This window comes from Musa acuminata, chromosome BXJ3-9, assembly GCF_036884655.1.
Source record: "Musa acuminata AAA Group cultivar baxijiao chromosome BXJ3-9, Cavendish_Baxijiao_AAA, whole genome shotgun sequence".
Lineage (NCBI taxonomy): Eukaryota > Viridiplantae > Streptophyta > Magnoliopsida > Zingiberales > Musaceae > Musa > Musa acuminata.
Window position 1 is genome coordinate 3,400,614 of NC_088357.1, and position 136,284 is coordinate 3,536,897.

Here is a 136,284-nt window from a genome sequence, read left to right on the forward strand (position 1 = left end):
CAGTTTGCTTTGGATTTCTTCCTTCTTTTCTTCTTTGTTTTTAATGTCTCTTTCCGGGTTTATTTCCCATTCTCTCTAATTATATCTTATATATTGATAATCTTTTTTCCCCTATATTTATCTCTCTATAAAGATATCTTATTATTTTATTAATTTATTTTTTAAATAGCAAATTCTTTTAAAAATACCTCTTATTATTATTTTTCCAATTAACACTCCATTTTTTCTTTTTTTATTGCTCCTTATTTTTCCAACCTTGCGTTCACCCTGTCAATTGTCGCCTTTGCCCCGCCTCTTGCCACCTCCGTCTGAGGAACTCGTTGCCCATCCATGACCTCCACTGTCCAAAGTCATGACGTCACCCTCAGTCATTTCAGACACATCAAAATAGTTATACATCAAATCAACATGATACTAAATTCAAATTTATCATATCTCATGGGCAAAGGTAGTCGGGAACATCCAATCAATATGGGAATAAGTGTAGTCTTATCGAAGCATTCTGGGTCCCACGATAGACACTACCTAATATTATCTAATAAGAGCTATCACTAATCTTAATTAGTGTGATCCGAACCTCTTTAATCCACTAGGAATTGATAAGTCTCACATAATTCTCCTTTTTACTATACCATCATATATATATATATATTAGCTGCAATATATAGTGTAATAAGAATTCTGCAAGACGTGTAACAATAGTTATCGATTTGTCGATACTTACGATTCAACACCAAGCCACGATTGATGTCATGCCGCTGGATTCAAGTATGGCATGTTCACAATGACCATGACACAAAATTTAGAATGCACGTGATACACGTGAGAATTCATTAAATCTGAAATGACGAGCACGTAGCGCAACTGTTGATACGTTGAATTGACTCGCACATTTCTGAGCTCCTTAGTGGACAAGCTTATTACGTACAAGACATTGTTATCAGGTACAATGTATCATCACGTACAAAACAATGTCTGTCGTAAAGAAGGCAATACGTCCATTTAATAATCACGCGTGCGAGGCGAGCTTTGTTGCTCTGGTGATCAAAGCGAGACGCGCATCGCACGTGTGAGAGCGTCAACGTATTGATGGCCGCCACGGTCCGATCGGCTCACTGAGTGGGTGGGGTTCGTTTGGGCGCGGGGAGGATGACGGAGGCGCGGCGATTAATCCGTCTCCGGTCGTCTCACGCGGATTCCGTATCAGATGTAAGAAGTCAAAACGAACCGTCAGTGAGCGTCGCGGTATCGTCCCTGTGGTTGAATAGTGGATCTGAAGCTGGGTCCCGGGTGGGCTCCACCTCTGGGGGCAATCGTAAGGTGGGTAGGTGAAGTGGGTACGAAGAGGCTGGGAAGCAATAGAAGGCACCGTTTCGCGGTCCGGAAACGGCGTTTGGTCAGTACCGGTTTTCTTACTGTGGCCGGTCAACCCTGCTTCCGCGTTCCTTCGTCGTCTGACGCTTCCGTGCTGCGTCCTCCGCCACCGGCTTCGTCCGCTCGCTGACTCCTTTTCCGCTTTAAAAACCCCCACTCGCTTGATCCTCTTCTTCTCTCCTTAAAGCAAAACAAATCAGATCAGAGCTGGCTCTCTCTCAAGCCACCGATCTAAACCCCACCAACGAGAGGAGAGGAGGGGAAAACAAGAACCCTCAATGGGCAACCGCACGTCACGCCGCCACAAGGAGCCTCCGTCCCCCTTGCCAGATCGCCCTACCCCTCCACGCCCCCGCCCCAAACTCCCTGCCGCCGTCGCCGCCCCCAGATCACCCGGACCCATCGTTCCCCGCCCGATCCCATCCGACGTCGGGCGCGTTCTCGGCCGGCCCATGGAGGACGTCCGCGCCACCTACACCTTCGGCCGGGAGCTCGGCCGCGGCCAGTTTGGGGTGACCTACCTCGTCACCCACCGGGGGACCACGAAGCAGTTCGCCTGCAAGTCCATCGCCACCCGGAAGCTAGTCCGTCAGGATGACCTCGACGACGTCCGCCGCGAGATTCAGATCATGCACCACCTCACCGGCCACCGCAACATCGTCGAGCTCAAGGGGGCCTACGAGGACCGGCACTCGGTCAACCTCGTGATGGAGATCTGCGAGGGCGGGGAGCTGTTCGATAGGATCATCTCCAAGGGCCACTACTCGGAGCGAGCGGCCGCCGCACTCTGCCGAGAGATCGTTAACGTCGTCCACGCCTGCCACTCCATGGGCGTGATGCATCGGGATCTCAAGCCGGAGAACTTCTTGTTCTTGAACAAGAGAGAGAGTTCGCCGCTCAAGGCCACCGATTTTGGGCTCTCCGTGTTCTTCAAGCCCGGTAAATAGACGACGCTTTCTCCTCCCATTGATCTGCTAATTAGTCTACTAATAGTTATTCTTCGAACCCAAGAAACCAAAAATACGACCAGTCAACAAGTAATATCGCATCGAAGTACGAGTCTTTGAACATAGTAGATTGCTTATCGCAGGAACAACTTGTTCCTCGTCGACCTTGGAACTCTTACATCACTTGATTTTTGATTGACGAGGATGTATCGGTCTGATACTAAGTTAGAGAGCGATGGAGTATTGAGATGGATGGAGGACTGTGCCAAACCATCTTCCACACATCCTTTGTTACTTGTGATATGTGCTGGGCATGGGAACAGCCGTCGCAGTTCCCTGCTCGCGTTGCCTTCGGTCCAACCAAACATAATAGTGGGTGGATCCAACTATAATTGGAGAGAGCACCGGACAGTGGATGTCATGCCATGCTGTGATGTCTTTGTCCTATGCATGATTTGATTTCTTGATTCAGTGGATTAAATTTGCTCAGTATTAAGGTAGAAAGAACGCTTTCAAGAATGGATGGAAAGAAAAGGTGCTGCTTGTTTCCAAGATCTGAGTAATAAAGGCTAAAAGTTGGCTGGATAAGATTTATCCACTTTGGCTTCTGAGTGGATGATTATGCAAGTGCATCCATAATAACTGCTCATTCTGATCTGCATTTTGCTACACAGAATGTGTTGATACGGATTGAGCTCTATATGAATATAACATACCCTCTCTTTCTCATCCTCTCATTTAACTTTTCTTGTATAATTGACCATCTAAGAAATGTTATTAATTTGTTTTAGCTAGTGCCTTAACTTGTTGTTGATCAAATATTTTCATTCCATGATTACCTATGTGATGCATAATCTACAATTGAAAGTTTTTTCTTTAATCCCAAACCCAATTAGGTCAATTTGTTTAAATTGGCCAATTTGGAGCATTGGATGTTTTAGAAATTGTTGGATTCAAGCAATATTAACTAAAATTAGTTGAACTTAGCATTTCGTAAACAGATAGGCTAATGAGATCTGGAAGTTGGTATTTATTGACCAGAAATGAAGGGTATTCAATTGTGACCGATCAATTTCTGACCATTGTTTCAATGAATTAGTCAGAAATAACAAGGACTAAATATATCTTGGTAGCATGGAGGACGGAAAAGAAGAAAAAAAGGAGAAAGAGAAACGGAAGGAGACAGAAGATGAGCTAACACCTTGTCACCTCCCTCCTAAAATAAAATCCCCAAAATTTCTCCCCTTGAGGTACTTTTGTTATCGGACCTTGCAGCTTTTCTTTCAAAGATTTTACCACTTGAATTTGACTTTCTGGGTTTTAACCTCTTTATCCCAAACGAGCTTCCCCCTTTGATTTTGCAAGCATCAACAAAATCCAACCGAAGCTAAGCCACATTTCTCAAGTCCAATGTTTAAACATGTCTTAACATTGTAATGAATTCATGTGTTTCTAAATCTTTTTAATTTCATTTTTTTCTAATTTTCAGATTCTATATTAAACTTATTGTTATCGGTACTACTGACTGATGGAGTTCATTGGTCCCTGAGACATGCATAAATATTCAAATCCTGTTTATATATGTTGGTCTTTGGTGTGTTCTTAAAAAAATAAAGTTCATGGGGAAACATGTGAAATTAATCTCTATGTGAAAGAAACCTTGTCGAATGCCTTTTTTGTTCTTAAATGATCTTGCATAACAGTGTCCGAAATAACCAATTGGGATGTGCAGGAGAAATATTTAAAGATCTTGTTGGAAGTGCATATTATGTTGCTCCTGAGGTATTGCGACGCCGTTATGGAGCAGAAGCTGATATTTGGAGTGCTGGAGTTATACTTTACATCCTTCTTTCTGGTGTCCCTCCTTTTTGGGCAGGTTTGTGGAGTTGTCAGGATAAATGAATCGTCCAAACATGAGTAAAGTCAGTTGAAGAATTTACTTTTTCATTTATGCAGAAAACGAGGAGGGTATATTCGATGCTGTATTGCATGGCCAAATTGATTTCTCATCTGATCCATGGCCTTCTATATCTTTTGGTGCTAAAGAATTGGTCAGAAAGATGCTTAGAGCAGATCCAAAGGAGCGACTTACTGCTGCTGAAATTCTCAGTAAGCTTTAACTTTCATCTCATTAATAAATTGAATTTCAATACCTAAGATTACATGTCTCCTGCACCAAGTTTGTGCATTCCACTAAACGGCCATGACCAATAAAGTCGGTGCATTACTATTTACTAGTTCTCAAGTATCAGGTAGTGATTAAATGACATTGGTGCATTAGTTCTGTTGAGTTCTGCTGCATGTAAGGTCATGTTATATTAAAATTTTAACTCATTCTTGGATAAATTGGCTGCTACTGTTTCATCTGAGTTCGGTTTTAAATTCCATTTCTTGTTCTACAAAATTTCACAAAACTTTATTCATTAGCTCCAGACAAGGAGAGATGGAGATGATGGCGGCAACATATTAATCATATTGATAAAACTCTACAATATTCTCCATCAAGATGCCAAATGATGTTTAGTGTGACCTCCATCATTTATGATTTCTGATCATTCCGATAACTTCACAAATTTTTGACTAAATATTTTGTTGAATGATGCACCACAGTAAAAACAATCTTTTCTACCTTTGCTTGTGGTTGCACGGTTATCTAGATGTCTCTCTTGCATCCGTTTACATGTCTTAATGGTAGTTTTCAAAGATGGGTTCATATTTAACAGTGTTTAATCCAGATAAATATCTGCTTCATAGTCTCCTTGGAAAGGTTCTGAATACCATACCGTATTGGTGTGCCGATCAACTATCGGTATGGTATGTACCGAGCATATCGACATACGGTACACTAAGGTGTGCCGATATACCGCTCATATCGGTCCTCTATCGGATCGATATGTACCGCCTGTACCGAGCGGTATGATACGGTATTGCAAACCATGCTTGGAAGTTTACTCGCTCACATGTTATCAGCATTAATTCACTCGGTTTGACAGTTGAGAGTGTCTGCAGACCATCCATGGATGAGAGAAGATGGTGCACCTGATAAGCCGCTTGATCTTACAGTTTTGAATAGAATGAAGCAGTTCAGGGCCATGAACAAGCTTAAGAAAGTGGCACTGAAGGTAAGGTTTCCTTACATTTTCTTCTGAATCTACATGGATAATTATCTTAAATGCTCACCATCACATATTGTTGTTTAGGTCATAGCAGAAAGCTTGTCAGAGGACGAAATCATGGGTTTGAAAGAGATGTTCAAATCTATCGACACTGACAATAGTGGGACTATAACTTATGAAGAATTAAAAGCAGGACTACCGAAATTGGGCAATTTGGGCATCAAGATTTCTGAATCTGAAGTCAGACAGCTGATGGAGGCAGTATGTCCCTTTCTTGCCTTTTCTTTGCAAAATCACTTAAAAACTTTGGTTGTGGTTTTCTTTCTTGGTTGACTATCTTCTTGGACAATGGGCATAAGCATTTAATGAAATTCTGTTGTATAAATTTGTGAATTTAAGCATGAAGACAAGCTTTGATGTAGTAAATTCATTGATGAGAGTTTCATTGAAGCTAGTATAGAGACCAAAAACTAGTTAGCCAGTGCTTGAAAAGACATTTCACATATTATGATTTCCTGACCGGTGAATTAAGGCTTTCATTTGTGCCATCTGATTCGTCATCCTTTTACAAGATAGGCAGCTTCTATTGCCAGAATTACTGAAAACATGTTTCTGGTTATCTGCTTTATGTTCCATGATGACAACATTATGGAACCACAACGATAACCAAAGTATTTCAGGGTTCACCATTTTGTTGCTTTATGCATTGGGTTCTGACTTTAAAGAACTTATCTGAAATGTGGGTTGATTCTGCACAATCTGTTGTGGATCTGATATAGTTGGACATGTAATTCACATTATCTTGCTTTATGCATTTAGGTATGTCTTGGTTATCAGTCACAGGTCAATAACAGATATGCAACAGAAGTAAAGGCTTCCCCAAAGAAGCAACTAACCTTCTTGTTATCAACTGTCGATACATTTTTCTTAGGACCTGCTGTTGCTCCAAGATTAAATGCAGTGTAGCTCCTAAGATAACCTATTTTTTCCTGACAGGCTGATGTAGATGGAAATGGAAGCATTGATTATATTGAATTTATAACAGCTACGATGCACATGAATAGAATGGAAAAGGAAGACCATTTGTACAGAGCATTTGAGTATTTTGATGAAGACAAGAGCGGGTGACCTCATCCTTACATGAATCAAATGTTGTTCAGTTTTCAATGCAAATGAGCAGTTAAATTTATTTGTCATCTTCTCTTGCATAGGTACATCACAGTCGAGGAATTGGAGCAAGCTCTCAAGAAGTATAACATGGGTGATGAGAAAACAATAAAAGAGATAATCACAGAAGTTGACACAGACAGGGTAAGATAATTCACATGCTCCTTCTTAGTAAGTAAAAGTTTCGATTCAAGTTTAGCCCTTTCACATTCTGAGCTCTTTTCTAGGTTTAGGAACGCCTTTTAGAACACACAAGTTTGACTGTCCCAGGCTGCATGCATTGCATTATCATCTTCAGTAAGCTGGAGGCTACTATTGTGTGGAATGATGAAAACTGATTTATTAATTAGTTCTTTCCTTCTAGATGCCAATTGATATCATGTTTAGTTATAGTTTCGCTTCTTCCATGTCTTGAGACCAGGAAAAACTATTAAAAGACGGCATGAGGTTGCCTGAACTAGATGTTAGAAATGATAAAAGACAAAAATACCGTACTCTAGTTTTGCTATTATGGATCTGGAAGGATCACAAGTCATAGACGTCATATGCTTTACAGTCTTTTAATCAGTTACTCATCATGCATGGTGCAGGATGGAAGAATTAACTACGAGGAGTTTGCGACTATGATGAGAAAAGACAGTTCAGAACCCATACGTACCAGGAGACGTAAATAAGGCTTTTCTTTTGCCAGTATGATAATTAAGTTAGATCGTGCTCATCTTATCACTGTTCTTGAAAGAAGAAAGAGAGAGAGAGAGAGAGAGAGAGCAGTGAGGAGTTGCATCATCTGCTGAAGGAATTCATTTTCTAGTAGAGAGGAGTTTGGTTTCCGGTGTAATATAGTTGCGGTGCAGCTTCTAAGATTCAGCCATATGCAAAAGATCAAGTGAAACTTATACTATGGCAGGGGACAGTATTTTCGGTGTGGTATGTGCAACGAATGGTAGCGTAGTCAAGTCCTTCTCAAGTCCTTCCGCCTCTTCTTTTGGCCTTTGGAATTGCTTGAATTAGTTCTTCATGGATAATGATTGGGACTTTTGGTTGCCAACTGAATGCTATTAGCTTTATTAAGTATTACAAAAATACTGTTAGCGTCAATCGCCACCGGATGTAATGTTTGTGGGATCAACAGAAAATGATAAACTTGTGAGGGGAAAGAATATCAGTCTTTTTTTTAAAACATATTTGCTGTAAAATAGAACTCATTATCAACAAATTCCAATGATGTTTTTTGTTCCACTTGTAGCTGATTTTACTATGTTGCTGCTATGTATAGGAACAGAAGCAGGAAAACAAAATTCACAATATCGATTGCTGGGATAGCGGATAGAGAGTTTAAGGTTGATGCCCTTTTATTATGAAGCTATAAGGATTATTGAAACATTTGTGAATTCGATCTCTTTAGAAGTGGTTTAACATTGAATCCCATGGTTTATAGGGCTTTTCTTGGAACTCATAGGTCCTTTGTTCTTTGCAAGTTTGTTGAGGAACACCAAAGGCTATTATTTATTCCCCAAGTTGCAGATGATTCGGCTAGGGATTTAAATCTAAGATCTATCGCTCATGTAAGAATACAACGAGGCATCGATGTCTCACTGGAGACATTACAAGAGAATTTGAACTCACAATCCTTGAAAGGGACCTGAATGAATGCCTTGATCATCTCAAAGCTAGTGGACATTGGCAGTTCGAAATTTCGAATGCCATCCAAGCATACACGAAGATTTGGTCATTATCACCAAATAATATATGGCCAGTTGTCTATAGCGGGAAAAACAGAAATAAAATCGTATGAATAAAACCCTAAGCTCATCAAAAAATTGGAAGACCTGACATCAACTTCAACACTGATGATATATTACGGGTTCTAGTTGCAGGTGTACTTTCAGCAAACGAAAGATTATACACAACACTGGCTGCTTCACCAAGACACGGAGATAGAGATTCAGCATAAAATAACCATGCCGTATGAAAGTCCAGGCGATGAGACCTTTGATCAGGAGACTGAGACCTTTCTTGTTTTGAAGGTTTTGTTTTTGTTGAAAAATGCCGACAACATGCTCTTACTGCGACCAGGAGGCCTACAGATCTCACGTCTACCAGGACTGTCGAAGGATTTGATTGCTGAAATAGGTTTTGGAGACTTCAAAGAACCCTGACAAGATACAAATTGATCGTGTAAACATAGGCACAGAAATAGTTCAGATGGTCAGTATGCAAAAAAGGAAAGCAAATCGTAACAACAAGTTCTGTTAGTCTCAATAATTCGGTAAAATCACATAGAAGGATCAAGTTACTGGTGAAGTTGGATTATATACCTTTTCATGAGGATGGAATGCACATGAATCCCTGTTTATTGAATGGTCATATCTTATATAAAACTTAAAACATGTTCTATCGTTCGTGAAATTACATACATGTTCATGGCTTCCTGCTGTCGCAAGAACTTTTGAATGATTTATTAAGAGATAACAAGATGTGCAATGAATATTCGTTCCACTACTTGGGCAAAAGAACTAACATATTTTAGGACATTTATGAAACACATGGAAGAGCAGTTAACTTGGTGTCATAATGCATGTGGACAGACGTTTGGACTGAATGACTAATGTAGCCTATCTTATCATTCACAGTGCATACAACTTCAGGTGGGATGCAGTAGCAGTAGAGTCTTAGATCTCCCGAGTATTTAGTGGTTTAATGTCGCATCAATTATTATACCTATTCAAACTTTAAGAATACAGTATATGTTAACGATTTCTTCAAAGCCACAGATTAGGTCCATGACACCGAGTGATATGAAATTTACCATCGAAGCAGATTTGTTTGGAATCATGTCGAAAATCACATTTCCACTAGTTGCACGGAGAGGAGCTGACAAGGGCAGTGATGCAGCAGGGTCTTCTGCAACTAAAATTTGTGTGGCCTCATCATTAGAAAATAGCTTTGAGTCATATCGGTGCATCTTATCTAGAAAGAATCAATGAACGAAGATACCTAAAAGATGGAAGACTTCAGAATTTACTTTGTAACACTTAACACCTCTTGTGCTGCACAAATATCAAAACAATGTTTAGGATAAGTTAACATCAGCAGGGGTTTACAGGGGAAGAAGATTCAGAAGCTTGCCATGGTGCTGCAAGGGGATCCCCAGTTGCTGCAGAATTGGCTTCTGAAGCTACGTGCCAGGAAAGCATATTTGATGCATATTGGCCTAAATGGAGATAAAATATCTCATTAGGCAGCAACATTTGATACACATGAAAATATAATCCAAAAAAAAGAAAGAATGTAACAAATGCATAACTAGAGACTTGAAGCATGAGAGTGAGATTTTGCTTCGGAAGGTTTTACATTGCCATCTGCGGGCATCCATCAACTATTCAGCAAGTTTGACTAACAGAGTCCGGCTTGGGTAATTAAAAAGAAGGTGGTGTACGTGATCTCATCATTCCAAAAAAAGAAAGTACACATTATCATCCTAAAGCATACTTGGCAAAATGTAATGCTTGTGATGTCTCAAGGTTCTTGCTGGCGTTTGATGCTGACTAAGACCATCTTTATCGCCATAAGCTTGGCAAGTAAAATTTTGCTGAAATGAAAACAGCAAGAATCAACTCTGTAAGACTTGTTAGGGGTGCTATCATTTTACCAGAGAATATATACCCGATTCAAACATGAAATCATTTCACCAGAGAATATATACCTGATTCAAACATGAAATCTTCATCTCCATCGTTGATGCATCAAGAAGTTGTTGTTCAAACAGGTCCGTCAGTTTATAGGCAACAGTGCCAAGATGATCTACAGCATTCACAATGGCTCGGACAGCATAACTTTTTAGATTATCTAATACCCTACAAAAATTGCTCTAACTTCAAAGATGAATCATAAAAATATTCGCAATTAGAGCTAGAAAAATTGACCATAGCAAATGAAAATCTGTAAGTTACACACTAGATTCATGATATCCACCATTAACGAGCTATGAAAATGTCAGCAACAATGGCTCACAACTTTAACATCTTTTTCCTAATAAAGCCCCCTTTGGGAAAATGCAATATGAAACTGTGCGTGAAAGCCCAGTTAACACTTTTCCCTAATTAAAGTCTCATCTCAACATTTTCCACAGGAAAACACATCCTCAAGCACTTATTACCATATTCGATATTTCACTACGGTAGCTAGAAGATAAGTCTATTTAGGACATAAAATTCAACCAAAGCTGGCATAGCAGTCTGTAAGAAAATAATAGATGAGGTATAGTAATAAAGTGTGCAGAAGATTTCGCCCAGAGAAGAAAACCTTACATTTGTTTCTGCTCACTGCGAAGGTAAGACTTTTCACAGTACTCAGCAGCAGAGTAAAGTTGAGGTCTCAGGTTCTTGAGTTCCTGCATTTAGCCAGTAGCAGATTATTTCCTCATCAATAGATGTTGGGATGATCTAAAAACACATTTCCAGAAAAATAATAATAATAATCCAAAAATCGATGCAAGAACGAAACTTTGCTCTCGTTATCTGAACTCAAAGCACAACAAACTTCAGCAGATTATGCCAGACCTTTAACCCCGTCAATTATATCACTAGAAGAACATAACAAGTTCGAAGCAACATCGAATTAGATGGTCATCACCAAGTAAAGGCGAATTTGTCCCGATACCAAACACAAAAATACCTCATGTTCTCAGATGGCACAAAACCTGAAAACCCGCACAGCAAGAAATCGTAGGGACTCGCGGAAACAGAAACCCTAGCAACCGCACCTGATCAAACGAAGGAGCAACGAAAAGGATCAAGCAGAAACGAAGCGGATCAGAACCGGAGGCGGAGGCAAAGGACGCGGATGGAGAGAAGAGGAGGGGAAGGACCTGCATAGCCATGACGAAGCTCTTGCTCCTCTCCATGGAGACCTCGTCGAAGGTCATGGCACCGTTCTCCGGCCGCCGTTGCTGCATCCTCCACCACCTCCTCCTGCTGCCGCACCGGCGATGGAGCGATCGAAAAGGAAGTGGGAGTAATTAGGTCACTACAATATCTTCGCTTTGTGCGGGATGCGTTCTTTGCTTACGGACGGGGGAGTGGCCGTTTAAGAGAGCAGCGGAGAGGTGGGGCTCGATGCCGGCGAAGCGATACCGGGAAACGGGTTGTTGGATCTTTTCCTGGGAAGGCGAGAATACGTACCCACCGTTCCTCGTCGTCGAGATCTGCATTAGCGCGGATCGTAAAGCAGAGAGTTCGGAACCAACGACTCGAATCGAACGAATAAATCAACTCCATCACGATTAAAAAAAAGGGATGGAATATATATATATATATATATATATATATATATATATATATATATATATATATATATATGTCATCCATCATTATTAATTAGAACGTTAAATTATTTGTTTATCTTTTATTTTTATATTTTTATTGATAAAATTGATAATATTAGGATAAATGAATTAGCATAAATTGATGATGTTACTAACATGCAATTAATCCTATCACGACCATAACTAAGTGTTGGCAGGCTTTAGAAGGCACTAATGAGGACACCTGCCGTTGTCATCCAGCAAACTCTCGCTGGAATAAGGGTGGGTCCTACTCACTGACACCGACCAAGTCGGTAGAAGATGCTCGCTTTTGTTCTCGATGCGCTATGAAATCCGAAATCGACTCGCGATCATCCAACGAGGTCCGTTTTGGTTTCAATTCGGCTGGCTGTTGAGCTCCGATGGCATTAGCTCGCTGCTTCTGGAGGCGTGTCTTCATACTGTCACGTTAAGGTATAGATTGCACTTTGAGAGAGAGAGAGAGAGAGAGAGTAAAACGATGAACCTTTGTATTATGGATTCTGGTGATTCACAGCCACGAAAAACTTATGGGCTAAATCGACAGATGAACGTCTCTTTTCGAGTACTGTGGCCGATGGCCGACTCGAACGTCGTACTACCGTGTTGCCAAAGGTGGCAGCAGATGCGGTCGGAGAGTTGTTCTGACAACTGGCGAGCGTTCCCTCGCTCATCGCTCCTGTGGTTGTTCGCTGCATAACCCATCTCTCACTTCAGCCGCTTGGATCAATCGCAGTTCCGTTTCCGTCAAGAAAGGGCACAGCGACGGCGAGGAAGTCTGGTGAGAATTCTAGAGAGAGTGTCGTCTCCTTCTCAAGCCGCATTCCCTCTCGTTCGTTGGACCACTTGCTGCTTCTCAAGCCGTAGTACATGACTTTTAAGTATTCTTTTTCTCCTTTTCCTCTCTGTCGTCTCATCTTCAGTGTCTATATATACATTGTATATCAAAGAAAGCTTGGTTCATCCTACCGCTTCCTTTGCCAGTCGCCACTTGACAAGAGACCACTGCCTTTTAGGTAATCAGGAATGATTCCTAGAGAAAATTTAGTTAGACAACCGCTATAAACCTCCCTCTAGTTCTTGTTGTTTTCTACTGCTTAGATTATGGTTTTTTGTGTTTGATGATATGGGTGCAGTTGATCCCGATGGAAGGAGTTTCCCGTGAAGTACTTCCATGTCTTCCCAAGTGCGTTGCATCTAAAAAAGTTGCTGGCTTCGACAGCATCGAGTGTGGCACCGGCGTTGCTTCTCAGGCTCAGCTCGCTGCTGCCACCAATTGGCAAGGAGAAACAGCAGGTGGCAAAGTAAGATGCGAGGTTAGCTTCCGAGTTTTTGATTTGGTGAATGATGGACCTGAGATCGCTTCTCTTCACAATGCTTTAGAGCTTGTGTTTCTCGGCAATCTGAACTCCAGATCGTCTCACTAAAACCGCATGTCTTGTTCCAGGAAACTGGAGATGCTTACGGTCATCTGCCTGCCGATGCAACCAGCATTCCAGTAAACTCAGCATTACAACATGATACCAACCTGTCATATTCTATTCCTAAAAGTCTTCCAACCTCTCCTTGTGGATTTCATGTACTACAAATCGAATCTGGACCAAGTGAGATGGCTCGACCCGTGCTTCAGCCTGCTAATTCTGCTGCCGTCGAGTTGGAGCAACCTAAACAGGGGAAGCTCCGCTGTCAGCCTATACCACTCGGGAAGAGTCGAAGAGCATCAGGGATCGATAACCAAAGGGACAAACGCTTCGATCCATTCAAGACATGGTCTGGCAGATTTGAGAGGCAGTTGTCGAGCTTCCGTGGGAGACCTCAAGAACACGATTGCGAGGCGAATGATGGCTGTATAGTTGAAGTCGAGCCTCTGCCTGCAGTCGATCGCTACTTTGATGCCTTAGAAGGACCGGAATTAGACACACTGAGGGTATCGGAGGTGTCGGTTCTTCCCGAGGACACGAAATGGCCTTTCCTTCTTCGGTTTCCGATATCTGCCTTCGGTATGTGCCTGGGTGTCGGTAGCCAAGCCATCCTGTGGAAGACGTTGGCCACATCTCCATCCGTGGGTTTCTTGCACGTAAGCCTGACGGTCAATCTCGCCCTCTGGTGCATGTCGCTGGTTCTGATGAGCACCGTGTCCCTCATCTACGCGTGCAAGATCATCTTCTACTTCGAGGCGGTCAGGAGAGAGTACGACCACCCGGTCCGCGGCAACTTCTTCTTCGCTCCCTGGATAGCCTGCCTCTTCTTGGTGCAGGGATTGCCGCCGTCGGTGGCGGAGAAACCCCCTGCTGCTATCTGGTTTGGTCTCATGGCTCCCATCTTCTGCCTCGAGCTCAAGGTCTACGGGCAGTGGATGTCCGGAGGCCAGCGCAGGCTGTCGAAGGTGGCCAACCCTTCGAATCATCTGTCCATAGTAGGCAACTTCGTGGGGGCACTGGCGGGCGCCTCCGTGGGGCTCAGAGAAGGTCCCATCTTCTTCTTCGCCGTTGGGTTGGCACACTACACCGTCCTATTCGTCACTCTGTACCAGAGGCTTCCCACGAACGTGACGCTGCCCAGGGAGCTCCATCCGGTGTTCTTCCTGTTCGTTGCAGCTCCCAGCGTTGCGTCCATGGCGTGGGCAACGATCAACGGGGACTTCGATTACGGATCCAGGATCGCTTACTACGTTGCTCTCTTCCTCTATTTCTCTCTCGTGAGTCCTCTCCCTGATGCCACCTTCGTTTACTTCGTTCCGGTCGACCAAAAAGATGATCATAAACGAAGAATTCGTTCTTGTGCAGGCTGTGAGGATTAACCTTTTCCGAGGCTTAAGGTAACTCCTTTTTGCTCTACCTCTGAAATCTCTGTGAGTGATCGATCGCTGATCATTGGTGCAATAGGTTCTCGCTTGCTTGGTGGGCATACACGTTTCCGATGACGGGCTTCTCGATCGCAACCATCAGGTACTCGATGGAAGTAACGAACGCGTTCACCCAAGCTCTCTCTGTTGGGTTCTCGGCCATCTCCACCTTCACCGTCACAGCCTTGCTCGTTTCCACCATCGTGCACGCCTTCGTCCTCCGCGACCTCTTCCCTAACGACATCTCCATCGCCATCACACGGAAAGGTCCAACATTTAGCAAGTCCATTGTACATCTGCGATCGATCAACTCGGACATTAACGAAGTCGAAGCTGCAGCATGAGTTCCATAGGAAAACCCTGTGCAGTAGCGCACTCCAAAATGTAAAGCATGTATAGGCAATTCAGAGAAAAGAGAGGCCCAGGCCCGAGCACGATATATGTTTGGTTTGATGACTTGGTCGGGGTGCGCCATGCCCGTGCAGTAGTGCAACGCATGGGCGACGCGCAAGGGCCCCAGCAGCAAGCTGCCGTGATGGACCCTCCCCCACAAGAAATTAATTTAATATCATAGTGAGCCGATGGCCCACGTATCAGATATTAAACTGATAAGAACAGATACTACACTTGATCTTAGCCAAAAGGCCGAGAAAGGTATGCTTTGCCTCGGTAGCCATCGCCTGCTTGTATACTGCTCTCGTCTCACCGCTTGAACCTCGCTCACCGATGTGGGACTATCAGGATGCGTCCGAACGTTCGTAGATGGCGAAAACAGCTCCCAAACTGCAACACACAGAAAGCCCACAACAGAGCAGATTTGGCGATCTCAATCCCTTATTCCATGAACGACCCAACTTTGAGAAGCCTACTGCGTTTTTTCTCCGGCAAATCACCGACAGTAATACAAGTAATCTCCTCAGCTTTCGCTTTCATTCATCTTCCTCCACCGACGAGATGCAGTGAAGGTGAAGACGATAGTGCTTCTGCTTTGTTCTTGTGTCGGCTGTTGCATGTACAGTTTTGATTATATGTTTATAGCAGACAAAAGAAGATCCCACTTTGTGTGGCTGTGAGAACTCCGGAACAGATTCATCGAAAGACAGCAGAGAGAGCGAGAGAGGAAGCCATTAATGCTTAGATACTTTAGTCTTGACTTGGATGCACGAATTGCAATCCTGAATCAATCGGGAGTTGCCGGCGTCACGAAGTTGACTTCCTTCTTCAAGAGATGAAATAATAAACTGGAAAAAGGCTTCCATAATGCTTTCTTTCATAGTGGCAGTAACTTTAGCGCAAATCATCTAACAAAAATGACAAAGAAATAGACCGATTCATCATACCAAAGATCATACTCACCCCAAGTCTGTGTATCCATCTGACGTGATAAATAAATTGGGTTATTTTCTTTCATAATACCTCGATCTGTATGATTATTAAAGTTAGGAATCTCGCTTTTTACACAGTTGAATAGCAGCAAAAAGATCCATATGATTGATCCTAAATAATTATGACATTACGCCAACGATAAATACTTCATCGGATGTCCAAAGTGGCCATTAGATTAGCACAGCAGCATTAGAACACAGTGGTCCAATCAGCAATTGGAGGATGACATGGGAAGTGCCAAAAGACGAGGCAATCAGCATCAACGACAGTAGCACGTAATGGGCATTAGCGGTAGCGAAGGATCCTAAAGCAGCCACCGTGTCGGCGCCAGTTGTGTTCCACCACCAAGATTCCAGGGTGGACGCCATGGCTTTTGCATCAGAGAGCTCCCGCCCCTCGCACCATTACTTTAGCTGCTGGCCGCTCTTTCCCCGGGGCTGGGTTTGGTACGCTGGTGGGTGGCGAGAGCCGTCCAAAAGTCGACAGCGACACCAAAAGGGCCACCTGCAAAAGCTGGGTGGTGCCGTGATGGCCTCGCAAGCGGCCGATCCCTGGCGGTGCGAGGTAGGGGACGAACGTTACCGCCGCAGCTCCAGATTCTGCATGATAACCTATAGCGCGTGTCTCGAACCCCTATCATGCTTTTGGCTTTCTGTGGATGTGATGGCTGGCTGAGGCCGATCCACAGTTTTCCTGGCTCAACCATGCCATGGCAGTATCTTCTTGTGAGGCCAAAGTTTTGGTGATATGTTGGATCAGTTAGGTTAGGTCTTCTGATGGTGACTTCAATCGTGCATTCTTTTGATGCCAAGGTTTCACTGTTACTGCATTACTTGTGATCCCAATCCTTCCATTGTTGTGAGCTCGAAGCTTGGCACCATTCTTTAACCATCAAGGTTTCTGTTCGAGGAGGGAAAGATATAGTTTGTGCTGTGCATCATGCAATAATAGTATTGCCGTGCTGGTGAGTGATGAATCTATATCATGCAAGAAGATATTAGGATGATAAATATTATGTAATAGACACTATGTTTGTAGTGTTCTTACAAAATTTGTAAAAAATATTATGTTATAATATTTTTATACTACGTTATAGCTTTTTTTGTTATTATTAAAATATTATAATACTGTGTAAAAATATTTAATTGGATCAGTCTTATAGGAAAAGAGAAGGGGGAAAAAAAAAAAAAAAGTAGGTGATTGACTTTAGGTACTATTGGGGAATCAAATTTTCTGTTTGATTTTTTTCACATCCTTACAAATTTATGAAACAACTTTTCCAAAAAAGAAAAGCTAAAGACTATTGACAAATATGTATTCAATGGAATGTTGACATGGATAAAGTTACTTTGGGATAGTTGTCTCAAAAAGAAGTTTCCACAGAGCAACATTCCTTTTTCCTTTATTTTGCTTCCTTTACGGTGTCTAAAGCGCCGTTCTACCTTCCTCCTCGGATCTGCAAATACGACGTGTCAAGCCTTGACAGGTCGAGAGTGCCTCGTAGCCACAAGCGGGGCTTGCCGCCCGCGGGACCCACCTTTCGACGCCAGTAAGAAGGACTACCGCCAACGCCACGTCAAAATACTCTCCGGCCACGTCAATCCGACTGCCGTTTCCCCGCTTTCCGCGCAAAACGATTCCATCGCGCCACCCACTAGTCTTTTCCAGCTTCGCGACCGTCGTGTTCGAAAAGCCATCTCACTTCAAAATATTTCTCGATTCGAATCTAATTGAGTTTGCTACATCGATTATTTCTAATGTTTAACTAAAACCTACTCTTATGTTTTTTTAATCGAATAATTCAATTTGATTATTTGTGATTTCACTTATATTTATATATACTAATTGAATTTGATTATATATATATATATATATATATATATATATATATATATATATATATATATATATATATATATATATATATATATGTGTGTGTGTGTGTGTGTGTGCAGTGATTATTAAAGCTATTTAGTTTCATCACGCCTGTGGAGTTCTTACGGCCCTCTGCTCCTATAAATAGCTCGCCGTAGTCTTCCGAAATCTCTGCCCAAAGAAAGAACAGAGACGGAACGAGAAAAGGTAAGAAGGCGACTCCCTGGTCTTGGATTTATTGGACTCCTCCTCCCCTTTCTTCTTGTCACCCCGTCGTTACATGTCGATTTGAGAGGAAAGGTCAGGTCCCGAAGAAGAGGACTCCTTGGGTTCTGACATGGAGCAGAGGGGCTTGCTGATGTCGGTCCTCGGGGTCGGGGTCGGGGTCGGGCTGGGGATCGGCTTGGCGTCGGGGCAGGCAGTCGGCAAGTGGGCCGCGCCGGCAGGCTCGTCGTCCGATGGGGTCACCGAGGAGGCCGTTGAGGCGGAGCTTCGGAGGCGGGTCGTGGATGGGAGGGAGACCAAAGTTACCTTCGATGAATTCCCTTACTTCCTTAGGTAAAGCCTTTCACTCCGATCGCTTTCCTTTGTCGTTCTTGATTCGGGTCCACTGGAAGATGCGAGCTTATTTGAATCACGGGGGCCTTGGGATGACAGCTTTTGTTGCTTTCTTTGGATTGTCTTGTTCCCATGATTTGGGTGTTGTTAATGTTCTTGATGGGCATAGATATGATTGGTTTCTTCTTCCCATTTGATGACAGGGTGTTCATGACCCATTCTTTAGTGTCTGATGGTTCCTTTTTATTACACTATTCTTTTTCCACTAATAACGGAGGAGATGATCCCCGACCTGTATCTGGGAAAAAAATCCTCACTCTACGAGGAATCGATTGTGGTATACTAGGTTACGATCCGGTTGGTTTCTCCCTTCCGTAGTTCTTCTTGCGATTCCTTTTCGGCTTATCTCAAATAGGATAAGATGGATCTTGGATCAGATGGACAGTCATTAACATGCTATAATCGAACGGGTATAGCAGTTTCCCAGTCACCATTGAATTTGGCAGAGATTTTGGGAAGACAGGAATACTGATATATACTTTAGAATTTTAGTTGCAAGCCTGGCATTTTGGCAGCATCGGGTTATACATCATCGGTTGCATGTCAATGTTGAATCAAGAACAGGCGTCTTTTTGCTTCAGATTATAAGAATTGTTGTACAGAAGCACTATAACTTTGAGGGCCTCTTGGCATATGAAATTATTGTCAATGTTGTCTCCTGCCATATGACATTGTGGTAAAGGGTATTTTATTGTTTATACTTCTTTTTCGGTTGCCTTTCTACCATAGGCTTGTAAATGAGATTTTTTGCTGAATTCCTTAAATGCAACTCTGCTCAGAAAACTTCTGCCTTTTTTTTGTATTAATGCTGGATATTTGCTGTCATGTTTCTTCCTCCAACTACATCGTTTCATTTTTACTCCTAGGGGAATAATTTTAATAGTTTAAAATTTTAACGAGGGTTAAATAATTAAGTGGACAAGGTCAACCCACCAGGTTGACCTGGCTGTTCAATAGAAGCAGCCGTTTGGCACCTGATATTATCTATTTTCTGTAATCGTGAAGTACAACTTCTTTGTCCATCAAGCCATCGAATGGAGCAATCATATATTTACATCATACTTTTCAATTTACTGTCTGGGAGCAATCATTCATGTGGCTATTCATTGGCTCTGTTATTGAGGAAAGATGATGTCATTCTACAACCTCTCTTTTACTTTTGAGTTGGCTTGTGTTTAGTTGTCATTGCTCTGTCTTCAATCATAGCGTCTTTCTTACATGGATGTTGATTTTGATGACAGCGAACAGACCAGAGTTATATTAACTAGTGCAGCTTATGTTTACTTGAAGCAAACAGATGTCCTAAAATACACCCGAAACCTTACCCCCGCAAGTCGGGCCATTTTGCTCTCAGGTCCTACAGGTAGTTCTTATACCAAGTTGCTGGCCTTTGAATTGATCTCTATCCACTGTTATCTAATTGGAGTTGTAACTAATTAAGATGATCTTTAATTTTGAAGAGCTTTATCAGCAGATGCTAGCCAAGGCTCTCGCCCACTACTACGAGGCTAAACTTCTGTTGCTAGATGTGACTGAGTTCTCAATCAAGGTAAGCACTTGAAACAATTGTTTTCTGTTTGCCTACAAATTTCTGATTGCGCTATCATCCGTTGTGTGTTTGGTCACAGATTCAGAACAAATGTGGGGGTTGCAACAAAGATATGGTAAGATTTCTAAGATAGAAATATGTAATCAAGACCTCTTGTCTATCATAGGAAAAGCTTTCAGGAACTAAAATATTAGAATTTTCTAGGAGATGTAACTGAGAAACATTAACCATTCGCTTCTCTGGTAGAAAGATGATGCATATTCTTATATACTTCAAAAAGCATGTGCACATGTTGGTGGAATTGGAAAGCAAATGTTGTCTCACCATTTTTGAGATGTAATATGAAAACAAATTTAACGTGTTTTCTCTTTGATTTATTTTTACAACGTGATTGTAATGCCTTTTATGCCTGTGTACTTAATTGTTTTTTTGCCATTAGTATGAGTCAAGATTCCTTTGTGCAATATTCTTATTTTGTTAATTATTAAAAATTCCCTCGACCGCACACAATACCTCCTGCAGTTTGTTAAGAGATCAATGTCAGAAGCAACATTGGGGAGGCTTTCTGGTATACTTGGATCTTTGTCAACCATTCTCCGCATGGAAGAATCTGAAGGTACTGAGATGAGAATATTTGCTGTCACCAAAGATTCTATCAGTTTGCATGATCTAGCTTGTGTTTGTTCTACCATGATTGGCTGAGAGGTTCCTACTTTTACTTCTTTTGTTTTTGTCACAATATATTTTTTGTATGATGGATCACATGTATATATATTATCTGTTAGTGAAAGTCTAATATAGAATGTTCAAGTAGATGAGTTTTTTCACTTCTAGTCTTGCTAAAGAGGTATGATACTAGATGGAAGGTTCAATAGGTTTGATAAAGCAAACTGACAGGTAAAACTCGACGGGGGCCTCCTCAAGCTTTTTCTGAAGTATGAGACAAGGGCAAGTATTGAACCTAAGGGCGCTTTTCATCCAAATAGAAACTTTTCTTCTGTTGTTTACGAGGTGATGCATGGCAAGCATGTATATGCAAATTGCCTTGTAAATGTCTTAGAAGGCATACATGTGAGGGTCTAGAATCTAATCCTTCAATACAAGAATTAGTGTTTATTTATCTAAACAAGGTCCTATGTGTTAATTTATGGTTATTTACAATTCTGGAGTAACAGTCAGTGTCTTCCCATGTATTTCATTTGTTCAAACTACAAAGATCTAGTGATTTAATCAGTCACTGGTACTTGTCCTTCAGGCAGTAGAAGTTTTTGCGGAAAGTAAAAAAAAAGAGTGTCTTATATATGTATACACAAACATACATACATACATACATACATATATATATATATATATATATACATATAAATATATGTATATATACATATAAATATATGTATATATACATATATAAAAGAGAGAGAGAGAGAGAGAGAGAGAGAGAGAGAGAGAGAGAGAGAGAGAGAGAGAGAGAGAGAGAGAGAGAGAGAGAATTGTTTTAGTAATATCAAGAGCACCTATACTGCATCTCATATCAACAATCTCTTTGATTTCATATGAATGTTGGATTCAGCCACTGCTAGACAAGTATACCATACTGTGTTTCTATGTTTCTACTATTTTTTAGCATCTGTAAAGCATCCTGCTTTTGATGTGGATATCAAGGGGAAGGGGAATGCAGAATTTTGCTTTTAAAGGAATAAAATAAAATGTGAGCATGTGATAAATTACTTATTTACATATCATTGTAAACAATCAGTCCTGATATAACTCTGTTGAATAGGATTTAGCTGGAGAAAGTTGATGAGCAAAGAGTCCCAAATTGCACACTTAGTATGTGTTAAGCAACAACCTGATAGATAATTTTGCTTTACTTTTCCAACTTTCTGTTATAATGAATAACTTACTGGCAAGTAAATAACAAGATCTTTTGTTTTTCATAATTGTTTTGACAAAAGATGTTCGCTTTTATCACATCTAATGCTGATTGCAGGAATGTTCCGTAGGCAAAGCAGCAGTATGGAGCTGAGGCAAAGGTAAGGACAAAAAAAACAGAAAGAAAAGAATGATCAGACAACTTAGAATGACTTTTCCTAACATGTTTTTATGTGCTTTGTATTTTCAGAAGACCAGATTATGCTAATAGCACAAATGAGCTTCCTAAGACTGCTTCGTTCTCAGCTGAGATGGGTGGCCTTACATCACAACATGGTTCTAGAAATATGGGTATTTGACTGTGTTTTATATTTAGAAGCTAAACACTATCTTTGCTATAGTGTTTGTTGAATTGACTAAATTTCTAAAAGTGATACAGGATAAGATGGAAAAGAGTTCTTTAACAATTTGAAGATAAATTGTATCATGAAAGCTTATTAATATCTGTAGTTTTATGTTCTAATTGTTTTAAGCCAATGATCTTATTACAGAAACATAAAGGAATACTTTTCTAATGTCAGTTATCTGAGTTGAGATTCGGTGGTGTCCTGTGTAAGATTCAAGGTTGTTGTAATTCTCTTTGAAGTCCTAAATACTCTTTAGGATAAGATAACAGCTGGGATAGAAATACAGGATATAGTGGTTACTGAGTGGAATATTGATCCAGATGATAGTTGAAGTGTAAAGGACAGGAAATAGTGTGACAACCTTGTTAAAGTCACAATTATGAAACCTGTTGGAGTTGTCACAATTACATCACTATATGAGAGGAATTATTATTCAATGCTTGGAGTTGTCACCATGGAAGACGAGAACATTTGTCATACCTTATTCGACTAAGTCAGTAGGAAATTAAGGTGGAACTGTTTTATATTTTCCTGGCAGCTAAGAAGATATGTGAGAGAAAAACTTATAATGAATATAAACTTTAGAGATATATCTGGGACATAGAAAAAGCTAATCTGGATTGTTGGTTAGTAATTTAAGGCATCTGAAGGTCTGAAGGTGTGTCGCAAACTTCAAACATTATGCTCCCAAGTAGAAAAAAGAGTAAATATAAGATACAGAATGGTTCATTCTTCTCACATTTTGAATTTGATTCAATAATACTGCTTTATTGAGAGGTAAGAGAAAAATTGAAAAGGACATGATTTAGCTGTTGTGTCAAAACCAATCAAGTTATTGCTGGAAGTTAAAGGCCCAATAACATGTCATGTCACATTGGTAAGCTTAACTGGCCCTGAGCATTGTGCCTTACACTATGTATATTTGAGTGCAATGCATAGGCATGATGCGATATGCACTAACAGGGACAGGATCCACACGTATAACAAAGGCTAAAAGATCTGTGTGAGTAAATTGTTTGCTTGTATGACACCAATCTGTGGCTTATGAGACTCATCATTGGATTATCTTTGTTTGTAGCACTATAGCACATGATGGCTAATGGCTTAGTGTAGCTTAATTCTTTCAAAATTTGGTAAGGATTGTATGTATTAAGTAGACCCAGAAATACAAGGATCAGTTATGCTATCTTGGGACAGTCAACTGATGTACATGTTATAGAAATGCCTTCAATTCTTTTGTTACATAAAGAGAAGTGACAAGTGTTTATGGACATATTAGTTTCTTAGCTCATTGTCTTTGTAATATGTGACCAGGAGGAGATGATGTTTTTGAATATGTCAATGCTACAATGCTTCTAAAGAAGCAATGGATATTCATGAATCTTTAGAGTTTGGAGAATGTCGAAAACTTCACATCATTTCAACTTGAGCATTGATTGCATAAATACATCCGATTGATTATTCTTAACGCATTTATGATTGCTAACGTCTTGAATTTTCTTTTCATGTTCAATTTTCAGTCACCCCAAAACGATCCAGCTGTTGGTCCTTTGATGAGAAAATTCTTATACATTCACTTTATAAGGTATACTCTTCTTTATGCTTATTGCTGTTGGGGCCATATAAAAGCCTTATCTTTAATAAATGATGCGGCACAATGATTATGTTACTTCAAAATTCTGAATCTTCTGGATTTGTTGAGGTTGGTTGTCTGCAAGTTAGGAGTTGACTATATTATTGCCATTGTCCAGGTTCTCATTTTGATCTCCAAAAGTAACCCAATTATCCTTTACATAAGGGATGTTGAACACTTCATCTGTAGATCAGAAAGGGTATATTCATTGTTTCAGAAAATGTTGACAAAGCTATCAGGACATGTGATAATACTTGGTTCAAGGTTGTCAGAACCTGACAATTGTTGTAAAGATGTAGATGCAAGACTTACTACTCTTTTCCCTTACAATATAGAGATTAAACCTCCAGAAGATGAGAACCATCTGGTTAGCTGGAAGTCCCAGCTAGAGAAAGATACTAAAACAATTCAGATTCAGGACAACAGAAATCACATCACAGAGGTTCTTGCAGCGAATGATCTTGAGTGTGACGATTTGGGCACAATCTGCCTATCAGATATATTGGTTCTTAGTACTTATATAGAGGAAATTGTCGTGTCAGCAGTTTCTTACCATTTGATGAATAACAAGGATCCTCAATACAGAAATGGGAAGCTTGTTATCACTTCAAAGAGGTCAGTTGGTCTTTGATAGATCCAGTTGGTTTTCCGTTGGTTCTTTATACTTTATTCTTTATCTTTTATGATTGCAACAGTTTATCACATGGCTTGAGTATATTCCAAGATAGTAGGCTATGTGGCAAGGATACCCTCAAGCTGGAAGCAAGTGCTGAATCTGAGGTCTGTGACACTTTTATGAAGGATTGGAACTCTGATGTGCTGATATGAACACCGGTGCTTATTCTTTTCTTTCTTTTTTCACTTCTTTCTTAGGAAGATGTAAATGAAGATGCTCGAACTGCCACAAAACCTGAAAATAATGGTGAAGCTTTACTTCCTGGAAACAAAAGTGAGACAGAGAAATCAACGACACTTGTGAAAGATGGGGAGACCTTAACTCCAATAAAAGTGCCCGTATGGTTCCCTTGCTTATATGCCTTGAGTTTTATGTTCTTTAAACTGTCTGATATTCTGTCTTAGTAATACTCCATGTTTTGCTTAAATGATTCAATTGAAGGATGGCCACATAAAAGTGCTAGAACTAATGAGTATGTTTCCAAGAATTTTCTTAAAATTTTGTAGCTTTTCTCTTGATACAAGGAAATAAGATATTGGACTCAATGAAAGAGCAACGATATAGTCTTGTAAACCATATGGGAAGTTATCTTTGATTGAGCTGCCAACTGCAACTAGCAGTAATTTAGTGGATGTCTATTGTTCGAATAAAATGTCACATTCAGAAATTGAAAATTTATTTTTAGAGCTCTCAAATTAAGAACTGAACATGAACGTGTCTTCTTTTCCTTCCTCTCCTTGCTCCTTAAGCTCCGACCAGTCCCATGTGGCCTCAAATGTAGTAATGTTTCTTGATGGAACCTCCTTATTCTACTCCAATTCATTTATTTCTCAGATTGTTCAGATGTTCCTCTCGTGATCAATGTTTTTGAGCCATTGGATAGGAAAAATTTTCTTGAAAGCATTAGCACAAATATTGGTGGTCCAAACTAGTAGTGTAGACACGCATGAAAGGATAACTTAATAATAAATATCACTTTGAAGTTGACAAATAGTAGTTTCTTCAACAGTTTAATCTCAAAAAGAAATATTTTTTATGGGTGATGATCAAATTTTTTAATGCAGATTTTATTAGTTTTAATGCTTTTTGTAAATATATGGCTATTTACTTAAGCTTTAGCGACAAGTTCTCTGCTTTGGGGATATATTGTCATTCACTTAAGCTTTTGTTATTAAAGGAGTCTTAGTTTTCACTTATTTCTTTCCCAATAATCACAGTTACATTTTCAAATAGATGCCAAATGCAAACAAATTACAATACCATTGTTCCTGTCATCGGATTCTAAGAACAGAACCTATGTGCTTTCCACTTACCACAGGAAGTTGCTCCAGACAATGAATTTGAAAAGCGGATCAGACCAGAGGTTATCCCAGCTAATGAAATTGGAGTCACATTCGATGATATAGGCGCCTTAGATGAAACAAAAGAATCTCTTCAAGAGCTGATCATACTTCCCCTTCAACGACCAGACCTATTTAAAGGTCTTTTGAAACCCTGCAGAGGAATACTACTGTTTGGGCCACCTGGGACTGGGAAGACGATGCTTGCAAAGGCCATAGCAAATGAAGCTGGGGCCAGTTTTATCAATGTTTCTATGTCCACCATCACTTCAAAATGGTTTGGAGAAGATGAGAAGCATGTTAGGGCCTTGTTTACGCTTGCTGCAAAGGTTGCCCCTACTATAATATTTGTGGATGAGGTTGATGGCATGCTTGGACAGCGAACTCGGGTTGGAGAACATGAAGCAATGAGGAAGATCAAGAATGAGTTCATGACACGGTGGGATGGACTTTTAACAAAGCCTGGTGAAAGAATCCTTGTTCTTGCAGCAACAAACAGACCCTTTGACCTTGATGAAGCAATCATCAGAAGATTTGAGCGCAGGTTTGTCCAGTTGCGTTTCTACACTTTCCCTTGTTAAAGATACAAGGATGTACTCCCTAAGAAGATGTGCAACTTTTTGCACTAATCACCTGAATTAAACAGAATCATGGTTGGACTACCATCCCTGGAGAGCAGGGAATCAATATTGAGGAAACTTTTATCAAAAGAAAAGGTTGAAGGGCTTGACTACAAGGAGCTTGCGACCATGACAGAGGGATACAGTGGCAGTGATCTTAAGGTTAGTAATGTTTTCTTGGGTTATAGAATCACCATATATGGTCATTAATTCTTTTCGATAATTATGGGCAGAACCTCTGCATTACAGCAGCATATCGTCCTCTTAGAGAGCTGATTCAGAGAGAAAGATCCAAGGAATTGGTTAGTTTGTACTTCTTGAACTTTTGTATTCTTTAGAGCTGACCTAATAAGTCAACCCACGGTTGACCTCCAAACCATGGGCTTGTGCATTTCCTTCTTGGCCGACAGCAGAATTTCAATTGGATTTTCCTTTTGTTTTTCCTTGATCATAAATTACCTGTTTAACTTTCCCAAGAACAAATAGAAATGAATGTATTCTTCGATGAATTTGATTTTCTAGATCTAAGCAACCAGAAGAAACTTTATGCTGTGCAACTTCAATTTTGTATCCTTCTTCATTAAGGCCAACAGAATTAACAATGTCTCTCTGGTTGCTCCTCAATTTCCTGACACTATTAAACTGTAGTATATCTTTTTTGTTTCAGGGGAAGAAGCAGAAAACTGAGGAAGGTGAGAGTTCATCAGCGGGTTCAGAAAATAGGGACGAGGATGATCAACCGGCAATTGCCCTGAGGCCATTAAATATGGATGACTTGAGGCAAGCAAAGAATCAAGTGAGTTTAAGTCTCTGTTGCATCTTGAGAAATCTTCAATTTTTCAGAGGATCTACTGTCTACTCTCTTTTCATTATATATACATACATACATACATACATATGGCTGTTGATGTCTTTTATTTTATTTCGTCAACTGTGCATGCAGGTTGCTGCAAGTTTTGCTGCCGAGGGTTCTGTAATGAATGAGCTGAAGCAGTGGAATGATCTGTACGGGGACGGTGGCTCTAGAAAGAGACAACAATTAACATATTTCCTTTGAAGTATACATGCGTATAGACATAGAATTGCTCTTGCAAAGCGAGGAGATCCAAGTGAGAAGTCATGCACTTGTATGTAGGTTGGAATTGGTGTGTGGTTCACTGTTAGATATTACCTCAGGGATCAATTGCAGTGTAAAATTCTTTTGTAATAGTATGTGTATTTGATATTCATTTATGTGTTCCAAGTTGTAGTACACTTGTTTCTCTTTACGGTCTATAATTTATCTCTACTCTTTTAATTGAAATGATAAGATCAAATGTGTTCCAAGTTCTGGTATGTGGGGTCTTTTAATTAAAATGAATTATTTAGTATTCAAGACTCGTATCTTGTATCTTGTTTTCTATTCAAAAAAATTATGTAATTATCTAAAACTTAAAAGTTTAGTTTGTTTTTGATCGCCAATATGACAACCAAATCATCATCTTAGGAGAATGTTAATTTAACCCTAGCTTGGAGGTCCGCTGGCTTTACACGTCATACCGTTTGATGCTCCAATTGATAGTTCTCGACATTAACATGAACTGTTACCCATAACTATAATGTTGACGATTGGACATCGATTTCACGACTCCATAGTAGCTAGCTATTTTGCATAATTGTTCATGAATTAAATTCCTATTTCAGTCCAATAATTTCCTGACACACAATAAAAGGCATCCTTAATATATGCTTTAGATTTTTTTTTAATCTTAGGTAAATTCACTGTATATAAATAGAATGTTTTGGGATGTATAACATACATACTATATAAATATAATAAAATATAGATTGATTTTAAAAATACATCGATATATATTTTTTATAAAGGTAAAGATAACACTTTTTTAATTAAATAATTCCAACATTTAACCCGACTTTAATCTCCACCAAAGAAAAAACAAAAAAAATCCTAATACTAAATCTTCGCACGTCTCTGAAGGTAACATTTGCCCTTGGAATTAATAGGCACCGCCGACACCACTGCCTCCGGTGACACGTCCAATGCGATCAATCAAGATCAGAGAAAAAGAAATAATAAGCGATCAACAGCTTTGAGATTCGGTTACTCATTGAAGTACTCTGATTTGAACGTCAATCTGCAACATGACGCTACCACCCTACTCCCCTCCTCCTATATATGAAGACCCCAAGACTTCCCTGCCCTTTTCCAACACCCTCGAGGGTTAGAAATGGAAAAGAAAGAATTATAATCGAAGCCCATCGGAACGCCTCCTCTTCCTTCATCAGATCTGCCCGCGACTCCGTTCATCGAAACCCTCTCTCTCTCTCTCGCTCGCTCTCTCGAGTCCCGACTCTGTTCATCGAAACCCTCTCGAGGTCCGATTCTCGCCCAGGATTTCCGCCCATCCCCCTCTCGATCGCGATCCCGCGGGCGTCTTGGGATTCGAGAGCGACGGGAGGATGCGGAGTTCGATCGCCACCTACAGAGAGAGCCTCTCCCGGATTGCCAACGAGGTGCTGGACACCGCCGACGAGCTCGAGGCCCCCCGGTCCCGACTCTCAGAAGGCGAGTCACCGGCCTCTGCACGTCGGCTTCCCCGGCGGTTGTCTCGGATTTCGCCCCCGACTGGTTCTCCCACCGCCAATGGGGTTGATTCCGGACCCCAGGACGAGGTATGCTTAATTTGTGAAGGCTACACGCTGATCTCCTATCAAGGGCGTTTGGAGTTCTTGGAATCTTGTGTCTTCTATGTCAATTTGGTTATATTTGATTCTTGGAGTCCTTCATCTTCTATGGCAATTTGAGTTTCATGATCTTGAGATTTCAAGAGTCCTTTGCTGATTTAAACTTAAGAACTATCGATCCAGGATTTCAGGTTGACGCTCGACATTTAAGAGGAGAACCTAAGGATCTCAGGTTTTAATGGACCACCTGCGTGACTCACCTTCTTTATCCCCCCCCCCCCTTTGCTGATGTGGATATCTATTGATTTTGAATTTGAACCTGTATAATTACATAATTGGAGTGATTCACCGTATGCACTGATGTCTAAAAATAAAATGCTATTGTCTTCTTATGAAGGACTATATCCAAAACATACAAAACAGTTTAGGACGTGTGATTGAGTTAATTCAAGAATCTCATGTTTTGAAAATGGAGGTTTTAGTTTTACATGATATGGCAAATGTATCATTATTGAAATGTTTTACACTTTTATTAGTATAAAAAGCCTAATAAAATATAGATTGCAAATTCTGCTGATTGAAACTTCATTTCGGCTCGAGTAAAAATATGAAGTTATAGCCTGAAGATTCTATGAGAAAGTTGAGAGCGAGGGATGAAACACCCCCAGACTGATTCTTGTTACCTTGGTGTCAGCATGCAAAGGACTTAAGAAAATTATCATGCATGTATCTTATAATGCGGAACAAGAAGTGTTGCAATATCTGCTAAAGATGTCTTAACCACTGTAAAATGAGGTATGAGAGTTGTCTTCATCTGCCTGTTGGATGATGAATTAATTATGGTGATTACCAAACTGGTTTAGTATGATTAGAGAGCAGAGGCCACATGCTTGAGTGGCTGACTTTAAAAGGGCAAAAGGAAGTCATGCTTGAATGGTTTAGTATGCCATTTCCTTCATTGTTGTCATTTTTACATCTGTTTAGAATATTGAAGAAAGAGATGCACAGCTTAACCAAGTAAAAAGAGAAAGAGATATGTTGGACCCTTTTTTTATATACTTTTTATCAAGGAGGGGGTTTTTCAATGGAAAACAAACAAAGGGGACAAATATGGTGATATACATGGGCAGAGGAGGGTACTGAGGAGAGGTAGGAGGGAGGATGTACCAGTTTTAACAAAGGATTAGGGTAGGGGATGAAGATTGAGGGAAAGAGAGCCTAGGAGGGGAGGAAATGGAAGAAAGGAGCTGCTGATGGAAAATAGTCGTCCATTCATGGGTTACAAGGTTGAACATGATTTGACCTGAGGGGTATTCATTCTCTTTCTTTAGTTGAATTGCATATTTGGCATTATTATTTATGAAGCATAAGATAAGTTAGTACTTTAATCCTGAATATTAGATTATGTGAGCTGGGTAGTCTGAGAAAAAAAATCAGACATCTAAGTAATTAATTACTTGCAATTATATTGATCTTAAATTATATCATTACCTTTTCACTTCCCTGTGTTTTGTTTTCGCAAGTTTCAGTTGGGTCTTCATGAAACCGTGGGTGGGTCCCTTTGAATAATAGTTGGGATCTCTTTACTGCATTTGTATCATTGTCTTCCAGCTTGTTGAATCTTTTTAGTTCAACTGGTGTTTTGTCTAGCATCCTTTTGATGAAAGCTGCATGCTCAACTTTGATTGCTTTTCATTCTCCATTGTTCAAATGCAGATAGCCAAATATAAAGCTGATATCCTGAAGCTTCAAGCATCTGAGGCTGAAATTAGGGCACTGTCAGTGAATTATGCTGCTATACTAACGGAGAAAGAGGTAGTTGATTGCACATCTTTCTCTTCTTAGTTTTATATTCTTTTATTTTCTTTTGTCTCCAATTGATGACTTTTTTCGGCCCTTTTTATGAATCTGTCTTTCTTGTCAATTTTATCTTAAGGAAAAAACTGAAGTTTTCTACTTCGGATGCCTTGTGCTTATGTATAGATTTTTATGTTCATGCCTACTGTGTTGGCATGTGTCATCTTCAAAAGCTTGTTTCTAAGGGCATCAATCATATCTCATTCGTCATTTCTGATCTTGGCTAACAGGGTTCAATGAAAATTTTTTCCAATATTTATTTATTCTTATCAAATTTGCATCTATATGTTGGTTTCCAGTCTCTTTAATAATATTTCTTTTTAGGTTATCTTTGATATTTATAGGTATATACTAGGTTTTCCTTACAGGTTCATGTGTTGTTCCTAGTTTTTGAAAATATTTGGATCTTTGACATTATTCTTCACCTTTTAATCAGATTATTAGGTTTGCTCCAAGGCTCCAAATTACTATAGTGGTATCAAACAGGAAACTGAATACAAGCTTACTGCATTTAGCTATTTTTCATCATGTTTGTCAGGAGCAACTTTCTAAACTTCGTGAGGAAAATGGTTCTTTGAGGAAAAGTTTGGAGGCTTCTGCATTACATCCATCAAGGGATGAGAGTCACAAAACTTTAACAAATAATTCTAATGCACTGAAGGTAATTCTATGTTGATGCTTACGTCACTTGATGATTTGCTTTAATGATTTCGTATGTCAATACTGTCATTTGAAAATCTTCCATTGGTCAATTATCTGAACATTTACATACTGATAAGGCCTATTGCTTATGTATGTTAAATTGCTTATTAATTAAACAACATTGAAGCTTTTGATGGGTCTTTGCCTCTATTTGTATTTGTGTATGTACTAGTATCATCACCATATTTTTGAACCATATATATTTTATGAACTCTCCTGGTGGATATTTGTGGTGTATCACTCTATTTTTTAATCAATGTTAATAAGTTGTTTAGTTGCTTTGGACCCAAAAGCTACAGTTCAATAAATCACACAGGTTCTTAAGGGCATTGAACCTCAAGTTTGCCCGCTTTCATCCCCAAATCCCCATCTCCAACTAGGCATTCATTCTGCTGCATATTGGAGGGTGGAGCCGATGACAGTCCATGTCGGCCCTTCTTACATCATCAACTTTTGTGTTTTCAGCCTTCTATTCTTGTGATGGAGGCATCTCTTGCTGTCACTGTTATGCCAACCTTTGAATTTTTCAGGCACCTTGTGCCCTGCTGACCAACCTTATGTCAACCTTTGATGGTGGTGACCCTCATCTATGCCTTTTTCTTGGAGGTGGCTGCTGAGGGTGTTGTGCTCCTAGGTGTCCTCTCAGCTCCACCAGTATGATCATATGATCATGGAGGTCAGGTGGCACCAGGGAGGTGTCTTTTTTAGGGGAGGGACTAGGAGGCCAGTCAAATTGTGACAGGCTGTGATGCCCTAAAGAGAACACATCTTTATAATATTCCTTCCCCTCTCATTAAATCTCTTTATTTAATTCCTTTAATACTGTTACTAATTGCATTTTTTTCTGTGTTTTCTTTTGCATCTTGGGAATAAACCAATTGCAGGAATTGGGTCAAGCAACCTTGAGTTCGTTGCTTGATAGCTAAATGCAAACTATCATCCTAAAATTTCAGCTGTGTTTTAGGCCCTTCTTTGTATTTTTCTTTCTTTAAGAAATTTGACCGTCGATATAATTCTACAATTTTTGTTTAGGGTCATACTTTCATCTCAAGCGAGACTAAAGATAGATCCAGTATGCATAACTTCCAATATGAATCCCTTTGCAATCTCAAGTTATAGTAATAGCATTTGTCACCATTTGTCCTACATGTGTGTTCCCAGTGATCTGGACATGAATTATGATGAAAATTTGATATTATTTATTCTGTTATATTATTTTTGATGTGTTTAACAACTTGTGTAAGCTAATACATCTTAAAACCTCACCTTTCTCCTGCCTACTTGGTTTAAACTTTAGCAGGCAATTTTTTCCTTTAGTTGATTCCCTTTGTTGTGGGTGGGCTTATCCATTATTTTGATATGTTATTTCAAATGATTGTTGATGGCAATACTGCTCCTTGGAAAAGTATTGCTTCTGATTTACTTCCACTTATACTAAAGATAGGATCAATAATTTATATTATTTAAAGCACATTCATTTCTTATGTTGGTAAAAAATTTAGACCTTTGGGCTGGACTAGGAATGGTTTTTCATTTATCCACCTTCATTGAAACAATTTTCAATCACACAGCTTAAAATTTTTTACAGGGAAATTCTGAACATTCACCTGGCAGACGGCAAAGACATTTTTCTCAAGAAAACTCACATTCTACAGGAAATCATACACCGAAGTCTAATGTCCCCAGGCAGGATGGATTGAGCAATGGGGCAATGCAAAAACATGCAAATTCACATGGCAATGGAAAGGTACTTATAATTGTTGTTTTGCCCTTCTTACTAGTTGTTAATGTTAGGAACTTCTTGGTACTGCATATTAGAGTCTATATTATCTTCATAAATATGTTAAAGAAGCCTATGCATGCATATAATTTCTATACAGGAAGGTCCAGGTTTGCTTCATGAAAACAAATCTGTGGCTGCATCAAAGTCTAGTTTTGAGGCTGATATTGAAAGATTAAGGGCACAACTTGACAAAGAATGTCAAAATGCAGGAACCTTAAAACAAAAACTGCAAGGTATAATCTTACCCTGTTCCTACATATTCATTATCTCATTACATAGTTTCCTTTCTAGTGGCCATTCTTTTCTTTATACATTTAATTTTTTACAGAGGAACGTCAGCTGAATGAGTCTTATCTGAGCAATATCAATGATCTCAAGATGGATAAGGAGAGGGTGAGTGTTATTTGAATCTTCAGTATGATATGTTGTCTTTTACAATTTCTTAGAACTTGCATTTGTCCAGTATAACATAGGTTATTGTACAATTGTTAAGTTCCTTAATCAATTGCTCAAGTCCTGATGTGCTACACAGGTAATTAATTTATGTGGCTTCTCAGAAATGTTAAACTTAAGTGTACATCTTTCCTTGGAAATTTTAACTTCATGGTGATAAAAACTAATGCCTTCTTTAACCCATGCCTCTAAGGTCTGCTACTTCTTCCTTAAATTGGTTAAATCAGTGACTGCTTTATTAGGTCACATAGGTTTCATGTATGTATAATGCCTTCCAGTCATGAATCCATGGTTCGCAGTATCATCCAGTTCCTATATTATACCCTATTGTATTGTTATCATCCAAGGTTGATCCAATTTTGATTGATTTCTCAACTCATAGGAAATTGCTCAAATTGGTATGAACTGATCGAATTCAACCATTGTTGGCCTAGCCAATTTGACGATCACAAAAGAAGAAAATAAGAGGAAAGAGGCGGAAGGAGGGAAGAAGAGAAAGATTTAGATGAAAGGAAGCATAGTTTTCAAAATCAGTTGATTCTAACAAGGCACATACAATTTCGGCTAGCCCACCTGGGAATCTTCCTCTATCATGATTGAATGAAATAAAGAAAAAGAGGACATAGAAGAGAGGAGGAAGAAAGAGGTGGGAGAAAGAAGGGGAGGATCAGAGAAGTGGGTAAAGCCAGTCAAGGAGATGGGAGGATTGGATAAAGAGGAGATGAAACAGAGAAAGAGGAGGGAATAGCGCAATTTATCTTAACTAGTTCCCAACAGTTAGAGGGTTCAGCCGTCTGGACTCCTGACAGTAGTTAGCTGTTCATGCCCATGCATTGCCTGCTGCGTCTTTCCATCACTGCTTTTGTTGCTCGTGCCATCTAGTCTTGCAAGGTCTTAGGTAAAACCTGTGATGGTATAGATTACTGCAAACTTAAAAAATGCATTATAATTTCTTATGACCTTTTTAAAACTATAATCTTCTTTTTTATGACTTTTAATTTTAAAATTTTCAGCTGATTCCGATTCACCAATCCAATCCGGCCAATTTAGCACATATTAATCATATCGTTGCTGGCTGATTCCAATCCCAATTCCTATTTTCTGACCTACGCATCAAATATTATTTATATATGGTTATCATGGAAAACAAGTTGACCTATATTCTTCATTCCAAGCCTCTAATGCGTCGATTTATTTGAAGTAACTAAATTGAGGCCAAATTAATTGACTGCTTGGATTTGCCTAAATCAGTGAGATTGGGTTTGCTTGGGTTGACCAGTATTCTGGTCAAGATTGCCACCACCAACAATTCCAATCATTTAAAGGAGGTCACCTTTCTGCTGCTTGAATTTGACTGTCAACTTAGATTCTTTTGTTGTTGTTCACCCAATTACTTGTAAGTTATTTTTCAAAATATTCAATTCATCAAGTATCTTAGAGGTTTTCTACTTAGTGGTACTCTATTGATGTTTAAATTCTTGTGCAGCAATTTCTTCTCCAGTTACCTTGATTTCTTCTGTAGTTTCCTTTTGTTTTAAGAGACCTTTATACTACATGATGCATACACAAACTTCTGAAAGCTACTACTTTGTGTTGAATAGTCAATGCATGTACTTTCAACTTGTAGTTCAGTAGAAACTGTATATATAGGGTGAAAATGAATGTGGGGATGCTTATGTTCTGATAGGCGTGCGTGCATGGTACTCTACTCTCTCATCCATCTTTCCCTTTTGTTTTTCTCTGTTATATAATTTTTTTTCTCTAACTGGCAGAGCTCTATTGAGTTGAAAGAGTTGCGCAAGGAGTTAAATGAGAAGATATCAGAATTAGGACAACTAGATGCAGAACTGAAAAAAAGAGTCATGGAACAAGAATCTAATATTTCTCTTGAGAATGCAAAAAATATGATTGTGACTTTAGAGAAGGAGAATGCCAAACTCAAGGTTCTTACTTTTGCTGACATATGTGATCTCTTCAAAGTATAGTTTTAATAAATAGCCCAAGATCTTGAGTGTCTTTGAGTGTTCTTTTTGAATTTTGTGTAGATAGAGAAGGATGAACTTGAACAGAATCTAAAACTACACGTGCAGAGTACATCTGAGAAGGCAGTTGACACTACCGAGGTAGTTCTCACTTCTGTACATTCTTTTTATCCTATTTTTATGATGTATTAATGACTATGTTCAAAATTTTTGTGAATAAGATAAGTTTGCAAGCTTCAGGAAGGCAGGAACAACATGTATTGTGCTTCTCTGCATTCCTTCATGGTCTGATGATCAGTTTATCTGTTTTGTTTGTCTCTCTTCCTGCTGCTTCTAAATCTTTAGTAAATATAAGAACTCATATGTTTATTCGGAAATTGTTCCAAGTCTAATTCTTGACTGATATGATTTTATTTCTTTACAACACTGAGTTTATTCTAGTATAAGATTATTAAATTCTTGCTTCTGTTGTTAATAATGTTCGTATGTGCTTTGCTTTTCCTGCGAACTATGTTCATTAAGGAATACCGGCTGTATTTGATCATGTTACTGCAGTGGACAATCATTTGTCCAGGACTCTAGGTCTTAACCATGTCTTCATGCAAAACCTGAAATTTCACTTATTTACTTTTGTGTCTTTTGAATCTTCTCTAACTTATCTGCACTGAGAAACTACTGATATTAGTGGATGCTAATCATCTTTGACTGTTATAGGATATTTAAAGATGGTAGACATTCTGTTTTGTTAAAATGGTACTAATGTTTTGTAACTAAAAAACATTTTACTAATTTCAACTTAAAAGGATGTGGAGAAGATGACACTTTCAATAAAGAGGTTGGAGGAAGAACTGATGGACACCCGCAAAGGACGGGACAAAGCATTACATGAATTGGCCCGACTCAAGCAACACCTACTAGAGAAGGTAACTTTTTCCCTGTTTCTTCCCTGAGGATATACTATTGACATTGATGACAAACTATCTGGCTATTCACGTATCTTCAAAAAAGTTTACTGGCTCCAATTATTTTCAAATTTTCAGTAATTGAGTTGTTTTTGAGACATTTTGTTTATATATAAGAATATCCACATCTGGTCACAAAGTTATTTTTTTTAAAGAATATCTTAAGTATTTTCTACTGCCATGCGTGATTATTTGGTATTTTCTCGTAAATAGTACCTTTCATTGTGGATGACAAGAATCAGATCTCTAATTTTTAGCATGAGATTTCATAGCTTTCATTTTCATTTAATGAAGAAATCTGGTATATTTATTGCAACAAATTGAGTACCAAATCAAAGTTAACTGGTAAATTTATTGCAAGCAATGTTCAGTACCAAATCAAAGAAAGCTGGTAAAGTTATTGGAAAATTTTATTGATAAATTGAAGAAAGCTGGTAAATTGAGTACCTCATCAAGACAGTTTTTATGAAGTTATCATGCTTAATGGGAGTCATTTTTCAAGTCATATCATATTATTGTCTCTTGGAAATGAAAGTTTAGAGTTCAAGACTATTATTTTTGGCTTAACAGTTATTATAAAGTTTTGATTTAACATCCTAGGCTTTTTCTGGCTTCTAAAAATATAATTTGGAGATGTTGCATGCTAATGTTTGGTTTATGAGAGATTCTAGACTCTCTGGTCATGACAAAAGCTACCATATTGCAACCTGATATGTACAGAGTTAATGATTTAGTTCACCTCGATGCTCGATCTACCACAATTTCTGTTTCCGCACTGTTATGTGTTACTGGAATGATATGCACACCATTGTTCTGAATCTCTATGATCATATTATTGGTAGGGACTAGGACAAACAGTCAAGACATGATGAATTCATGCAACCACCAATTCTTATTCAACTGCTGCTTCAACAGTCTCCACATTGAGACCATCAAATTAAATAATCACTTCCATGCAGTCAAATGTAAGCCACTGCTTCAGTTAAAATCCTCCACACTGAGCTATTAAATCAGTTAGATGCTTTCAAGGATATCATGTGCTGACCAAAATAAAAATACTTATAGAAGATCCTATCCAAGTCTACCTATGAATATTTATTTAACTTGAGATTAACAATGAAAAGCTACATCATATGAATTGCAAAGCCACATCTGTCACTGCAACTACTTTGTGAACATTGTTAAGACAAAGTTATATGGTCCTACTTCCTAGAGTTTCTGAACCATAAGAAAAACTTCACCAAATTAATATGGTCGAACGGGTGAATTACTTAGTTACTAATGCATATGCAGACTTGGGTTTGGTGATGATGAAATTTCTTTTCAATTTTACACTTTGTTTTTCAAGAAGAAAGTATTGTCTAACATTTTACATGTCTAAGTAGCCTTCAGCTTGATATTTCATAAAGGAACAAACTAAATGATGAAGGGTATTGATTTTGAGTTAGCCAGTTAGGATAAAGTAATTCATCTTAACATTGCAAGATACAATCTTTTTGCAACTTTAACCCTAACTACAGAATTATCTTGTCCTGTGATGACAAATCCCAGGATTTAGATCCTTGGATTCTGAAAAATAAAAAATGTGGAGAGCATGATCTATGTCCACGGAGGAAAGAAAATTTTAAGAAATTTAAGGCAAGGATGCTGATAATTAGGTGTGAATCAACATGAATCAACAAAGAAATATCCATTTATCTGTCGCCAATAATCAGGGGAAAATGGGATCCAAATATCCATATTATTGTTCACATTGCACATTATGACTCATTTAGCTATTTTCTCTTTGTTGATTGACCTGCTAGGTTTCATTTGCTAAAGAAACCATTATCAATTTGGCAGTTGGCTAAAGATATAGCATCTTTTCTAGATTTTTAAGCAAAAAAGGCTGCATGAAAGCCATTTGGTAGATGAGTTATGAGAACGAGAAAGCCTTTCCAAGGAAATTGCAAAGATTTCTTTTTAAGTGTTTTTTTACATGTAACTCTCAATTAAGCATTCTTTTGTAGCTATTTTTTAGTTTACAAGATACTTACTGTCTGAATTTATCAACAAAGCATTGCATTGTTGAATATCCATGAGCTAAGTGAGGGCATTTAATAAATTATTTTTCACTTGATATGTTGATATCTAGGAACTCGAGGATTCAGACAAGATGGATGAGGACACTAAAATGATTGAGGATCTTCGTGCAAATTGTGAACAGCAAAGAGCTCACGTAATGCAGTTGGAGAAGGCTCTGAGGCAGGAAATAGCAAAAAAGGACGAGCTTAAGAAACTAAAATCTGATGAACTTCGTAACTCAAATGAAACAATTAGTGATCTAAAGCAAAAACTTGCTAACTGTATGAGTATAGTCAATTCGAAAAATGTTGAATTGCTAAATCTTCAGACAGCCCTTGGACAGTACTATGCTGAAAGTGAAGCCAAGGTGAATGTTTTTACCTCTGTTTCATTGGTTCTTTGGAGGATCTGTCTCTTAGATCCTATATTATGACTGAGATATACTACTGACTCGTGGGACTTTCTGTCAAAGGAACGGTTAGGAAGAGACTTATCAAGGGCAAGAGAAGAAGCTGCTAAACTTTCTGAGTCGTTGAAGGTATGATTGGAAAATTGAATTTATTGTATCTTTCTGACATATATATATATTGATGCAATCAGTTCTTGCACCCTTTGCCATACTAGTCATCAGTAGGTAAATTGAATTTATTGTATCTTTCTGACATATATATATTGATGCAATCAGTTCTTGCACCCTTTGCCATACTTATCATCAGTAGGTTTTCAATTTGTCATTTGTTTATTGAGTATTTTATCTTCTCTACTGCTTAAATATCAGTGTTCAAACCTCTGCCCAGAGGATAGTTTAACTCTAACCAGTGTGGGCTGGCCATTGGTTAGTGGGATTTTGGAGGTTGGTGATGTATGGGATCGTCAGACAAAGAGGGTGTTGGGTCGGCGGAATTGGCATGTAATAGAAGTGGCCTGGTGCTTGAAGTTTGATGATGTTATATCTATTTTAGATTAACAAAGGTGATAGATCTATTATAGAGATCCCCAAGAAAAAAAAACATAGCAGTGCAGTAGCATCAGTGAATAGCAAAAAGAACCGAAGAAAGGGGGAAAATCTTCTTACCTTGTACCAATGAGTCTCTAGTTACTGGTGGGGTTTTGATTGCGGGGGTGTTTGGGAGGTTATCAAGCAGCAGAAACGTGAAGGTGCTTGACGGTCTATTGTGGGTTTGACTGATATAATGCAGATTGGGCAAAAAGAAAAAGAGGTGGGGGGGGGGGGAGGGGGGATGGCTTCCGTCCTAAGATTCTGTATCCACGATTACATATCTGTCCTAAGAGGGGTGGCTTCATCAAGTATGTAGTCATTTTGAGGACTCGGTTACATATCTGTCCTAAGATTCTGTATCCACTAAGCTTCCATCCATGTTCATATCTTTGGTTGATGCACTATGATGTAAACTTCATCTACTACTTGAATACCATATAATGTTTGGCTTGCCATAGGGTTTCCCTTGCATGTTTGGTTCATGATCTTGGGGATCAAAATCAGAGCCTAAAATAAGAGTGGCATCAAATCTGTGGATGGTTTGTGTGAAGCAGTAAAAAATTATAGTATTTAATTTGGATGTCATCTCTGCAAGCATTATGTATATTCCTTTTTGTTTTTTATTAGCAGTTTCCAAGTGAGACATTTTATGCTCCTTTGCTCTTAATAGTTCTAATGTTTTGAGGTTGTGGGGACAAAATATAGGTTGCAAATCAAGAGCTGGTAATAGCAAAAAGAGAAAAAGAAGAAATAGCTTCTAAACTCGCACAAACTGAGAGGATGTTGTCAGAGGGAAAGAACTTCATACAGAAGCTTGAGGAGGACAACACAAAGTTGCGCCATGCTCTTGAGCAGAGTGTAACAACACTAAATAGGATGTCACTGGATTCAGATAACCATGTTGACAGGTATATTCATTTATCTTTTCCACTTGCATCTATCAGATAAATGCCTTGCTTACCAGTTAGCAAAATGAAGCATGTAGTAGTGCAAGGAAATGGAAGTATTACCTTTCGAGCGCTAGACTACATGATTTTCCTACCAGTCTTTTTTTCTGGTACATGCATGCATGCATGCATGCACGCTTGATGTGAAAATTCCAAAAATACTTGTTTGGCCAAATTGGGCATGCAATAGTCAATTTGATTGATACTGGTGTGTTCCTGGCAGGCGAATAGTGATCAAATTGCTAGTGACATACTTCCAGAGGAATCACAGCAAGGAGGTAAATTTGCCTTTTTGTCACAGGGAAATACTACTGTTGATTGAGGTTCATCTTTTTTACAATTTAGAATGGAACATGTGTTGCAAATTTTGTTGGTGTCCACAGGTTTTGGACCTTATGGTTCGCATGCTGGGTTTTACTGAGGAGGACAAGCAGAGCATAGGTTTTGCTCAGCATGCTGCAGGCAAAGGTGTTGTTAGGGGTGTACTGGGTCTGCCAGGTCGCCTAGTCGGAGGCATTTTGGGAGGAAGTTCACCTGAAACATCATCCAGAGTTGCTTCGGATAATCAGGTCAAATATTTCCTACCACATCTACTACACCCTCTCTCTCTCTTTCTTTTTAAAAGAAAATTTAATTTAATCAAACATGAATTCTCGTACTAAGGTTGAAACCATGTGCATATTGTGTTGTTGTACGTACGTCTCAATTCACTCTTCATTTTTGTTTGGCAGTCTTTTGCAGACCTATGGGTTGATTTTCTTCTTAAAGAAACTGAAGAAAGAGAGAAGAGGGAATCTTCGGAGGCGTCCAGCAGGAGGAGCACGAACTCGCCACTGGAGCATGGATCAAAGTTACAGACTAGTAGTGTTTCCAGTTCACCTACCGGACAAACAATTTCCACAACTCCCCCTCCAAGAAGGTACCACCAGATCCTTGACCATGCGGATGGTGAATTTGCCACGGTGCCGCTTACATCCTCAGCCTCGACTCACCCAGCCCAAAGTAGTCGCTCAAGACCGCCAACCGGGTATTATTGACTTCACAGCATTTCCATTTGTCCCTTAAAATCATTTGTTTGTTCATATGAGAAAAATACCTTCTTATTATTTTGTTGATCATGAATGCTTGTGTCTATATTTGTAAATTAAATATCCTTTTTGAGTGACGTCGTCTTTTCCGGCAGGGTGAAGTTGGAGAACCTTTGCACTGTTTCGAACAATTTCTTTGAATACCCAAATGACATTTCCGCCATCCGCCAAATGGCACAGCTTAAGTTAATCGTAAATACCTGAAAAAAAATTTAAGTTGCTTTGTGGTGCAAAGGAGGTAAAATATTTTAAAATTATACAAAGCAGAAAGATCTGTTGACAAGAAAGCATCGAAGATTTTAAAACGTAAGAAACCCCGTGTTTGACTATAAACGCTGGTTATCACACCATCAATTCACAAAACTGGCAATTGCAAACTCAACACCGTTCATAGCTTTTATATGCTCACAGAATCAACCACCCATTCCAGCATAACAATTCGATTTTCAAGTAAGAATCCTAATTCAAACTCATACAGTTACTGTGAGGATCGATGAGTTTCCTTTTCTCCTGACTTGAATCTCCCAGAAGAAAAGTGGGAGCAAGAATAAGAAAAGTAACAATATTTTGACGGAATAAAAAGCAAAAGCATAAAAGGCCACAGGCACAATATACATATACATATATACATCCATACATATATATACATATACATCCTGCTTCCTTTGAAACCAAGGGTCAGGCACATCAAAAATCAAAATGCAACTGACCTTAGATCTATCATGAACTCAATTTTCCATGTAACTTAACAAACAAACAAGCAAATTCACATATGGCTATCAACAGATATACCTAACCTACTTAGTTAATTGTCCTTGATTCATTGAGATTCAGCCTGTCAAAACTTAGCACCAAAAGATGATATGAACCTCATCTTTGAACAATGTATCAACACTCCAAAACAAAAAGGCAAACAGATCAGACCAACTTCATTAGATTTCCAAATGTAAAAAAAATAAACAGAAAAAAAAGAAACAAAAAGACGAAGCTGATGATCCACTATCACCCATCACTGTATTGGAACTTTGCATTTAGGCAGATTTTAAATCATTGAAAAAGAAAAGGCACAAGATTGCCATAATTGTCAGGTGATTAAAAGTTTCAGTCCCATAAGATCTTCTACGACATTCCCGGATCCTGTACTTAACAAAATTTCCAATCTTGTGCCAGTTAAATGGGTCGGTCAAATGGCATAAATAAATTTTATGTATGATATCGTATTCTCATTGATGATTACTTCTAATATGTAAGAAGGTAAAGGAGAAAATTTACTGACCACAAAGGAAGGCATGGGGAATTGGAGATCTTCACTGCAACAACCACAAAATGGTAATTTTTGTGACATCTGGTTGGTTATAAAATCGTCCAAGATGACATGCAGAATGACTAACAAACCCCATAAAAACCTGATACCAACACACCCATATGATCCTAAACATTACATGTATAGAGCCATAATATACAATCTATAGAATGAAATACAATCCAATGCTCATGCCTGGTGCAACAATGCCAACATAAATACAAACCACGTCATAAAAACCTGAGGCCGCTCCCAGCAACCACCCTAGAACTGTAAAAAGACAAGACACTTAGTTAAGGATTAAAGAAGAGAGTTAACAGCAAAAATAAAATGACTATAACATGGAAAACCATAATCATCAGTGACCAAGTGGGACCACAGAATACCATTTTTCTCATCGGAACTTTTTGTCTTTCAATGGCCCCCTAGGTATCTTGCTCAGACATTTGGCATGAAAAACTGCATAGTGCTTCTTGAACTCCACTGTTGCTTTCTCCGCAAACGTGTCAACTCGGTCTTCATACTTATCATATAAGAAAGGCAGGGTGTGCAGTGTCACAAAAGCTTCATATAAAACAAAGGAGAACCGTCTTCAGATGCAATGCAAATGCAAACCAAAGTATATATTATAAAAATAGTAATATAACGTTACCAATATAAAACAAAGTCAAGAAGTTGCAGCAGCTTCCAATGATTGAAAGAATCCACAGCCCAGCAATCACCTGAAGCCAAAACAGAAATCAGGACCAATTCAAAGTAACTCAGATTTCCAAACTCTCTTCTATATCAGGGAGCATACAGCAAGGAACTTCTTCAGGTCACGTCCTGCCGCAATTTCCCTCAAAACAGAAAAACCCCTGTTGATCTCATATGTGAGAGAACGCGATATGTTCACAGCCAGATCTTCAGGAATGCTCACCACAGGAATGTGAGGCGGAGACCTACCATGAGTAAAGCACAGCAAATACAATCAGACAATTTCATGTAATTCAATAGCGGATCATAAGAAACAAAACCAGCAGTGATGATCTCACTTGTTTATCAAGGTAGTAGCATTGGACCAGAGGAAAAGTATAGCAAGGGACAGTATAAGACAATGACAGACCAAAGTAAGCAAATGGTACTCCATTAGTTCGAACAAGATCCAGATAGCCGTGGCCCCACCGAGCACAACAGCAGAGGCTTTCTTGTTCTTCCACAGGAAAACATCAGCAGCTGCAAATCATTCAGAAACATGAGTTATTGTAGAGCTCATATCAACATAAAGCTATTGACCAGTTATATAAAGCTACAAGATTATACAGGCTAATTACAGATTAGCTCTTGTAGCTTGATCTCTTTAGCATCCCGATCTCTATACTTTCAAATTTTATATTGAAATCTATATACTTAAAAATTATCATCACTGGTGTCGACAAACCAATTTAGGGTTTCATGTTCCTTCAAAACATTCACTAAAGATCTCGCCCTGGATTGCTGAACCCAGTTAGGGTTTTACGTTCATTTGAAATTTTTCGTTTGAAGGTGGTTGGTTAAATGGGGGTAAAACCCTTTCAAGAAAATAGATGCAAACCCTAAATAAATTAGCCTACAGATGGAGATCGAATTTGTCAAGATCGATAGAACTCCGTAAATCAGACTACCCAAGATCGCATTCGAACAGGCATCGAGAATCTAAAGAAGCAAGATCGAAACAAGAAACGAACACATTAAAGGCATAAAAGAGACGGAAGAGGGAGGGAGATCGTACGCTTTCCTCCGCCCAAGATCTGGTGGACGGGCTTCTCCCGGCCGAAGAGGTGGTAGATCTTGGACTTGACGGCCTCCGCGACCACCGACGCCTTCGACTTCTCGTCATCAGAATCCGACGACGACGAGTCACCGTCGCCGTGGATCTTTTCGTTTATCTGCTCGATCAGCGTCTCCTCCCCAAGCTCCGCCATCGCTACAATCGCCTCGGAAACCCTCTCTGTCCCTCCACGACTTGAGTCTTCCTCGAGGAGCGGCCTATGAGGAGGGCACCATATCAGTGTCTCGCAGAAGCGATCGGACCGTCAGAACTAGACGGCGTCAAGATCGTCCCAACGCACAAACATCGTAACGTCGAGCGGACGCGATTCCGTTTGCTAACGTCACCACTGCCGACGCCCGTACGTGGCACGGTGCGAGTGGCCGCAACTCCGCTGCCTTCTGCCGGAGGCAAACAAGGCACGACTTAGGATACGATCAAATGATGGGGTCCACCTGTTTGTGACGCATAACAATACGTGGCTGGAGATTGCATCAGTGTGATGGCCAATGGAAGGGTGAAACGTGGCAACAAGTGGGCGGCAATGAGACGAAGGAAGATTCTAGAGAGACTGGGAGGACCGAGGCTCGAAAGCTTGAAATCGCCGAAAGGTCCTATCGCGTACCCGTCTGGAGTACCCGATCCACGTACTCCGTCGGCGATAGCTTGTCAGTTTTATTAGGGGTAGAAAAGATGAGGACGGATTCCTCCCACTAACCGATTCTTGAGCTGTGCTTTCGGCGGGCCCACAAACCTATACTTGGGCTGGCGATGCTTTCCGCGGCAAGTGGCCATGGCGAGCGGGCCCACGTCCTCTGTCGTGTTTTCCTTTATTTTCGAACGGACATGTCAGGCGATATGATCAACTCTATGATAACTCTATTATAATGTCACTATCGCTCGTATTACGATGATTGCTTATTTGTCAGGGAAAAGACATTCAGGTCTGGATCAATCCGAATGATATATATATATATATATAGAGGATTATCGATAGTACCATTAAGGTGTAAACATGAGTGTTCCATCTACATTAAGATCAATATCAGGAGATATTTGGTGAGATATACTCTCTTATTTGCACCTCACCTTTTGTGGTAGAGAAATCGAGAAAGCATATTTCTAGAGAGAAATCAAACGAAATATCTCTTGCCTCCTAAGCACTCATATTTTTAGAGAATTCTCGAAATTCAAAATTTTTCTTATGAAAAAAAGAGGAGAGAGACAATTATCAATGTTTAATATCTACAAGGGCAAATCTTTACCCTTTGCAGTATTGCATATAGTCAACCTACCAAACTCGATCTCGAATATATTGCTATAATCCATATCGGAGGGTTTACAAGATGGGCAAAAAATATAGGGCAATTGTGGAGTTGTGGAGTAATACTACCGAGGATCCTTTACTTATCTAAAAGTTGGATTCGAAGAAAACATACAACTCAAAGCTCATCGAGCAAGTTGCCATGGCCAGCAAGTTCAGGGCCTAAAGGAGGTGTTGGAGTCAGAGCAATGCATGATACCGAGGTACTGAAAAGAGGCAATCATCGAATATAATACCTCCATTGGGTTTAGAAGGGGTCAAGAGAGGTCGAGATCACCTCATATCAATATGAGTACCATGTCTCTTTAGACCGTTTCAAAGTAAGGTACCTTGGGATGAAGATTAAGGAGGACCCATTAACCGATTATCCCGAGGATCAAAACATCTCAATGGTGCTCGAATTGCCTTTTGATGACGGTCCTAACTCACCACCTCACCTTAATGCTTAGTCTATTGTCTCATACTATGTTGGTTTATACTGAGTCATCGGGTCTGTCTACTTGACTTGTTCCTTATGTCTTCTACTTGTAGCATCATCGAGCATGTCTGTCCGATCAATCTTCTATCTTGGTAGGTCGACATCTCATTTTGAATTAGAGGCTTGATTGAGTTGATGTAGTTCTTTTTAAAATAATGAAACTTTTTTTCCTCAACTTGCAAAATCGATATATTATAAATATACATATACCTTACAACCAATGCCAAAGACATGGTAAACTAATGCTTGACATTCGAGACATAGTCAACCCAACTTAAGGGTAAAAATTCTTTAAGTTTGTAATGTGTCGTATCCTCGACAGGACCATCTCTTCCTAAGGCAATAAGTTCTATTACGAACGACCTTGATAACTCGATATGACCCTTCCGAGTTCAGTGCTAACTTACCCTAAGATATAGTTGGGTCGCTAACTCTAACTTTTTAAAGCACTAGGTCCGTTGGTCCAATTCTCCAAGGGTGAACATGTCGGTTATACAACTTGACTATCGTTTTTCTATATCTCAGTGTTTTTAGGTGTGTTTTTACTTTGACCTCACTAATTAAGTCAAGTCCAGCTCGAAGTCCTTTTTTGAAGATTTTCTTATCAAAATTCTCAACTCGAGATGTTGGAAAGATAATCTCGGGTGGTAGGACATTCTTGGTGCTAAAAGCTAAGTTGAATGACGATTCTCCCAACTCGATCTTATGTGTCATTCGAGAGGCCTACAAGATACTTGGTAACACATCTTAGCTCGTCCACCCAAATACTTTTTGCTTCAATGATCCACTTTTCTAAGTTAGCTTATGGATGAGTTATCGAGTTGAACCTTAGTTGAACTCCGTAGGATTGGCAGAACTCATTAAACTTCATATTGTTGAATTAAGTTCTATCGTTGATATGGCTCTTGAAATTCTGAATCGAGTAATGATATTCTTTCATACGAATCTCTCAACTTGTTGGTGGAAAAGATCTAAGGAACCTTCATTAGCCCGAGGCTGGTGGAAAGGGTCTAAGGATGTCCATACCCTACTAGGTGAAGGGTCATTCATAATCGATCGAACTCAAAAGAACTACTAATTGATATTATATTCGGGCAAACCTATAACATCTATGGCTAGTAAAACTCTTGTCGAAGTACTTTGAAGGTGAGGATTCGTCCAATAATGTATTTTTCACAAATACCCTCACGCACCTTGATGAGCATCTTCTCGACCTCTTATGGTGTTATGCATCTGAGTAATAATTGGCTAAAAGACATATGATATAAGTGATTATTAATTATGCAATACTTTACTTAATAATGCTTGACTATTTGGGCCAATGTGGGGTGAGCATTCCTTTTTTTTTAAGGATAGGATCTCATCCATCTAGCTCGGCTCTTCCCCAACTATAGTCACATCACACTCCTCAATGGTTTGGGTTGGTAGCATCTTGACCAATAACCAACTCTCCTTCGGGGCCTGAGTTGATGCTACTCTAACAAGCGCATCGACTTGGATGTTCTTTTCATGGGGGCCTTGTAACTCATTGAGTCGAGAAGAAACGAGAAGACATGAGCCCTCTCATGAAGGTTTCTATTATGAGCGATGGGTGAGCATCTACCATGCCTCATATTTCATTAGTGAATCGAATGACAGTCTGTAAGTATTTTATCCTCCCATTGTCTAAATCTGAGAAGCATTGCTACAGATAACCTCAGGTACATGTTCTCGAGGAAGTGAAGTTCGAACTCCCTTATGAGCTTTGTAAAAGAATCGATAGAAAGTAGCTTCAGTTAGGCATATTATTCTTGTGCTAAGTCTCTTAATGTGGTTGGAAAGGTGTAGTACGTCAGGATGTCCAAAGTATCATACAATAATATTTAAATGTAAAAAGCTGTAATGTGGTCTATCAAGTTGGCACTATTATCGAATATCTCCAATGACAGAGGCAAAAGCTTGCTAGAATCAGTTTTTCATAGATTTTCTAGGTGAATGACGATTGATCGAAAGTAGGGTCGACCAACGCTTCTCCTTTGGATTAATGGAACTCTCATCACATCTCCTCCAAATGTCGGTCCATTTACTATAGTTTAATTTGCAAGGAATTCTCTATCGAATCAGTTAATTGGGTCTCGGAGTCAAGCAAGATAGAGTGGTAGTGTGGTTTGCTGAATTCCATGGTTAGGGAGAGAAGTGCCCCCTCAGTTGGACGTTCAACGGGTATACGATGCTCTTGAGATGTCAACACCATATTAGGTGGGGGAACTTCGATTAGTGTCAATGCAGGTGATGGTTGAGCCGATGACCACAGTTAAGCTGGTGGCACACCTATTAGGCTAACTATGACAACTTGTATCATGCTCGTTAACATATGCACTTGTTAGGTGAGATTAAAGAACACTTTAGCAGAGACGAACATGTGGCCTAAGAATGCAAGGCTCAAGTTATTGAATAAACACCAATATCACATCGATATTTGCACCGAGGTGAATGTGTTCATATACAAAAAAGGTAATTGTCACCCCCATTAAGTGAAAGTACTATAAGTCAAGGGTAAACTCTCCTCGTTCAGTGTATTCATTGAGAGGGTCAACATGTAAGCGTTCTTGCAACATCGGACCCTCCTTTAAGCACAAAAAATGTTGAGGGAAGAAATCATTGAAGTTACGATCAACTCGATATTGTCCATACCCATATGCATAGAATTATTTGAGGTATTTTTGAGATGGAAACACTGAACTCCTGAGGTACCACTTTTATGAAGATCGAGGTCGATGGATGTTTCTCGACTTAGATTCCTTTGATGCCCAAGTTAGTAACCCGAGATATATGAGTATGAATACGAGTAGTCAAAGAAACGTAAACTTCCAACTTATTGTGTTGAAGATGAGTTTTATACTTGGTTATAAATGGGCAAAATATTTAATAGAATATCTTGCACGAAAACAACCTCTAACAGTCTCCCCTTGATCTCTTTTCCACATGGGCAATAAAGGTGAGAGCAGTCTATAACTGTTTACCTTGAACCCTTACCCACAACTGAAGAAAGGGTCACACCCCGAAGCTGACTTGTAGTGTAGGATCGCTGACACGAATGAGTAGGTACTACAAGATGACTCCCCCATGGGTAAGGCAGTCTATCTGCCAAGATCAATTCGTTCCCTCATACAAGCCAGTTCTCTGCGCTAGTTATCTGCAGGCCAACTCTCCATATTGGCTCTCTATGCACACGTCTCACGCCAACTCTCCACATCATCTCTCCAGGAAGGACCTATACTTTCGATCTTGAATCTAAGTCAAGCCGACTCGTTAGTCTACGGCCCAGTGTAATAACAACTATCAAAGCAGATTTATACAAACAAGGCTTAACACAAATGAATCGAATGTGACGACAAACAAGCTGAAGTAATTATTAGGCTACTCCAGTGCGGTCAACTGAATCATTGAAACGATCGGCGAGAAGACACAGCTGATTGCAATTGCTCTTCACTTCACGATGGCTAAGCAATCGGTGCCGGTTATCTGCTGCTCCGCGATGGACACTTCCATGGTGATGCTGCAGTTGAGCATCATCTCGATGTCGCGCTTGTACACGCCCAGCACGCTTACCCTCCCTCGGATGTCCGTGTAGCTCGTCAGCTGCAGCTGGGTGCCGCTGAGGAGGCCCATCGTGAGGTTGAGCTGCGTGGCGACGCGGTCGACGAGCACGTCCACCCGCACGCCCAGCCGCGCCGTGCGGTGGGCGGGCACCTTCCCGATCGGCGCGTAGGCCACGCCCACGGTCTCGCCGCTGTAGTAGAAGTCGGTGGTGCTGTTGCCGAACCGAAAGGAGGCCATGTTGGGGTTCTCGATGGAGATGTCGGCGTCGAGCGTGGCGTTGATCGACAGCGGGCGGCTCCGGTCGGTGCCGAAGTCGAGGTCGATGCGTTCGATGACGAGGGAGTTCATGGTGAGCGTTGGGTCCTTTACCTTGAAGAGGGTGAAGGAGAGGACGAGCACCACGACGCCTACGATGACCGCAGACGCCGCGCAGCAAAGGAAGCAGAAAAGGGCGCACCGGCGCTTGCGGAGGCGCCGCCCAGGTAAACGACCGATGGCAGCGGCGTCGTCGGTGGCGTCCGCCGAAGGCGATGACACCGCGACGGGCTTGGTCTGCTCCTTCTTCTCCATGAGCTGGGGAAAGAAGAGGAGGAGAAGAAGAAGGTTGTGAGCCTTATTGATTGCGTTTGTCTCGATTCTTTGTTTTGGATTAGTTGGGGCGAAGACGGTTGAACGGAGTTAATAGTTGGTTGAATTAAATGCTATTGAGTTGGTGAAGTTTCTTTTTAACTCGTTATATAACCTTTCCTATGTACATAGAAGACTGATGTTAAAACCAACAGAAGTACGCGCAAAGGTATTAATAATGTCTTAACTACATTGAAAATTCTCCACGAAAGGATACATTTCTAATCGAGTCCACCTCAACCTGTAAGTATTTAATTCCATCTTGCGTAGTATTTTTGAGGAGGAAGAGGAGAGGCTAGTGAATAGCGGCATGCATATCTTCAACAAGCTTGGTCAGGAAGTCGTCAACGGTGACATAGTTGACTTCCGGATAAACATCACAAGCTTCCACCACAACAACTGGATCAATCTCAAAGTTGGTCTGTTCTCCATTTATATAGACCGAGCGAGCTGCAGCGAGCAGCAAGTTGAGTGGGAATGGAGAAATCTGCATCGAGGTAGCGAGCATATACCTTGAGTCTTCTTTAGGAGCTTCTCTTCAGGGACGTAGCTCCTGTCGAGGATCTTGCCGCTCTTCTTCTCCCAGAGGGATACGAGCTCGTTAAGAGTGCAGCAGTTAGCAGGCGATCTCATGTAAAGAAAGGGTGGCTGGAAGACCTTTGATGTCGCGGTCGCCTACGATGGAGGCCATGTGAGTCGGAGGAGCAAGGAAGAAGGCATGGACGAAGAAGTAGCAGACGAAGGCGGGAGGGATCAGGCAAGGTTTCGTCTGTTGTTTCAGGCTCAGTGATATTATTGGATTATGTTAATTATACCAGATTTGATGAAGAATTATTGATATATATATTCGATTGTATCTCGGTATCATTTGGTTGAGAAAAGTACAAAAACATCATCTATGATGCTGTGTGCATTACACTTGGATCAGAGATCGAAAAACTTACGTTGTTTGTTCAATTTTGTCGTATAGTTGGCGGATGATCTTTTATTATTATTGTTGGATGTTAGAACTGTTGATAATTATAGTTGAAGTTATTTTCTAAGTTGTTTGTGCTAAAGTTGTTATTATAGTTGGAGCTTTGATAGTGAAATAGAAGATGATGGCTCTAAGTGTTATCCTTGTGTTTATTTTGTCTTATCATTTGTTTAAAATCTTATTATTTTGATTGTATTCTTAAATTTTTTTTATTGAATTAAGCTATAATAGTTGGTCCCGTCTTTTTCATTTCTCATCGTAGATACACTTCATTGATCATTAACTTATCATACAAGTGAAATTAGTAAGTCACATGAATTGTTATTATTAATTTTTTATATTCGTCTTTTAAACTGTTAAGAATATGAACAATGATTTTTTCATTACTTACGGATGACATATTAAAATCAAATCATATATAATAACTTTTAAATTTTACATATAATTAGTAATATTAGTTTTTTCTTGAATTATTTTCATTAAGATAAATAAAAGCCTTAATATGCGAGTTGAGAATGATTAGCGAAAGTGATTTATAACTTTGGGTCCTACAGTACCACATGAAGAGATTGGTGATGTCATAAAGTCAGTAATTAAGGCTTGAATGGTTTGTAGAATAAGTCAGTAATTTATGATTATGATTTGTTATTAAGGTTGGTTCTTCTAGTATTTAAATATTTTTAGATAAACAATTGAGGGAGCTATTGACGTAGCCTAATACATAATTAAAAAAATAACTTAGTGAACTATACTTGTTAGAATACATAATTATCATTTTTGGATAATTGGAAGAGAATTAAAATGATATTGGATATAACCTTAGTAGATTAAGAAGAATTATTGTTTCTAGATAAAAAAACCAATCGTAGTGTCATAACTTAAGAAAGAAGACATATTGATGATAAATATGTTGTTGGTCGAATACTATGGATATTTGAAGGAAGAGATCTGTAATATATCAAGCAAATTAAACATAATGAAATGTCACATTCTGATCAAATTCAATCAAATTTGAAACGAATCAGATCCGATGGATGAGGTGGAGCGGATCTGATATAGATCAAATATGGAAGAGATCAAATAAATCAGATTTGATGAAGTGGTCTTTGTTGTTTACCTTCTGATCTGAACAGATTTGATAAGGTGAAACTAATCTGATTAGAGGAATGTAGCCACTATGGAGTGATCTGGAATAGATCGATTGTAGTGAGAACGGTCACGCCGTTGCCGACGAAAGTGCTGATGACCACAGCCTTAGTCGGGTGAAGACCGGTGGTTTCCTTTTATGGGCTTCTAGAAGCCCAAACCCTTGTTATGAACAACCGAAGCACAGCTGAACATCAACTCAAAATTAACAATTGGCTTCTAGAAATTGCAATGTCGGACGATTTATGAGACGGATGGAATCGCAACAGGCCATGCATGCACTACCCAATACTTACTGACCACCGTTGTAACCTACATAGCTGGGCTGGATCACATACGAAATGTACAACAAGATCGCACTTCCCTTCTACTCCCTATCGACTGCTGCGAATAGGAAAACCATTTGGACGCCAACCTGCCACAATGGGATCCCAGTGGCGGTCCCACCACCACTTGCTGTTTAACCAATCGCACCCGTCCACGAATGCTACCTCCACTAGCTGTTCCAGCTGTGGCGCACCTGTCTCTCTCTTGTAGTGGTCAATCATGAAAACCTTTTTTCCTTCAAGACGTGTTTACATCTACTTCTAGAAATTCTCTCTCTCTCTCTCTCTCTCTCTCTCTCTCTCTCTCTCTCTCTCCTCATCTGTATATTAATAAATAAAATAAAATAAAAAAGGCTATACATTTATTATATACCGTGTGGATAAGTAATGCGATCAGAAATGCTCCTTGTGGAACTCAAATCTGGTGCTGCTTTTCTGGTTGTATTCGTAGCACAACTTGTTAAGCTCCTGCGCCAACACCGGTGCACCACAATAGAATACTCCTGCGCGCAAGACAATAGAGTAAGCGTCTGCCTTGACAAGAAAGCCTCAACACTTGATAAGATCCGCAGTAAATTGCAACTGACCTATCTTGGCGTAAGGGTGCTTAGAGCATATCCTAGAGAAGACTTTCTTCCAATTCGGCCTCGCGAAATGCGTGCGCACCTTCAAAAGACAAGAACACTTAGAATGACAAGATTCGGTAGGTTAGCATAAACCGCAAAGTGAGCATGGGGTTTACTCTGGTGCCCGAAACTATGTCGACGCCATTCTTAGCATGATTGAGAGCTTGGATCATGGTGATCAGTGCCGATCTAGCGTCTCCTTCCTCGTACACGCTTGTCAAGTAATTGTGCATCTCGATTACGCCCTAATTCGATCCCATTTTAATGAGCGAGGACTGATAAGTGAGCTCTTCATATCAAGAGTTCCAGGAGAGTTTGTAGGCTTACCCTTTGATCTAACTCGGCCACTTCATTCATAACTCCTTTGAACCAGTCAAAGGAGCCTTGTTCACGTGTCACCCAATAGAAGTATGCATTGGTGGTTCTGAGAGTCCACCTTACTCTTCGCGAAGCCCTCATAAGCGTGGCCAAATCGACACGCTCTCCGTTTTGTGGCTTCGGTGGGCAATCGTCCAAGAGCGCCTCCTGCAAGCACATAGGCAATCGAGATACTTGGAAAGAGCTGATATTTCGGAAGCTGCACGAATCAATGAAATGGACTAATGAAAGGCGTGGTGGCGCTTACGTTTTCCTCCTCCATTTTGACTATGTTGTTGAGGAGATCCTTCAAAATGCTAATGAAAGGCGTGGCACCGATTCCAAGGCCGACGAGCAGAAGAACGTCGTACTTCTTGTAGTCCTGAGCTGGAGCACCGTAAGGCCCGTCTATCAAAAGCTTGGGCAGGCTGCAATTAGAGGGATGAGAGCACCGGCTCTGAGACATCACTGTGAACGTCATGCTAACACTACAAGTATGTTTCCCACGAACCTTTTCTTGGTGGCCTCATCGGCTCTTAGAAGGCCACTCTTTCCCGCCACCGGAGGTTCACAGGCCGCCGCAAACACGCGTCGTAGTTCTCGTGTCCAGTCACCCAGTTGTCTTATGTGGACGCTTAGGTAGTCATCCCCCGGAGCTGAAGTAATGGAGAAGGGATGCCTGTGATAGAAAAGTATATAGAAAGAGTGTCACATAAATAAGAACTCTTACATGCACATATGTATTATAATGGTTTGGCGTCTCAGGGATTACCACTCGAAGGGCGAGACGGCAGGGCACTGAACAAACATGTACTGACCACTCTTATAGCGGAACGCTACGGGCTTCGACATTTGTAGCGTGAGAACATTGCCAGGATATATGGCGACCTGAACACATACAGAAGCCAGTTATCATGCAGAATATTGCAACGCTATGCTAGTTTCTACTGTTGCGGAATCAGTGAGCTACCTTGAGGAGCCGAACTGAGTAATAGCCGGACCTCAGGGCTCTTAGGCTTCTCTCCCCAACGTACAACAGAAGAGGAACTGCAAGATACATCCATGTCTGCATCACGGAGCAGAGTATGCATAGCATTCCAAGCACTCATTAACAACGTAAAAATCAAAGACCTGACGTAATGTAAGAATGTTACCGTCTTTCTGTACCACTCGTGGATGAGGTAGAGGCGTTCTCCGTGGACAATGAGCAACACGTAGACGATGACAAACAGGTGGTGGGAGTACCAGAAAGCATTGAAGCCGGTCAGCCTGTCCAAGGGCTTGGGGAACCTCACCAGGCTTCGGCGGAACCAGTGCGTCGCGAGCGTGAAGGCCACCAACATGCAGACCACCATTATGATGCCAGTCACGCCCTCGAGGCCTCGTACTAGATCCAAGTATGTGGGCTTGGTTTTTCCGAAGTAAGGGCTTAAGGGCGCATACTTCTCACGCGAGGCCGAGATCAGATGGGGGAAGTCGCAGGTAACATGGACGCCGGCGTGGAGGATCACCCCGACCACGATGGCTGCCGCTATCGTCTAAATCGCATTAAAACAGTTAAATCGGACTCGAGAAGTATCGATACAGTATTCACACGAATCGAACCGACCTTATGAAAGTTGATGTTGTCGTCGAAGGGCAAGGCACGGGCCAACCGGGTGGAGCGAAGCCAGGTGATGGTGTTTCGACACACAGGGAGGAGAATGAGGGCCATGTTGAACTTGAGCGTCTCGGCCGCGCCCTTGGCGGTGGTGATGCAGTACCCCATCACCTGGAACGCGTACCTGTTCCGGTACTGGATGAACTTCCAAGAAAACAGCCCGGCCATCACCCCGATCCACAGTGCCATCACCCACAGCCGCTTCCAGTTCTCCTCCAAGTAGTAGCCCAGCTTGGTGCTCAGCTTCCGGATGGGCCCCTTCTTCCTCAGGCCAGCCAAGTTCTGGCTCAGTGCCTGGCTCGTGTAGCTCAGGGCCTGACTGTAGTTGAGGTACGTGTCCCTTTGCAGCAGCAACATCTCCAGCTGCCAGAGCTGCCAAACCAGGTACAATCCTTCAGACATTGGAAAAGGACATAATGCGAATCAAGCTTCGATTAGTTTATTAGTCGAGCTCAATTATTGAGAACGATACTTTTTCATTTCTATCAACACGGTTTTCTTCGCTACACAGCCACCAGCAGAAGGCAGTGGCTGACGGGACATGGATTTGGGGAGGGGAGGGGAGGGGGTGTCACGGTCGACAGTCGTTCAACCACTACGATGGCGAGGAAAAGCGATGCTGCACCACGGAATGGCGATGAGAAAGCAGGAGGTGGTTGTGGTAGAAACGCGAGCCGCATGCCGATCATGTTGGACGGCAACCTTGACGTGGTCTCGGCCTTCTAGAAGTGGACGCGGCGGGTACACATCCATGACGACTCACACCAGAATACGCCAACAAAATAAAGTAAAGGGAGTATTCCGAGAAGTCAAAAACTTGGATGGGTAATTTTGGAACCAGGCTGCTTTAGAAATAGATATATGGCGTTCGTCGATGGCCCCCACCAGAAAAAGGAAATAAAAAACACACTAGTCTTCGATCAAACTCGACCCCAACATCGAATTTTCCACAAGTGTAAGAGTTTGCTCGATTTATTATTATTGTATCATTTCATTAGATTTTAAGGATAATTATATTGCTACAGGTCAATAGACGGCCGCATAACTACGTGGTGGGCAGCAATTGGCAATGAGGCTATGCGACGGAAAAGGTATATTAGTCGTTGCCTAACAGTACGTGGCGTGTCCGAGCGTTATTCTACACTGCATACGTTTGGTGGATCATATAAAAAAAAACAAACAGGCAAAGAAATATCCACAACTTTCATAAAAAGGAGAGAGAGTGGGGTTGCGTGGGTTCGCACCTCGATGTAGCCGAGTCTCTCGGGATCCAACTCCTCCATGATTAGAGCTGCGTATTCCTCAGCCTGTTCCTTCAGCCTCGACAGCTTGTTTGCGGACGCGCTCAGCATTATTATCTGAACATGAAAGCTGCTCCATTAGAAAAAGAACAAACAATTCCCAGCATCAAAGTCTGCTTTCACTGACCTAAACACCCCTCACCGACTACCGCTCGAAGCCGTTTACCTCATCATATTCTTTTCACAATCCCCCCACTATTTCCTCCTAACAAATTTATACGTTCATACAAACGAAACGGAAAGTTGGGCGGCTGAGGCGTGCCGCGAGAACCGGCAGGTGCGGGTGGTTGGTTCTGGTGGTGACGGTTTCGCTCAACAACTCGTATGGGTTGGATGTGTGTTCAATTACCAGAAAACAAAAGTGAAAATTAAAGATGGTGGGAAAGTCGAGCAAATTTGAAATATCAAAAAAAGCTTAAAATAAGTCGTTAGGACATTCCCACGTTGCGCATGTTCACGACTCAAGGAAGAAGAAAAGCAGATCTGACGGAGGGCATTTACCTCTTTTACTTCCTCCTCGGTGATCCGGCCGTCCTCGTTCTTGTCCACCCTGAGGCCACACAGCGAAGGGATCGATAGTGGAATGGGTTAAAAGATGATTCTGAAGAAAGAATGACAAGGAAGTTGTTCATACATGTCGAAGAAGATCTCGAGGCGAGAATCGAAGCTTTGATCGGTGATCTGACACCAGAACTCGTGCAGCTCCTCTTTGCCGATCCGCTCCGCGTTCAATCTTCTCCGCCTGGTCAATGCGTCGAACAACTCCAATGCGAACTCCTTGGAGTCCCTCATGCCTGTTTCGGGCATGCCAGCCGTTAGTTGAATGAATCGTCGGGTTGATTGCGGAAAGGAGAGGAGTGAGGGGTGGAGAGGGAAACCTATGCATTGGGCGAAATCGGAGCGCGAGAGGTAGCCGTCGCGCGCCAGCTTATCGAAGTTGCTCTGGACCTCGTTCCACGCATCGACGCCGTTGGCTTTGTTCCCGCTGATAAATCTGAGGCCACGGAGGGCCTTCTTAGCGCCCGATCGGCTCCGATCCAGCTGCGCTAGCTGCCGCCGCGCCGCGCGGGCGGCCAGGGCGGAGTCCAGCGCTGGGGACACAGCTCCGACGATCCCAGCAGAGGAGGAGGAGGAAGAGGCCGCGGCCGCACCCGCTCGCGACGGGCCGTGGCCCCATGTGAACCGCTTGAGCTCGGCCTTGAGGTCCTCCTTCAGCTGCCGCGCCCGCGCTACCGCCTCCGCTTTCAGCTCCTGGGAGAACTGCCGCAGCCGGTGAGACGAGCTCCGCACGATCGAGGGCGATCGCGAGGCAGCCGACTCGGTGGCGTCGGACAGGTACCCGGCGTCCGCCACGAAGGCCGGCTCGACGCTGCGGAGCACGATTGTATCGTCTCCCTGGAGGTCGAGCGTCACCTCCACGAACTCCTCCTCGCTCTCGTCCGGCGCCTTCCCAGAAGTCCCCGGCGACGAGCCGGCACTGATCGCGCTCCCTCTGGGCACCGTGTCCGACGCCCATCGCCGTTCGTGCCGCGCGGAGCTTCTCATCCCAAGCTATTCGACTTCGGACCTCGGAGCGGACCGAGGGGCCGCGAGGCTTTTGTATGGCTCGGAGATCAACGAGGAGAAGAGGACGACTGTTATAAAGGCGTCGCCCAACGCGCTTGGAATCTTTTCGGAAAAGGCACCGCTACGCGTCGACGCCAAAAGAAGGGAGTTAAAGAGCGGTATATATAGAGCAGCACTCAATACTCATCAATGACGAAGCCACACAAATAAATTAAAGGAGAGCGAGGAAAAGGACAGGGAGAGATCACCGTGTGATCTGACGAGGAGGAGGAAAGAGAGGGAAGGGAATAAACCTCTTGCCATCTTCTTCCTTCCAACTTGCAGCGAGATTGCACAGAGGCCTCTTCTGATGGCAGCACCGAGAGGGGGTGGGCTTTAACCAAGGCATGCAGCAACGACTGGGCATTTATTTAGGAGAGTGTCATAATAAATGAGTGATAGTAGGTGGCTACAGTGCATATAATGTAATGTAATGTAATGGTCGTGGGTGATGGCAGTAGACGTGGAAAGTGGAGGGAAATAAGGGGATAAGAATCGGCAGAGTTGAAGTGCAGAATCATGCCTGCTAGTGGGATAAGAGCCTCTCCAGTACTTAATACATCTCTACGAGAAAACTTACATTGGAAGGCAGGAAGAGGGTTTGCAAAAGTCTACGAGCCTTACATTGGTCCACCTGCCAAAGACATGTTTGTATGGAAAAGATGTACTCCCCGTTGTACTTTCATATGCTTCAAATTTGCCTAAACCCGGTGGCTCACCTGCATGAGACAGTGACGATTTAATGAAACCCTATCTAATGTCACAATGGCGGAAGCATACGACATGATGATCATCGACCCATACATGTCGATAGAAAATTCCTCATGTCATGTGGCTCTCATATGCTTCACGTGTACGTACACCAGATAGCCATTTCTTTTAGATCCTTAGAATTTTTGGTTGGTAATGCTTGGTAGAGCCACCGAGGATTATATATATATTATGATGTGCCCATGCCAATGGAAGTCAAAAGTTACACTGCGTAAGAGATTGTAGTCTTGAGATTAACAGCATAAAGATAGGAGTGTTACAAAGATTCTGCCACTGCGATGATTGGTCAAGTAGTATACGTTGAAACGTGCGATCTGCGTGCCGTGTTCGAAGGAACAGCAGAGTAGATCCATTAATACTGATCTTTTGCAGAAGAATTAAGTGAGAAAAGTATAGAGGAAGTGAGAGGGAGGGGAGGGTGGGTGAAGCTGCGCTTTCTCGAGAAGGATGCATATAGGCAAAAGCGACTCTCCCACTCGTCTTGTGGTTTCGAGAGCCAAAACAGTCAAAAGCCTCACCTCCTCCCAATTGATACCCCTTCACAAAAGCAAACGAACGAAACAACCCAAGTGGTCTGCATCAAAAACGACTGCTGCTGATGGTGATGCCACACTGTATTCTGCAGGCTCATCAACTACGCCGACTGGTCATAAACATCACAAGTTAAAGCGTCTTAACGAATCCATGTTTCACTCCCTGATGCAGTTCCTGCAGGAAGCCAAGGGAGAGACGAGGAGTTTTGTGGCTCCAGTTGAACGGGAACAACCTCACAAGATGTGATCTCCATGGAACAGATTCAGACATGACAGATGACGATTCATTTCACCCGCACCCTCTGCTTACTGATCCATCGTCGACCGTGTCATTCTCCAAGGTTGGTGGGTTTTGTTGACTTCGAACGAAGGAAGCTCGGCGTCGCAGTCTAGCTTGGCCACAAGTCTTCTCTGGCCTCTGAGGCAGCAAGATAAAGCTCGAAGCAATTGTTTTTGGATTCACCTTTGGCTGACGCCAGTATTCCATATATACCAATGAGATTAGTACATGCTTGAACTTTATTATCATCCTTTTCTCTCTCTCTCTCTCTCTCTCTCAGAGGAGAACAAAATCACTAGTCGAACGAGGCGGCGTCAAGTTCATTTAAACGACATCACTGTCCGATTTCTGATCTAACCACTTTAATAACCAGGAAATCAAACAAGCTAACCGGATCGGCTTTTTGCTGATAAAGAAAGGGTTTTCCGGAGAGAACAAACTAGAAGGAGCTCCGAAGTCCTGCAAGTTGATGTAAACAAAGCTTTCTTTTCCTTGGTTGGTTAGTCCTCCAATGCTCCGAAGGTTGAAGTCGATATATATCATCTCCTATTTAAACACTGTTATCAACGAATACAGGTCGAAGAAGGAGAGAGGTGTTAGCGGACATCAGGCCACCGAGCGCTCTCCTTGCAGAAGAACTCGATCGGTTGGAGTCATGCTCAACTCACTGTGAAGATTCTCGGATACGAAGGGACACCAAATCCAATCATAGACGTGCATGAATACACACCAAATTATCTTGAGTGGCTTTACGTTCATTGGCGTTGTGCGCGTCTGTTTCCTACGGATAACTGCATTCCTGTGGCCCGTGGGATCTAAATGTGCCACGTGAGTAATGAATAAAAAACAAGGGTTGACCATGGTCGTCCCCATCATAGGCCCATAACCCTGTGTGAGGCCCAAGCCCATATACTTTGAATGAATCCAATATCATTGATTTCATGCGTAAATCTTTACTCCTCAAGAAAGCTAGACTTATATTATGATCCAATCTTAATGAGGTCCACATGTGACAATAGAGAGTCTAGGAAACCATAATTAGGATATTTATCTCCTAATGTTATGATCCAATCTTATGAACTTTCCTTGTATTGAATATTAACCCACCGTCGCAGGGTGAGGGACTGAGGAGGGACGAAGGGATCAAAGCGTTCCACTACACCCCGTTCATGGCCGTGCATTTTGCGACCTATGAGGCCGTCAAGAAGGTTCTTTACGAGATGGATAGCGCCGAAGAACGACAGCAAGGGGAGGCCGTTTGTCCCCCTGACGGCAGATGGTGCGGACGGCGCCCTGGCAAGCGCGGGCGTGTACTCCAAAGCAGGACTCCTGAAGCTTCTTCCCCGTGATCCTCCAAAAAGTCAGCTCAATTATCTGAGATTTCCCCCTTTCGCATTCTTGTCTAAGAAGTATAAGACATTAAGATGTATTTTACTCGGACCAGTAGACGAAACTGGAACGAAGAGAATCATATCAGTTCCATCCATCCTAGGTTGCCTTGTCGGCTAACCATAGTTTCATTGTCTCACTCACGCTCTGCAGCTCCAGCAAGAAGTGCATGCAAATGATCTAAAACCTAGAAAAGCACATTGAGATCCAAGCCATAAAGTTAATGCTTTGCATTTGTGCTGTGGTGTTCTTAGCTTAACTTTTAGTCGATTGTAACTTGGAAGATAGAAACAGCCGACTCCCACTTCTGTCATCATCTCTCTGCTTGACTTGATGGTGGTGACAGCCGCATTGAAGTTGGGTGGTTGCTTAAGTCAAGCCTCCCGACCTTGAACTATCAACATGGAGCTCTTCGTGTACCAAATCCAAAAGATGATAAGTTGAAGGATGACAAGTTGGCACTGCAAACTGGATATGTTGTATTGATACGTGAGATCGATCAGATAGAGATTCATTTCATGTTGTCAACCACTAAACAATACGACTACATATATCGGAATTGGTTTACAACTTCAGTGCAAGTTTTTATGCTCCTCCAAAACAAAATAAACAAGTTATTGAACTTCACAGCTATTTTACTATTTTATATATCAGCATCGAATGCAAGAGTTCGATTTATAGATTTGCAAGCAATTCAAGTCTTTCATCAGATTTCTTTCACTATATAATTTATTTGAGGAAGCTACGAAAAATACGTGACACGAAGCTTTCCCTGTAGAACAACATAAACCTATGAGCAAGTGAAGATTTAGATCATAGGAGCAAAGATCCAAGAGAAGCATGTAGTATTAGAACAATATTTGATGTACGATAGGGCATGCAGAAAGATATGGACATGTACAATTAGGAAGCCAATCTATTAGCATTCTCTTGATGCAACCATGAAGAACAAAAGATGACACGCTTCTTTTCAGAAATGACTCTCTGGCAAGCTTATCAGTTTTGCTTTCTTGTTTAGCTATAGATTTGTGTCTGTGTACAGAGATCATCTCTTTGTTTCCTCACGGAAAAAGAGAGAAGACATGAAAGTAAACTAAACAAAATTAAGTAGGTAGCTACCGGAACGAGAGGAACGCTCAGCTGCCACCGCCGGCTGCCGCCGCTGCATTGCTGTTAGCCAGCCAAGTTGACTGGAAGAAATACTCCTCGAAGCCACCATCGTCCGCGAAGAAGGCGGAGCTGACGGACACCCTCCCCGGGGATTTGGTGGTTCCGGTGCTGGTCGTCGACCCATCTATCACCTCCATGCCCAGGAAGAGCATGTCGTCCTCGCCCATCATCTCCACGTCTCCCACCGTCAGCTCATCCTCTTCTTCCTCCTCCTCGCTGTGCTTTAGTATCCGAGGTCGACCCCGGGGAAACAGCTCGTTCGCCACCGAGTTCGCGCGTGGTGCTGCGGCAGCCGGCGACGACAGGGGGCTCGAGGACGGGTGGCTGCCGGGTGACAGCGGATTCTCTCCGTCTCCCCTGCATCCAGAAGATGCAAGCGGCGGCTGGGCGGCGGAGCTGGGATGCGGTAACTTCTGGCGAGTGCTTCCGGAGAGGGAGTTGCGGTGGGTGGGGACGGGGTGGTCGTGCTCCGCGGTGTAGGTGATGACCAGCATCCCTGGCTCCGCCCGGCTTCGCTCCACCTGTTTCCGAGCCTGGCATCCTTTGGAGCTGCTGCACCTGTAATAGCCTCTGCTCACACCCAACCCACCCAGTGGAGTCTCATCATCAAAGATCGGAGAGAAGCAAAAGGAGGAGATGATGTCTTCGATTATAGCCTTACCTTGGATAAGGAGAGCCTTTGATGGGTTTCTGTCCATACTTCCGCCAAGCCCACATATCGGGAGAGATTCCATCAGCTGGTACTTGACACACCACTTTCTTGTGCTGGTTCTTCCTGGTGCAACAAATCCCCAAACTCACTCCTTTGTGTTGTCTTCTCTGATAATATATAAAGCGAGAGCAGGTGGGATTAGACGAGATGAGCAGATAGAAGGCTACCTTCTCTTAGAACGGAGGGGGTTTCGGGAGACCGGGGGATGAGGCTGCCGAGGTTGCTGCTGGAATTGATGAGGAGCGGTGGCGAAAGCAGGGAAGACAGAGGCAGCTGGGGAGCAGGAAGGGTAGCTCGGCTTCGGGACGGGAGGTGGTGGTTGGAGCTGCCGTTGATGATGGGGTTTGATGCAGGACTTGCAGTGCTCCTCCAGCTGGTGACGGGCGGTCGGCGTCTCCATCGGATCAGGAAAGCCAAAGAACTCGCCCGTTCCTCCTTTTTGAGGAAGAGGAGAAGGAAAAGAAGAGAAGGGATCCGGCGGATCAACCGCCGTGGCCGAGCAGCCCCTCACCACTGCGCGTAGATCCCAGTCGTTGTCGTCCATGAAACGCGAGCTGAAACGAAGTGGAAGATGGGGCGCTAACTTTGTTCTCATATGATCCTTTTCCAAATTGAGTTGTATGGCATTGGGATCTACCCGTGGCATTTATACCGACGGGGCATGGTGGTGGTCACGGTGGATGCAATGGTGGTGATGGTGGTGGTGGTGGTGGCAGTGGCAGTGATGGTGGTGGGTGGTGGGGCTAAAAGCAGCCGGGAAATGGCAACGGATCACGACGATCTCCTTCCTTTTATCTCCTCACCTCATCTTAATTAGAACACCTTTGGATATGCCAACTTGACTTCGCCAAAGGTCAAAGGAGCGAGGATATCTCGCTCGATCTATCGACTACCCTTTCTGTCTCTGTCTTCGTTCATCGTAAAGGTCGTCTCTTCGCTTCCCTCCACCAATCCAATTCCAGCGTCCAGACTCCATTATCTATCAGACGAGAGGCGAGCGAGAGAACGCCACTCCCGCGCTGTAATTTGATCTTTACGAGAACATTTTTCATCCCCATCCCACCGTCGATCCAGCGATCGGTTGGATGGGACCGCAATCCAAGTAGATGGACGGTCATAATTAAAAGATACAACCTGCACAGGCTTTCCGAATCATAGCGGGATCCAATATGGTCCTTACGTGCGGATCCGGCTGTACAACCGGGTTTGTTGTTGTTGTTGTTGGGAAGCGTGGGAGTGATCTTTATGCTCACCTCTCCCTCTCAAAATATCTATAAATATCTTCTTCCGCTGAATAGTGGGACGTCGGCTTTTCAAGAAAAGGAAGGAGTTGCACACGCTACGGATGTAGGATTAGGGAGCAGTGAGTAGGTTGCGGCCCACCTCCACTGCATGCCGCAGCGCAGCCATGGCTATCTCTCTCTCTCTCTCTCTCTCTCTCTCTCGCTCGCTCTGCATCACCAGACGCCAACAAAGCCCATGGCGGGTGGTCGACGCTATTGACTCATGCCGATGCCATCATACCATCAGTCTCTCTCTCTCTCTCGGCACTTGGGTGATGGAAAGCACTGATCTAAATGTGTCCTCCTTCTCAAAGATGCTTGTTAAAGATCTCAGATACATCCAAAAAAAGAAGAATATATATCGGCAACTGTACCACAAATGATTGCCACAGTCTAAGACGAACCTAATAAATATGGAATAATAAAAATTTAGTCGGATGATTGTAATGTTACTTAGCAGTGTACGTATTTCTGCAATATATATATATATATATATATATATATTAGACTCTACTTGTTTGTTGATTCATGTGGCTAGTGAGCATAAAAAGGGATTTCTATGTTTGCATAAGCATAAAGAACATATACTATAGAAAGGAACGGTTATATTTGTTAGAATATAATTTATTTGTTCCTTGTAAATTTAGAGTCGATAGAGGCTCATTGTACATTTTATCACAAGTTGATCTCGATTGACAACATATTGGTTTGATCCCAAAAATATTAAACCCATCCAACATCAAATGGGGTTGAATCATGTCAACTCTAGAGATGTTGAACTCAGTTGAACCTACATAATTACATTAAGGATATTCTTGATAAATATTTATTTGATGCTTAAGTTAGTTTTATGTTGGAAAATTTTGATCGATGACTTAAATAATATTAGAAAAATATATAAGAATTTATTTGATGAGTCTTTTTATAATAAATTTTTTATGCTAAGATGTTAATGATGTATCGATCACATGTCAATCATATGTTAATTGGGCGATGGTATAGTATTAACTTGGTAATCATATGATATTTAGGAGATAGTCATATGACCCTCGTGATATGTCATCCATATTTTGCGGAGGTGATATTCATATTGTTAGTTTGGCAAGTCCCATAATCTTACATCGAGAAAATCAGACTTGTTATCTCCTATTGAAACTATAAAGAAGGGTTTGGGCTTTGAAGTTAGAAGCACCACAAGAAAAACCTAAGTGTTTGCTTTAAGTTTAAGTCCACACTCAATTAAATAGTTTGGGCTTATAATTTGGGTTTTTTCTTGTTTAGTATTTTCGGATGTTTTATGGTCTAGGAATATCTTTCTAAAGCATTTGTAATAGTCCCTCTTTTATAGTAGTGATTTGCTCCTCTTTCGTCCGTGAATGTAGGTCAAAGTCAATTGACCGAACTACGTAAATCTGATGTTCTTGTCGCTTTTATCTTTCCGCTTTATTGTCTTTGTTGGGTTGCCAAAATTATCCTTTGGTAAATTTCCTAAGGCTAACTCTAACAAACTGGTATCAGAGCCTGGTTTCGGGATCTTTTGGCAACAATGACAATAACAAAGATCGTTGTCGAGAAATTCGACGGAAATGTCAACTTCGGCATGTGGCAACTCAAGATGGAGGCCATTCTGATTCAAGACGGAGTTGATTTAGCACTTCATGGAGCTGAGAACATTCCAGATGGTACGTCAAAGGAAGATCTTGTGGGTATGGATAAAAAGGCCCGATCCAGCATTATTCTAAATCTCTCTAACGAGGTTTTACGGGAGGTAGCTATGGAGACTATGGCTAAGAGCATGTGGGATAAGCTTAAAGTCTTGTATATGAAGAGGGTAGTAGAGAATCGTCTCTACTTAAAGCAGAGTTTGTATATGCTTCGGATGACTGAAGGTACATCTATACTCTCATATCTTGATAAGTTTGATTCCTTGGTTATGAATTTGGAGAATATATATACAAAAATTGATGATGAGGATAAGACCCTGTTACTTTTGTGTTCTCTTCCCCAATCTTTTAAGCATTTCTGTAATACTATGATTTATAAAAAAGAATCAATTTTGTATCAGGAGATTAAATCTGCACTAAAATCTAAGGAGCAGATAGATAGAGATATCACTAGGGAAAGTAGAGAGAATCAGGCTGAAGGTCTGGTTGTCAAAGGTAGAATGGATAAAAGAAAATTTGACAATGGTAGATCTAAATCTAGATCTAAATCCAGACATAGAAATTTGGATTGTAGATATTGTCATAAAATGGGGCACATTAAATCTGATTGCTTTAAATTGAAAAATAAATTAAAACAAACGGAAAAATTTGTTAAAAAAACTACTAAATCTGCTGAAGCTAGTGTAGCAACTGATGAGAATATTGGAAATATTTTCTCTGCTATTGATAACAGGACGAGGTCTCAAAATGAATGGATTTTAGATTCTGATTATTCTTATCACATGTATCCTAATAGAGATTTGTTTTCCACATAGGAATCTTGTAATTGTGGAATTGTTTTGATGGGCAATAATGCAACATGTGATGTTGTTAGTAGAGGAACAATCCGAATTAAAATGCATGATGGTATTATGAGGACGCTCACTAATATTAGACATGTTCCTGATTTAAAAAAGAATCTCATCTCTTTAAGCACCCTAGAGGCCCTTGGGTGTAAATACACAACTGAAGGTGGAGTTATGAAAGTTTCTAAAAGTGCCCTTGTTGTTATGAAAGTTTGTAGGTCTGGTAGCTTATATATTTTGCAAGGAACTACTGTCACAAGCTCGATTGCAGTCTCGTCATCATCATTGTCTGATTCTGACATCACCAAATTATGACATATGTGTTTGGGTCATATGAGTGAAAAAGGTTTGAGCATATTGAGCAAAATGGGTCTACTTTACGGACAGAGTACCGGGCCACTGGAATTTTATGAACACTGCATTTTTGGAAAGTAGAAAAGAGTCAGCTTCAATTCTCCGGCAGTTCACAAAACGAAAGGTACTCTTGACTATATTCATTCGGACCTTTGGGGTTCAGCTCATGTTCAATCTAAGGGTGGTGCCAGGTATATGTTGACTTTCATTGACGATTATTCTAAGAAAGTTTAGGTTTATTTTCTGAAGCATAAAAATGATATTTTTCTAACCTTTAAATAATGAAAGGCTTTGATTGAGAAGCAGACAGGTAAACAGATTAAGCGGCTTCGAACAGATAATGACATGAAATTTTGTGAAGGTGACTTTAATGAATTTTGTAAAAATGAAGGAATCGTTCGGCAACGCATTGTTAGGATGACGCCTCAGCAAAATGGTGTGGCCGAACGTATGAACAGAACACTCTTTGAGAGAGCAAGGTGTATGATCTCAAATGCAGGGTTGACAAAGGACTTTTGGGCAGAGGCAATTAATATAGCCTGTTACGTTGTCAACCATGCTCCTTCTGTAGCACTTAACTTTAAAACTCCGGAGGAAGTTTAGTCAGGTACTCCTACTGATTACTCTGATTTAAAATTTTTGGGTGTCCAGCATACATGCATGTAAATGAAGGAAAATTAGAGCCTCGAGCTAAAAAGTGTATTTTCCTTGGGTATGCTTATGGGGTGAAAGGATACAGATTATGATGTTCTGATCCCAAAGCCCTAAAATTTATAATCAGTAGAGATATTACTTTTGATGAATTATCTATGTTATCTTCTAAAGAAGAATCTCCTAGTTGTACAAATGATAGTGTGTAGAAGCAGGTGGAGCTTGAGATTCGTAGTTCTAATTCTTTTAAGTCGAACTCTTCTACTCAAAGAATGTCAGTAGATGGTCCCGAGTCTACTGACGCAGTTGATCCAGAGGAAGAGCAATATTCCATAGCCAAGGATAGACCACGGAGAGGTATTCGACCACCACAAAGATATGTAAATTTGGTTGCATATGTTTTGTCTGTTGTAGAAGAAACAAGTGAAGTTGGTGAGCCTACTTCCTACTCAGATGCAGTTTTTTGTGATAATTCTGCTAAGTGGTTGATCGCGATGAATGAAGAAATTGAATCTCTCCATCGGAATAGAACTTGGGATCTTGTGAAGCCGCCTTCGGGTAAGAAAATTGTTGGATGCAAATGAGATACTATTGCTGAGGGAAAGGTCCTTGTTCAGAAAATTCATACGAAGGACAATCCAACTAATATGCTTATGAAGCTTCTTCCGGTTTATAAGTTCAAGCAGTGCTTGGACTTGGTTGGTGTTCATTGTTGGTGATTGCCCGTTGGGGCTTTTATGAAGAAGGTGGAGCAAGTTTTGTTGGGACATGCCAAGGTGGAGATTTGTTAATTTGGCAAGTCCCATAATCTCACATCGGGAAAATCAGGCTTGTTATCTCCTATTGAAACTATAAAGAAGGGTTTGGGCTTTGAAGTCAGAAGCACCATAAGAAAAACCTAAGTGTTTGCTTTGGGTTTAAGTCCATACACAATTAAATAGTTTGGACTTATAATTTGGGTTTTTTTTTTTTTAGTATTTTTGGGTGTTTTATGGCCTAGAAATATCTTCCTAAGATATTTATAATAGTCCTTCTTTTATAGTAGTGATTTGCTCATCTTTCGTCCGTAGATGTAGGTCAAAATCAATTGACCGAACCACGTAAATATGATGTTCTTGTCACTTTTATCTTTCCGTTTTATTATCTTTATTGGGTTGTCAAAATTACTCTTTGATAAATTTTCTAAGACTAGCTCTAACACATATTTTTCTTTCACAACAATATTAAAGTTAACTTTTTTTTCTTTTTATTTGGCAAAATATATTTGACTTACGAGGGAAGTCGTCCATGTATTTAAGAAAAGGTGCAATATGGATATCTCAGCTGTATGAGAGAGAAAGAAAGCAAATAAATATATGGGAGGAAGTAACCCCTTTATTTTGCCCTAAACATAGCTCCAAACACATACATACATGATAATACACTAAAAGGACGCATCCACGACCATAAGCTCTACCACAGTGCATATTGGGGAAGTGCGTGCTCGTTCTAACCGCTGCGGCTCCACACGACATGATCCTGAGGCAGGAAGTGGCAGACGGGCGCCGACCCAGGCTTTATGTCGAGCACCTTGAAAGCAACGTGTTCCGGGTTCCACGCCGTGGTGTCGGTGTGGCACACCGCGGCCGCCTCCACCGTCGTCCCGCCTTTCCCCACCATGTCCACCTCGTACCCCCTGCTCGTCGACGTCGCGTGGCAGTAGAATATGGCGTACGCGTAGGGCTCTGCATGGCATGTCACCAGCTCCTCCCCGCCCATCTCTCGCACTCCCGACGCAGCGATCGTGTACTCCTGCGCCGGCGTTCCCTCCTTGCTCACCGTCGTGGACGCCGCCTTGACCTTACTTGTCCCCAAGCTTGACGTGCTGAATTCCACCATCGCCTCAAGCGAGGTGGCACACGTCTTCCTCTCTCCCCTCACCGCTGGCTCCTCGCAGTCTCGAAGGGTCTGCTTGATCGCAGCGGCTTCTGCGGAGTTAGGCTCTACGGAGAAGCGGTCGAGGATCTCACGGAGGCGTGTGGATGAGAAGGGGATGGAGTCGGCGGCTCGGCGAGGGAGGAAGGAGGCACCGGAGATGGTGTTGGTGAAGTGGAGCTTCATCTTGGCACCCGGGTGGAGGTCCTTCTCGAGGAAGAACAGAGCGACATTAGGGTCGTCGTGGAGCTGGGTGTCGGTGGCGGCGTATCTGTATACGAAGGGCATCCTGCCAACTCTGACGTTTACGCCGGTGCCGCGGTGGTGCTTCCTCCCTCCGACGCCTACGCCGACGCCGACATTAACTCTGGGACCTCCAGGCTTCCTCTGCCCCGTGTTGACTCCAACACCGACCGCCTTCTCGCCAGCGACGACCTCTGCAACTCGCAAGAAACTATAAGCAGGTGGATGAGACAGATATCTGCAACGATGGATAGCTGGGCAGAGAGATCAACCGGTGGTTATAAGGTCACTGATTGCTCTTGGCATGGGAGTGTCGGGTAAGACCGAGTTCCAGTAGATCACTTGGGCAGGAGAAGAGGATGCATGGTATACTGTTGCAAGCTGCAAGTGCAACTAAGCATAAGGTAACAGTCGAGAATGAGTAGACGACTCGACTGTTTTTACTTACCAAGAGGAGCGAAAAAAGAGACAGGAACTGATCCATCAAACTCACCGAAACAAGAAAAAGTAGTGTTGATGGATCGGAGAAGTGAGGATTTATAGGGAGGGAAAGGGCAGGGCATGGATGATGGCTGCATCACCAGCTAGAACAAAGGAGGGATCGACATGATAGCAACTCAACCGTCCCAGGCTCCGGCCACTGAATGCATTTGGCCGGACGCCCCATCTACCGCTGGCTTTGGCCTTATACGGCTGCTTCAAAGCTCGCGTCCGTCTCTCGGAGAAGCAGGTGAGCGCACGAAGCCATGGACGGCTTAAATGCCGCATGCCAGACCTGGGTTTCAGGCTCATCTTCCGGCCGGGGGTATCGCCTGATGTTGGCCAAACTGATGATGCATCATCATGCAACGAGTAGACGAGCAGTCGAACGCTTCTGGGTTGAATCGAACGCGTCGTTCCAAGCACGACGCTTCTCGACGACACCTTCTACGTAAGTTCCCACCATCACCATAACAGGTGTGACCGATTTGGAAGCTGGTCATGCACACAGCTCTGCGTGTCCGAAAGCGCAGGAAATGGGCCGAAGCAAGAAGAGCTCAGCCCAAGTCTCGAACAACGTCTTCAAGCGCGTCGTCCTGAGTCAACTCAGGCCTGTTCTGCAACGTGAGACGGAGAGCCTAAGACGTGAAAGATTCACCGCTTCGACTCAGATCGCAAAATAATAATTTTTTTTAATATTATCATATTTATTAAGTAATTATTTTTTGTATTAGATTATATACATTCATTCGTTTATTTATTTATTAATTTATTATATATATATTAAGAATATTAAAAGGGTAAATTCGTCAAAAAAAAATATTCAATGAATTTTTGTAATACAATTTTAGCCGATAAAACTTACATCGATGCATATTTAAAATATAATTTTAATCTATTATTTATCAAAAACATAAATTCATTAAAATCCTTTTCTACAACCACACATTAGAAATACAAAGATCTAAATGTGTTTCCTAGCGATTTGATCGTCTCGCATGCTAAGCACCACCACACGAACGGAATCCCGGAGATTCCGGAGCGCAAGGCTTTCGGCACGATGCGGTCGAGCTCCGCCTCACCTCCACACCCACGCCCATGGCGACAGCGGACATGCGTCGGCCTGCCGCTGCATGTGCCTCCGCGCGCGGGTTTAACTCCCAGCCAGTCACGCGCCTCGAAGACTTGGTCTCTTACGTGCTCTGCGTCTTGCGATGCACATGGCACGTAGTGCAGCAGCCCGGAATTAGCTCGATCCCAGTGGAGCTTTTGAAGGAAGAGCGGAGACGAAAGTTTGAGTGATCACCTGTTGGGAAATGTTAGTGCTAGGAGGAAGCGGTGTGAGTATCCTGTTCGCCGGCAAATAGATAGATGGAGACGGTGAAAGAAGAATGAATCGAGGCCTGACAGATCATCCGACACTGCAAATGATGCCCGTGTCCTGCCATGAATGCTCATCTGGGATTGAATCATGCAGCCAACATAAGCAATATATCTTCGATTATAAATATGTTTTTAAGGTATTCGATCGGATGTGGGGTTCGAGGAAGCATTCACTTCTCCAGGATTCCGGAGCTCCTCCGGGATTCTACCTACCTTTGTTTCAAGAAGAAGAAAGAGGCGCAGGCTCTATGGCATACAGTATATGTTGCTGACTCGAAGTGTTTGTAGAAATGCTAGAGAAATAGCTGCTGCACTCATAAGAAGGAACAGTAGCAGAGGAACTCACTCGCAAGAAACAAAGAAATCAACTTCAAATGCACTTCCTCGGTGGTGCCTAACCAGACCTACCACATCAGCGCTACACAAACTCGCAATCCAATCTCTGTCTCCCTCTTTTTCTCATTCTCTCTGTCACTTGTCAGTCAACACAACCAGAATCAGATATGTACATGACAAAACGACCCGTCTTCTTACATAAGAAGAATCTTGAGCTCAAGTTTGTGATGGCAGCATGCGTTGCTTTGGTTCGGCCATCCAACACTGTTTGATGTCATGAGCTATCCTCTTGGCGTCCACGGAAGTCCCCATCAAGCCCTGTCGCGTGAACCCCACCGCGTACAGGCCCTGCTCTCCCTTCCAGCTATCGGGAAACACCTTCCTCGGAAACCCATCCTTATCCGAGAAGAACTCCCTCTCCTGCCAAAACAGAACCGATGCTTTCATCCTCGACAAAGGTCATCGAGTTGCCCGATGGAATCGTCGTGCATACCTTCAGCCAAGACGCCACGTTGCTCTTGTAGCCGGTCGCTAGGATAATCGCATCGAAGTCTTCGGACCTGCCATCCACGAACTCTGCTCCATGCCCTGTCAGTCGCTTTACGGCGGGGCAAACCTGCACCACATCCCCAAGGTCATCTCACACTCGGATCATTTCAATGTCTCTACCTCGAGCAACAGATCACCTTGATGTCGCCAGACTTGATCTTGGCCAGGGCCCCGACATCGAGGACCGGCGTCTTCCCGGAGAGCGACTTGAGCTCGAGGGGACCCAACCGGGGCCGCCGGAGGCCGTATCGCTGGGTGTCGCCCAGCATGACCCTGGAGACGAGCAAGAGGATGCGGTCCACGGTGCGCATGGGGAGCCACTTTAGGAGCCACATGCAGAGCCCAAAGGTGGACCGCCCCAGCATCTCCCTCGGCAGGATGTGCACCTGGCAATGGTGATCAACAGTGAAAGGCTTCTCGGCAATGCAATCGCTAATGTTACTATCGACAATGGACACAGTTTACATATTGCATGATATGATATTGTTGTCGGACGTCACATACCGTGCCTCGGTCGTGGTGATGGGACCAGACTTTGGTGGCAAAATGCCTCATGGGAAAGGGAGGCGCACGGCTCTGTGCAACCTTTGGGAGAAAAGAAATCCCAAGAAGAAGAAGAGGGGACGAGAAGGTTTCTTCCGCGTGCGAATGGATCCCGATAAAGTGAAAGATCAGTGTGGAAGAACGCATGGAGGAAAAGAGGATTCCATGGAGAAGCTTTTGTTTTTTCTCTTGGCATGACAAAGCAGCTCATTTCTTTACACAGGTTCGTCGTTGAGGCGGATTAGATTTATGTGTGTTGTGCCATGAACAGCCTCAGGTTTATCTTTCGGCGAACCGGTGATCATTAGAAGTTCGACTACAACCAAAGCAACACTACTGAAAAGGAGCTTTATAAGTTAATTCATAGCTCTGTCTACTTTTTGATGTGTGTGTGTGTGTGTGTGTGAGAGAGAGAGAGAGAGAGAGAGAGATTCCATGTCAAAGTACTAAGAATGGATGAAACAGAAATGGTTGCACGGAGAAGATGAGCGACGAACCGATTCTCTTACGACGATGCGAGGACGGACACTGTGATTGCAGAGGTCCAAGCAGACCTCCATGCCGGAATTGCCGCAACCGATCACGAGGACCCGCTTGCCTTGGAACTCATCGCCGCTCTTGTACGAGCTGGTGTGGATGATGGGGCCCTTAAATATCGACATGCCATCGATGTCGGGCACGGCCGCCTCAGCATTCTCCCCGGAGGCGACCACCAGCCACCGGGAGACGTACTCGGCCGCCTTGTCGTTCCCGGCCCTGACCGCCCGCACTCGCCATAGCTTGACGCGGCCGTCGTACTCGGCGCTCACCACCGTCTGGTTGAAGCAGGGGCGGATGTGGAACCGCCGGGCGTAGGCCTCGAGGTAGGCCACGAACTGCTGCTTGGTGGGATACGTGGGGAAGCAGGCGGGGAAGGGGGCGAGGGGGAGCTGGCAGAAACGCTTGGGCAGGTGGAGACGGAGGCGGTCGTACGTCTTGAGCTGCCAGAGAGAGGCGATGCAGTTGGACCTCTCCAGGATCATGCTGGGGACGCCCTTCGCCTCGAGGCACGCGGCCACCGCGAGACCCGACGGACCAGCGCCAACGATGATCGACCCGGGAACCCAGATGCTGCGCTCGGCTTCATCTCTGGTCGCCACCTCATGGAAGCCATCGCTCGGTTGATGGAAGGCAAGGGGGGGGCAGAGATGGAACAAGGGATCGTGGAGCGTTTTACCTTCTGCTTCCCTCCAACGCTCCATGAGAGTGCAACGACTGCTAACCGCTCCACTAAACTACAGTTCTAGTAACGCATGCAAGTCGTTTAAGAAGAAGCATAACCTTTGTGGCTGCTGGCACCGCTTCATGCACAGTCTCCCTCTCTTACGCTGAGAGCTTTTTTAGTTCAGTCACTCTGTTCCCTCGCAGTCGCCTCCTCGATGGTTCTAGGAAAGCGAGCAAAAAGAGGGCACCGCTAGAGATGAGGAACGGAGAACGAATAGATCCTGTGAACTCGAGATGCCCTTCATATAGTATTTATTTATTATTCCTTGGGGGTGGACACCGTAGATAGAAGCACATACGTAGTAACCAATCCATGTATTGCGGGGTATTTGGATGCCGGACGGATTGCCGATCCACACAGTAGTTTCTCACTCACTGACAACTGAAGCCGAAAAGGTGGTGGCTAAGCTCAAGTGCTCTTAAAAGCCGAAGCAGAAGAAACCAAATGGAAGTTCTTACGACCTGTACAGAAAAAGCGACAAGTTAAAACCCTTTAACGACAAGCTAAATGGGGTATCGAGGTAAAGAATTCCTGCAACTTTTACAGCCCACAAGACAAAAAAAGAATGGAAGTAGCAAAGGCGCATACACTGTTCATCTGAATAAAATATATCAACTTCTAGAAACAATAAAAGATTAATAAGCCCCATTAACGACGAATATTAGCTTTTGGCAGAGAAGGTTTCCCTATCGAGTGATACAAACATGGGCAATCCTTGCCGTACATTTGCGAGCAGGAATCTGATGGACTACCCACAAAAAAGCTAGGAATCTCTGGAGCACCAGCAACAAAAAGCAAAGGAAGATCCCATGCCACAGGATGCACCGGCAACCCACGGCACTCGGGACTTCGCATTGCAGAGGCCAATCCAACCCTGTCAGTAGTAATCGATTCGCTCCGGATCCCCAAGTAAGAGCGCGTGCTTGCCTTTCCCCCAAGGACTGCTCCTCTCGACTATTCCCACTTCCGGTTCTTCCTCCCTCCCCTCAACTGTTCCAATCCTCCACCACCACTCCATGTACGGTCTGCTTCTGTCTCTCACCCCTGGCACCATATATCCCATTTGGGTTTTTGGATCCTTCTGGATTCCAGCCTGCACATCCGCCTATCTTTGTGGCAGCGAAGCGTTCTTTGGACTTGGTTCCAGGAGATCCGTAACCTAGCTTAAATTTGCAAGCAATCGAAGCTTTTTTTAAAGTAACTAAGGCAAGCCTCGTACTTCGTATCCCACGCTCAGGAATATGGAATCCAGATGACAGCGATGATAGATGGAGAAACAAAAAAAGAGAGGAGGACGGGGAATGGAACACAAACAACAACGACTAGACTGACATGCACAACATCCCAAATGGTGGGGCTTGCTGCGCAGCAAACCCACCCATCATTATGAATCTTGAGCGACATGCCATGGGCAGCAGCAGCAGCAGCAGATCGCATCCTCCCCTACTGTGTCAGCTTTAACCACGAATCACAGTGCCTACAGGTAACAACCCTCCTCATACCACCAAATGATTATTATGCTACACTCTGCTCCCCCCAGTGCAGTGTGCATGGACAGGTGGAAAACCACACAGACGCAATACAACAACACGTAAAGAGGATAGGGGACACCATCAGCTTCAATTATACCACATGGACTAGTGATTAACAGTTTAGCATCGAGATGGCCTTTACCTGGCAAAAAAAAACACAGTTATGGGCTCCAACCATTCACTTATCTTCAAGATCAATGCATAAACAGTACTAGGAATTTTCTTTTCTAGATAGTAGAGTTGCAAGTTCGCTAGATGATTTGCACACAAGGATGTCCAAGTGAACACGATAATGTTCCGATTACACTTTATTTGGTTCAAGTGCTTATCCTTTGCCGAAGCAGTAGATGAACGACATTGGCACTATAAATCTAATCGTGTCAATAAATCAAATCTTAAATGGCTATATGAAGGGCCAGATAGAATCAGTTACATTTCTACTGGAACGTCTTTCACCTAAGAAAGCACTATCCATAGTTGAACATCAAGTGTATTGATGTGTCTGAAACAAATTGAGAAAAGCATATGGCATCTTAACTGTAAAATAATCACCACCGAACTCTGAAAAGTTCCTTCTGATACCAAAGAGGTGCATACTATAAAACCACCACAAGCATGCTCCCTCTAAAAAGCCGAAGAACCTATCTGCTGAACCATATAGTGGAGCTAGTTTTATATTTACAGAGAACTTATACCAGAGGATTATCATGCTTCTATGACGATACAACAAATTCCTGATAGAGCATGATAAAGGAGCAAGTGATTAAATTTATAGAGAACTTTTACGAGAATTCAGGTCTTCATCATGCTTCTATGATGAAAGCAAATTCCTGATACAGCATGGCAAAGGAGTGATTGATTATATATGAGAATTCAGGACTTTGTCATGCTTCAGTCTGACTTTGACAAAGGAACAATTGACAGTCTCAGTTAAACTAACTATCTTGTCTGACTTTGATAAACTATTAAAACAGCTAAGAAAGCTGGTGGCTAAAGTAACAAATAAAAAAAAGGCATAGGGACACAGGAGTAACTTTTTGCTTAGGAACTAGCAATATTTTGTGAAAGAAAAGTACAAAGGTGTTTGTATAACTTGAACTTCACATTTAGCTCAGATAAAGTATTAAACCGTGTACGGGTAACTCAAATGCACATGGAGCCAGCTGGGTAATTGCCAAATGGAATATGCTTTCTCCTTGTGGTCTACTTGTTAAATGACTAACATAAAAGGCAACTAAAACAAATTGACAGAACACCTAGCCCTGCTGAGGGCTCAACCAAAACAGCCTTGGATTTCATTTACATGCATCTAATAATCTCATTGATCAATACCATGCAATCCATGACTGATGAAATCAATGAAAAGGCACTACAGTTAGTAAAAACTATTCATTAATGGTAATTAAATGCATGCCTCTGAATAACTAATCATCTTATTGATTTTTTGAACATTCATGTGAAAGTTATCAGAAGCTTTTGATGATACTATTATGATTGTCCTTGTTTATCTGACTGTTAGTTCATGTCTGCTGCAAGCTTATACAATTTAAAAATCCTAGAAAGGCACTGTATGCAGTTAAACCCAAGCATTTGTAGCAACAACTTCACTGACCAAAACCCTTTTCAGACACATATATCATCAAGTTATGATTGCCTACAGAAGAAATTGTAATATCCAAGAATAACCAATTAGTCCTTTATTCTGCTTTACGGGGTCATGGAAAAAACTTGTCAGGAAAAATATAAAGACCCTCAAAGACGTTCCTCGATTAAGAAAAGTCAATTGTCCATCACGAACTCAAACTACAAGAGCATCAAAGGAGCAGATTATACCTACTTGAGTCACCAGGGTCACTTGCAAGTATGACAAGCTCATAACGCAAGTTGCTAAAGCCTAACAACATCATAGCTTCCATGATTCTAATGCCACCATCAACTGCAAATATACTAACTCACCTTTCTGTATAACCAATCTCTTCTATTTTGTATGCCTATCCTTAAATTATTATTCAGTATGCAATATGAAAGATGTTGAATGTACGGTTTCTGTAAGCAAATTATAGCATCTTTGTTGAAATGTGTCATCTTGAGAACATCTTGAACTAACAAAAATAATGAGTACAAGGATGAAAGGACTATCCATTACCATGGCCAAAATTCATGATTAATTATTTCATATTAAATAGGCATTAGGAATATACTTTCTCATCATTTCCTCCACTCCTACAGAAACTTTTGCAGGAGAATCAGAGGTAGGCCCCGAAGAGTCAGTTGTGGCATTATTTCCAAGGACTTCCAGTGATCACTGTGGGTCATGGAAGCAACTAATATGTAACTTGTAAGTGCTACTGTCACAAACTGAGCTTTTTTGCGATACTGAGAACAAGCATCTCATTACTCAAAACAGAAAAATGTTCCTCAAACTTTTTCCACAAAACAACAACCAGGAGAGAAAACTATTGTTGCTGTGTTAATCTTGATTAAATATATAGAGAATATTGGCAACTTAAATATTATAGTCCAGCTTTTATAAGGGACACACAAATCAGGTTCCCTGAAGCAGACTGTCACACCATCTCAAATGATTTAAAAAGAAAACAAAGTTTTATTCCGGGAAGCACTAGTGGGGTAAGATGGTAGGTAAATCTAAATTTCCATTTAATTAATGAGAAAGAGAAAGATGGAAAGTGGAAGAAGAAAGGCACTAATGAACAGAAAATGAGGAAACACCCAGAGAAATCAGTAATCCGCTAGCTAAGTTCTATAGAAATCAGTACAAAGTCTAGAACTGATAATAGTGTAATTGAGTAGACATTAGTATACTTTCAAAATACGAAAGCCTGTCAAAACGAAACCTGAACAGTTCAAAGTGAGAATTGTATGGTGAAAGCAATTTATGAAAATTTTGTACTTCACGCAATACAGAAAATTGTTGCTCAATCCCTACAAATATTATAACATATAACAGCAGCAGAAAATGACAGAGATTGAGGTTCTATATAATGGCTGAGGAATGCCTCCATTGACATCCACATGAATATATTAAGACTGTAGTGATACTGACCTAACTAACAATCAAGCTTACTATATTTTCCAAGTCAAGAATTATCTTTTTGGAACATACAAGGTTAGTGGCTATGCTAAAGACTGGCATCTAAGATGAGAAATCAATTTAGTTACTTCCCAATGCTAACATCCATATCTATTTTCATGTCACTCTCTTTTTTGAAGGTTAAACCAAGCCACCTAATCTCATTCTACTGACAACATCATTATTATTCTTTATGTACTTTCTTTCAAGTACAAGTAAATGTGGTTTGTATCTATAGATTTGATGATCATTCGATCCTGCTGATTATCCAAGAGTGCTCCACAAAAACATATTTAGTTATATAGTCTTCACCAAATTCAATTGAAAAACTGACATGAAAAAATTCTTACTTTTAAATTCCACAATAACCATCAATATTGGCTATCACTTGAAAAACAATTATGATAATCTTGGCCCCTGTTAATGTATCCCTACGATCTTAAGAATAAGCATGATGCTGTCTCACTGGGCAAATGATTGAGATTCTTACAGAACAACATGCCGTAATGTACCAATTGATTGAAGTCCTGACATAATCCAATAAACAATGTATGCCATTAAGCTGAAAATATTTTGATACAAAGACAAATCATTATCCTTATACACTTGATATTAAGCTTCTGATCCTTTCACTAAAAAGAAAAATTCCCACTGGTCCAATGATAAGATGGTTAATTACCAGATTGTAAAACGTCATTGGCCGAAATGAAGGAGATATATGTCAATGGCTCTACTTCCGAAGGTGGATCTGCTTCGTTTTATAACTATAAAAATGAAAGATTGTTCCATAACAATCATTCTGTGTATATGTCGATATTCACATGATTGGTAATCATCGAGAGTCTTTGACCAAAATGTACACCCTTCCTTGATCATCAATATAGAGCGTTAACTGAATGGTATAATATTCCAAACACAAAATTATCATATTAAGATGAAGCTCAGAGGAGAAACTAATAGCTGATTGAGGAACCTCACGTTTTGTCGATTAAAATTAGAGGAGACAGACCATATTTACTGAGATAAGATGAAGAGGACATTGAACGGCAGACATCTGCCAGCTCGATATGGAAAGGAACATGAGCTTACATACGATGACAAATAGTGGGCAAACTTGGACCAAATTGTACATGCATACCAAATTGCCAGTCCAGGGATGTTCGCTTGGACCAATTTCTTTTTGACGTTCCAGGAGAGAATGATACGGTCAGCTATTAGGCTACTTCCTATCCTACCTATATATTCTCCTTGAAGCATCGATACAATACGAAGACATAAACAGGGTAAAACACCACATTGATCTTATAATAAAGCTCGGGGCAAACAAGGAGACCTCAAAATGTTACCTGCCACGAAGCCATATCTGAATTGATACTTCATTTATATCCGGATGTAGGGATCGGTGGTGAATCGAGAACTCAGCAAGTTCTCCGTCTTGCTGCCTCTACATTCACTCGTTTCATCCTCCTGATTCTTTCCAAGATTTCCTCCCAACCATGAAGGAACTCCTGAATCCAACAGCGGTAGCCGATTGTCGGGATCCCTTGGCACCACCGCAGCGGGATTCACCACCGACAACCGGAGGTCCTAAGGGGCGCTGAAAGATCCGATCAGTCGAAGGAGAAGATGCCAACTCGTACGGCGAATCTGACGCCAATGCGAGTGCGGACAGCATCCAGCGAGGAGCTCGACGTTGCGGAAGACGCAGAAATCCTTGACGAAGAGGAACGCGGAGCCGTCAACGGCGCATATGCCGAAAGCCTGCCGACATCATCGAGGATCCGATCCAGGCACGGCACTGGCGAGGTCCCCGGCGTACTTATCGATCAATGGTTGAGACTACGAGCAGGAAAGAAACCCTAATGGGACGGTGGCAGGGACGTGTATCCCCGCGGGCAGAGGAGAATGAAGGCAAGCTTGGGATCGCGGGATTAGGAGATCCAACGAACAGGATGCGTCGAGTTAGTTGAAATGGGGACACATTCCAATTTTCGTTTTTTTTAAGTTATAATTAATTTGTTGCGCAACGAAGAAAGCGAGCCGGCTGAACCGGTTTAATGTGGTTCCATTTAAGATCCGGTCCGATTCGATTTCCTGACGGCCTTCACGAGCATTCCATTAGAGAAGCAAATTGTGTCAACCTTCGTCCTAGTTTTAGGGTCAAAACCATTCGTGTCACTTCTCCTAACCTCAATCGTCCATCTTATTTGATCAAATACTTCTTTTACCTGTCTCGGGTCACCTCGAAACGGGGAAAGAGGACGAAGTCGCGTCCGGCGTTGGCTGAGCCCACCATGTGCTTCGGTTTCCGAGTTGGAAGATAACACCAAGGACGTTGGCGGCATTTGCTCGAATACCTTGTACGCAGCGCTTCACATCGATGCGCAACAGCTGTTGTGCTCCCGCTGGTCTCCCGCGTCGCTCGAGAAGCCGCCCCGGAAACCATGTGTGTCATCCACGGTATCCACGATTCCGCCCTCTCCATGAGTTCCAAGCAGCTAAGCTACACTTCTGAAGGCATGTTTTGTCCATCAGGCACTCCGACAATACTCGCGCAAGTTCTACAGCAGAGAGAGGACAGACCCTGACGTGGTTCGCGTGCCAAGACGAGAGAAGAGGTGGCGTTGGCGTCTGAGACTGTGTCAGCAAGCAAGTGCGGATCCATCGACGTTAATGCCACTGGAAGCAGGTCATGCAAAAGACAAACAGCAGGTTACACGGAGAGCATGGATCAGGGGAAGACGTCCCAACCCCCGTCTTGGATATTTAGTCTCCAATTTCCACGCAGTATTTGGAAGCATTTAAGCTTCTGCAACTACGCAATTTCCATGGGCAAACAAAACAATTGCTCGCCAATTTGTTTGATTCGTGGGATCGGTAGAATTATGATCACGAACCTTTAGTTGGAACAACACAGAAACGTTGATACATACATCACGATCATTCTAAGTGTATCACTCCATTTCACAGGGGGGAAGAACAAAGGAAGTCGAAATGTATTATTCACCCAGGATAGCTTCCCATGTGTCGAGGAAGGCCTCGAGGATTACGGGGTGGTGGAGATGAGAGTTCAGGGAAAGGTAGGAGTGGAGGAGCCTTTCCATGTCGCTTGCGCTGCTCATTTGCCGCTCCACGATCATCTCCACCATGGAGCTTCGGAAATCCATGTACGGATCACTGGACTTCTTCACCACAGGGAATCCGACCTCCATTTCTGCCTCTGCCTTGTGTTTCTTCTCTGCCGAGGAAAGGGAGGCCAATGGCCAAAGCTTACCGGTTGCGGTCCCTCTCAAAGGTTGGTTGCTCTTCATGCTCTTGCTCCCGCTCTTCTTCTTGTTCTTCTTCCTCCTCCCGTTGTTGTTGCAGTAGAACTCGGAGGAGTCGGAAGAAAAGCTCTTCGACGAGAACAGAGTTCCCGACTCTTCCTCTTCCTCGCCGCTGCTGAAGAGACCGAGTTCGTCGTTGCGATCCAAGGAAGACGAGCTGCTAAATCCATAACCGTTGCTTGACAACAGCTTCCTCGTTGCCTTTCTTCGGCTGCTTCCTCTCCTCCCACAAGCTTTCTTCTTCTTGTCTTCGTCGTGAGAGCGGTAGTAGCGATTCCTCATCGGAGAATCCGGATGAGCGGGAGGGCACTTGCTTCGCTCGCCAATCTCGGTGACTCTCCTCTCCTTTTTAATCTCGTGACCGGAGCGGCGGGCACCGCGGTGAACAGAGCCTTGCACGACGGGAGCAACGCAGTGCTGGTGGCCGCCATCGTTTGAAGGGAACGACAAAGGGTTGCGAAGCTTACGTTGACCGTCGCCGGAGCGGCAGATGGAGGACTCTTCTGGCACTAATTGTTGTCGGAGAGTGCTGCTAGAAAGCTTAATCACATCGGTAGCAGTCGCGGTGGAGCTGCAAGAGGAGCCAAGAAGCATTCGAGCGAACCGATGCTTCAACCCGCTTCTACAAGGACTACTACTTGTGCAAGTCTTATCCATGCGGCCTTGCCTTGAGCTCAACGCTTCATGTCATTGCCCTCTTATTCCCATCTCCTCGGGATGGAGCAAGCCGCTATCTGTAGCGGAATCTTAAGCACATGAACTGTTCCGCTCGTGACTCTGTTCTCTATCAACCACCACTTATATTTTCCAGGTACAGACCTCCAGCGGCAGTAGCAGTAGCAGTAATGTATTGTCCATGCACTGACGATTACTCTCATGTTCCTGACAACCACGCTGCATGATAGGTAAATCCATCTCCCCAGTTTTCTCTCAACCGTTCATCCATCTTTAGGGTGCTGCTCTGTCGCATCAAAGATGTGTCCATTTGCCTTTGTCTTGCACGTTGGCTTGTATCTGTTGATGGTGCACAAACACAAGCAGTGGTCAGACTGACTCTATTGACCCTACCGGTATCTTGCTTTAGGCCATATCTCACGGTCATCGAATGCCTTTCTTATCGTTAGATGATCAACTTAAGGGTGAGAAGGGCTGAGGAAAGAGTAAGGAAGCTCCCTCGGTTGTTTTCTTGCAACTTGGCTCTTTGTGTCACAAGCATATATATATATATATATATATATATATATATATATATATATATATATATATATATATATATATATATATTGTTGACCACCGCAAAGGCTCATGTGAACAACCAGCTCGAGGACAAACTGGGGAGGCTGTCGAACTCTCGTGCATGGTGAAGTACAATCGGACCGCTTGCACCAGTACGAAGCTGACAAAACAGAGGTGACAAACTACGCAGGTCACACCGCCGAGTTTTAATCCGGTGGAGAAGGCAGGCAAATATTCACGATTGCTCGTGGCGAGTATAATTGCTTGTGTCGCGACGCGGCTCGCCCGGGCATCTGATCCGTATGGCCAATTGGTAACTTCGTATCACGCTGGACACAGCCTCGCATGTGGAACGTCAACAACTCGTGTACACATTGTGAGCGGTGTAGTAACATGTCGTGTGATGCACAGGTAAAACCGTGAAGGATTTATTATTGCTCCCATATATACTGTAGTACATGACCATTACCGCAATGCAGTCACCTCTGTCAGCGCCGACGAATGCAACCAGGGACATCACCGTCTTCGCCCTCCTTCCCTCCCTTACACGGTATGTTCCATGAAGTGGTTCCAAACACAAACTATTAATTATTTTATTAAGTTTGAACCAATATATTTCAATCCCCCTTAAAAATCCTATCTTAAATTAGAATGTTCACATCTTCTCCACTCAGGCATTTATCGTCCACTCTAACTTTGAGAGGATCCATATACTCTCTATCTTACCTCTGTCTTCTTACCTACTCAAACATCTTAGATTGACTATAATTCTAATTATCACGATCTGACATGATAAAATAATAAACTCATTCACTTTGTTGAACTTAGCTACTGACTCAAATTATTCGGATCAAAATTAATTAGAGTATACTAATCAAATTCTTATTAGTCAATCTAAGTCCCAATACACTCGTAAGATTAAAATTCTCAACTCTTCTTCGAGTTGCAACAAACACAAACATCCTTTGTTCAAAGATTAAAAACTAGTAAACAACTAAACAACATTACTAATTTAATTAAAAAAAAGGTAACCTGATTTGTGCACGGGAAAAGATACCATTGGATAAAAACAACTTCAAGAAAATAATAGATCTTAGAAAACACTAGACTATGATTAGAAACTAAGAGATCTCAGAAGACATTAGACTATGATTGGTATGTAAGATTAGCTCGAACGTCCAACCCTCTGAACTGAGAAAATACATTTCGCCGATACCATCACTCAGGAGGTCAATTTATTCTACTGAACAAAAAGAATCTAACAACACTTCATTTACACATGCACATGCATTTATATATGAGTAGTTAATTGGCAGCAAAAGAGGCATGACTGCCAGAAAATGTCAAAAACTTAAGAATCAAGATATTCCAAAATGCTAGTACGGTCGACACAAAATCTAAACACCTTCTACTAGCATTACAACTCTAAATTAAGATTGAATCATGTATTATAGCATTTAATCTCATGACCTGGCCTCATCGGAATAACTGTCATTAAATTGTTGAGTCTGAAATGCTTAAGGTTGAATTTAACAAGTAAATGATAGTACTCCCATTAGACTGTGATGATCAATCCAAGTCCCCCACTTTTTATGTGAGGCTAAGCCAGGTTAATGCAATCTCCCATACATGAGGACTTGAGGTCATTGTCAAAAGCTAAATTTAACCTTATCGGGTGTTTATGATTGTCTTTTGAGCAAACTAGGTGTTGAAGGCAATAAATCTCCAGACAATTGATTTGCACCGTACTAAAATAATCCACAGAGACAGTTATATTCAACAGAACTTACAAAATATCTGCAAAAACAAATTCTCTTATGTATCATTGATGTATCGAAACCATCTTATTGCATTACACTGTGTGATGAGAAGAGTTGTACCTTCTGATATCGAGGATGAGGAGATAATTTTTGGAAAAGAAATGATCTCAATATGGTAAGCATAAAAAAGTAACCATATCATGTCTATTTTCAAGTCACTAGTAACTGATACTAGTTCTCATATTTCACCATAAGCATGATCAAAGTTCAATCATAATATAAAAATTTTCAAAAAGTCTTCCTTTGCTAGAATGTTCGACACAACGCAATATTTTGTGGCCAAAGCTATCTACAAGATGTATATAGAAAAGAATCGAATTCAATAAGCAACCTTTTTTTTCCAGCTTAGTCAAAGCTGACAGTAAAAAAGATACGATGATCGTTCAAATAAAAAAAAAAAGCAACACATAAAACGTGTCAACACGGTTTAGGGTTAAGGAAAACATCAGTTAAAAGCAATGAATGATTTGAATGGCGTGAAGGTTGATAGACTCTTTTGTTTATGGCCACAACAAACAGTTGAATTCAATGATAGGAATAGCCACCTGATAGAATCATCTAAATTTACAGAGTACCTTTAAATTGCTACCTTTGGACAGAGCAATCCTGAAACCTAGTTTTCAACCATGTAAGTTTTGTTTGCTAAAAAGGACAGAAATTGGATTAAAGGTCATCCAGATTGACACATCAATATGATACCGAAAGCAAACCTATCATCAATTGCATCAATTCTCATGATGAGCAAGCACGATCGATTATACTACCAAAACATAATAATTACGTCTGCGAAGACATTGTAAGCATAAAATCGTCGATTCAAGAAAGTTTACGAGTCGACGAATTATATGTTCTAATCAAGGGCACTCGAAAGAACCAATATCCCTAATTGTGTAGGCCAAGGAACCCAAATCCCTAATGGGAGGAACCAAAAACCACAATCAGGAAGTGTAAACTTGCCGATGTTGGAAGGGGACATCAGACGGGGCTGAGGAGCTGGTAGAGTTGGGGTTTGGGCTCGGAGTTCATGCCGATGATGACGATAAGGGGGATGAATCCGTAGTGGGTGATCACCTTGGCCTTCTTCATCGCCCAGGTGCTCCACTCCTTGACGCACTTAGCCGACCGCTCCTCCGACGACTTGGAGCCCTTCCCGGCCTTTTCTTTCCCCTTGAGAGAAACATTGGAAGCCATGGATATCCTTGTCGCCCCTTTTCCTCGACCGAGCCGCCGTCTCCCACCGAGGCCCAATATACCTTTTACGCAGAAATAATTATAATACCGATATAATTTATTATTTTTAAGAGTATTAATATAAAATAAATTTAAATATAGCATGTAAACGAAGAAAGTAAGTTAAAAGGGCCGAAACTTTCGTACTATTTTATTTTATTTTTATTTCCGAAACCCTGCTTACTATATTTTTATAATATTTTTTTGTGTATTTTTTAAATAACCTAAGTTTTAATTTTTTTATTTATAAAATGACACCCATCGTTATGTCGAAACGCTAAATTGTGTAGTGGATTATGTTTCTAAGGCTTATAGAGTGTAGCGAAGGGTTATATTGACAAGTATGATGATCTAGTAGGGGTGTTCAAACCAGCTTAGAAAATCAAATAAAAATATAATTGAATCCAAACTAAATTGGTTTATTATTGGTTCAATTTTGAATAGTATAAATAATTTTAGTTTTAGGTATCCTTCTTTGGTTTGGTTAATTGATTCGAATAATCGATTTTAATTTAAAAATTATCAATCCGATTAAAATTTCTATCATAAATCCTTAATTGATTTAAATTAATTAATCTAATAAGCTCAAATGCCTAATTTGGATTAAGGTTTTGGTTTTGGTTCAACTAAATCGAATCAATTCATTTAAAATATATATATTTTTAAAATTACTTAAAATTTATAGTAAAAAAATAATCATAAACTCTATTCTCTTCCTTTATAATAACGAAGAACATCATAAAATTTATTTTAAAAACATATATTATAAAAGACTTTTTTTTTTCTCAAACTTTTTAAGTGCATATCTAAGAATCTCGAATTAGTAACACGAGTATCAAAGGATCACGTCAAAAAAAAAAATTTAAACATTAATTTTTATATAAATGATACATGATATTTTAATCTCAAAGCCACCTTAGATTTACGTTACTTCGTATAATTCTATATACATGAATTTGGATCACATTCGGAAGAAAGATTCTTTTTTGATTTCCTATAAAAGTATTATTAAAAAAAAAAAAGACTTCTTCTAGAAAAAAATTAAAATTTTAAAATAAAAAGTTTTCTGAAAATTCGTCCATATTATATATATAATTAATATCAACATTAGAAAAATAATATACGCAAAAGGATAGTAAAATATAACACGATAACATAACGGCAGATCCACAAACCAGTCTGGGCGAATACTCCCGCAGGTCGTACTGCCCATCCCGTCTGGCTCGGCATCAAACCTCACCGCCGCTTCTGTCCCCTTCATCTCGGAGAAGGGATCTGTTTCGGCTATATTGTCCAAAGAGAGAACAGCTACATATCCACGCGTCAAAATACGATTCGACAACTTTGGAGACCCTACCTTGGTAGACCTCGAGAAGTCGACGGGTATAAATAAGTGGTCTCCGCCGTTTCTCTTACTCTTTCCCCTTTCTTCGATCGATCCGCGTGGATCATTGTAGGGTTCCTTCTCGTGGTTGTATACAGAACCCTAGATCGATACGCTTCGTAAGCCGGATTGATTCTTCTTGAGGCGAATCCGAAGTCTTCAGCTCCGAGTCTGGGATCGATGGCCTCCCGCAGGAGAAAGCTTCTCAAAGTTATCATCCTCGGTGACAGCGGGTGTTGTTTCTTCTCTCTATTCCGTCCTTGATAAGTAAATTATCACATAGTTACTATCTTTTGATGGTGATTCTGGTTTCCTTTGTTTTGCTTGTGACAGGGTTGGGAAGACGTCTCTAATGAATCAGTATCCACTGGCCATTGAAGTCATTGGTAGTTTGATTCTGGTGATGTGCCTCTTGTTTGTTTGCGTGGTATCTGTCTATGTTTCTTGGATTTGTTTGGGTTTGACCTTTAACTACGCTCGTTAGATATGTGAATCGAAAGTTTAGCATCCAGTACAAAGCTACAATCGGCGCCGATTTTTTGACCAAAGAGGTCCAGATTGATGACAGACTGTTCACGTTACAGGTAAGTCTTGGTCTTGCAACCGTGTTGCAATCAACCACTATGTTTTCTAGCGGGTAACAAGAGTAAGATCGGAAATACTTTTAACTCACTTTATCCAAGCAAGGGCGATGTTAGTTCTTAAAAATATTGCTTATTATTTTTTATAAGTTACTTATTTCATCTTGCTTGGAACTTCATATTGTCTTCTCAGATAGAAAATCTGGAAAAGTACTTTTTCAGGCACCAAACTAGATTGAGCGCCACAGGGTGTCCGAGAAACAGAACCCTTTTATCCCATTTTATATCAATTTTGCTGTATTCTTTGCGGAAAGTGCAGAATAGTATTACAGATTAAGTACACAAATATAATTCGTAGACAAGCCATAGAATGCTTGTGGCCATAGTAGGTTGTATCTTTTACGTTCTTACAGTCTTTATCATGGATATCTCATTCATTCATATGTTAAGAATACTGTTGACTGCCTCCTGAAAGACTGATCATGTTGGCTGCTATCTAATTTATCATATAATCTGAATATCTCATACATTACACGGTATGCTAATCTTGGGCTAAAATATTTGGTCCATTGGCACCTGGGGGCATCATTGAAGAGAAAGGTGTTGTCTTTTCAGGTGTCGTCTAAGAGAAAAAAATTTGGGATTCAGGTCTGCTGTGTCACTATCTTGGAGCAAGTATAGAACCAGACTAAGTTCTTGGCCGCTTGGCTGGTTCAAGCGGACTGGTTCAGCTGGTTTTATCCAATCTGATTTCATGGATGATCTAATTGTAAAATTGGACCTTATAGGGGTCCAATTCCCAGTTTTTTGTCCAGTCTGGTTCTGATAATACTAATACTAAAACCTGGACACTGATGAAGTTGCTGATCTTCTTTCTTAGAGAATCTTTCCTATTTATATGTCAGTCTTTGAGACGTCTCAAATTTTTTACATACAAATAATCTCTTTGTGTATGATTTGTTATCGGTTCAAGATCATTGAAAATTTCTCTGTTACACACAGCTGTCTGATGCAAATTTATAGGCCAAATGTGTGTTTGCTGATGAAGTAAAGCTGTCATTTTATGGTATGACACTTAAGAATTTAGAGGCAGCTGCATCTTGATTATTTTGAGGGTTTGTTAAGATAAATGAATTTTAAGATTTGAAACGTGATTGATATTGGAATTTTGATGCTGAATTTAAGGAATACAAGCTTGCAAATATTCTTGTGGAGTTCACAACTATACATATTTTTCTTTTTGCTAATGAATTGAGGAACTGAATATCTTGCTGGTTAAATCATTTCTTGGCACCAACTATTATGTTACCGGTATGCGAGAATGATGTCTATGTTGTGCCTAATATCTGATGGCCTAACAACATGATTTTGTTGAGAAGGTTCTGTTGGAATGAAGTCTATGATAGTGATGAGAAATCACAAGTTGATTTTCTAACCCTAGCTATCTTTTAGGTTCAGTGACAAGTTTTTCTTTTGCCTAAACTATAAATAGTAAAAAATACACAATATGTGTTGGATTAAATATAATGTATAACTTTCATAGTAAAGTTTTTAGATGAAAGTAAAACATGAATTAATAAATCTAACTAATGATACATTTTAAAATATTTTTAAATGAAAGTAAAATATAAATTAGTATAAATAAATAATAATACATTCTTAATTAAATTAGTGCAACCTCGAGTTAGTAACATATATTTGCTAGTAATAATAATTTAGCTTTTCAAAAGCATATTAATGACATGAGCATTAATAATTAATGCTCTAGAATTAAATTATGAGATCATACTTCAAAGTTAACAAAATACTATTGTATAAGCCATAAAAGTACCCATAATTAATGGTTTAAAGTTTACTTTAGAACAAGTATACATGTTTTCTTGTTTGAAATTCAGCACCTCTAGGAAGCCATAAGATCTTCAGTCCTCAAGTGACATCTCATGGACTTTTCGAAGTATCTCTTCCTCAATTGAGAGTTCATTAGTCATTTGAATCATTGCCTGCAGAGAATGTTCAAATTTCAAGCTTGATATGTGCTCTCAGGGATTCAAATGAGGCTGCAATAATTATAAACTGATACTGAATCAAGCAAACTGTCGTTAATATCTCCAAACATCAGTATCCTTTCATAAGATTCATTTAATGATGTGATTGCTTGAAAATCTCAGTTGAAAGAACTTCTGTATTTATCTGTATGAAATGCCCATACAGGACATGACTTCTGAGTTATGGTGTTTTAGTTTTATATAAGCTTCCACCAATATATTGACTTTTTATTTAAGCTTCCACCAACACATTGACTTTCACATCATGCGATTCTTATCATAGACTTGTACAAGATTACCTCCTTGGTTTTCTATGCTAAGGATCCTCCATGCTGTATTTAGAAGGTCAAAATTTTAGACCATTCAATCCCATTCTCTTTGTCCCTTCAGATATGGGATACAGCTGGGCAGGAAAGGTTCCAAAGTCTTGGTGTCGCATTCTATCGTGGTGCAGATTGCTGTGTTCTTGTGTACGATGTTAATGTCATGAAATCATTTGATAACCTCAACAATTGGCGGGAGGAGTTTCTGATTCAGGTAGACAGTCTCTCATCCTGTGCCATCAATTTATATGACAAAGCTTGTGTCTGAATATTTTAATTTCTTTGTAATTGTTCAGGCAAGCCCCTCAGATCCGGAAAATTTCCCGTTCATAGTCTTAGGGAACAAGACAGATATTGATGGTGGAAATAGTCGAGTGGTAAAATATATTCTCTTTTATAATTTTTGCATTTTACATACTAATGAAGATATTAGCACTATTTATTTGCTTCTTCATGCAAGTGGTTTATAGTGTTTGATCTCAACTTGACTGTTGACGTTTCAGGTCTCTGAGAAGAAGGCAAAGCACTGGTGCACTTCGAAGGGTAATATCCCCTATTTTGAGACATCTGCCAAGGAGGGCATCAACGTGGAATCTGCTTTTGAGTGTATAGCCAAGATTGCTCTCAAGAATGAACCCGAGGACGACATGTAAGTTCTTCATATTATTATTATTCTTTGTTCTAAGCTGAAACTCGAATTTGATTTTCGAAGCACATTTAAACTGTATTCCTTAACAACACAGGCATTCTGAATCTTCAAGTTAATGTTGAGCTAGTCCTTGTATTTATCGGCAATACTGAAGAGAACTGAGTTTTATTTTTATTTTTTTTTCCTTCTTTTGCAGTGATTCTTTCTCCTTGGTTGTTTTCTGGTGTATGATTATGCACTCTTTCTTACGTTCTCTTAAATTGCCATTTATCGGTGTTGAAGCTACCTGCCACAACTTTGAGTTGCCATTTCTTAATCGAGGACACTTTTGATGCTATATTTAACCTCTTTTGTTACTTTTGATTCATTCTTTATTTGCTATTTTAATGTTGTAAAGAAGTTAATTTTATTGGTGTTGAAGTTATCTACCGGACACTATCGACGTGGCTAGTGGCGGTCGGCAGCAACGATCATCAGGATGTGAATGCTAGATAAAGAAAGACCACCGTAGTTACTTCTATGTGTTCTCAAGTAAAATAAATTCTAGATAGGTTTACGCGCATGCACGTTGTCTTCTGTATGAAGTCCGGGACAAATAATTCATACTAACCATTAATCAAGTTTCCTCTTTTATAGTGCTACATTGTTTCTTTGGATCAATAAAGTTGTACTGTCCTTCAATCAAAGCTTCCTTGTTTTGATGCTACATTGTGCCTTTTTATCAGTAAAGTGGTACATTTTCTCATTTTGTGCATTTCAATCCTGTCTTAATTGTAATTCTTTGTACTGAAAGTTGAAGAGGATCAACGATTGGTACTGAAAGGGAGGATAATGGAATGAATGTCTTAATTGTAATTCTTTGAACTTGCCGATTTGACTGAAAACTCGACCCATATAATTTAACTCGATGGATTTCAAGTTGACTCACTTTAATTTATCCTAACCCCGCTTATCTGATTGTGTGTTTTATTCAGTTTCTAATTGACGAAATAGATAACTAACAACTGAAAAATAAATAGAAAAATATATAAAATAATCTTAATTTTCGAAACTACTGGGTTGACTTATTCCAATTTTCTCCCACCAGTTATTTCGTCCCGTCACTTGGCCCACCTACGAGTCAAACACCTAACTCGACTTGGGTCGACACGCACCTGCCGAACCAAGCCATGTAAAGCTCCAACAATAGCGATCTCTTTGGTGCGCCTATATATTTAGATACATAGAGCTCTCTCTCCGTCTCTGGCTTTCTGCCTCCCATCTCCATCTCCATCTCCGCGACACCTGAACGCCGTGTGCTACACGTGTAGATGGCCGTCGAGGGCGACAAGTACAGATCTTACCTGGTCGGAGAGGGAGAGAAGGACACCCACTGGAGGCACGGCGCCCCTCCCACCTACGATCTCGTCAACAAGCTCTTCGAAGAAGGAAGAACCACGGCACGTTAATCTCTCGCCTCCTCTGCTCTCGTCTTCTTAACGACGAGCTTAACGATGCTTGTTCGGTGACAGGAGTGGCCCAAAGGGTCTCTGGAGGAGACGGTGCAGAACGCCATAAAGACATGGGAGATGGAGCTGTCGCACAAGACGCGGCTGGGGGACTTCAAGTCCATCAGCCCCGCCAAGTTCAAGTTCTTCGTCAACGGGAGGAAGGGGCTGACGGGGGAGGAGACGCTGGCGCTGGGGAGCTACAACGCCTTGCTCCAGACCTCCCTGCCGCCGGAGTTCCAGTACTACAAGGCCGACGCCGAGACCTTCGAGTCGTCACACGATGTGTTCCGGATGGCGTTCCCTCGTGGGTTCGCATGGGAGGTGCTCCGCGTGTACTCGGGGCCTCCGGCCGTCGCGTTCAAGTACAGGCACTGGGGCTACATGGAGGGCCCTTACAAAGGTCATGCTCCCACCGGGGAGCTCGTTGAGTTCACCGGTGTGGCTGTTCTCAAGGTAACCATGCATCACAGTCTTCACACACTCTCTGTGTCTCTGTAGTTTTATGGTGTCCGTTCCCATGCAGGTGGACGAACAGTTGAGGGCGGAAGAGGTGGAGATCTATTACGACCCCGGCGAGCTGTTCGCAGGCCTTCTCAAGGGAGAGGTGATTTCTGGTGTTGATTCTGTGGACACCACAGCTTCGAAGCTTCAACCATGTCCTTTTCTCAAGGGCGATCCGTAGAGGAACACCTCGTTGTCTCGACGATGTGCGTAATGGTTATCTGTACTGTGTACTGCTCGAGTATTAAATAAGACTGTTCACGTTAAAATAAATGGTGAGTCAATCCGTATGTAAACAAACATATTATCGTCAAATGCTTTCTAATTCTTTGCGATTATCTCTGAGAAATGTAAAGCATATATCGGTGCCAATCTGCTTCTCACGAATGCGTGCAGAAACGGAAGGTGTGAACCGATCGACACCATTTCGGCATCGACCACTGACTGCTTCGCCGGTCATCCGTAGCGTTTTTGGAGGTGGGCGTGCCGTCATCGGTCGATCTTTCTGCCTTCTTTCGTCATCGCTGGCGTGTGGCCTCCGAATCGTTGGCCCACTTCGATTTGGCTGTCGTCGGCTTCATGGCAGGGGGAGGAGGAGGAGCTGCGACGTCTCCGTCGTACTTGCCGTGCGTTCCGTTTCTTGGAAATTGAGAGCCGCTTGAGACGACGTTGTGGCCATTCGGTACACAAACTCGTATGAGCAGATTTTTGGGCGGATATGTCGATCATGACATCATGGAAGGAAGAAAGGGGTCTCATTCAATCCATATTTATTAGGATTGAAGTCAATTCTCAATGCCAACTAAAAGATTTACCAAAAGTGAAAAAGAAGAAAACTAGCAGTGTGTGTCTATACAAGTTTTCATTAAGACGTGTAAAGAAGTCACGACGAAAAATTTGTCCATGTAGTCAAATATATAAATTACTTATAAAAGAAAAATGATGAATTTTGATATGACGAATAGTCTTACCCAATAGGGTCTCAACACGGAGTCCAATCGACTAAAAAAATAAAATTTTTATTAGTATGTCAAATATTATGAATCTTTCCCAATCTCCTCTTATTATTTACAAAGACTAATTTGGGTGTCGAGAGAATTATCATCACATATATCTTGTCACAAGTCTTATTTTAATCACACTACATCTTTAGTTACGGACTGAAGTTACCACCAAAAGTTAAAAAATTATCACTAAAAGATTTAGTGATAAATTTTGTTGATAATATATTATTTTTGTGAGCTGTGGCAACTTCTATTATTTTTGTAGATAATATATTCAAATTCTGTCATTAAAAATAAATAAATTGATAAAATAATATTTGTGAAAAATATTTGGTAATGGATAACTCTGTTACACAATGTTTTGATGAAAAATTTTAGTGACAAATTAGATTTATCACTAAAAATGAAAAGGATGATGAATCTATCATTAATAGGTCACTAGATGAAAAGGGTGACGAACCTATCAGGAATACTTAAATCAATCATTGAATGAAAAGGGTGATGAATCTATCGCCAATACTTGAATATGTCATTGAATGAAAAGGTTGGTGAATTTATCAATAATAATTTTCTCGACGATCTCTCAGTTTTACATCTATGCCAGAATGTTTAATAACACAAAATTCCACATCAATATTAAAAATGATACAATCACAAAGTCCATATCATTTTGTCTAAGAGTAATACTAAAATTCATACAATTACAATATCCACATCATATTTAAGATTAAAAAGCTACACTTTTTTCATTTTTCAGCAATCACTCCTATATTCTACATGATATCATAATTATACAATTCAACAAAGATAAATTATCATAAAACAATAAATAGATGTACAAAGAATCAACACTTCAATGTCTTCTTCAATATGATTATCAAACATATGATAATTTTAATTATTTAAAAGGATGAGTGATCAGAAAAGCTTCAAATTCAAAAGTAAAATAAATCAAGACTAGACTATGACCACTAAATGCAAATCAAGGCTATTTGAATCTATCATTTAATTTAAACTTTTGCGCCATGCCAACCACCATAACTTCCCAACAATCCTATTGAATGCTATCACATACGTAGTATGGAGGCTACGATAAGTACTTCACAACAAGAATTTGGACATCAAGTGGGCGGGCGACATGCCTTTTCCACGGTTCAATCTCAATATGTGACATCATTCGCTAATCACTTCGAGTCAAGAAAATAACGAAATGAATGTCAAGAAAATAAAATTGTCGAATGTAGTCGATTAATTGGCGAGCAACAGAAGCAGAACTACTTATTGATGATTACCACACAAAATGCCTAAAACAATATCTAAATCATGGATGAAGTCAATGGGATTGGACAGAGGAAGTTTTGAAGAACTAAAATGGCATTTCAAATGCAAATGCTGAACCAAAAAGTGAAGAGAATTGACTGAAAGTTCCATATGGCATCACAAATTCCTGCCAAAAAAAAGAAAAAAAAAATAGAGAACATATGTGCGGATCGTTACAAATTGAGAGAACCCTTGAAATAGTTAAACCGATAAGTATTCATAGGTCAATAAATTATATATATATGCAAGACAAGTACACTCATTATATTCTTATAAATCAATCTTAATCTTATTCATTTTTGATATAAAATTAATCGAGGTGTTACGATATCGTATGCTCGTAAGGTGATAAAAGGTGAAGAAGTTTAAATGTTAGCAATGAAAGTAAAAAAAACATACTAAATAAATATCAAGATGATGATGAGCAAATTAGATAGTTCAATCGCCAGAGTCATAAATGTGTTTAGTGTTTAGGAGATGATTCCAATATTAATTATTGCATGAAGAAAATGAAGCTCATGCAAACAAAAGTAGAGAGAAGCGGGTAAAAGAAGTGCCACTATAGAATAAACTCAGAAACCAAAACTAAACAGTTTGTAAGTTGCTTTGAACTGAAAACAAACATATAAATGTTGATGGCAAAATATCAGGAGTGCATATGACCTTCAGATGAAGATGAAGATGAAGTCATGTGAGAACAAGTTCATCTATCATTCACATTCTTAGTTTATCCTAAATCTACATAGAAATTACTCCAGTTGTCTAATAAAAATGTATTTGAACACACACACACACAGCTTATCATATTCCAGATTACGGAGTTGTTATAGTTAGTAAACCAGGTGTTTTCATGTTGCTTATTAAATGACCAGACCTACAACCAAATGACATTATAGTAACTGCACCTCAAGATAGCTTATATGGAGATACATATGTAAGCATAAAATATGTGATATAATATATGTAATATGAAAAAAATTTTATGTTAGAGTTAAAATTAAATAATATTAGATCGATTTTTACAATGTATACCTTTTGATGTTGTCTGAAATGAATCTCTATACGATCTAGGTATCATCTTTAGATCCAAAACCGTTATCAATTTGTAAGGAGAACTAGACTCTCCTTCTCCTTAGATTATTGGTTTAAGGAGATTGAGTGAGAAACTATAATCTCTTAAACACATCCTGTATGAGATGCGTTGTTTAGCCTTTAGAAGTCCTGTAGGTGAGAGCAAAAAATTTATGATAGGTTATTATGAGAGTTCCTCCCATCTCCTAAAGAATCATAATATCTATCATCAAAATCTAATTAGTTCTATTATATATCTTATTCAGTTATAAAAGATCATATAATTTAACAATAAAATTCTTCATCGTGGCATGGCTTAAATAAGAGAAGATACTGTGACATATTTTTCAAGTATATATATATATATAGTTTTTGGATGTTTGAGAGAATCTAATTAAGACTAGCATGTAGACGGTAGAGAAGAAGCTTCTCAATAATTTACCGAAATCCCTAACGTCATGGCTTGTAAAAATCAACAGCACCATGGAATAAAGACTCGAGAAGAAAGAAACTTAACATGCTATGAATTTATAGGAGAAGAGAGAATCTATCGCACTATAATTTATAGTGTAAAGGCAAAGAGTAACATGACATGCCTACCAACGTGGTTGGTGATGGCCACTTTTTCATCCCTTTTATCATCTTTTAGTGAGCTTCACCAATCAGCAACGAACCATCATTCCACACCTCTCTCTCTCTCTCTCTCTCTCTCTCTCTCACTCTCTCACAAGAAACGGAAATAAAGAAGACAGGTAGAGGCGTCGCTATGTGGGGCGATCCCGTGTGGCCACGCACATATACAAACTCAGCGCACTCGTGTCGATTCCGACCAGGGAACGTACCTCGTGAATAGGGCAGTACTCGACGTGCTTGTTCCGATCGTGGGAGAGAGTATCGCGGTCATGGGCGAGGAGGAGGAGGGTGAGGGTGAGCTCGTTAGATGTGTCTTTGTTGTTCGAGCTGGGATGGTGATTCGGTTCCATTCGAGGTTAAAGTTTCGAGTTAGTCTTATTTTAGGTCACTATTTATATAGTGTCGAATTTGTAAAATTAGGTTGGAGACATTCTCCATAAATGTCTCTCCACAAATCAACTCAATTCTTAAGTTCGATCCGATCAGATCATTTGACTAATACTGAAGTGAAATAATCAATGCATAGAATGCGTATCTTGAGATCCCTTTTATAATAGGTAGTTCAAGAACTATTACATCTTAGATTATTGGGTGTGAGAAGATATCGTACGATATTTTTGGCAAGAGTGTGACATGATATTTGTCACTCCAGAAATCATATCATTTGATCACACTTATCACGAGGTTGGATGAATGAGCATTTACGTGTTCTCGAATTCAATCGCCATTTGTTGGCCAAACATGATTGACAAGTGGCTAGGATGGCTTACCTATCAGTCACATTTGAACTTACGTATTTATTATATCATCATTTCCCTACCACTAGAGTTGAATCAATTGGATTAGATCAAACGTAATAACTGATATAATCGTCAGAGAGGCATTTATCGAGAATGCCCTTGACTCAGGAACCCCTCGACCTAGTTTTATAAGTTTAATATTTTGTGAACAATGATTTAAAGTGAGATTGATTTCGAACGAATCTCGATTGGATTTGAATTATCATCCCAACTCAAACAATAAGAATCTGCACTAACAAGACAGTAAAAAGTGATTTTCGTATCTTGAGTTATATAATTTTCGTATGTTATTTTTGATATTAAATGATATCAGTAAAAAGTGATTAAATAACTTTTATTTTAAATTTTGATTATATGAATTGGAAACTGATTTGGAGTTCCTTTCCATGTTAGTTAGTCTCAGTTCTAATTTCAATCTTTATCCGACTCTAAAACTAAGTTGGGAGTGTACCCAACCAATAACCAATCAATGTTAATCAAATGCTTAAGTTAGGTTAGGATCGGACTGTTCGGATGAGAAACACATCTCTCTTTTACAGCGGGCAATTATCGAGAGCGGTTATGCACTGCTCTCAAGCTTAACTGTAGTATGAGAAATAACTATGGTCGATTTAACTTAGCTATGATAGCGAGGTGTCGTAATGATAAGATGGTGACCAGATCATTATTCCTACGTCAATAATAAACCTATATTAATCATTATAAGGAACAGTAATGATGAGTATCTTAATTTTTTTGGATGAACTTTAAAATCTATAATAAAATATTATATGTATATGCATACAAACTCCCATTAAATAAATGTATGGTATGATGCACACACGACATATTATGGCATTAGCAAAAACAAAAATCATTCGATTACAACTTCGCTAAGATTTACCTTTTTATTGAAATAAATGGTGATAGGGACACATAAACTTTCTCGACAGAAGATAAAAGGTATTATAATGTCATATCATTATTCATTATTTGTGCATTGTGGGGTCTCCCAAATCTCGACACTCGCCACATTTATATGACTCTGATTTCACCCCATCATATCATATCCAATAAGTAACATTAATTCTAGAATGATAAAGTTGGAAGAAGAGTTCTTTTAAGTTTGATGGACCATCGTCTCTTCTGTTACAAGTGACTATGATGATGCGTGTAATGAGATATTCTGTTTGTTCGACATGCAATCGGTATCCAAAATTAATCGAGATCTAATTTCAAATTTATTTTAGGTTGAGGTATCGGGAACCGGTGCTAAGATCATATAAAATCTATGTCTAAAACGTTATCAATAATAACTTCCGATGATCTCTCGGTAATGTTTCAACGGACTTTCGATAAATTCCTAGACTTCACGATGATTTTCTTGTCGAGTTCCGACGAGCTTCTTTGACTAGCTCCTGGACTTCTTAATCAATTTCAACAAAACTTTTGTCGAACTCTTGAACTCTCAACAAAATCTCGATCTTGATTCTGGTTCTTCGTTTTGTTTTATGCTTTGATTGTTATCGTAGTTAATTATACACATCTTTTTCAACATATAAATTTGATCAAATAATTTATCAAATAATTTTATTATTAAAATCCGAAATTCAACAGAGGAATCGGTAACCGATGCTAGGAACATATAAAATCTTTGTGTAAGACGTGATCAATAATAACGTTAAGATAGCATTAATGCCAAAAACGATTAGAATCGTTGATGTTGTGATTATGAAATAACAATTTCGATTGAGTTAGTCACTCAATCAACAATGTGTGATCGATTCCATGAAGTCTTCGTTAGCATCCCTATCGATACCACATTATCGCCCTTAAGCATCCCTACCGATATCAGATTACCAACCTTATGGGTTTAAGTCATTCTTGACATGTCAGAATGAGCAGCTGTCCACATGTCATGTATTTCATATCATTTAACGCATATAGAATTTGGTAAAATCATGAGTGCGTATTAGAAAAAACACATCATTTAAGAAATAATTTATGTTTTTTTTTATTTTAATAAAAAGATCCTTATAACTAATGGTTGTCAAAGTTTGATATATATTTCCTACTCTCATAATACTTAAAGTTTTTATAATTATTAAAAATCTCTTTTTTCAGGTCTCTCTTAACGCCATCTAATCTCCTGAAATTTTCACCCTTTTTTTAATTTCATTGACTACTAAATTAAATATTTATGTGATGTGATATGGGTTTATTATATGGATGTGTACTATGCATAACCTAATATCTCATGCCTATTATTGGACGCCATTTTAAAGGGAGGAAAGAATTCTACTTCCTGAGAATAGGATTCACAGTAGTGATTGGATTTGCTACTTCAGCCAGTATTCTTATACCTCTCTCTCTCTCTCTCCCTACGCTTTCAATCTAAAATCAAAATTTTATGTTCATGTTCAAATTTAAAAGGGAATGTTAATTCACATCTCATGCAAATTTTCTCCCAAATCTACTTGAATCCGACTATCACTAACTCTACTATCAGGGTTTCGATTCTACAAAATACGAACTCGGATCGGAACTAAATTGATTTTAATTTCAAATTGAAATCATCTATTTTTATTTTTTTAAAAATACTCCTCAATTAGTCATTTATTGATCTTTTAGATTTTTTTATTCGATTCAAACGAAAGGTTTTGGTTCTTGATCGATTCGATCCCGATTCGAATCGAGTAGTGATCCGATATATCTAGCCATTTCTATTTTGGTTTTTAAGATACCTTTCAATTAATCATTTATTGATCATTTTGATTTTATTTTTTGAATCGAAATCAAAGGTTTTGATTCTTGATCGATTCCATTCCAATTCGAATCAAAGAGTGATAGGGTCTATCTGATAGCAGATAAGATTTCTTCAAACTATACGAGAGATTTTTTATTCTATTGAGGAAAATCCTTTAATCTGTTAAGAGAAATCCTCTAATATATTAACGAAAATCTTCTATCATAACCTCTATAAATAGAAGAGAGATATGAATATAATCAAGTTTCTTTACTTTTTTAATATCTTTAATAATTATTTTTATCTTTTATTATTTTCTTTAGGATGAGGATTTCAACATAGATTTTGATGCAAGCATTTGTTTTTGTGATTCAAGCAAAAAACAAAAAAAGATTTGCGGGCAGAGGAAGAACTCAGCTGGCTTCATCATTAAACACATCAACCTCCATTTAAAGAAGGAAGAAATCGGCGGGCCTTTCATGATGTTGCTCCCAACAACAGCTGCACTCAACAACATGATGTGTAAAGCGATTCACACGGCTGTGCACAACACAGATGAGCACGAAAACAATTAAAGAGATCAAACAACAATATTACTAATATATTATTATTATTATTATTATTATTATTATTATTATTGTTTTTGTCACACTCACTAATTCCCGAAAAATCTTTATATATATATATATATATATATATATATCCTATATTAATTTGGTTCGTTGATTGGATCGACTCGTAACTCATCAAACCTCCAACTTCTGGAGAGAGTTATATATCCCAAACGCAAGCGGAAAGCTGCGGACGTCCCTCCCGAGGTTGCACCGCAGCCCGTCAATGGACGGCAAAGATTCATCAATCAGCTAATGATCAACGATTGCGGCATCACATTTGGGTCCCGTCCGCTATTCAATACAATCGAGCCTCTAAAACCAACATAATTTTGTTTCATTTTGTTTTGTTGGGAGAAAAAGGCAACGGTCTTTTCGCTTCGGTCATCTCTCTCTCTCTCTCTCACAGACACACATACTGTGACGCTCTCGCCTTCTCTCTCTGTGAGCTCAAATGGATCGTCGCTCGGCAGCTCTTTCCATAGTGCTCGCCCTGCTCTCGGCCTACACTTGGACAGGCGGCGATGCTGCCCCACCGTCCCCGTCGCCGACCGCCGCGCGCGGCTCCACGCTCGACCCTCGCCAGCTCACGGCGCTCCAGTCCATAGGGTTTCCCACCGTCGGCGACCCATGCGCCGCCCCTTCCCCCCGCGACAACGCCACCGCCTGCGACGACGATGCCCCCTTCCGTCACCTCGTCTCCCTCCGCCTCGCCAACTGCTCCCCGGACCTCGACCTCACCACCACCGCTCTCCATGCCCTCTCCACCCTCCGCTCCCTCGCCTTCCTTCGCTGCCCCATCCCCGCCCCGAGGCACTTCCCGAGCGACCTCGTCGCCTCTCTTCGCTCCTTCTCCTGCGCCGCGTCCCTCCGCCGCCTTACCGGCGTCTGGCTCTCTCGCCTCCAGAACCTCACCGACCTCACCGTCATCGGCGTTCCCGTGGCCGCCAGCGGCCCTGCCATCATCCTCTCTCACATGCGCCACCTCCGTTCCGCCAGCATCGCCTCCACGAACCTCTCCGGCAGCGTCCCCCACCACTGGCACGCTCTCGACCTCGTTCACCTCAACCTTTCCTCCAACCACCTCAAGGGCCCCGTCCCGAGCTCCATCTCCGTGCTTGGCTCCCTCCAGACCCTCGACCTCAGCTCCAATGCGCTCACCGGAACCCTCCCCGACTCCATCGGCGACCTCGCCGCCCTCAAAAGCGCATCTTTCGCGCACAATTCGCTGTCCGGACCCATCCCCGTCTCAATGTCGCAGCTCACGCTGCTCGTCCACCTGGATCTGAGCTCGAATCAGTTCAACGGAAGCATTCCAAGGTCCCTATCCAAGTTGAAAGGCTTAAAGTTCCTGAACTTAGAGAACAACAACTTCCAGGGAGTGCTCCCCTTCGATGCGTCCTTCCTGCAAAAGCTCGAGGTCTTTAAGGTGGGCGGCAACAGCAACCTCTGCTACAACCACACTCTGCTTTCTCACAAGCTCAAGCTCGGCATCGCCCCCTGCGACAAGTACGGGTTGCCAGTGTCGCCGCCCCCGGACCGCTCCACTCGGGCGGACACGTCTGACTACTCCGACAACGGCGGCGGCGACGACGTAGTTGCAGATAGAAAGAGCAGCGGCGGAGGCCACCACGGGCCGAGCAAGCTTGTGCTTGGGGTGGCCATTGGGCTGTCCTGCTTTGTTTTCTTGGTCATCTTCCTCGTCTGCCTCTCCAAGCTATGCGGCTGAAAGCACAAGAACGTCGATCTCGGGAGCAAACTTTCCTCGTTATTTACGAGACTTTTCAATCTAATTCACCGAAGGTCGAAAAAGAAGATGTCTTTGTCGATGGTGAGAGTTTTGGAAGGAGATGTTAGCTGGAGCACATGTTTGCCACATAGATTTGTTTCCTGTTTGCAGATTCGTTGCACTTCCTGAGTTAATGAGGCGAACTGCTGGAGTTGTCCTTTCCAGTGTTTATCACTACATTTTGGTGCTTGCAACTATTTATAACAATTTCCTTTCTTCCTCCTTGTTGTTCAACATGGGTTGTATGTGTGTCAGTGACATGGGTTCCTACATGATGCTGCACTCATTTATTTGCTCTGCCTTCCAAACTGAAGCTGCCGTTGGACACAAAAGGATGATTTCTTGTGGCCATATGCTTCCTGCGAGTACATGTATGCTTCCGAACACTGATAGGATTCAGATTCATGGAATCGATTACATGATCGGTGTGTCGTTACTTGCCTGCCTGCACTATGTTTTCCTGCTCCGCTGCCACTGTTTATGACTACGAGAAAGTGGACGGGGAACGAGGGGGGTCTCTCAAGGTGCCTTCTTTTGGGCCAAAAAAAGATGTGTCGGGCAGAGGCAAAAAAGAATGGATTTTTAATGTGTCGTGCTTGATTCGAGATATCAACTCAGTAAAGATGAACTTTAATCATCAAGTCCTCTGTTCGACATTAAACTAAAATTTCCTTTTGGTTTTGAAATGACATTCTCAAACCTTGATCCTTACGCATAATGATACGAATCCAAAGTAGGTAGATTCTGAACAAACAAAACAAAATTTATACACCGTAACACAATAGAATTCAAGAAGAGGAGGCAGTCTCCATAAGTCTTCTTCTTTATACCTCATCCTCGATAGTGTATGTGTTCGAGAAGAGGCATGTTTTTTTGTGAGGTTGCAGGTGGCGAAGGCTAGCAGTCGATGGAAGTGCAGGTTGCGGACTTGGTGCCATCCGTGTCGTTTATAAACGGATCGATCTTGACCCACAAAAGTGAGAAAACGGAAGCCAGTAGCACTGACCACAGCACCACGATGGTAGGTGTCCGGTTCTGCCTTCCCATGAGACCTTTGAGGAAGGGATACAGATGGAGTATCACCCACAGCGCAAAGAACACTTTCCCAAAGAGCGGGCCCCAAGCTTCGTACCCGCTGTTGAGTGCGTCCGAAAACCCAGCAACTACGCCGACAAAGTTGACGACTAGGATTGTGGTCGGAGGTATCAACACAGTCGTCCACTTGAACACGTAGAGCTCCCCGAACGCGGCATCGTCGGTGGCTTTGGCGGTCACGGTGAAGTTGGTGTCGATGCCCGCCAGCATCTTTAGAAATCCTTGGAAAACAGCAAAGAGATGTGCCGAGACGCCTCCGATCACCCAGAACTGCTCGTTTCGCCACCAGTCCTCGATGCCCACACCACTCCACCGCAGCTCGAGAACGCTGGTCAGGATGATGGAGATGAATAGACCAAGAAACCACACACTTGCAATGTTGGAAAGCTGAATGGAAAAAGGGAGAAGACAAACTGTTAGTATCATCGTCTTCAAAATATGTGAAATTGAAGGTCAAAAAAAAAATAAAAAATAAAATGAAGGGTGCATTACCGTAGGAATGATGAACTTTCCAGTAAGCAGACAGATGGCCGGTAAAGAGCAGTAAGCGATGAGTGGAAGCGATGTAAATGGATAGATAATGGTGTTTATATAAGCCAATCTTTGAAGCCATTTAAGACGGCCACCTCCATATCCGTACCAAAGGGGGCAATGCCGGCTAAGGAAGATCTCGACGGAGCCGAGAGCCCAACGAAGAACCTGATGCAAACGATCGGAGAGGTTGATAGGGGCAGATCCTTTGAAAGCGGGCCTTGTAGGCATGCAATAGATTGACCTCCAGCCACGGCAGTGCATCTTGAACCCTGTTAGAATATCTTCTGTGACGGATCCATATATCCACCCAATCTGCTCAAACATAGGTTATAAGAATGTCATTTACCAACATTCAAATATAAAGCCGCGCGTATATAATATATAAAATCAGTCTATATTTATATGGATGATTTATGAAATCGAATTTTATTTGATTCAACTAAAAGAATGTTAAATATAAACTGCAAGATTTTTTGGTCGGTATGTTGTTGCCTCCACCCAATCTGAACTCCACACACATACTACATGCTTCAAGTAGGATCTGGTTTACAAGATTGGTTCACCTAAATGCTCCTTCAAAATAAACCTACATGAATCCTACCATGGGACTTATGACAATATTAAGAGAATCTGTATGTCTTTAGGTCATTCATTTTGATTTGGTACATAAACAAATAAATCTTTCGGAATTTAAAAACAAATTTTAAAAATGCAGCAAAAAAGAGAATAATGCAAAAAAAAAAAAAAAAAACTCACCTCCTTTCCCCATTCTGTTTTCTCCTCGTATCCGCAGCTAATGACATGAATTGCTTCTTGGATCAAAGTCGACGGATTTGCAGATTCGGGCACCCCTCCATTCTCCATTAGCGTGGATTCAATGAAAACTGAAGACTGCCCAAAGGTCTTCTCAAAGCTCATTTGGGAGATCAACAAGGACCTTTCATATTCATCGTAATCTGCATGCATGAAGTAGCCATAGACCATATAATGAAGAGGAGAAAAAGGTCCAACTTTTCAACACAACCGCAGTACAATGCACTTACTCTCGATTTCTCTTAGGTTAAATATGGCAGAATTGAGGTCTTCACGCCTAGCGTCTCGATAAATATCATTCTGATTCTCTGAAGCTTTCTTGGAACGACGGCAACAACAGCAGCATGAAGAACAAAATGAAGACTTGGGTAAAACTGGCAAAGATAGTGGTCCGTACCCATATAGTGCTTGCCGATTGAAAACACAACCAGTTCCCACATAAACTGGTCCTTGGATTCCATCAAGCCCTTTCATGTTTACCTATATATATAAAAAAAAAAGCTTCATCAGAGACTAAAATCACTGGCAATCGCTAATAGTAGGGTTCTATTTTTTAATGCTTACATCAAAGAAGACAATATTTCTATTTGCATATCGATCACTCCGATCTATACCATCAAATCTCTGAGGGAATTGAATATAACAAACATCTCTACAAACTTGTGGATCCATCATGAAACACATTGCTTCACGGACTGCTTTGCTGTTGTTGACATAGTGATCACAATCAAGATTAAGAATATAGGGAGCATTTGTAAGGATTGCAGAGACCCGAACCTGTAAGATTTGAGTATTTGGTGAAAATGACATCAAAGTGTAAACAAATTGTTGTTAATTAATTGATAAAGTAGTCTACCAGAGCATTCATGGCCCCAGCTTTTTTATGATGCTGATATCCAGGTCTCTTCTCTCTCGAAACATAAACTAGCCGAGGAAGTTCATTTCCTTCTATGTCATGAGCACCACTACGTCCAAGGAAAACCTGTCAATAGTATGTAGACAGATCGAAAATCGATTACTTTAGCAACTTTCTGAACTTTATACAATAACTAACATCATAATCTAATATAATTATGAAGAACTGCACCCTAGTAGCTAACCGACGGATGATTTCTTCTAACCTACCATGATACAAAGAGGTTATATACAACAACAAGGTCGTAAACAAAATAAGTAATGTCCCATCATCTGGAACTTCTCAAAACATTAAAAAAAAGTAGATAATTAAGTATTGAATCACCATTAGAACCTATTGACTAGCTTTAAAACAGTAACAAAACCGGTCGTGAATATATCGAGTATATCCTGAGTAGTGGTATAACAAACAGGTGAAGATCTGATACATCTAGTCAAAGTAAATATGACAAAGAAAAGGACATGCTCTGGATGTAATCAGCAAAGCCTCCTATGATTTTTCCCAAGAACCTCTGAGGGAAAACTATAAACACATACATAGATGTCAATAAGATAATCAACACTCATCCATTTTGACGTCCAATGTTAAGTAATTTCATCAAAAGAAAGTGACAAACCTGAATCATGCCGGGGTGGTCACGTGGATTGTTTCCTGGCCATGGTGTTCCATCTTGCATGATCCAGCCTTCTTCAGGTGTTTTTTGAGCCTTGGCAACTAAAGCATTTATCCTCACTTTATACTCTTCATAGTCTCTCTGGAAGAATAAAATCATTAGTTCGCCATTTCATTCCTCTAATTTGTTGTGTTTTATCTTCTATATAATTTAATGCCTTCAACAAGAACATTCATCAAATTTGATAGATTGCAAAAAGACTCCAAGAATTCTCTTAGCACTCCACAGAATACTTACCTTCATTGCTCTCCGCTCCTTGACAAAAGATGGCTGTATTTTATCTTTCAAATAATCAATCTTCTGAGAAAAATAGAACTCAGGTTCTCGTGGTTCGATTGAATGCTTCTTACAGAATGGGACCCACTTTCTAGCAAACTCCGCAGTTTCAGCCAGAGATTCGAAAGTGAGCATGGCTGATCCATCATCAGATACATAGCAAGAAACTTTATCAACAGGGTAGTCTACAGAGAGAATTGAAAGCACAGTGTTGCCAGTAATCAATGGTGGTTCTTTTAGTGGATCAACAGTACTGACAAAAAAGTCTACAGCAGCCAGCTGAGAGTCTTCACCTTCCCTTTCATATCTGGAAATCGGATATTGAAGTCAACTTTTCTAGTGTTTATATAATAGCTTGTTATTCTTATCTTCTATTTAGATCCACTACTTTGTCGAATAGTAAACAGAAAATTTTGAAGTTCAAAATTCTGTAACTAATACAAGCAACATAACCTGACATAAATTTCAGTTACAAAGAAAGAAATAAATAGTTAAAACATATCGAGAAAATGACAACAAATGCTATTTTGGATTAGAAAAAAAAGGAAGAGTTCCATATACACTAGAAAAAAAAAAAATATCTTACTGAATTCACGCAACAATGATAATGAAAAATATTTTCCTGCAAAAAATCTGTGTCAAGGTCATCATGTTTTATTCGTGAAGATATTGTTATCAAAGGATTTTGGCCAGTATCGCTTCTACAAATTCTAGAATTTACTTCTCACATGATCTTTAAAAGGTTGTCCTGCCAGAGCATATAAGAGAATGTATGACAATTTGCAACATATGTAACCCATTACATAAAGCATACCTTGCAGATAGCCTGTTGATGTATGTCTCTCTATTGATAGGCGACCACTTGGGAAATTGATCCAATACCCAAGAGACCGCAAACCATATCTCGCATATAACTGATGTTAGCCACAGACCATAAGCGCTATTAACAGGATTGGTTATCCTATAATTGAAGAAAAGCCCAAGAACTATCAATCTCATAATGATCACAGCTCTATATGGAGTCAGCTTATTAGGTGATATCGGAATGATTCTTGAAAGTGGCTGTCCAGCTTCTAGAGGTCTGCACATGACCAAATCAGAGTGAACAATATTGTTATTCCAAACTAGGAAGAGAACTACATGAAATGTAGGCTACAAACATGTCAAGGAACTCTGATTTGTCATGAAATGTAGGCTACCGTCATGTACCTTTTAACTAGTCATTAAGAAGTTTACAACCAGCAAGGAACTCCAGTATATCCAATACTGGAAAATATGTTACTAAGCTCTATTCATGAAATTTAACTTTCTTTAAGAAAATTATGTCCTTACTCTGAATTTTCCATCTGCTGTTCTACTGGAATTTGAGCTTTCCCAGACTTCTTTGGAGCTTTCTTCTTGTTCTTTTTCTCCATCCAACTGTCCACTCTGTTCTTCCATAATGGATTCCCAGATTCACCATTTGCCTCTGAAGGAGAAGATCAACAAGAAAGAAAGCACATGGGTTAAGTGAAATGAGTGAGAGTGCAGCAGAATTGAACTGATATGCAAAACTGAACTATCAACCCTAAACAGAACAATTTAAGAGAAAAATACCACTTTCAACAATGGAGAGACTACTCAAGCTTCTAACATGGCCTCCATTTTCCTGTGACAATTAGAAAATACAGAAGCGTCTGGTAAATTATGTAATTACATTGAAGTCGACAACCAAGATAACTCAATAATGTCTTTAAGTTTCAGCCAATAAAATCCAAACCGATGTCGAACACATGGAATAACATATCAATTGGAAACGAACAAAAACCTACCTGATGATCATGGAGATAGGCTGCAGTTCTCAATCTGACACCCGAATCCCCGTGATTGGTGCTCTCCTGACTCACCTTTTCTGCAATGTTTATGTAACTCCATGAATCAATGTTGATCAAATTTGTCTACCTTAGTTCCTAATGAAAAAGATTAAACCGCTAAATGAAAGAGAAGCAATCGATCACTCCTTTCACCACGCTCGCTAAAGCAACATGCCACCTATTTACATGAAATCTTCTAAAGGAACAAACACAGGGAAACAGCGAGAAAGCGAACCCGTCACGTTGCGAACGTAGGGCTCCCCACAGTGAAGGCAGCTATCACGCCCCTTCCTGATCTCGTCCTCGAGGCAGGCGGCGCAGAGGGGGTAGTTGCAATTATTGCAAGCCACAAAGACCTCCTCCTCCTCCTCCTCCTTGGCCGAGGAGGAGAAGCCCACGGGCTCACCACAGGCGCCGCAGAGGGGGACTCCAGACTCCGTCATCTTCCCCTACTCCTCGGCTCAAGCAGACTCCTCCTCCGCCGCCGCCGAAGTGGTGGGCGATTCTCGAGGAGAGGGGTCGTTTTAAGAGGGGTGGACAGGGAGAGGGGTTGGGGCGTCGGCATCGGCATCGGCAGGTGGAAGGAAAGAATGGAAGCAAAGATTGCTTTCGTGGTGTTGGGTGGTCGATTCGCTCTGAGATCGTCTTCGATTTCTCCTCTGCTTTGGGGTGTGGAGATGATGGAAGACGGGGGTTGCTGCGTTCTGAAGGGAGAACGGTGTCCGTCTCCAACCGCAAGAGGGGAGTCGTTACGACGTCCGGGTAGGTGGGTCCGGTCCGGCTTGGTTCGACTCTGGTGAGGCCAAACCCGAGTCGGCAAAACGTTGATAGCGGGTCGGATTTGTTTCGTTTAGTCGGATACATAGTATCCGTTAATCAGTCTCTGATGGATATAAATGATAGACTGAGATACTTATATAGTTAATATTGGTTTGGGTTCATATGAGATGAAATTGATTTGTGTCCCATCCGTTACCATCTTCCCGGAGAAGGCACCTCAACCATATTGGACGACTTCTCCGACTTTGACATAATAATCGAACAAGGTTAATTATTATATATAATAAAATTAATTATTATGTATACATGTGATAAGGTCATTTAGTCCTAGAGAAATATAGAAAGTCTTCTTTACCCTCAAAAACGTCTTTTGGAGCTCACATGCTCCGAACGATAAGATATTTCAGATAATTCTTCGCGAGCAAACGGATGAAACTATTTAATTTGTTATTTAAATTTTTTTTAATTTATGATGTTTTGCGAGAAAAAATAAATTAAATTAAATAATAGGTTTTTTTTCGAAAATTAATCGTGCAATATAATTATATAAAACACGTCATATAGATAAGTGAAAAATACGTCCACAAGCAAAGTTACAGTTGCGAGACGGCATGGAATTGAGGAGTCCGCCACGGTGCGGCTCTCTGCGGCCACGCGACATGTTCGACCGGGGCGTCCGACGACGTCTCGTTGGATGCGTGCCGCCCCGGGCCAAAGCGGAGCTGGTGGCGCAGGCTTCGCCATGTAAGCGTGCATCAACATTTCAACGACGGGTACCATCGACCTTGACCCACCCGCTCCGGAGTTCTTGATGATTCCTCTGACCCCTGACAAGAACCTCGCTCATTCGTCCCCACCCGCAATCTTTCTCCACCTCAATAAATCTATTTTTATCCCAATCTGTTTCTTGATTTCTTTTTATTCTGTGATCCTTTCATTATAAACCAAAGCCATCGAGATCGAAATTTCTGGGCCTCACGAACGCCTGAAGACCGGTGTGGGAGAACGCGAGAAGCAAAAAAAAAGATCGGCCTTTTCTGAGAGAGGCGGCGGAGGAAAGAAGAAACGAAGTAAGTTCGGCCGTCGAGAGAAGGATGGCCCAGGTGCTCGCGCCGGTGCGCACGGGCTTGCTCTTCGAGTTCCCCAAGATGTCGTCGACGCCCCATGGAATCCGGCGGCAGGGCGTAGCGGCCGCCGACCGTTCGAGTACCGACCGCTATCGTCGGCGGGGGAGGAGGAACTTCAGGATCGCTGCGGCGGTGGCGGAGAAGGGTTTCTCCTCGCAGGACGATGTCGCCGAGGATTTCTACGCTGTTCTTGGGCTGGTAAAACTAAACACGTCTGTGCACTCTCTTTTCTTGGGTTTTGGTTGGTAGAGGATGATTGGCACCTTTGTTTTAATTGGTTGAATATGGTTCATGATTCTTGCAACAGTATCATGATGGATTTTTTTCTTTTGTTTTTGATTAATCCTCTCCTTTTGTTTCGACCGAAAGTCTTGACAAATAGTGGCATTCTTAGCTCTTGAAGACATATTACTAACTGTGCTACTAAACCAGTACTGGGGAAAGAAGGAAGTATTTGGTGATTAATGGTCAAAAAGTACTAAACGAAGCAGATCAAGCGCCAAGATCAAGGATTATTATGTTAAAACTCCGTTGCCTAGCAGGAGCAAATCACCCCTCAAATGTTAGTCTGATGTGTGTGACATCTGCCATGGATGCTGGCTCAGATGCCACATCACCTCTGAAGAAGATGAAATGCCATAGTGATTTGTGGGTGGAAAAGTCAGCAATGTGGAATTAGCATGCATCTCTAACGAATCCCTGCAAAATTTAAGGGATGATGCACCCCTTCTATGATCATTTTGCTATGCTAAATCTGGCAAGCGGAGCACGAATGTTTCATGTGAAGAAAAATGGGGTATTTTGGTGGGCCAATCACCCCTGTAAAAGTTTTAGGGGGTTATGTGGTCTGTCACAGACCTGATCTTGAAGGGTGCAAGGGGTTAAGACCCAGCTCATGAGGGGAGTGAGAAGTGACATCACCTCCGAGTTTTCTGGGGTGATTCAGTCCACCAAAGTAGCAGCATCCATGGAATCATGGTTCTTGAAAACCGCCAAGATGATATGAAATCAACCTAAGATTATTATTTGCCTGTTGTCGGATAATGTTGTCCAGTAAAAGCAATACCGTGGGACATTGGATCACGGAGCTAACCCACAGAAAATCAGTTTATGTTGTGAAAGTTAATCCAATTCATGTTTTATAGTGTTATGCTACCAGTCCTTTTGAGTTTATTTTCCTGGGATGCTTCCATAGCTATGTGAACCTGTTACTGAAAAAAATCTTTTCTTTTTACAACCCAAAAGACTGGATTAATAAATTCTCTGTAAAATTCAGCATTACTTACTAATTATTACATGCAGCATTTAGTTCATGTTTTTTTTTTTTTCACACTCGGGTTCTTTGGAAGAGATGGATATAGTTGATGCTAAATAGTCAAGTATGTTCATTTTTTTCTTAATTTTTTTGGGTTTGCAAAGAAGCTTCGAGAACTGTTGCAAGCAAGAAATTAGAATTCTTAAGATACAAACAAATGAAATTCAAGGCTTCAAGTTGCCCTTGTGGCTAAATTAAATATGTGTATAACTTGTAATTTTATCCGACAATCAAACTAATCAGTGGATTCTTATGATTAGAATAATAGGTGAGCTCATGCCTCTACATATTTTGGTCCTGACATGTTTTATATTTACCAGCTTCCAGATGCCACTCCTCAGCAGATAAAGAAAGCTTACTATAATTGCATGAAAGCATGCCATCCAGACTTGAGTGGGAATGATCCAGACATCAATAACTTTTGTATGTTCATCAATGAAGTCTATGCGGTGGGACCTTCAAATTGAAACTTGAAGTAACAGTAGTTCTAAATATCTCTTTTCTGAAATTATATATTTAATACACTAACATGATCTGTACTTCCAGGTACTCAGTGATCCTATTCAGCGTATGATATATGATGAGATTCATGGATATGCAGCAACTGCTATCAATCCTTTCTTTGATGATAGTGCTTCAAAAGATCATGCTTTTGTTGACGAGTTTAGTTGCATAGGTATGTGGAATTGCTACAAACAGAGTTTGTAAGGAAATGTTTGTCTTATCATTTAACTTCTTAGTATATCGATGATGATGATGAAATATGGATTGTCATCATCGAATGGGGTTTTCTCAAGACACGTGCTTCTTTTTTGTGTTTCCAGTGACATAGACTAGGTTTGACTGGCTATATATCTCTCTGGTAAATTATCACACACTAATGACAGTCTGCCTTCAACTAGCGCTTTTCCATGACATTTTTATTATCTTGCACAAGCAGGGTGCAAAAATTGCGCTAATGTGGCCCCAGATGTGTTTCGGATCGAGGAAGAGTATGGGCGAGCAAGGGTTTTCAGCCAATCAGGGAATCCTGACTTAGTTCAACAAGCAATTGAAAGTTGGTGAGATATGAAAAGATTAAAAGATGAAACATGGCATAATTGCTCTTAAACAGTCATCAGCTAGAGCACTGTCATAAATTAAGAACTTTTTCTGATGTACTAATAGAAACTTCATCTGAATAAATTCAGTGGACTTTTTTTATGAACTGTGACACTATGGATCTCTTACCTGTTTCTATTGTATTGCATGTTCATTTGTTAACTTAATTATATTTTTTAATTATTACAATATCATTGACTTGGATTGTCAATTTATTTCAGCCCAGTTGATTGCATTCACTGGACATCTGCTGCACAGCTATCGCTCCTTGAAGATGAAATGCGAAGGGTGGAGAGAGTGAATGTAAGATGAAGCTACTAAACTTCCTCGTCTCAAATCAATGGTCATTTGTTAGAAATGTTTCTCTCTCACAACATGTGGCGAAATCTTTTTAGTCTAACATATTGCTCGAGTTCTCACTATGTATTTTCTGATTGTTAAGTTCATATCCAAGTGAGCTGGGTTGTATGTTTTAGTCATGCAGCTCTATTATAAAGGAAATTTGGTCGATGAAAACGGACTAATTAACATGCAATGTCATTGCAGCATGTTAAAACTTGTATATATGGTTTGCAGATTGTAAGCAAATCTCATACTTAGCATATGTAATTTGCAGATGAACCAATATTTGCATGTGAAAGCATTACTAACATGGAGATGTGGTTACAAATTAAAACCTAAACTGCTTTAAAATAAGGCTTAGTTCTGTAAGGTTTAATGAAATTATTCTCTTTTTTTTTTTCCTTTTATACATGACTAAAAAGGAAAAATAAAAGAGAAAGTAGTAGGTTGACACGTCAAGTTAAAGATAATAACATAAACCTCAAATCTAACTCATTTTCTAATTCAGTTAGTTGTGTCAACCACTTTACAACCCGGTCCTAATTTAAATCCGCCACTTTACAACCCGGGCCTAATTTAAACCTGCTAACATTGAGATAGGTTGCCTACCTTGACCTCCCCCATTCTTAAGTTGGGTTGATGTATTGGTCCAAGAATTGCCATCCTTTGATATAATTTCAACGAGAGCATTCCTACTTACAAATTCTTAATGTTCTGCTATATTTGGAGATTTTTTCACAAGATATGGATCGCAACTTATGCTCTTCTTTTTTGTAGTTTAGATTTTCAGACTTCAGATCTGCTTAAGTTTTGGTGTTTTAAGTGTTAAGATTTTCTTTATAACCCTTTTTGGTTTTTTAAAGGTTGAGCCTTTGGCGCCACATCAGATTTTAACTCACAAAAAGAGTCTCATTATTTGTGTGGGGAAATTTTCTGTACATTTACCTTTCTCATACCTTCTGTCAATGAGAGCCTTGGGTCACTAGGCCTCTCTTTTCCTAACCTTTTTGGACTCCATTTGTATTAATTTCATGAAAAATTCCAAGAAATGAGGAAAGTATTATTTTTTGTCTTTAAGCGTGATACATCGGAGTTGCTTAATAATTAAGGTACTCTTGTTTGCAGCCCATCATTTCTTGTGGTAGCTTCTCTCTCTCATTTAGATTTACCATGAGAAATGGAAGCAATTGAAGTAAATACCTAAGCTGATGTTGTTCTGTATGGTTCATTTGCCGAAATGACTATAGAAATATATATGATCCATATTGCAACTGACCTTTAGTGGAGCCTTGATATATGAACAGTAACATCATCCAGAAGTTGTGCTTATACGATTATTTTTTTCAGAATTGACTCTTATGGTGACAATGTGGTTCTGATTTGGGCAGGTTGGGCTAATGCTTTCTGGAATGGGGAGCTCATCCCTTGACGTGTTCAGAATGGTAACAAAGATTTGCATTTATTCCTCAGCCTTATGCTATATGAGTACTTTATATCAGACTGTTTTTCTAATTTGATTAATCTGTTACTATTACAAAAAAGGCATTGTTTGGTTCTCTGTATCAATTTTCAAAATTATTTTTGAAAACAACAGCAATGATAGCAACAAGTTGCAGACCCTGACTATTTAGTCTCGGACAAGCTCCAAAACCATGTTGAGAATCTAGCATGCATTACTTGTCTCTATCATGTATTCAATATCTTATATATTCAGATAATAAAGCTATGGTCAGTCAGTTGTGGCATTGTGGTATGGGACTTGAACGCACAAGGTTCCCATGTGAGTCTCGTATAATTCAGTACATGATCGACACATCAACATGCTCAGATAAGCAAAAAGAACATGCACAGTGCCCATTCTTTAACTGCAACTGTTAGATACCCATCTGAATTTAAATATGATGAACAATTCATTGTTAGTTAGCACTCTAAATACATGTGTATTGAGTTCCCTAACTTTTCCTTTATAATAATTTGTTAAATATTACCTTATAAATCCCTTCTACCCTAGTATTCTGACACTGACACTTATTTTGGATGTGAGCAGGCATGTTCAAGATGGGAAAAGCGCCAAGCAAAAGTCTTGGTAAGGTTATCGGTTCCTAAATTATTGTCTTTGACTCTTTGTAGTACCAAAGGGATGTTAAATTCAAATCCCATGGCTTGTATATATATCCTTATTCTTTGACATGTGTCATCTTAATTCTTCTCAGAGATTGTTTGTTTTCATTGATTTTCTTCTTGGATAGCTTGTGAATTGGAATGTGTAGAATTTGCAGCATCTTGAAATGTATTTCCCTTAGATGATATGCTTTTATAGAGATGTGTCCAGTATCTGATTTCATGAGGACAGTGAGAGGTAGCGCTGGTAAGTTTGTTTATCACTAGGAAGGTTTAATTGGTTGTAGGTGGCATTTAAACTTTTCAAACTATGAATAATCACATTGGAATCCAATTGTACATGACATGGAGACAGGTAGTGATTGCTAACTTTGCTTTTTGTGAGCTTTTGAAGCTGTTGTTTAATTTAGGCTCATCAACTCTCAGGAAAGAGGAAAGACCTTGTGCCATCTCTAATTTTTCAGGAATGTGTTTGTTACTTTTCCTTCCATGTGTACAACAGGAGGTGCATATAGTTGTTTATAATGGATGCCTCCCTTGTATAGAAACATGGACTTTTTTTTTTTCAGAAGATGGCAGTTTCAGTTCTTTATGCCTATCACCTTTAATAAATTTGTTTTTGGGTTAGTCACTATGGTCTAAACCTCAAAATCTAAGTATGCATTGTGCCATTGTTAAATCCAATAACATTTTATTGAATGTACTAATAAGGCCGCATTCTTTAGGTTTTTTTGATAAAAATGTTTTTCAATGATTTTTTTTTTCGGATCAATCTCCAAACTGATTTCTCAGCTAATTTTGTCCTGTGACATTTTTTATGACAGATCCCAGAGGTCTTTGTTGACACCCAGAAAATTTATGATATTGATAATGAACAGTTATACAATAAATTCTTGGACCTTTTAGAGAGACTTTTAGATGGTGCTAGGACCTCCCTTGTCATTTTCTCTTTGTTACCAATGATTCGGACAACCAATAGTTGAACTTTCTCAACTTTTCTAGTAATCCTAGTTAACTGGGTGTGATTCCAGGACAATTGTCTATTTATTACTCTGCAAAGTTGAAAATTAACTATTAGATGTTGCATATATGCTACTCACCATCTGGATAACCTTTTATGACTATGATTTTTATAATTTGAAAGCAAAGGGTATCCGTGTGATATCTTTCCCATACTACTAGCAGTTTTCATTGATGTCTCTTGTAACATCCAGGAAAGGGCTAAGATACGTATGATGAAGCAGAAGGATTCTGATAAGAGTGGGTCCTGGAGCAATATTTGGGGGGCACCCAAGAATTATGAAACTACAGGTATTGTTCATGACAAATATAAAGAAAACAAATTGTACTTAAATACATTTGGATTCATTACTACCTGTTTCCTTTTGTTATGTTTTGATCGTGTTGATTGTTTAGTATCAAGATTTGTGTCCACTTGTTATTTAAACTTCCAATGTGTGCCCACTTGTTACTTTCAACATAAAGGCGGGTTTCAAGTCTTGGTTGCTCGAGTCAATATTGTTCTAGGATCCAGGACCATCTCAAAGTCTCTATATCTCATAATATAGTTGATAAATTTCATGCAGTAGACTCCAGGAACTTCAAACGCATCAAGGCTGTCAATCCATTTGTTGCATTTGATCATGACCAGTCACATCCCTGTTTCCAAGTCCTCAGAAAGCAGCATGTCCATTGCAATGATTACTTTGTGAAAGTTTGTTTTACATCTTGAAGCTTTGTGCTTCAACGACGCACATAGTTTTCTTTTTTTTTGTGTAGATAGGTGCAGGTATGACTTTTCTCTCATTCAGGGCAAAGATATCACCCACAAAAGCTACTTTTCTTACTGACTGTAAATTGTTCTATTCATATTAATTGCTCTAAAAAACCATCTTAGGCACTCAGTTTAAGTTTTGCCATCAAAGATTACTGATTTATGTGTGCAGATGGTGTAGTCAGATGGTCTACATGGATTTCTACTTTAGTTTTTCACATTCCACTAGCTTAAAGATGCCAACGTCTCAATTATCATCTGTTTCTTGCCAGTGTAGATTTATCCTGTGGTATACATGCAGCTTGCAGTTTATGATTTCCTAAACTTCTCTGTCATAAAGTTTGCTGATAGAAAATTTCTCTTTAGTTGCATCTTCAAGTAAGCAGATTGCAATATAATAGGCTGGACTAAAATCCCTGCACTCGGAGATCTCAAATACCTTGGCTGATATCTTTGCTCTCATCAGTCTTTTTTTGTTCTTTTCGTATTCTCACTGTTTCGGAGAAGGCAACCAAGTAGCTAGCTAATTGGGCTGCAACTAGAGGTAGATTTAGATTTAGATAGAATGGAGGTTTTTTGGAAGGAGATATTTCCTTCGGATTTGGAAAATTATTTTGTACGCTGACCTTTCGACGTTACGTTTAAAGATCTAACATATCTTTCTTTTCTGGATAAAAAAAAAAATCCCTGTAATCGGTATCTTTCATTTATTGGACTTGGGAGAGGGCCAATCGGATAACGGTAATAACATATTGCAAACTAAACTTGCATAAGTTATTTAAAGATGACAACAATATCTATGTCTGCTCATGCAAAACTTGTTTGCACAAAAAATTTTTCTTTTCTTCAAAAGTTGCCATGTCTTTTAATTTCAGCTGGGTTTAGCATCCATGTTATTTGAGAGAGTGGAACCTAAATTTGGTAGCCATGAAACTGCTTGTACTGTATGGTTGACTTATCATCCGCTACTTTGACAGAGGAAGAAGTGAAGGAGAGGGCTAAGAGAGCTGCTGCTGCGGCTAGAAGGTGGAGAGAGTACTCGAGAAGGGGAGCTGATAGACCTCCCACAAACAAACTTCCTGAGGCAATCTCTTCCAAAGAACAGTAGAAGCATGTGGTTCCTTCTGCTGCTGCGTGATCTATATGCATGTGGTGAGAGACCCTCCATCGATCATTGCCTCTCCCTTGTTATTCAAATATGTAAATCCTTTTACCTATTCTACATGCCATTTCTTGAATGCCACCAGTGGATGGATCATTATTCCACCTCTAACTTGTGTCATATGTACTTTACAGATTTTATACAAGGAAATATTATAGGTCAAATACATATTTACTGATCTCAAGTTGGAATGAGGTGTAGCGTTTATCTATCCTTATGATCAAGTATCATTGTTTTTGGTATCGAACAGTTTTAGTGATCTAATCGAATTGGTACACTACTGTATGTTGACACGGTATTGCAAGGTGAAGACAGTGGGCAAAGAGGAGAAAGAAAAGTCGAAGAGCGACGACAAACAATAATGCAAGGTGAGATGCGGGATAGCGTTTAATAGATTTAGGCGGACTTGTTTTAATGGATTGGAGTGGACCGTTCAAATCTAGGACGGTCCATATATTGGTTCACATCTGGATCGATATGTATCGTTCATTTCATATCAATCTGTTTGTAATAACTATTTATTGGTTCACGTCTAGATTGATATATATCGCTCATTTCATATCAATCCAGACAAAACAACGATTTATGATGCGTTTTGAAATAGTTTCATGCACTCAAGGCATGATTCAGAAAAGAAAAGGAAATCACTTCACAGATGATGCCGATAAGTAATTGGCTGGTCAAGTTGAGATGGCTTGCGTTGCATTCATACCCTACTTAAGTACTGAGCCCAAAAAGCAGCAGAAAGGGAAGACACCACATATTTAGAGCCACTACAACTGCCATAAAAGCTTTAGGATATATGCCGCAGATACCTTCGATCGGAATAAAGCATTATATGCTCAGATATAAAAGCTTCTTCTTCCATGAACATAAGCAGGAAGACACCACATGTTCTCGTTCAGTAAAACTCACTGCAGCATAGTCGAAATGCAACACGAGATTTTGCCACCTTTGATAGGAACACTCAACTCTGTGTTGTTGATCATAGTAAATCCATTCATGATCCAAACCCATGGTATCTCTCTCAAGGCAATCATCTTCCAAGACAACTTGCAATTATACCTAATCTACTATGTATTGCATGAGAATGAAAGAAACTGTTTTGAGGTCAAGCTTCTGCATGTCGATGTGCCTTCGAGGCTTAAAAGGCGGTGGTCGACGCAGATGGCTTGCCGGGAAGAGCATCAAAAGAGAAGATTTAGGAATCGATCCTGCACACCAACAATATCTAAGGCACAACATCTGGTCCCCCCCTGGCTGCAGTGAAAAAGGAATGAAAGGTGATTTCCTTTAGCAGAGATTCCTGCGCCAACATAAGCTCCACTTCCATATGACTTAGACCGTAACACATACTATTCCTCTGAACTATATATCAGGTGTTAATCGAGTAGTGGTAAGAGACTGAGGAGCAGTGGACCCATTCAGAAGAAGAGCAAAGAGGAAAAGGCAGATGGAAGGCAGCTCCTCCAGCATACTTCCCATCTTCCAGGCATATCCATAGCCACATCCGACCGTGTTGGCCTTGTCTGAAAGACGGCTATATAAATGAGCCTCCCAGCAGGTACTGATCTCATCGAGCCACACCCGAGAGTGGAAGGTGCAGGGAGGAAGGAACCTGTGAGGGCTCAAGAATCACAGTGCAGGCCTCCTCGGGCAGGAAAGCTTAGGCATGGAGATGGCTACATGCTTCTGCTGTGCTTGCCAAAGGAGACTTTGCCCTGCCATTCGCCTCCACACTTCACCTGGTGCATCCAAGAAAATGTAAAACAGGCTATTACTGCTGTAACATCTCTCTCTCTCTCTCTCTCTCTCTCTCTCTCTCTCTCACTCTCTCTCTCTCTCTATACATACATACATACATGTACATTTCATGTATACAAAGTAACCGTATATCAGTTCAAGAAAAAAGGGCACCACATTATCAAAAGAAAAGGGAACTCATAAATCCCACAGCTATAAGAGAACACAAATTGTTGTTTGCTTCTTTGGTGCATATTAATTTAGGCCTTACTGTCAACAATTGGAATATTCAAGTGTGGTTGTAGATTTCAGTTACAAACATTAAGATACCAAAACATCAGTCTACTCAGATCTAGAATTGCTGATTTCAAAATAAAAGAAGGATACTCAAATATTAAAATATTCTAAATCATGCATTATAAAAGAAAGCGCTGAAAAAAACAACAATAATACCTAAGTTGAACAGCACCCAAGTTTCTTCGAAGCATCATCTTTCACATTTATTCTCTCACCTCTACCAGGAATAGAAGATGTTGCATCGTTACCCGCCTCGACTGCTCGCTTGCTGACAATACGGTAAATCTGAGTCAAGACCTCTGCAAATGCATTCTCCACATTTGTTGCATCCAGTGCAGATGTTTCCATAAAATATAAAGATTCTCTCTCAGCATAAGCCTTGCCGTCTTCAGTAGGAACAGCAACAAGGTGACGAAGGTCTGATTTATTCCCGATGAGCATGACGACTATGTTAGGATCTGTGTGGTCCCTCAACTCCCTCAGCCAACGAGAAACATTCTCAAATGTAGCACGTCTAGTGACATCATACACGAGCAATGCACCTACCGCTCCCCGATAATAAGCACTTGTTATGGCACGGTACCTGCATTTGTAGATCAGATCAAGTAATAAATATAATGAAACATGATTTCAGCCAGAATTGTACTAGTTAACACTCGGATATCGTTTTCAGCTTGTGCCAGATCAGAAGAATTTAAGTGCCAAGGTATTATTCTCAGCTTATATTATAAATACATCTAGAACATTTTTACATGTCTATATTTACCACAGTTGTCAATGATGATAAATTACATGTTCCTGTATCCGTATAACTTCTGTGCAATTTTTAGTATATAAAGATGTAACTATTGCCAAACATAATGGAACATAAATTTGTCCACCACAAGAAAATAAATTTGTCAAATTCTCACGTCTGAATATTTCAGATTATGTTCATACTGAACTCCAATGCAAATCATTATTGAAACAAAATTCAACTAAGAGATGAAGTTATGATTAGGCTTATCATGAATTGAACAACTGGATCTACTTAAATGACCTGCACATATCACAAATGAAGTTAAATGCCGCGTATGCTAACAAGGAAAATATTTGACTCCTTAAGTGACCATTTCATGATTCAGAAGCAAGTTTTCTCAGATGGCAAAATATAGTAATCATTTTACATTATCCTATAATTGTGATAAAGATCAACTGCAATCATGAACAAAAGAAACTTGCTTGAGGATGCAACATTCTGCAAAGTGCTAGAATATGGAAGCATACAACTGCTAGCTGTGCGCATGTTAAATATGTACTCCCCAGAACATGCTACAGAGAGAGGCCTCTTGGTAATAGAAAGTTAGCAATGAGAAAATCAACCCATTTAATCATAGTCCATGAATTAGAAAAGACCAAACTAGAATTTAGCATATCCTGACACAGCTAGAAGAAACATATGAGTCTAAAATGAGGCTAAGGTGACACACGCTAGACATAAGACAAAGAAGAGTTCAATGCTTTAAATCAGGCACAAAGGTTAAAGTACATTGCTTGATATCAGAAACTTTATCCTTGAATAAAAAATACACACACATATGTGTGTGTGTGTGTGTGTGTGTGTATATATATATATATATATATATATATATATATACAACATACAAGAAATTCCATCAATCATGAACTTCACTGAAGTGGACATGGAGACAAATATAACCAGGCAACTCATTCATGATTTAGAGATAAAAATGCTCCCACCTTTGTCACATTATAAACTTGAGGGAGCATGCAATTGGAAGGATATGACTAATTGTGTAGAAAGCATACTAGATGCCGCAAATGTTATATACAACATATTTGAAGAACGTTAATCACTAACTGAGGTTTCCTCATATCTGATCACACTTAACCTATTTATCTTTAAATATTTTTCTTACTGTTTAATTCATTGTGTATTGTAGGTTTATTCCAAATCCTCCTCTATCTCCCACCACTTGTAATCAACGAACCTCTTTATCACTTCCTTTCTCCCACTCTGGAAGCCTGACATTAGCTTCCTGTAAGCCACTTCGGAGAAAGATGCTATTAGATACAAAGAAGAGATTGATTAGTACTATTCAATTGGTTTGCAATTTTGATCCTCCTCCAATCCAGGATTCCCAATGGAAGATGTCCTATCTTCTTCATAAGAGCTATTACAAGAAGTCAAAACTCATATAAACACCAAACTTTATCTTTTGGTATAAGAAGCACTACAATGGCAATCTTGACAATGCAAGTTCAAAGGGAACCAATGAAATGCTTAATCCTCTCAAACTATTTCTTTTCTATAATTCTTTGAAGAGGAGCTGGAATTATTATCCTTGTTCAATTAACTAAGAAGCAGCTTCTAAGCAATGCTGATTAGCATCCAGTAAGATATACAAGCACTAAACAAGCCCTTCATTTATAAGCAATGCTGATTAGCATGTCTGGATAAAACGTATGAGTAGGCATGATTGACATGGCTTAATATCAGCTACAATTTTCGTTTCCACAAGTTGACCTAATAAAAATGAATGACTTGTCAAGCCACATCAACGTGTTGGCATGTACGACCAAATAAAATAAACATGTTCATTGTGAAGGCACTCCAAGGCATGCCTCACTGATGCATGAACTGTTCCCCTTCATAAACAAGGTCTAATATGTCCAACCCAAGGGTCAGTGCTGCTAGTCCAGTGCAGTAGCACTTTCCTATTCCTCTGCTAATAATCTGTCCTTGGCTCAGAAGAAACAACATTGAAAACCATCTACCAGTGACAATGTAACCCAACAACAACAACATTCCTTTTCACCCCACACCTACATGCTGCCTCACATCAGGCTACCACATGTAGGCAAGTGGTCCTAAACAAAATAATGCCACCATGCCATTATATGGCTTTATAACACCAAACAAGCCCTAACCAATCAGACCACCATGAGCCATGGTACAATTAGCTCAACCTAACAATGATTTTTGACCCACTATGTTGGTTTGGCCTCCTTTTTGCTGCTCACAACCTCTCCTTGGCCCACAACATGCTGATTTTTGTAATCGTAGCCTATCCACAACCCACAAATGCTACTAACAATTCAATAGCATCTGAGTTCCTTCTCTTGACAATTTTTCCTAATCAAGATGTATAATTATTGAAAACATTATGCAAACAAATGTCCTGTTTTGTTGCCCATACGTTTATTAACTGCTTGACTGTCAAACACAAGAAATTTTTATCATAAAAAAAAATGAATAAGAAAAAAGAAGATCTTGATCTTTATCAAACAACATAATTGTTAAGAAATCAAATAACTTGAACTCGGTCCACAATAGGCTAAACGACTTCCAAATTCGACTCTAATCAATTAAAATCTACTTTAGTTCACATGGAATACATCACCTATGGAGGCGTTCATCTTAAATCCAATTACCTAAGCAAACCCCTTCCATGATCCAAGAAACAAATCACTTCGACAAAAGGAACGCTGAACTACAAGAAGAAGGGAGGGAAGAAAACAAAAACCTTTCTTGGCCGGCAGTGTCCCAAATCTGGGCCTTGAGGACCTTGCCGTCGACGGAGATGCTGCGGGTGGCGAACTCGACGCCGATGGTGGACTTGGACTCGAGGTTGAACTCGTTCTTGGTGAAGCGGGAGAGGAGGTTGGACTTGCCCACCCCGGAGTCCCCGATCAGCACCAGCTTGAACAGGTAGTCGTAGTCGTCCTCCGCTCGGTACGCTGCCATCTGTTCCCTTTTTCTTGATCCTCCTCTCTCCCGCACGCTTCTCTTGTCCAAGAGCAAGCTCGCACGCGCCACAAGAAATCGCTACCACCGAGCTCCTCTGTTATCTCTATGCTCTTGCCTTCGTACTATTAGCTGATGCAGATTCGGGAGGAGGCGGATTCGAGAAGTGTCGAGGAGGGGATGGAGGGGGAAAGCAGAACACCCAAAGGAAAGCGTGTGGTTATAATGGTGACCAGGGAAGTGGAGGTGGAAGTATTAAGACCAGTTTTCTGATTAGTTTAACGTTACGCACTCGTTTACCTTCATTACGATTAGTCTCCCACCGGCAGCTCGAGTGGGGTCCATATTTGCCTGCCTCCCTTGGCTTTAAAGTGTAGGTGGAATTATTAAAGACCAGTTTTCTGATTAGTTTAAAATTCCCCACTCGTTTACCTTCATTCCGATTAGTCGTCCACCGGCCCCGCGAGTGGGGTCCCGTATCTGCCTCCCTTGGCTCTTTTACAGGCCCGATGATCATGAGACTCCCGTGTCGATCTCTGCCGTGGGTCCCACAGGATGGGTCCGTGATTAACCGAGCGGGTAATTAAAGAACGAACGGTAAGAGGAATAAATGGGTGGGTTTGTGATTAATTTGTTTTCGCTATTTTATTATTTTTAAGTTTATATATTGGTATTAAATGATACATCAAAAAAGGACTTTTTAGCAACACGTATATTCCACCGATCAGAGAGCTTTATTGGTGTGAAGAATCTACGATTAATTCTATGGTTGGTCAATTTTACATCGAGAAAAATCTTCGTCAGCTGAGTACAAAACAAATACTATGGTCCAAGACAATGCTAGCCATCAGGATAACTCTCATATGAGGATGAAACTGAATAAAGGTTTTTCTGGAAATAAAATAAAATGAATGGAATAAATACTGTCATAGTGGATCACAGTGGAGTTAACACGTAGCATCACGTGAATGGCGCATGCAATATAGATGCTACACCAATTAACTCATCATAGAATACATGCCATGTGGTGTCCAGGTGGACGACAAAAGTACCGCATCGATGCCATGACAGTGTCTCCTTCTCAAGATTTTGGATAGGAACAAAGCTGGATGAACGTGTACGCATCGTCAGGATGACATGGATGTCATATCAATAGCACCCATCAAAATTTGGGATGGGACCCCAAGTTGGATGAGTCCGTCCCCCGACATCCATGCGGATTGACATGGTAAGGATCACATGGAGACCACATCAACTGTGATTCTTATGTCACATCAATGCCACGCCGAATGACAACCTTTCAAATTACTTTTTATTATCGATGGATAGCCAGACAAACGATACAATTTACAGGAGTCACGTACCAGTGGCAACCGTTAAATGGAGTTCTCTTGGAGAAGTGCTCAAAGTTCAGGTGGCGTCCCTGCATTTTATACAATCTACAGAATTCAGCTTGAAAGAATATATTTTCGTTCTGTCAGTTGTTAAACAAATGTACAAAGCTTCCTAAGATTGAGCAATGGAACATGCAGAAGAGGGAGGAAAAACCTAGAGCACATGTAAGCAACCTGCGTGACTTGCAATCCATTAATCATTTTCTTTGGTGATCCAGTGCACAGGCATCTTCCACAAATGATGATGAGCTTCGACAGAGATCCAAGTTTCCTTCCAATTTTTCGGTTTAAGAGCTGCAAAGATATGTGAACAACCTCCAATTTTCAGGCATTTAATTGAGACAAGAAAAGATCTATAGAACAGGGAGGAAAATCCTACAGTATATGTGAAGGAACAACCTGAGTGACTTGCCATCTGACAAGAATTTATTTCGGCAATGCGGTATGCAGGCATCTTCCACATATGATTAGCTCCGACAGAGATTGCGGTTTCCTTTTAATTTTCAGGTTTAAGCACTGCAAAGAAGTCATTTAAGTAAGAACCCATATGAATTTTCTGAAAAGGAACCATAATACGTAGCTGAACTAGAGGAGGAAAACAACATTACCATGCTTCGTGTCCTTTATTTTTTATGCCTCTTTTTCATATGAGCAAACACAGATGTATGAGTTAAAAATCATATATAATTTCTTTCGTACTAAACAAAATTAATCTTTGGTATAAGCACTGCATATAAGGTAACCAACAAAGGCACACGTTCTATACATTGATGTATATAAATACACACACACACATATATATATATATTACAGAATGCATAAACTAAAATGCCAAAGGTAAAGTTCATGGATGTATTTAAGTATACATATAAAATAGAAAGACAAAAGTATAAACAAAATAATTACATCAACAAAGCTCACAATTTATGACACTAACAGTAAAGTCGAAATATTCCGACAATTCCTGATAGAGCATTGAGTTGGTGTCTTCACCACAGATGCAAAACATAAATAGTATGATTACCTTGGCTCGAGTTGTCCTATGAACTTTCCAGCAAAACAAGCTTCTTGATCTAGGCTCCAGTCTCCTGTAAGATTTAGGAAATTACAAAATGCACTGTCCAGCTAGATTGAGAAAATAAACAATAATTATGCTTACGTGCATGTTGTGAAAAATGATAAGTATCATGGGTAACTTTCTAAGTATACCGGATTAACCAAGGCAATTTTGTCAAGTAAATCTCCGGCATTAGAAATTCAATGTCAAATGAGACTAGATTCCACGAAAGAGATTGTATTGCTAAATAACCATATCAGTTATCCAACAAAAGGTGCAGTATGTATCCGTAATTTCATTCATGTAGGTTTTTTGCATGCTTGCTTTGTGTATGATCAGATTGTCAATTATGTTCTTTCCCAAATCTTCACTCTTATTGATCAGCCATGCCAAAAAGAAGCAACAATTCTTTTGTTTATGTTGGTGCGATTACAAGATTGCAACCAACCTTTCCCATTTAGGATCGATCAGATGAACTTCAGACTTGATGAGCATTTATATATCTGGCATCCTATTTCAATAATCAGAAATACTTTATTGCAGTAACCATTTAAGAGATTTATTTTGCTGCACATCAATTTAAATAACAAAAAACCCTCTTTGTGGCTATAGTTAGTTAAGAAGATATACGATCCAAGTGAACTGGAAGTTTGCGTTATGTAAATGCAGGATTCATATTTCTGTTCTCATGTTCAAAAGCTATGCAGATTATAAGTGACAAGCTACTAGGCATTTGAGACCAAGCTACAATAAAAACTTAGGTTGATGCTTATATATGTTTTTCTTTTGCACTAGACTATGAAATAGGAACAGATCAATAGAAGGACTATGAACAAAAATTGCTTGTGTTACTCACAAGTTCTCCTGCTCAAGCTTCTCAGCTACTGACATGGCTTTGCATCTAGACCACCCACCTTCTGCCTGTTGAATGACATGCGCAAGAGATACTTGGCCGCTAACTAAGTTTTTTCTTTGATTTTGTTCATTCTCCTTCCTTTCTGACAAAGAAACCAAATTACTGTGGTGACGTGAAGCTGATGCTTCTTCCCATACATTTTCAAATCCCTTTTCCATTGATCCTACAGTCTTATTTGTTAGCCGAAGTTCATGAGGTCCTGCTTCAACAATTTCATCTTCTGTCATCACAGGGGGACCAGGGTGCAGCCATCTAGCTTGACCAGAGCAAATCCTTCCAAGAATATTTTCTTCTATAAGCTTCCCTGCAAGATTTTCAGAGACTGAATTAAGTGAATTTTTATTCTTTACATATTGCTGCTTTACTGTCATCTTAGAAGAACCACTCTCGGAACTAGGCAAAAGGGGAGCAGCTGGGGCATCTAGTCTGACGTTCCTGGATCTACAGCTGATTTCAAGCATTACCGGTGAAGCAAGTACAGATTCAAATGCTTGCAAAAGCTGCCCTCTGAACTTCTCAGCTCTATATTTATTTGCATTTGAGCTGAACGCCATCTGGACAGTAGGAGCTACAGTGGATAATAAACAATAACATCAGTCATCTAAATTACTGGCCTAAGCACAAAATTCAAACATTTTTTCTTCTGGTATAAACCTAAGATTACAAAAAACTTCAAAATTATAATGGTAGACAGGTATTCAACTCCACCTTTAGACCTTTGTATCATACCATATTTCTCAGACCATCAATGTTTTGCACTGCTAAACCTTGTTTACAGTACTCTCCACCAACAGATAAAGCATTGCTAACCAACTCAAACATTTGAAACGGAATCAAAACTCATAAAACCACGGACATGCAGAGTTTGTCTGAGATAATACCCTAAATGATGAAACAGAATATTAAAATAGCAATGAAATATTAAGTTTAGGATCAAGCACTTGTTGGTTATATAGGTCTTACTCAGACGTTGGTGTTCTTTAATGCAAACAATCTTTATCATAAGAATCACAGTAGACAGCAGATATTACCAACATAATCAAGGTCAACAGATCTATATCCGTCCATGATCTCAAATACATACCTTACCAAACAATTTGTGTAATGATGGTTATCCAAACTTAATCCCTCTAGATCAGCCAGATCAATTTAATTGGGCTCATTCGGTCCCATAAATCATCTATGATCGGGTCAAATTCAGGTCAAGCATTTGAATCAAAGCAAGTGTCAACCCAACCAGACAAGAAGTAAACTAATTTCTTTCTGACAAAAAAATGTAAATGCACCTCAAACTACCAACTAGATTGAACCAACTTGTTTTGATGAACTCAACCAGCACATGGTTGTTCGGCATTGGATCACAGAACCATAATGCATTAACGAGGCTGGTTAGGTTGGTTTGCTTTGGCCCAGAGCCAGTCTAACTTGTATGGTTGGGCTGGTTCCCAAGACTTTCTCTCCTTACCATCTCTCCTCCTTATGTGTATATATCCAGATGATTTGTTGTCTAAAAATTCCGGATTATTTTCCATTTTCTCCATGAGGGGGTTCTTCATGAACATAAACAAGTATCAATAAAGTAAAAGGGTAACAGGTGCTAAAATACGAAGCTATTCTAATTAACAGCATGATGAATTCAACGGACCTGTATTTAAGCCACTCCATAATAATGATGTGAACCTACAACTCATCATTTTCAGTATCATATTTTATATTTTACATATCAAATGAGTAATTTCCTATTGAAATTCATATCGTATAACTATACCAACTGGTCAAAATATTAAATGTGAAATTTACCCCTCAAATGAAATCCTAGCTTTGCCCTTTACCATGTTTAATTGTTTTCAAAGATACCAAGCAAATATTTGTTTCTTAGCATATTGAAAATGGACTTTATGAACTTACCGGCACCTAAGCTAACTGACTTTAGACTCCCTTCATTATACAAAAACCGTCTTAATGTATCTGATGGGATATGTTTTAGTACTGCTTGCCATATCTTCTCAATGTTATCATATCTCTTGCCAGAGTTGTGTAGGTCACTTGCTTCAATAGCTTCACTGGGCTTCGCTGGCCCCCTCCCATTGGCCATTGTAACACTATGACTTAACTCATTACCACTTATATTGTTGTTGTACCCTTGACCAACACCTCCTGAAAAGCTCCTGTCCAGAAGTTGCATGTCATCCAGCTTGTTGGTAGAGCCTCCATGTATATCTATGACGTGAGAGTTATTCAGAAGCATTGGACTGTGATCGAGACTTCTGTCCGTGGATGAACTAGGTAGCATATATTGCTGATCTGGAGCAAGTTGAAGAAGAGCAGCTGTCAGCCAAGTCAGTTTGTCACTCGATGCCCTCAACTGTTTTTCAGTTTCAGAGAGGGTCCTGAGAGCTTTGCGTAATCTCTCCATATCTTCCTTGGACACTGAAACAAACAAATTAAACACTAACATAGAGTTAAAATATTTTTAGAGAAAACCCAATTGAAAAATTTCTGCAAAAACTCTCAATCAAGCACAAGTAGACCAGAACTAGGCGGTCAACATGAGAAGCATACTCAGCTGACCATGTACAAGAATCAACTCTTGACAGAGTGACAACCAGTTGGTGGTTGCCAATTTCCTTTGTTAGGTTACATTACTCGAGAAGTGAAGACTGAGCACATTGTTGTTTTACTCACAAGTTTGCCGACGGAAAAATTTTCTGCATAGTCTATCTTGTGTAAAGACATAGCTACCAGCAAGAATATCAGTAATTATGGTTGCAAGCTGTGACATTAATGCCAGAGGATCAACCCCCGTCTCCATAATCTCTCTTAAGCTCTTCACAGTATTAACAGTGTCTGCAGATAATGACAAATCAAGCAGATCCACCAGTTTTTCATCAGAAACCAAACCAACCTGGATAAGTAGCACATAAATGTCAATATTTCACCAAGCAGATGATGTATTAATTTCTTCACAGTGCCAAATGCCTCGTTCACTGCTTAGATTTCAAAATTCACCAAAACTCCATGTCCACATAAGTTGTATGTGGTAAGTTATAATGTTTTGCTTGCTTTAGTTAAGCAACAAAAAAGAAAATATTTCTTAATCACTCATAAAGTTTCATGGGAAACCCTCTGAGGCTTGCAAATTAGAATTGTGTGGTCATCCTTCATAGATAATGTTAGACAGAAATCTGTACTGGACATGAAAAGTCAAACTTAAAAAGGAACTTCCAACACTAAAAAAAAAGAGGCAGCAATTAGATTAAGCTGCATAATGGAGCACTTTGATCTCATGCTTCAAGACATTGGTCTAATGTTGCCGGCTATATGAATAAAACATCCTCTTACAATTTAAAAGATCATATTTGGACTCAGTCATTTTGAGCAACCAGTAATTGCAAACAAAATCATCCTATGAGTTTTTTTCCTTATATGTCAATAAACTGATTAAAGGACAAGGTTCTCTTTTATAATTTGCATTGCCACAAAATGTATGCAAGATCATATGATTGCTTCCTACAATGTTCAATTTCATCAAATCTAGAACTAGGCATGCTAAACATGCACATCTTCTCATGAAATGCATGAAAATTTTGAGAGTTACAGAACCACTAGTATACAAAAGAAAGTGCTGAGAACTACCAGGCGATGTAGGCATTGAGATGGTAGAATGACAGAAAACTTACTAGCTCCTGGACAAGTGGAAGAGAAATTTTCTTCCCAAGCAAACTGATTTGATCAAGGGTCATCTCAGCATCTCTTAAGGAACCATCTGATCGTGATGCTATAAGTTTTAAAGCATCCTTGTCAATTTCTAATCCTTCACTAGTTGCGATCCATTGCAAAGTAGAGATGATATCAGAGTCTCTCACTTTTGGGAAAAAGAACTTTTGGCACCTGGATATGATAATATGAGGCAAAGAGTCAAGATTTGAACAGATAAGGACAAAAATCACATGCCGTGGTGATCGATCAATGACCTTTGAAATGGTACTCCATAAATTTGAAGGCAAGCCATCACAATCATCTAGAATGAACACTCTGTACATTGACGATCGTGGTAACAACATCATATTATCAAAGGCATCTTTAATGCTCTCAAAATCAAAGTTGCCAACTGGTCCCAGTTCTAGCACATCTCTGCTCCTACCCAGATCATTTGAAATGCAGGAACTACAAACACCACAAGGTTTAAAAACCTCCTCAGACAAGCAATTTAAGGCTCTAGCAAATACACGAGCACAAGATGTCTTCCCCGTCCCATGAGGTCCATGAAAGACATAAATCAACCCAACTTTTCTTCTCATAATGGCATTTGAAAGAGCTTGAACAACCAGGTTCTGTCCCACAAGATCTTTGAAGGTTTTTGGCATGTATTTTTGCGTCAGACTTCTGTGTCTGCCATGAGCAAACAGTCTATATCTCTTCTGGCTTGATCTTGCATCAGATGAAAGGTCAGAGTCTGTATAATGCCTCAAGCTGTGATTAGAGAAGATTTCCAGTTCTCCTGAATAACCCTTTGAAGGGAGACAATTAGCACCATTACCCTGAAATTCCAGCATCTCGGTCAGTAATGGTAGCACTTCAGAATCTGAACTTGTTGGAGTCAGATGATCCAATGCAGTGGCCATATTCGAAGTATTTCCTTCCCTTTGTGGAACAAGGCCTTCAGCTTTTTTTGTTCTAAAATCAGATAGCCCACAGGACAAACTCCGCCCAGCTATATCAAGAAATGTCTTCCCTTGCTGATGAATCCTTGACCAATTCCACGGAATTCCACATACATTTCTCTGAGTCCATGCGGCCTTGAGTTCAGTATCTTCTTCAACATTCTCCAGATGAGCTTTCTGATTCTTGGAAGCTACGGCTACTGAGTCTGAAGCATTGGTCAGATTTCGGTAATCACCAATACCTCTCAAATCAATAGATCTACAAGCCCGCCTTGCTCCTTTCAGCCTGCACTTCTTCCCTCTGTTTGACCGGCGATAATGATCACAAGTGTTTTCTTCTACCTCATTGTTGGTTCTCCTTTTACTCTCATGTCTACCATGCTGAAATAAGCCAGATTTCTTTTTGTTAAAATCGTCTGTCTGACCTGGAACTTCTTCTAATTGCTCCGAAAGTGTCTTAGGGCACACAGCCTGTCCATCAGCACTCTTGTTGGGCTCCCTTTTCCTTTGTCCCACCACTTTCTTGTGTGTGTCCTTCGAAGAGACTTGGTTGCCAGACAAACTATCACTCTTGTGACTTCTTATCCCGGCTTCTTCCACTTTGGTAATCTCTGCATCCCTATCTATTTCCTCAAATACATAATCACCAGTTGCTTCCGCGGCAGTGACTTTTGCTGTGGCAACACTTCTAACGAGTGGCAAACTTACAGACAACCGACCAGCCTCCCTCCGGCAATTGTCTCCTATGGATATCCACCTGCCATTGGTAGTAGCCTTCCTTTCAGATTTCCTAGCAAAGCCACCCACATTGTAAGGGGAGGCCCACGAGGGAGGGCTGGCGGAGGGGTCTCTCAGTGACCTCGACTTCTGAAGGACAATGAGATCCCTCATGAGGGACCTCCTGGCAATGTTGGGGCTGCGGCGGTGCATATGGTTCTTCAGATGAATGCAGTTGGTCAGATGTACATGGTGACAAAGATGATCGCTGATGGCGATGTACTGCTCATTGAAATGGTTGCCACTGTTACCACTAGTGTCGTCTTTGATGGAAATGCTATGGATGGCTGGCCTTGGTCATGATCAGAAACTACAGACATCAATAAAAGTTTCAGAGCCTCCAACTTCCCGTTCTTTATGCCGAAAAGGGAAATTCCAAAGCATAATGTGCATCTGATTTCGACCTTGGACCGTAGAACAAACCAATGCTAATATGAACTTCCTGTTTCAGCGCAAGATATGGCACACATTTCATCCCTGATATCTGGGTAAACAAAAAGGTACCCTTCAACCTTAACGAGGCCAAAATTAACCTAAAAAGAAACCTTCTTTAATCATACGGCTAATTGTTCGATGGATTCCGCTAACAAAAAAGCACAAGCAGGAACAAAGGAAAAACTCACTCGGAGATGCATGGCAGTCGTTGCCCTAGGAACAGTTCAAACTATCAGAAGAAGGAGAACACCGGGAGCGGAGCAAATCGAGGCCGTCGGTCACCTCCCTTCCCGAATCACGGCCACTTAGAATTAACCCTAGAAACCCCTACTTCTAGCAACCGCCCAAGATCCAGAAGCGGAACAGCGGAACACCTGAATCGACCGAATGATCCGACTACGAAGCCGATCCAACGCCAACCCCGCATTCCTCACGGGAAGCCCGCGCCGGGTGC

The 136,284-nt window shown here is 40.7% G+C and overlaps 20 protein-coding genes and 1 non-coding gene across 39 annotated transcripts in view; 8 read left to right on the forward strand and 13 right to left on the reverse strand.

Annotated features, from left to right (window-relative positions):
- The first annotated feature begins 1,442 nt into the window (after positions 1-1,442).
- LOC135649649 (calcium-dependent protein kinase 1-like) lies at positions 1,443-7,843 on the forward strand. Its single transcript, XM_065168251.1, has 8 exons — positions 1,443-2,313; positions 4,054-4,197; positions 4,278-4,430; positions 5,331-5,443; positions 5,522-5,698; positions 6,434-6,561; positions 6,649-6,748; positions 7,195-7,843. Exons 1-8 carry the CDS (start codon positions 1,653-1,655, stop codon positions 7,276-7,278), a joined length of 1,560 nt encoding a protein of 519 aa, XP_065024323.1. The 5' UTR covers positions 1,443-1,652; the 3' UTR covers positions 7,279-7,843.
- Positions 7,844-8,439: 596 nt separating this feature from the next.
- On the reverse strand, positions 8,440-11,782 carry LOC135649650 (protein ABIL1-like). The gene is made up of 8 exons (XM_065168252.1): positions 11,475-11,782; positions 10,915-10,997; positions 10,311-10,461; positions 10,097-10,196; positions 9,734-9,818; positions 9,602-9,654; positions 9,414-9,514; positions 8,440-8,759 (listed from the first exon to the last, which is right to left on the reverse strand). The coding sequence occupies exons 1-8, from the start codon at positions 11,559-11,561 to the stop codon at positions 8,601-8,603; spliced, it is 819 nt and encodes a 272-aa protein (XP_065024324.1). The 5' UTR covers positions 11,562-11,782; the 3' UTR covers positions 8,440-8,600.
- A 1,023-nt stretch (positions 11,783-12,805) lies between these two features.
- On the forward strand, positions 12,806-15,429 carry LOC103997274 (S-type anion channel SLAH2-like). The gene is made up of 5 exons (XM_018818475.2): positions 12,806-12,964; positions 13,085-13,264; positions 13,396-14,646; positions 14,735-14,766; positions 14,834-15,429. The coding sequence occupies exons 2-5, from the start codon at positions 13,094-13,096 to the stop codon at positions 15,135-15,137; spliced, it is 1,758 nt and encodes a 585-aa protein (XP_018674020.2). The 5' UTR covers positions 12,806-12,964; positions 13,085-13,093; the 3' UTR covers positions 15,138-15,429.
- LOC135650294 (U2 spliceosomal RNA) lies at positions 15,255-15,451 on the reverse strand. Its single transcript, XR_010501496.1, has one exon. It is a non-coding gene; the product is annotated as a U2 spliceosomal RNA (small nuclear RNA).
- Positions 15,452-18,139: 2,688 nt separating this feature from the next.
- Positions 18,140-28,072, forward strand: LOC103997013 (ribosome biogenesis ATPase RIX7). 6 transcript variants are annotated; one of them, XM_065168403.1, is made up of 17 exons: positions 18,146-18,261; positions 18,355-18,612; positions 19,914-20,035; positions 20,133-20,221; positions 20,301-20,336; positions 20,744-20,837; positions 22,212-22,254; positions 22,344-22,444; positions 24,021-24,085; positions 24,252-24,748; positions 24,829-24,913; positions 25,007-25,147; positions 26,128-26,702; positions 26,796-26,931; positions 27,003-27,071; positions 27,437-27,565; positions 27,713-28,072. In XM_065168403.1, the coding sequence occupies exons 2-17, from the start codon at positions 18,392-18,394 to the stop codon at positions 27,824-27,826; spliced, it is 2,517 nt and encodes an 838-aa protein (XP_065024475.1). In that variant the 5' UTR covers positions 18,146-18,261; positions 18,355-18,391; the 3' UTR covers positions 27,827-28,072. The 6 variants fall into 6 exon arrangements, with proteins under 6 accessions (XP_065024477.1, XP_009416408.2, XP_065024475.1 ...); XM_009418132.3 differs by having other exon boundaries at positions 26,128-26,693; XM_065168404.1 differs by having other exon boundaries at positions 18,171-18,261; positions 18,360-18,612.
- A 924-nt stretch (positions 28,073-28,996) lies between these two features.
- Positions 28,997-42,369, forward strand: LOC135649831 (golgin candidate 4-like). The gene is made up of 15 exons (XM_065168700.1): positions 28,997-29,442; positions 31,171-31,269; positions 31,850-31,972; positions 33,602-33,760; positions 33,894-34,029; positions 34,125-34,189; positions 36,022-36,192; positions 36,295-36,372; positions 37,035-37,154; positions 39,328-39,624; positions 39,730-39,795; positions 40,963-41,165; positions 41,428-41,482; positions 41,588-41,773; positions 41,936-42,369. The coding sequence occupies exons 1-15, from the start codon at positions 29,230-29,232 to the stop codon at positions 42,239-42,241; spliced, it is 2,277 nt and encodes a 758-aa protein (XP_065024772.1). The 5' UTR covers positions 28,997-29,229; the 3' UTR covers positions 42,242-42,369.
- A 1,306-nt stretch (positions 42,370-43,675) lies between these two features.
- LOC135649832 (reticulon-like protein B2) lies at positions 43,676-45,609 on the reverse strand. Its single transcript, XM_065168701.1, has 6 exons — positions 45,346-45,609; positions 44,630-44,810; positions 44,395-44,536; positions 44,248-44,317; positions 43,982-44,159; positions 43,676-43,865 (listed from the first exon to the last, which is right to left on the reverse strand). Exons 1-5 carry the CDS (start codon positions 45,536-45,538, stop codon positions 43,990-43,992), a joined length of 756 nt encoding a protein of 251 aa, XP_065024773.1. The 5' UTR covers positions 45,539-45,609; the 3' UTR covers positions 43,676-43,865; positions 43,982-43,989.
- A 4,886-nt stretch (positions 45,610-50,495) lies between these two features.
- On the reverse strand, positions 50,496-51,393 carry LOC103997016 (uncharacterized). Its single transcript, XM_009418137.3, has one exon. It carries the CDS (start codon positions 51,336-51,338, stop codon positions 50,655-50,657), a length of 684 nt encoding a protein of 227 aa, XP_009416412.1. The 5' UTR covers positions 51,339-51,393; the 3' UTR covers positions 50,496-50,654.
- A 2,341-nt stretch (positions 51,394-53,734) lies between these two features.
- Positions 53,735-59,726, reverse strand: LOC103997017 (respiratory burst oxidase homolog protein A). The gene is made up of 15 exons (XM_009418138.3): positions 59,647-59,726; positions 58,666-59,474; positions 58,422-58,581; positions 58,289-58,337; positions 57,731-57,844; positions 56,436-56,858; positions 55,981-56,364; positions 55,797-55,892; positions 55,599-55,714; positions 55,338-55,505; positions 55,095-55,254; positions 54,797-54,994; positions 54,586-54,714; positions 54,431-54,509; positions 53,735-54,346 (listed from the first exon to the last, which is right to left on the reverse strand). The coding sequence occupies exons 2-15, from the start codon at positions 59,330-59,332 to the stop codon at positions 54,237-54,239; spliced, it is 2,853 nt and encodes a 950-aa protein (XP_009416413.2). The 5' UTR covers positions 59,333-59,474; positions 59,647-59,726; the 3' UTR covers positions 53,735-54,236.
- A 3,529-nt stretch (positions 59,727-63,255) lies between these two features.
- On the reverse strand, positions 63,256-64,856 carry LOC103997275 (WRKY transcription factor 22-like). The gene is made up of 3 exons (XM_009418444.3): positions 64,415-64,856; positions 64,197-64,310; positions 63,256-64,105 (listed from the first exon to the last, which is right to left on the reverse strand). The coding sequence occupies exons 1-3, from the start codon at positions 64,840-64,842 to the stop codon at positions 63,502-63,504; spliced, it is 1,146 nt and encodes a 381-aa protein (XP_009416719.3). The 5' UTR covers positions 64,843-64,856; the 3' UTR covers positions 63,256-63,501.
- Positions 64,857-70,532: 5,676 nt separating this feature from the next.
- LOC103997276 (BURP domain-containing protein 3-like) lies at positions 70,533-71,312 on the reverse strand. The gene has a single exon (XM_009418445.2). The coding sequence runs from the start codon at positions 71,244-71,246 to the stop codon at positions 70,533-70,535; it is 714 nt and encodes a 237-aa protein (XP_009416720.2). The 5' UTR covers positions 71,247-71,312.
- A 2,098-nt stretch (positions 71,313-73,410) lies between these two features.
- On the reverse strand, positions 73,411-83,042 carry LOC103997018 (indole-3-pyruvate monooxygenase YUCCA2-like). 2 transcript variants are annotated; one of them, XM_009418139.3, is made up of 5 exons: positions 81,726-83,002; positions 74,990-76,217; positions 74,087-74,335; positions 73,894-74,016; positions 73,411-73,820 (listed from the first exon to the last, which is right to left on the reverse strand). In XM_009418139.3, exons 2-5 carry the CDS (start codon positions 75,731-75,733, stop codon positions 73,617-73,619), a joined length of 1,320 nt encoding a protein of 439 aa, XP_009416414.2. In that variant the 5' UTR covers positions 75,734-76,217; positions 81,726-83,002; the 3' UTR covers positions 73,411-73,616. The 2 variants fall into 2 exon arrangements, 1 of the variants encoding a protein (XP_009416414.2); XR_010501221.1 differs by lacking the exons at positions 73,411-73,820; positions 73,894-74,016; positions 74,087-74,335; positions 74,990-76,217 and adding an exon at positions 76,309-77,430 and having other exon boundaries at positions 81,726-83,042.
- Positions 83,043-83,353: 311 nt separating this feature from the next.
- LOC103997019 (transcription repressor OFP8) lies at positions 83,354-84,803 on the reverse strand. The gene has a single exon (XM_009418140.3). The coding sequence runs from the start codon at positions 84,360-84,362 to the stop codon at positions 83,379-83,381; it is 984 nt and encodes a 327-aa protein (XP_009416415.2). The 5' UTR covers positions 84,363-84,803; the 3' UTR covers positions 83,354-83,378.
- Positions 84,804-87,496: 2,693 nt separating this feature from the next.
- LOC103997020 (mitochondrial import receptor subunit TOM7-1-like) lies at positions 87,497-89,236 on the reverse strand. The gene is made up of 2 exons (XM_009418141.3): positions 89,167-89,236; positions 87,497-88,014 (listed from the first exon to the last, which is right to left on the reverse strand). The coding sequence occupies exons 1-2, from the start codon at positions 89,219-89,221 to the stop codon at positions 87,737-87,739; spliced, it is 333 nt and encodes a 110-aa protein (XP_009416416.2). The 5' UTR covers positions 89,222-89,236; the 3' UTR covers positions 87,497-87,736.
- A 113-nt stretch (positions 89,237-89,349) lies between these two features.
- LOC103997021 (ras-related protein Rab7) lies at positions 89,350-93,718 on the forward strand. Of its 2 annotated transcripts, none has more exons than XM_009418142.3 (7): positions 89,350-89,608; positions 89,709-89,735; positions 89,860-89,959; positions 92,392-92,538; positions 92,621-92,701; positions 92,828-92,973; positions 93,395-93,718. In XM_009418142.3, the coding sequence occupies exons 1-7, from the start codon at positions 89,556-89,558 to the stop codon at positions 93,462-93,464; spliced, it is 624 nt and encodes a 207-aa protein (XP_009416417.1). In that variant the 5' UTR covers positions 89,350-89,555; the 3' UTR covers positions 93,465-93,718. The 2 variants fall into 2 exon arrangements, with proteins under 2 accessions (XP_009416417.1, XP_065023584.1); XM_065167512.1 differs by lacking the exon at positions 93,395-93,718 and adding an exon at positions 93,170-93,369 and having other exon boundaries at positions 89,421-89,608.
- Positions 93,719-94,196: 478 nt separating this feature from the next.
- Positions 94,197-95,784, forward strand: LOC135581995 (pathogen-related protein-like). 3 transcript variants are annotated; one of them, XR_010500896.1, is made up of 4 exons: positions 94,202-94,412; positions 94,485-94,916; positions 94,987-95,239; positions 95,361-95,784. XR_010500896.1 is itself a non-coding variant. In XM_065165872.1 (3 exons), exons 1-3 carry the CDS (start codon positions 94,284-94,286, stop codon positions 95,082-95,084), a joined length of 684 nt encoding a protein of 227 aa, XP_065021944.1. In that variant the 5' UTR covers positions 94,197-94,283; the 3' UTR covers positions 95,085-95,302. The 3 variants fall into 3 exon arrangements, 2 of the variants coding, with proteins under 2 accessions (XP_065021944.1, XP_065021943.1); XM_065165872.1 differs by lacking the exon at positions 95,361-95,784 and having other exon boundaries at positions 94,197-94,412; positions 94,962-95,302; XM_065165871.1 differs by lacking the exon at positions 95,361-95,784 and having other exon boundaries at positions 94,987-95,302.
- A 7,659-nt stretch (positions 95,785-103,443) lies between these two features.
- Positions 103,444-105,137, forward strand: LOC103997023 (receptor-like protein 51). Its single transcript, XM_009418145.3, has one exon. It carries the CDS (start codon positions 103,583-103,585, stop codon positions 104,855-104,857), a length of 1,275 nt encoding a protein of 424 aa, XP_009416420.2. The 5' UTR covers positions 103,444-103,582; the 3' UTR covers positions 104,858-105,137.
- A 404-nt stretch (positions 105,138-105,541) lies between these two features.
- LOC103997024 (cellulose synthase A catalytic subunit 4 [UDP-forming]) lies at positions 105,542-111,583 on the reverse strand. The gene is made up of 13 exons (XM_009418146.3): positions 111,313-111,583; positions 111,036-111,115; positions 110,821-110,872; positions 110,557-110,692; positions 110,039-110,305; positions 109,186-109,531; positions 108,892-109,029; positions 108,216-108,341; positions 107,924-108,136; positions 107,590-107,839; positions 107,303-107,502; positions 106,505-106,858; positions 105,542-106,399 (listed from the first exon to the last, which is right to left on the reverse strand). The coding sequence occupies exons 1-13, from the start codon at positions 111,518-111,520 to the stop codon at positions 105,815-105,817; spliced, it is 2,955 nt and encodes a 984-aa protein (XP_009416421.2). The 5' UTR covers positions 111,521-111,583; the 3' UTR covers positions 105,542-105,814.
- Positions 111,584-112,608: 1,025 nt separating this feature from the next.
- Positions 112,609-120,983, forward strand: LOC135648406 (chaperone protein dnaJ C76, chloroplastic-like). 2 transcript variants are annotated; one of them, XM_065166075.1, is made up of 10 exons: positions 112,609-113,182; positions 114,620-114,748; positions 114,846-114,975; positions 115,240-115,360; positions 115,622-115,703; positions 117,131-117,184; positions 117,790-117,828; positions 119,078-119,174; positions 120,615-120,789; positions 120,934-120,983. In XM_065166075.1, the coding sequence occupies exons 1-9, from the start codon at positions 112,952-112,954 to the stop codon at positions 120,743-120,745; spliced, it is 1,014 nt and encodes a 337-aa protein (XP_065022147.1). In that variant the 5' UTR covers positions 112,609-112,951; the 3' UTR covers positions 120,746-120,789; positions 120,934-120,983. The 2 variants fall into 2 exon arrangements, with proteins under 2 accessions (XP_065022147.1, XP_065022146.1); XM_065166074.1 differs by having other exon boundaries at positions 112,612-113,182; positions 120,615-120,983.
- Positions 120,984-121,824: 841 nt separating this feature from the next.
- On the reverse strand, positions 121,825-126,802 carry LOC135648407 (ras-related protein Rab11D-like). 2 transcript variants are annotated; one of them, XM_065166077.1, is made up of 3 exons: positions 126,367-126,802; positions 122,996-123,422; positions 121,825-122,059 (listed from the first exon to the last, which is right to left on the reverse strand). In XM_065166077.1, exons 1-2 carry the CDS (start codon positions 126,585-126,587, stop codon positions 122,996-122,998), a joined length of 648 nt encoding a protein of 215 aa, XP_065022149.1. In that variant the 5' UTR covers positions 126,588-126,802; the 3' UTR covers positions 121,825-122,059. The 2 variants fall into 2 exon arrangements, with proteins under 2 accessions (XP_065022149.1, XP_065022148.1); XM_065166076.1 differs by having other exon boundaries at positions 121,825-122,544.
- A 675-nt stretch (positions 126,803-127,477) lies between these two features.
- LOC135582009 (protein STICHEL-like 4) overlaps positions 127,478-136,284 on the reverse strand; it is an 8,963-nt gene continuing 156 nt past the window's right edge. The window contains exons 1-10 of one of the 8 annotated variants that reach the window (XM_065166069.1): positions 136,019-136,284; positions 133,635-135,928; positions 132,640-132,859; positions 131,863-132,405; positions 129,895-130,522; positions 129,006-129,069; positions 128,381-128,497; positions 128,156-128,275; positions 127,952-128,010; positions 127,478-127,884 (exon numbers count right to left, since the gene is read on the reverse strand). The exon at positions 136,019-136,284 is cut by the window's right edge and continues 155 nt beyond it. In XM_065166069.1, coding sequence (XP_065022141.1) covers positions 128,408-128,497; positions 129,006-129,069; positions 129,895-130,522; positions 131,863-132,405; positions 132,640-132,859; positions 133,635-135,548 — 3,459 coding nt within the window. In that variant the 5' untranslated portion in view covers positions 135,549-135,928; positions 136,019-136,284 and the 3' untranslated portion in view covers positions 127,478-127,884; positions 127,952-128,010; positions 128,156-128,275; positions 128,381-128,407. The other 7 variants (XM_065166071.1, XM_065166068.1, XM_065166072.1 and 4 more) reach the window with 7 other exon arrangements.

Bases quoted from the DNA above. Each gene is read 5' to 3' on its own strand.
- LOC103997020 (XM_009418141.3), bottom strand. From the start codon at position 89,221: ATGCCGAGCCAGACGGGATGGGCAGTACGACCTGCGGGAGTATTCGCC. The intron at 88,015-89,166 runs GTTTGTGGATCT...TCTGCGTAAAAG, and splicing joins GGGAGTATTCGCCCAGACTG to GTATATTGGGCCTCGGTGGG.
- LOC103997274 (XM_018818475.2), top strand. From the start codon at position 13,094: ATGGAAGGAGTTTCCCGTGAAGTACTTCCATGTCTTCCCAAGTGCGTT. The intron at 14,647-14,734 runs GTGAGTCCTCTC...GTTCTTGTGCAG, and splicing joins TCTTCCTCTATTTCTCTCTC to GCTGTGAGGATTAACCTTTT. The intron at 14,767-14,833 runs GTAACTCCTTTT...TTGGTGCAATAG, and splicing joins AACCTTTTCCGAGGCTTAAG to GTTCTCGCTTGCTTGGTGGG.
- LOC103997021 (XM_065167512.1), top strand. From the start codon at position 89,556: ATGGCCTCCCGCAGGAGAAAGCTTCTCAAAGTTATCATCCTCGGTGAC. The intron at 89,609-89,708 runs GTGTTGTTTCTT...TGCTTGTGACAG, and splicing joins ATCATCCTCGGTGACAGCGG to GGTTGGGAAGACGTCTCTAA. The intron at 89,736-89,859 runs GTATCCACTGGC...TACGCTCGTTAG, and splicing joins AAGACGTCTCTAATGAATCA to ATATGTGAATCGAAAGTTTA.
- LOC103997017 (XM_009418138.3), bottom strand. From the start codon at position 59,332: ATGAGAAGCTCCGCGCGGCACGAACGGCGATGGGCGTCGGACACGGTG. The intron at 55,715-55,796 runs GTAGCTCACTGA...GTATGTGTTCAG, and splicing joins ACTCAGTTCGGCTCCTCAAG to GTCGCCATATATCCTGGCAA. The intron at 54,995-55,094 runs GTAAGCGCCACC...ATGTGCTTGCAG, and splicing joins TCAAAATGGAGGAGGAAAAC to GAGGCGCTCTTGGACGATTG.
- LOC135581995 (XM_065165871.1), top strand. From the start codon at position 94,284: ATGGCCGTCGAGGGCGACAAGTACAGATCTTACCTGGTCGGAGAGGGA. The intron at 94,413-94,484 runs GCACGTTAATCT...GTTCGGTGACAG, and splicing joins TCGAAGAAGGAAGAACCACG to GAGTGGCCCAAAGGGTCTCT. The intron at 94,917-94,986 runs GTAACCATGCAT...GTTCCCATGCAG, and splicing joins CCGGTGTGGCTGTTCTCAAG to GTGGACGAACAGTTGAGGGC.
- LOC135649832 (XM_065168701.1), bottom strand. From the start codon at position 45,538: ATGGCGGAGCTTGGGGAGGAGACGCTGATCGAGCAGATAAACGAAAAG. The intron at 44,318-44,394 runs GTATGCTCCCTG...TTTTGGCTTCAG, and splicing joins ACCTGAAGAAGTTCCTTGCT to GTGATTGCTGGGCTGTGGAT. The intron at 44,160-44,247 runs GTAACGTTATAT...TTTTATATGAAG, and splicing joins CTTGACTTTGTTTTATATTG to CTTTTGTGACACTGCACACC.
- LOC135648407 (XM_065166077.1), bottom strand. From the start codon at position 126,587: ATGGCAGCGTACCGAGCGGAGGACGACTACGACTACCTGTTCAAGCTG. The intron at 123,423-126,366 runs GTTTTTGTTTTC...CTACAAATGCAG, and splicing joins GACACTGCCGGCCAAGAAAG to GTACCGTGCCATAACAAGTG.
- LOC103997023 (XM_009418145.3), top strand. From the start codon at position 103,583: ATGGATCGTCGCTCGGCAGCTCTTTCCATAGTGCTCGCCCTGCTCTCG.
- LOC103997276 (XM_009418445.2), bottom strand. From the start codon at position 71,246: ATGCCCTTCGTATACAGATACGCCGCCACCGACACCCAGCTCCACGAC.
- LOC135649831 (XM_065168700.1), top strand. From the start codon at position 29,230: ATGCGGAGTTCGATCGCCACCTACAGAGAGAGCCTCTCCCGGATTGCC. The intron at 31,973-33,601 runs GTAATTCTATGT...AATTTTTTACAG, and splicing joins ATAATTCTAATGCACTGAAG to GGAAATTCTGAACATTCACC. The intron at 36,193-36,294 runs GTTCTTACTTTT...AATTTTGTGTAG, and splicing joins AGGAGAATGCCAAACTCAAG to ATAGAGAAGGATGAACTTGA.
- LOC103997018 (XM_009418139.3), bottom strand. From the start codon at position 75,733: ATGGAGCGTTGGAGGGAAGCAGAAGGTAAAACGCTCCACGATCCCTTG. The intron at 74,336-74,989 runs GTTCGTCGCTCA...CACCATTGCCAG, and splicing joins GCATCGTCGTAAGAGAATCG to GTGCACATCCTGCCGAGGGA. The intron at 74,017-74,086 runs GTGATCTGTTGC...GATGTGGTGCAG, and splicing joins TCAAGTCTGGCGACATCAAG to GTTTGCCCCGCCGTAAAGCG.
- LOC135649649 (XM_065168251.1), top strand. From the start codon at position 1,653: ATGGGCAACCGCACGTCACGCCGCCACAAGGAGCCTCCGTCCCCCTTG. The intron at 4,198-4,277 runs GTTTGTGGAGTT...TCATTTATGCAG, and splicing joins TGTCCCTCCTTTTTGGGCAG to AAAACGAGGAGGGTATATTC. The intron at 4,431-5,330 runs GTAAGCTTTAAC...GAGTGTCTGCAG, and splicing joins TACTGCTGCTGAAATTCTCA to ACCATCCATGGATGAGAGAA.
- LOC103997024 (XM_009418146.3), bottom strand. From the start codon at position 111,520: ATGACGGAGTCTGGAGTCCCCCTCTGCGGCGCCTGTGGTGAGCCCGTG. The intron at 107,840-107,923 runs GTAAGCATTAAA...TTATATATATAG, and splicing joins GAAATATTGTCTTCTTTGAT to GTAAACATGAAAGGGCTTGA. The intron at 106,400-106,504 runs GTAATGCACCCT...TTTTCCATTCAG, and splicing joins GAAAGTTCATCATTCCTACG to CTTTCCAACATTGCAAGTGT.
- LOC103997275 (XM_009418444.3), bottom strand. From the start codon at position 64,842: ATGAGAACAAAGTTAGCGCCCCATCTTCCACTTCGTTTCAGCTCGCGT. The intron at 64,311-64,414 runs GTAGCCTTCTAT...TTGTTGCACCAG, and splicing joins CCCCTCCGTTCTAAGAGAAG to GAAGAACCAGCACAAGAAAG. The intron at 64,106-64,196 runs GTAAGGCTATAA...GGGTGTGAGCAG, and splicing joins AAAGGCTCTCCTTATCCAAG to AGGCTATTACAGGTGCAGCA.
- LOC103997013 (XM_065168403.1), top strand. From the start codon at position 18,392: ATGGAGCAGAGGGGCTTGCTGATGTCGGTCCTCGGGGTCGGGGTCGGG. The intron at 22,445-24,020 runs GTATTTGACTGT...TTCAATTTTCAG, and splicing joins ACATGGTTCTAGAAATATGG to TCACCCCAAAACGATCCAGC. The intron at 27,566-27,712 runs GTGAGTTTAAGT...CTGTGCATGCAG, and splicing joins TGAGGCAAGCAAAGAATCAA to GTTGCTGCAAGTTTTGCTGC.
- LOC103997019 (XM_009418140.3), bottom strand. From the start codon at position 84,362: ATGGATAAGACTTGCACAAGTAGTAGTCCTTGTAGAAGCGGGTTGAAG.
- LOC135649650 (XM_065168252.1), bottom strand. From the start codon at position 11,561: ATGCAGCAACGGCGGCCGGAGAACGGTGCCATGACCTTCGACGAGGTC. The intron at 10,462-10,914 runs GTAAGGTTTTCT...CAATTTTTGTAG, and splicing joins CGCAGTGAGCAGAAACAAAT to GGTATTAGATAATCTAAAAA. The intron at 9,819-10,096 runs GTATGCTTTAGG...ATCTCCATTTAG, and splicing joins CAAGCATTACATTTTGCCAA to GCCAATATGCATCAAATATG.
- LOC103997016 (XM_009418137.3), bottom strand. From the start codon at position 51,338: ATGGAGAAGAAGGAGCAGACCAAGCCCGTCGCGGTGTCATCGCCTTCG.
- LOC135648406 (XM_065166075.1), top strand. From the start codon at position 112,952: ATGGCCCAGGTGCTCGCGCCGGTGCGCACGGGCTTGCTCTTCGAGTTC. The intron at 114,749-114,845 runs GTGGGACCTTCA...CTGTACTTCCAG, and splicing joins TCATCAATGAAGTCTATGCG to GTACTCAGTGATCCTATTCA. The intron at 115,361-115,621 runs GTGAGATATGAA...AATTTATTTCAG, and splicing joins CAACAAGCAATTGAAAGTTG to CCCAGTTGATTGCATTCACT.